Consider the following 144,179-nt stretch of genomic DNA (forward strand, 5'->3'; position numbering starts at 1 on the left):
GAACAAATTATTGAGATATACTCTTTATTCTTTATTAAAATAGTTTGGATGCAAATAAATTCTTCTCCTTGATTTTGTGAGGTCATCTGGATAGCTAATCATTAACATTGATTTTTAAAATCTTGAGATGAGATCCTTTTAGCCAAGTTTCACAGTTCTGAAGCAGCTTTACCTATTTATAAAATTGACAGATGGCTTTTAGTTGCTGGAAGAAGGGCTACACCAGTATGATTCCTTAAATTACTTCATTTATTCAACATTCATTAAGCAAATACTTATGGAGTATCTACTAAGAATGAAGCATGGTTCTAGATACTGGGGATATAGCAGTGAACAAAACAGAAACATAAATAAACCCTGTTCTTCTAGAGCTTACATTTTACTGAGGGAAATAGACAAAAAAACAAAGTAAATAAGCAAAACATACAGTAATATATTAGTTAATAATGATTGCTAAGGAGAAATAAAACAGAGGAGTAAGTGTTACAGAGTGTGAAGGGGGTTGAAATTTTATGTAGGGTAGTCCTCACTGATACAACAGTTGAATAACAAGCCTGTAGCTATCTTGGGGAAAATATTTTTGGCAAAAGGAATAGGAAGTACAAATGCCCAGAGATGGGGTGTGCCTTATGTATCTGGGAAGCAACAAGCAACAAGGAGTCCAGTGTAGGGAGAGCAGAAGGAAAAAAAGACCTGGTAGTTAACAGGATGGGAAGTTGGGGTGGGCAGATTGTATAGTGCTTGTAGGCCACTGTAAGAACTTTGGCTTTTACCCTGAATAAGATGTGAAATTGGTAGATTTTTTTGAGCAAAGAAGAGCTCTGAATCATGTTTTAACATCAGGATCTTTCTGACTGCTATACTGAGAATAGATTATGAAAAGAGGACCAAATGCTAAAACAGAGAAAACAGGAGGTTATTTTAATAATGCATATGAGAGATGGTAGTGACTTGAGTAAGGGTGAGAGCAGCATGGGAGTAAAGTGTCAACTTCTGGATCTATTTTGAAGATTAGATGTGGGACGTGATAAGAAAGAGAAAGGACCAAGGATAACGTGAGTATTTTTTGCCTGAACAATGTAGTTTTGGACTTGTTAGGTTTGAAATGCCTGTTAGACATCCAAATGGAGATGGTAAGTTCCAGACAGGTCCACAGGGTAGGGATATAAATTTGGGAGTCAACAACATATTTAAAGCTATCAGACTGGATGAGAACATGTATAGTCATGAGAGTAACATTACCTAGAAAGAGAAACGATAAGAGAGATGAGAAAGAACCATCAAAGGATTAGCCAGAATGATAGTGAAGCCAAGCAAGAAAGTATTTCAAAGAAGAGGGAGTGATAAATTGTGTTAAATACTGTGCAGAGATAAGTAAAATTAATTAATGTGTTGTTAATGCGGAGATCTTTGGTGATCTTAACAATGGCAGTTTCAGTGAACTGGAATTTGATTGGAGGAGGCAATTAAGGAGATTAGGGGAGGAGAGAAAGTGGAGACAGTGATCTTCATCAAGAGTAAGAAACTCAAGAAGCTATACCTTAAAGGGAAAAGGATAAATGGGACAGTACCTAGAAAGGGAGTGGGTTAAGAGAAGATTTTTAAAATAAATTTCTTTTTCAATTACAGATGACATACAATATTTTATTAGTTTCAGGTGTACAAGATAGTGATTTAGACATTTATATAACTTACGCAGTGACCCCCCCCCCCCGATAAATCTAGTACCCATCTGACACCATACATAGTCATTACAATATTATTGACTATATTCCTTCTGCTATACTTTACATCGGTGACTATTTTGTGACTGCCATTTTGTACATCTTAATCTCTTCCCTTTTTTCACCCATCCCCTAATCCCCTTCCATCTGGCAAGAATCAGGTTTGTTCTCTTTGAGTTTTTTCTGTTTTGTTTGTTCATTTATTTTGTTTTTTTAGAGTCTATGTATAAGTGAAATCATATTGTATTTGTCTTTGATTCTTTTCACTTAGCATAATACTCTTTAGGTCCATCCATATTGTTGCTAATGGCAACGTTTCTTTTTCATGGCTGAGTAATAATATTCCATTGTATTAGGTTGTTGCAAAAATAATTGTGGTTTTTGCCATTTTTTTTGAACCTTTTAAACCACAATTACTTTACACCAACCTAATACATATGTACCACATGGAGAAGATTTTTTTTAAGCTATAAGAATTAATAGCATGTTTAAATAATTAAGGAAAGATTCCGGATAGGGGGAAATGATTATGGAGGAGAGAACAGGAAGATTTATTTTTTGTTTTTGTAGAATGTCCTATAATAGACAAGAGGGATGGACTCCAGTGGAAAACTAAAGTGCTGGGACTTAGCTGGGAGAATAGACTTCCATAGTAACAAGAGGAGAGGAATACTATGTGGCACAAGACAGTGGTAAGTGGATGGCAGTTTGTAGAGGTTTTAGTTTCATAGTTTCGATTTTCCTAGTGGAGGAAAAAATGTTGGAGGTTGTGGAAAGAAGAGTAGGCATCATCTAATAAAATAGGAAAGTAAATGGACTTTATAAAAACAACTGAGAAATGGATAAAAATAATTTTAGTGTTGTCTAAACAAAACAACAAAATAACAATTTTGTTGTAGTAGAATTATAATTCCCTTATTGTGGGGAATTGTGTTTGTAGGAAAGATTAGCTAAGAAAAAATGGAAATGCAGAAATTATAAACATTACAGAAATTATATTTCTCCTTCAATTTGTATGCCTCTGATTACTGGCTATGGTCTTGAGATTTCTAGTTTTTGATTCACTTAATTGGAATTCTCTTAATCTCTTGATTCTCTTACTTGGAATTCTCTTAATTTCTTAATTCTCTTAATTGGAATTTTATAATTAATCTGAGCAGATAATTTTCTTGGAGGATTATTAGTCTTGATAACATATTTCACATATAAAGTTATATATTTTCAAACATTTAAAAATACAGTTGTATTAGTTAATACTAGGTTCTAAGACTAATCTTTCATCAACTACTCACTTTATCTGAAGTCCAATATAAATATTCCCATTTAGGGAGCAGCAGTCCTCCAGACAGTGATTCAGGAACCCTGACTCCTTCCAACTTCTAGTTCTGCCATCTTCAATCACTGGCTTCCAAGGCTGCTGCAAAGGGAAAACACCATGGAGGATCCACGTGGGAAGTTTTTAATGATCCAGATCTGAAACGGATGTGCATCTCCACCCATATTCCACTTTCTGGAACCAAGTCAGATGAGCACGCCCAACTTCAAGATAGTCTGACCCATTTCTAGTTATTCCTCAGGAGATCAGGGAATAGGGTCAGGTAGACAACTAACCAATCTGTCATAATTAGTTTACACTTCTTTAAATTTTCAAATATCCTTACTTTAACACAGGATGAGTTAGTTAAGGCTCTTACATTTTAAAAGATTGTTTCTTGCTGTCATAGCCCATTTTTAGGTTGGTAGGAAACTCTTGCTGTCCTTGAGTCATTCTTTGAAGGAGTGACTTAATCAGATTGACGGCCATATGGAACCCAGGCTTCTCTTTTTTCTTGGGTATGGAGCTTCCTGCAGAGGGCACATGATTTGCTCCATGCTGTGTTTTACAGGGCAGGCTTTGTCCCTGCAGGTGGAAGGGTAGTCCTCTAGTGAGGGGATAAGTTTAATTCAGGAGAGTATTAGCAAATCCCAGTATTTTGATGAGTAGGTAGAATATTTTGAGAAGGAAATAGAGTGGAATTTGGGGGAGCTAACATACTAATATTGAACCTCTGATGTGTCTTTGGTGGTTCTGTTCTGCACAGGAGCCCCATAGAAGTTTCCACTTGGTGGGTCATTGTAATCTATGGTAGCCTTGCTTGTATATGAATTCCATTTTTATAGAAATAGATTGTAGGTTCTGGATCTTGAATGAATGGTATATAAGTTTTGTCTGAAGCAAAAATGAGCACCTCAGGATGCCTGTAGGCCACAGGCTCCAGGCGGGTAGGAGGGTGGGATGAGGGCAAAATCTGTAAAAGAGGTCAAATGTATGGTGACGGATAGAAACTAGACTCTTGGTGGTGAGCATTCCATAGTGTATACACATCTTGAATTATAATGTATACCTGAAACTTACATAATGTTATTAACCAATGTTACTGCTACAAAAAAGAAAAGGACGAGAAAATCAAACCAGAAGAAATAGCAATATAAAGAATGAGATAAAGAATAGTTAGGAAAATCAGACCAGGGTTTCTTCATATAGGGTGTTGTGTGTTATATTGCAAAGCTTGGACTTTTTTGGTATGGAAAATAGAATAGACTTTAAGCAAGGAAAGTAAGACTTTATTATCTCAAACATGGTATATTAAAATTTAAATTTTACAAAAGGCTATTAAGTATAAAGTCTCCAAACTCTGTCATTTATCCCTCCAGTTGCAAAAGACTTTTGTTTTAGAAAGATCATTTAAGAAAGAGCTTTTAGAAAGATCATTTAAGGTAAATTGGTATGAAGTGTGGGCTATTGCAGCTGTTGAAGTAGTCCAGGTGAGAGATGAGAAAATTTCTTATGCTGAAAGTTTTAAGTTCCAAACTTTTAGATTAGATCTAATATCTGTCTTAAGAAAAATATGAATAACTTTATTTCTCTACTTCTAAAATATCTACTTCATGTAAATGTAAAAATTAATGATGTCAAGAGCAAGTTGCTTTGGTTGATATAAAGGTTAGAAATAAATTATTCATAATTCAGGCAACCAGAATTCAGTATAATTAATAGTCCACAGGCTTTAGTAGTACATCAGGGACTTTAATCAGGGCAGGTCAACTGTGGGTTAGAAATAGGAAATGACAAACAGGAGATAGATAAGACTTAACATTATTTAAGTTATGAAATCGTAGAGTTTAGAGCTGGAGGGAACTAAAAAGATCATTTAATTTCAATAGATAATTTGAGGCCTATAAAAGCAATCAAACTTAAAGGGAAAAGATAGTTTTAAAAATGACTTAATTTCTGTATTCATATACAAAATTTACATCAATGCACAATCACATAAAATCTTAGTGCCCTCTTTTTCTTTTCTTTTACTTTTTTTCCTTACCTACTCTCTTGCCATCTCCACACGCATCAGGGTTCCCCTCCACCAAATTCCCCTCTCCTAGGTAACCTCTGAGAAGAACGTAGGATGTATCCTCCCGTTTTTCCCCATGACAGATATAGATATAAATGTAATGTATTTAGTTAGTTATATTTTTACATATGCATGCATGTACACAGTGTTCTCTGGTCACGGTTAATTTACAAAAATGGGATAATGAATACTTTTAAGAGTCTTGCTTTACTCAGTATCTTATGGAACTCTATAAAACATATTATGGTTCTGGTTCATTCTTTTGAATGACTGTGTAATATTTCATGAAGATACCATAAGTTAGCTATTTATTAGAGTGTGGTAAAAACTTTCACGACCACTTATATCTAGCTCTTCTCTCCTTCAAAGCACATGAGAAGATTACACTTCTCCTCCACTTTGGTGAGGCTATATGATAAGTTCTGGCAAGTGGATTTTAGGTGGCATGATGGGCATTAATTACTTCTGTGCCAGAGTGTTTGATTAAGAGCGTGAGACCCTCTATCACACTCTTCCTCCGGCTGCAGCACTTTGTGATGTTACAGATGATAAAACCTCTGTCATCCCTAGGTCCCTGAGTAAAAATTACATGGAATAAAGTTCCTCCATGAACCCATTATGGTCATGTGATATGAATAAGAAGTAAGACTTTATGATCTTAAGCTCTTGAGAGTTTGGGGTTGTTTGTTATTGTTGGCATAACCTATTCTATCTTAACTAATATAATGGAAACTCAGTTTTCAGTTTTCTGCACTACAAACAATGCTAATATTAGTGCTTTTATTTCTAGAGGATAAATTACTAATTTTGAAATTCATTGACCTATAGATATCTATTAAACATTTTAATAAATGTTGCATAGGAGTGATAGTAAAATATATAATCACTGGTGTGGAAATATGTATTAAATGTGTAAATCATTATGTAAATAAAGCTTGAAAATATTTTCTATGATAAAGATATATCCTACAAATTAAAGATTATTTTCTTATAAAACTGCTAAATAAGTGATACAAACTGTAGTATAGATCATTTAATTATTCTAATTTCTAAATTATTTTTTTAAAATTATTGCTGTTATTTGCTTGATGTGGCTGTCTGTAGTTAAAAGAAGCCTCTGTCTGAACTATGATTTGTGCAAGTAAAATGCAGTGTTTTTCCCCCAGTGACTTTCCCAGTAAATTGATAGTCATTAAATGACCTAGACTCATTAAGTAGAGAATTTCTCTTTTTACCAACAATGTTGTTCATAGTGCCGGTGCTGAATCTTGTCAGCTTATATGAAATTAACAGCTATTAAATTAAAAGTTCTCCAGCCCTTATAATAGTACCTGACAATTTTGTATATTTTGTTTATCAGCTAAATCACAAATAAAGCTTATCGGATTATCATGTTTAATGAACTCCAAGCTAATTCTTCAGGCCGGACCACAGGTAGGGTGTGTCAGTTAAAAATGCGGGGTTTGTTTGACCGGCTGAGTTTGGGATCCTAGCTTTGCCATTCAAGTTCTGAGTGACCTCTTTGCGGCTCAGTTTTCTGGTCTGTAAAATGGTGGTGATTATAATCAGAGAAAATGAGTTAATAGACATTTTGAAAGGTCTAGCATAAAGCATGTGCTAATAATAGTTCTCATTTTTATTAATAAAATTAGTGTTATGAATGCCTACGATAGATAGGCTTTCAGTGGGTTTTAATGAATTTGACTTACTATATGAAGGTGAAAATTCAACAGGGAGGGTGAAAAAGGAGGAGCTGTACTCTAGGAGATCCCTGGCTCCAAATTGGCCCTGTGGTCTCTCCCCATCCTTAGAAGCCTCCTTCTTGTCATGGAAGTACCTGAAGTGTCAGCAGAACCCATATTGCTAGACACCAGTAGCTATTATCACCCACGTGCTTCTCCCAGGTTTTTTGAAAACTGATGGTAACTTGGAGGTTGCAGTTCCTACAAATGCACACATGACGCCTACCCCAGGGCAGTTCTGGCCAGTAATAGTTGGTGACAGTATGAAAGGCCCGTTTGGCATAGAGTATTGATCTACTGGTGCCAGCTCCACTGGTTGAGTGCTCTCTGCCTTGCGCAGTCTACATCTGCTTTAGAGGCCTCAGGAAATGGTGTCTGGTGCATGGGAGCCAAGTAAGGTTAGCTGGCAGGCCAGCAGGTGGCTGGACCCAAGGATAACCCCAGGCAGCATGATCTACGGCACCCGGGATCCAGAAAGGGGGCATGGGTGTGGCATAGTCTGGCCCTCCAGATACCCTGTGGCAGGGGGAAGATGATGATACCTGGGGGCGTGAAGATTTTTGTCTAATGAATTTGTATCCCACAACCTTGATAAGCTCACTTATTTGTTCCAATAGCATTTTTGTAGATTCTTTTGAATTTCTGTATAGATGATCATATCATCTATGGATAAAGACATTTTTATTTCTTCGTCTTCAACCGATATGCTTTCTATTTCTTTTTTGCCTTCTTGCATAGGCTAGTATGTCTAGTACAATGTTGTATATAAAAGGTGAGAGAGGGCATCCTCACCTTTCCCCAATTATTTAATCATAAATTGATATTAGATAGCTTTTATGAGGTCAAAGAAGTTCATTCTATTACTAATTTGCTTGAAGTTTTATCATGAATAAACGTTGAATTTTCTCAGGCATTTTCTGCATTTTTGGGGATAATCGTGGTATTTCAATTTTAGTCTGTTAATGTGGTGAGTTACATGGATTTTTTAATCTGAAACCAATTTTGCTTTCTTGGGATAAACCCCACTTGGTTGAGATATATTATTATTTTTATATTGTATTGGATTCCATTTGCTAACATTTTTGTGAAGCATTTTTGCATCTATGTTTTTGAAAGATGTTGGCCTCTAGTTTGTTTTGTATGTTTTTGTTTGGTTTGCTTCAAGGTAATGCTGGCCTTATAACATGAGTGGAGGATTATTCCCTCATTCTCAATTTTTAGAAAGAGTTTGTGTCAAATTTGTATTATTTCTTTCCTAAACATTTGATAGAATTCACCAGCAAAGTCATCTGGGAGTGGAATTTTCTTTGAGGTAATATATTTAATTATAAAGTAAGCTTATTTGATAAATATGTGGCTATTTAGAGTTACTATATTTTCTTGAACTAGTTTTGATAATTTGTATTCTTCATAAAATACGTCTTTTTCTTCTAAGTTGTTGAGTGTATTTCCAATAAAGCTGTTAATAATATTCTCTTATTATCTTTTAATGTTTGTAGAATCTGTAGTGAGGGCTCTTTTTTATTCTTGATTTTGGTGACTTGTGTCTATTTCTCTTGAGTGGTTTACTTAGGATTTATGGATTTTATTGATCTCTTCCAGAAAAATGTTCGGTTTTATTGATTTTTATCTGTTTTTTATTTCTTTGATTTGTGTTCTCATATTTATTTTTCCTTTATTTTGCTTAATTTGGTTTTAATTTGATTTTTTTTTTTTAAAAAAGGTGGAAGCTTAAATAATTGATTTGAGACCTTTATTCTTTTCTAGTTTTTACATTTAAGGCTATAAATTTGTTTCTAAGCACTACATTAGCTGCATCCCACAAAGTTTAATATGTTGTGTTTTCATTTATGTTTACTTCAAAATAATTTCTAATTTCTCTTGTGATTTTTTCTTTGAACTATTGAATATTAAAAGTATGTTGTTTAATTTCTAAATATTTGGGGATTTTCCAGATATCCTCTGTTGTTGTTATTTAGTTTGATTCCGTTTTGGTCAGAACCTATACTCAGCATCATTACACTATTTTAAATTTTTTTTGACACTTGTTATATGACCCAGAATATAGTCTATCTTGGTGACTGTCCCATGTGCACTCATGTGCATTTGTAAAGAATATACGCTCTGCTATTGGTGGGTAAAATGTTCTATATATGTAAATTAGTATGTTAGTTTATAGGGTTGTTCAAGTTTTCTATATCCTTTCTGATATTTTGTGTACTTAATTCAATTACTGAGAGAAAAGTATTGACATTTTCAATTATCATAAGTACATTATCTGTTTCTCCTTTTAATTGATCAATTTTTATTTTATATATTTTGAAGTTTGATTTTAGGTGCATCCACATTTAGGATTGCTTTTCTTCTTGAATTTGCCCTTTTATCATTATAAAATGTCCCTCCTTATTCATAGAATGTGTATTGCTTTGAAGTTTACTTTGATATTAATATAGCCATTTCAACTTTTTAAAAATCAATGTTTGCATAGTATATCTTTTTCCATCCTTTTATTTTCAATCTATATGTGTTTCTATATGTAAAGTGGGTTACTTGTAGACAGAATATGGTCAGTCTTGATTTTTAAATCTAATCCAGTCATCTTATTATTTGAATGTTTAAACCATTTTCATTTAATGTAATTATTGATATGGATAGGTTTAATTTTACCATCCTGCCATTTTTTTATATTTATTTTCCTCTGTTCATTGTTCCTTTCTTCTAGGTTTTTATTTTCCTTTGGATTACCTTAATATTGGCATGATTACATTTTATCTTCACCATTGGCTTTTTAAAAATTAATAGACTTTATTTTTTAGAATGGTTTTAGATTCATAACAAAATTGAGTGGAACATACAGAGATTTTCCATAAACATGTGCACCCACACATGCATAGTCTCCCTCTCTATTAACATCCTGCACCAGAGTGGTACAATTATTATAACTGATGAACCTTTATCAATACATCATTATCTAAAGTCCACAGTTTACATTAGGGTTCACTCTTGATGTACATTCTGTGGGTTTTAACAAATGTATAATGACATGTACCCGCTATCATAGTATCATGCAGAATATTTTCAGTGCCCTAAAAAATCCTCTGTGCTCTGCCCATTCATCCTTCCCTACCCCCAAACCCTGGTAACTGCTGATCTTTTTAATAGTTTTGTCTTTTCCAGATTGTCACATAGATGGAATCTTACAGTATTTAGCCTTCCCAGATTGGCTTCTTTCACTTAGTAATATACACTTAGGCCTCCTCCATATCTTCATGGCTTGATAACTCCCTTCTTTTTAGCACTGAATAATATTCCATTGTCTTGATATACCACCGTTTATTTATCTTTTCACCTCCTGAAGGACATTTGGTTGTTTCCAAGTTTTGGCAGATATGAATTAAGCTGCTATAAACATTCAGGTGCACATTTCTGTTTGGATATAAATTTTCAGTTCCTTTGGGTAAATGACAAGGAGCATGATTATCTTATGGTAAAATATGTTTAGTTTTGTAAGAAACTGCCAAATTGTCTTCCAAAGTGTCTGTACCATATTGCATTCCTACCAGCAATGAATGAGAGTTCCTGTTGCTCCATATTCTCACCAGCATTTGGTATTTTGAGTGTTCATATTTTGGCCATTCTAATAGATGTGTAGTAATATCTCATTGCTGTTTGATTTTGCAATTCCCTGATGACATCTTTTCATATGCTTGTTTGCCATCTGTATGTCTTTTTTTTTTTTTTTTAGGGATCCAAATGTTTTTTGGTGAGGTATCTGTTCAGGCTTTTTGTTGTCCATTTTTAAATCAGGTTGTTAGTTTTTTATTGTCAAGTTTTAAGAGTTCTTTGTATATTTTGGATAATAATCTTTTATCTGTCTTTTATTTTTTTGGTAAAAAAATGAACGATTCAATTTATTGTCATTGAGTACAGATGTAAATGTGTTCGTTCATTCAAGAAATATTTATTGAGTGTTTTCTATAAGCCAGGAAGTAAAACAAAAGATACAATCCACTCTTATGCAAACCTTATCTATAATAGTTTATCTCAATAATGCTAATGCCATGCCTTCTACAGAAATTTGGGGAGAAGGCATTCCTAACGTGAAAAAAACGCTGTCATTTTCTGATATCATACTGCTACTCTATCATGTGACTATCAGTTTATGCTGTGAATATCTGATATGTCTTTTGCAAATATTTTTTCCCAGTCTGTCTTCTCATTCTTTTGACACTATTGACTTTTTAGCTTATTTTAATTGTTAGTGGTTGCTCTAGGATTTTCAATATACATCTTTAACGTATCATAGTTTCCCTTCAAATACTATTATAGTACTTCCTACCGTGTTTCCCCGAAAATAAGACCTAGCTGGACCATCAGCTCTAATGAGTCTTTTGGAGCAAAAATTAATATAAGACCCAGTATTATATTATATTTATGATATGATATGATATGATATTATGTTATATTGTATTACCCAGTCTTATATTAAAGTAAGACTGGGTCTTATGTTAATTTTTGCTCCAAAAGACTCATTAGAGCTGATGGTCCGGCGAGGTCTTATTTCGGGGAAACACGGTATATAGTATAAGAGCCTCACAGAAATATATTTCCATTTCCCATTTCTGTCCTTTGTTCTGTTCTTGACATACAATGCACTTTACATATGTTATAAACCCCATAATACAGTGCTTATTATCTTTGCTTTAAGCTTTCAATTGTCATTTTTTAAAGTTAGGTGAAATTCACATAATAAAATTACACATTTTAAAGTGAACAATTCTGTGATGTTTAATATATTCACAGTGTTGTGCAAGCACTGCCTTTATCTAATTCCAAATCATTTTCCTCCCCAAAATGAAAGCCTGTACTCATTAAGTTGTTATTCCCATTTCCCACTCGCCCCAGCCCATGATAACTACCAGTGGACTTTCTTACTCTATGGGCTTACCTATTCTGTATGTTTAAAATAAATGCAGTCATACCATATGTGATCTTTTGTGTCTAGCTTCTTTCACTTCAGTTTTTTTTTAATGCACATTTAGTGAAGCAAGGTAAGTGCATTATTAGTTTATTATTTATTGGCTACCACAGATTAGTTTGCTAACTGGGTCTTTTATTGATTTTTACATATAACAATACTGTGAACTTGTTTTAAAATAAAAATGTACTAAACAAAGATGAGAAGAGTTAAAATAATTTTTGATGAGATTAAAAATATTGTTGATTAGTTGCTGAGAAGTGGTTACACATATTATTGTGAGTACAGTTAATACTGCTTATATTATTCAGCCACAGAAATAATATCTAATTACCATGAGGTTACATAAAGTAACAAAAATAGAGTGAATGATACTACATTAGGTTGGTGCGAAAGCTATTGCGGTTTAAAACGTTAAAAATAATTACAAAAACCGCAATTACTTTTGCACCAACCTAATACTAAGGAATAGAGAAATACAGGAAGGAATACTTGATGCTGACCTGACTTTATAATACTATGAATTTTATTGCAGAAGATGTTAGCAATTCCTATTAACATTTATATATGAACTTAATTTCAAAAATGTTTGAAATGGAAAAAGCTTTTCTAAATTCATATGAATGTGGCAGATTAGGGACTTTAACCTGTTATCGAAAGAAGTAAATTTACTTAATTTTTATACATATTAAATCAGTTTTGTCTCTCTACTTGAGAGCTTCAAGATAATAAATTGATCAATATGCACAAGGTCTAACTCTACTTGCTATCAATAATCTGTATTGTTTAAGAAAAGCATTAAAAGGAGTTTAATAAATGGATTTGTTTCAAAAGGCAGACTATTCTAATGTGACTCTTACAGGTAACTCAGACGTCAGATGGATAAACTGATTTTTAAAAATATATCTGTTGCACAGTAGAATTTCATGGAGTAGAGCATCTTGCAAGCTAGAAGAGTACTCTTTGAGAAGAGTAAAATATTAAGTCTGATTCATATTCCAGTGTCACTCTTCTGTTTAGTTAATTGAAGATAGGCTTTTTTTTCTCTTTGAAAATGAATTAAAAAATTTTAATGCAACAAAAAGGTTTTTAGGGAACTTGGATTTTAGTCTGGCTTTGCTGTTACTATAGAACATCAGAGCAGTTAGTAACCTACCCATGTATCTAATTATAAACTCTGGAAATAACATCTGTATGTCCACTTATTTATACATTCAATAAATATTTTCTGACCATCTAATCTATGAAATAGGTAAACCCCTCCATTTATGCTGCTTACATTCTAGTGGAATGGGGAGAAACAAAGAATAAACATGTAAAAATAATTCAATAGCGGAAGTTATGAGTGCTATGAGGAAAGTATGAGAAGGGATTAAAAAGTGACAAAGAAGTAATTTTAAAGCGAGATGATGAAGCCGATCTGGTGAAAGAGCCATTATTATGTTGAGGTACGTTCCCTCCATACCCACTTTGTTGAGAGTTTTTATCATAACTGGAAGTTGAAAATTGTCAGATGCTTTTTCTTTATCTGTTGAGATGATCATGTGATTTTTATCCTTCCTTTTGTTAAAGTGGTATACTAATGTTGATTGATCTGCAAATGTTGAACCATCCTTGTATCCTGAAATATATCCCACTTGATCATGGTGTATGATCCTTTTAACGTACGGTTGAATTTGTTTTGCCAGTGTTTTGTTGAGAATGTTTACGTCTATTTCATCAAGGATATTGGCCTGTGATTTTATTTTTTGTAGTGTTCATGTCTTGTTTTGATATCAGGGTAATGCTGGCCTTATAAAATGAGTTTCAAAATGTTCTCTGCTTCTCAATTTTTTGGAAGAGTTTGACTGTGTGTGGAATTCACCTGCAAAGCTGTCTGGCCTGGACTTTAGTTTGTTGGGAGGTTTCTAATTAGTGAGTCATTCTCTTTACTAGTAATTAGTCTACTCAGATTTTCTATTTCTTCATAACTCATTCTTGGAAAGTAGTGTATTTCTAAAAATTTAGCTATTTTTTTCTAGGATGTCTGATTTTTGGGGCTTTAATTGTTCACAATAGTCTCTTACGATATTTTGTATTTCTGTGGTACCAGTTTTAATGTCTCCTCTTTCATTTTTAATTTTATTTGAGACCTCTCTTTTTTTGGTGAGTCTACCTAAGGGTTTGTCAATTTTTATTTTTTTCAAACATTGAGTTCTTAGTTTTATTGATCTTTTTTATTGTGTTTTTAGTCTCTTATTTATTTCTGTTCTGATCTTTGTTATTTCCTTTTTTGTACTAACTTTGGGCTTCATTTGGTCTTTTTCTAGTTCTTTGGGTGTAAAATTAGGTTGTTTACTTGATTTTTTTTTTTTTCTTCTTTAATTCTTGAGGTAGGCCTGTATTGCTATGAATGGCCCTCTTAGGGCCACTTTTGTTGAATCCCATAGATTTTAGTATGTTGTATTTCTGTTTTCATTTGTCTCTAGATATTTTTTAATGTCTCCTTTTTAAAAAATCAACGACCCATTTGTTTCAGTAGCATGTCCCAAAAATATGTATACACATTTTAAGAGACGTTATCTGTGTATCACTTTTCAAAGTTGAATTACGGTAGCGATGTGTAATATGACGGTCACTCAAAAGATGGCGCTAATCAAATGAAGGCCCGCGTCACCACGCGGCAGGAAGGACAGTCAGAGAAAATGGCGGAAGCACAGTGTCTTTCAAGGAGTGCAGGACCATTTTGAAGTGGTATTTGAAATTCAAGAATGTCCTCCTGACTTAATACTCCTTGACTTCTACCTATGGGGGACCTGAAAGGATGTGGTGTACTATAGAAAACCGGCTACACTGGCAGTACTTCGGGAAAAAATTGAAAGGACATGCACAGCAATACAAGTGGACACTTTGGTCAACGTAGCTCAAACAGTAGTTCGCCGTAATCAGAAGTGTCTGGACGCTGATGGTAACCCCTTTGAGCACCTCTTATAACTGCAGAAGTCAAACTTGACAGGTATTCATCTTGTGTTATTAGTATATATTGAATATTACAATTTTAATACAGTTTTCCTTAAAATGTGTGTACATTTTTTGGCTACACACACACACTGTGTGTGTGTGTGTGTGTGTGTGTGTGTACATATATATAAATATAAATATATAAATAAATATATAAATACATACTTATAAATGTTTATATCTTCTTGTTAGATTTACCCCTTTATCATTATGTAATGCTCTTTGTCTTTTATTATAGCCTCTTTTTTAAAGTCTATTTTGTCTGAGTTTTGCTACACCAGCTTTCTTTCTGTTTTCATTTGCATGGAATATCTTTCTCTATCTCTTTGCTTTCAGTCTGTGTGTGTCCTTGCTTCTGAAGTGAGTCTCTTGTAGCCAGCATATAGGTGGATCTTGTTTAATTATTGAAGGTATGTACTTCATGCCATTTTGTTAATTGTTTTCTGGCTGTTTTGTAGTTTTTCTTATTGCTTTCTTCTTTTTCTGTCTTCCCTTGTGGTTTAATGGCTTTTTTTAGTGTTATGTTTTGATTTCTTTTTCATATTCTTTCGTGTGTTTACTATGATTTTTGCTTTGTGGTTACCATGAGATACATATAAAATATCCCATGTATATAATGGTTTATTTTAAGTTGATGTCAACTTAATTTTGAGCACATTCCAAAACTTTACATTTGTACTCCCACCCTCCCACTTGCCACATATTACATTTTTTATGTCATAGTTTACATCTTTTTATTTTATGCATCCCCTGACTAGTTTTAGTTATTTTGCTACTTTTGTCTTTTAATCTTCATACTTTGTAAGTGGTTGATTCACTATCTTGACTATATATTTACCTTTACCAGTGTGATTTTTACTTTTGTGTGTTTTCTTGTTATTAATTAGTGCTGTTTCTTTTCAGCTTAAAGAAGTCCCTAAATTTCTTTTAAGGCCGGTTTAGTAGTGATAAATTCCTTTAACTTTTCTTGCTTGGAAAACTCTTAATTTCTCCTTCAATTTTTAATGATAATCTTGCCACGTAGAGAATTGATGGTTTGAAGTTTTCCTTTCAGTCATGTCATGCCACTCCCTTCTGGCCTGCAAAGTTTCTGCTGAAAAATCTGTTGATAGCCTTATAAGGTTTCCCTTGTATGTAACAAGGTGTTTTTCTCTTGCTGCTTTAACATTCTCTGTTTAACTTCTATCATTTTAATTATACTGTGTCTTGGTGTGGATCTCTTTAGGTTATCTTATTTGGAACTCTCTGAGTTTTCTGGAACTGGGTGTGTGTTTTATTCCCCAGATAAGGAAAATTTTCAGTCATTTCTTCAAATACATTTTCTGGCTGTTTTTCTCTCTCTCCTCTTTCTAGGACCCGTACAATGTAAATGTTATTCTACTTGAATTGTCCCAAAGTTCCCTTAAGTTATCTTCACTTAATTTTTTGTTCTTTTTGCTGCTGTTTCTGAGTGATTTCCATTGCTTTGTCTTCTAGCTCACTGATTTATTCTTCTGCTTCATCAAGTCTTCGTTGAACCCCTTTAGTGTGTTTTTTTAGTTCAGTTATTGCATTCTTCGGCTTTGTAATGCCTGCTTGGAACTTTCGTATATTTTCTGTCTTTTTGTTGAAGATCTCACTGTGCTCATCTATTCTTTGCCTGAGTTCAGTGAACAACTTCATGACCATTGCTTTGAACTCTTTATTAGGTAGATTGCTTATCTCCATTTCATTAAGGTCTTTTTTTCTGAAGCTTTTCGTGTTCTTTTGTTTAGAACATATTCCTCTATCTCCTCATTTTGCCAGACTTTCTGTATTTGTTTCTATGTATTAGGCACATCAGCTATCTCTCCCAGTGTTGAAAGAGTCATTTTGTGTAAGAGATGTCCCATGGGGCCCAGAAGTGCAATCCCTCCTGGCCACGAGAGACAGGTGCTCAAGGCGTGTTCCTGGTGTGGGTTGCATAAGCCAGCTTGCTGTGGCAGGGCTGTGGCTGCAGCACGGGTGGGCTGGGCTCTCTCATGCAACTTGGCTGTGGCGTGCTTTTTTTTTTTTCCTCCATGTAGGCATTTATGACTATAAAGTTTTCTCTTGTAACTGCTTTTGTTACATTCCATAAGGTTTGGTATGTTGTGTCTCCATTTTCATGTGTTCTAAGATAATTGTTTATTTCTTCTTTAACCCATTGGTAGTTCAGGAGTGGGTTGTTTAATTTTCACATATTTGTGAATTTTCACCAGTTTTCCTACTATTGTTGAAATCTAGTTTTATACCATTATGGTCAGAAAAGATGCTTGATATGATTCCAATCTTCTTAAATTAGTTAAGACTTGTTTTGTGACCTACATATAATCTACATTGGAGAATCATCTGTGTGTACTTGAGAAGAATGTGTATTTTGCTGCTGTTGGATGGAATGTTGTGTATATGTCTATTAGGTTTGTGTAGTTCAAGTCCATTATTTCTGTATTGATTTTGTCTTGATGATCTATGCATTGTTGAAAGTGGGATAGTTAAGACCCATATTATTATTGCATTGCTGTTTATTTCTGCCTTCTTATCCATTCATTATTGTTCAATATATTTAGGCACTCCAATATTGGATGTGTGTATATTTATAATTGTTATATCCTCTTGATAAATTGACCCCTTTGTCATTATATAATGACCTTCCTTATCTTTTGTTAAGAGTTTTGACTTACAGTCTGTTTTATCTGATATAACAACCCTTGTCCTCTTTTGGTTTTCATTTGCATGGAATATCTTTTTTCATCCCTTCAGTTTGAGGCTGTGAGTGACCTTAAAGCTTAAGTGAGTCTCTTGTAGGCAGGATATCATTGGGTCTTGTTTTTTGGTTGTTTGTTTATTTTTTTTTTTTTTTACTGATTCAGCCCCTGTATGTCTTTTAATTGGAGAGTTTAAACAACTTTGTATTTTGAGTAATTATTGATATGTAAGGACATACTATTACCATTTTGTTACCTGTTTTCTGATTGTTTTGTAGTTCTTTTATCCTCTTCCTCTTCTGCAAGCTGTCTTTGATAATTGACTTTATTTTTTTGTAGTGGTATGCTTTGATTCTTTTTAACATTTGTGTATCTATTCTAGGTTTTTATTTGTGATTACTCCAAGACACTTATATAAAATATCTCAAACTTGTGACAGTTTATTTTAAGCTATAACAACTTCATTTGCATAAAAAAGTTTTACACATTTACTTGCCTCCCCCATTTTATGTTATGTGGTGCTCCAGTGTACATCATTTTATATTGTGTTGCATTAACAAAATATTATAGCTATGGTTATTTTCAACAGTTCTGTTTTTCACCTTACATGCTAGAGTTCAATCTGATTTACATATTCTTCCGCTGCAGAATTTCTATTTTTCTTGTTTATGATTTCTATCTCTTTGTTGAATCTCTCATTTTGTTCATGCATTGTTTTCCTGAGTTTGTTGAGGTATCTGTGTACATCCCCTTCAATCTCACTGAGCTTCTTTAAAATAATTAATTAGAATTTTTTTTTTTAGGTTACTTGCGTTTCCATTTCTTTGGGATCAATTAACTGGAAACTTATTGTGTACCTTTGGTGTTGTCATGTTTTGATGTCCTTTGTCTACTAATTCTATTATCTGTCTACTAATTCTAAATCTGACCATTTCTGGGTCAGTTTTAATTGATTAATTTTCTCTTCATTTTTAATAATATTTTCCTGCTTCTTTGCATGCTTAGTAACTTTATATTGAATGCTGCATATTGCGGATTATACCTTTTTAAGTGTCAGATATTATTGCATTCCTATAAATATTCTTCACCTTTGTTCTTTGACTCAGTTATGTTCCTTGCAAATAGTTGATCCTTTTGGATCTTGCTTTTAAAATTTGTTAAGCAGGACCAGAACAGCATTTAGTTTAAGGCTAAGTTTTCTCCACAATTGAGGCAAAACGCTTCTAAATATACTACCTGATTTTCCATGAATTAAGAAATTTTCCACTGTTGCTGGTTGTAACAAACCCTATGCCTGTCTCTGTGTGAGTCCCAGAACTGTTCTCTTGACTCCTTTGAGGTATTTCTTTCCCCAGCCTCATCTGGTTTCCTCACCTGCATGAGTTTATCCGTTTTCAGCTGAATACTCAAAGAGATCCTTTGCACATCTCTGTGCAGTTCTCGTCTCTCCAATACTCTTCCCTGTGAATTCCAGGTGCCTTAGGCTCTATGGACGCCAAGGTCCCTCTCCTCAATCTGGGGACACTTCTGGTCTCTGCCTTGATACCTTTCCCTGTGCCATAGGTCAGAAGCTTTCTTCAGGCAGTAAGCTGTAGTTCTCTTGTTTATTTCCTGTCTCTTTGGGATCACTTTCCTTCGTTACCTAATGTTCAATGTGTGTAGAATCATTGTTTCATGTATTTTGTTCTGTTTATAGTTACTTGAGATGGAAGAGTAAATCTAGTCCAGAAGTGAAAGTTCATTCTGCCTGGATTCTTTTAACAGTATGAGATTTACGTGAGAGCCCCTATTACCCAAATATATGATTTAAAAAAAAAAATCTTTATTGGGGAACAGTGTGTTTCTCCAGGGCCCATCAGCTCCAAGTTGTTGTCCTTCAATCTAGTTGTGGAGGGCGCAGCTCAGCTCCAAGTCCAGTTGCCGCTTTGAATCTTTAGTTGCAGGGGGCGCAGCCCACCATCCCATGTGGGAATTGAACCGGCAACCTTGGTGTTGAGAGCCCACGCTCTAACCAACTGAGCCATCCAGCCACCCAATAGATGATATTTTTTGTGTTTCTTCTAGTAGTAGGCCAAGTGTATATCAGTTACCTATTATGTGTGTGTATATATTTCCCAGGGATATGTATATAAATCTGCTAGAAACTGAGTTCATGAATCAGTATTTTGTACAACAGAGGCACTACTTCTGTTAGAAACAAACATCTAAGAGTCCCAGTTACTGTACTGTTGTCTTACCATCTTGCCTGGAAGCACATGAAACAGGTTAAGTTGGGCATCCTCATTTTCACTTGACCTGTTTTCAGAGTTCTTCTCTTACTACACACTGGTAGCAATATTCCCAAGATTTGGGGGCCCCTGGAATGGCTATTCCTAGTATATATCCCAAATTCTGCCTTGACTTCTTCATCCCACCTCCAGGGAGACTCACTTATACCAGGCCCCATTTTTTTCATTAACAATAAAGACTAGAACAAGTAAAAACTAATGGGGTTGTCGATAATCTGAAATAATATATATGATTTAACTGAGCATCTATCATGTGTCAGATGTTCTATATATTTTCTCTAATTCTCTTAAAACAACTAATCATGAGGAGGGCCTTAGGGACTCAGAGAAGGCTTTGCAGAAGGCGTGCTTTTCAGTTAAGTCGTCACAGTTAGGTGAGATGATCCACCACAGTTAGGAGTGGTGGATCGCTGTTCCAGATAGAGGGAATGGTGTATGAAAAGACTTGGATGTAAGAGAGTATGTGACTGATTTGAGGAACTCAGTTCCGTTTGACTGAAGAACATATTATAGAAAGGGGAGAAAGGGTGGAGAAGATGGGGCAGGGTTGGGAGATGGTTAAAGATGAAACGAGATATAAAATAGATTGTGAAAAACTTTGTAAATGATACTAAGAAGTTTGGACTTTTTTTCTGAGGGCAATGGGAAATTCTCATTGAATTTTGGCGTATTTTGTTACAGTGAGGCAAATGTACCCTCAGTTTATTGAAGGGTAAAACTGAGTTATAGCTATGGAGAGGGAGAAACGTATATGTTAGTTTCAAAAATTCAATAATTATTTATTCATGCACTCTCTTGGCCTTTTATGCATTCCACAAATACATTGAATGCCCACTGGGTACCAGGCACTGGGACTAAATACCGTATTTTGCTGTGTATAATGCACACTTTTTTGCCTAAATTTGTGAGGGAAAAATAAGGATGTACATTATATATATGGGTAGTACTAATTCCGTTTCCCTGAAAGTTTGGGCCAAAAACATGGGTGCGCATTATACGCGAGTGTGCATTATACATGGCAAAATATGGTATTTGTTGAATTAATAAATGTTGAATTATTATAAATTAGCTCTCATTTATTGAACACTTATATGCCGGACACTGTTAAGTGCTCTATACAAACACAAACAATGATGTTACCTTTAAATAGATGAAGAAACTGAGGTAGAGAGAGCTCAAGCGTGTCAATGTCACATAGCTAGTAAATGGTGGAGCCAGGATTTGATCTCAGATCAGTTTGGCATCCTGTCAGATTTGGTCATTTTGCTTAAATGACTGTTGTTTCACATGTAAATTTTATTTATTTATTTTTTAATTCATAAAACAATAAAATATTTTTAACTAATTAATTTTTTTGTTTGTTTTAAGCAGCAACCTATATGCCAATTATCCTGGATTTCCATGAAGAAATTGCCTTTGCTTTGTACATGAGCATTAATTTTATGTGTCTCTAAATGGGCACGTAGGTAAAATTTGGGGCACTGAAGCCCCAAGTAAATTTTCATTCCCACGTCTTACTTAGATGATGTTAAAGTTTTTTTTCTCTTGTGTATATCCTTTGTTAATATTAATAAATATTACTGAAGGATATATTTAAAAGGGTAATTTTATTTTGAAACAGGAAAGAGGAAAATTTATGCTGCAATAATGTCAGAGTTTCCAGAGGAAGGTGTTGTGAAAATGTTTATCTAAACACATTTTATTTGGGGTTCAGTATGAATTTTCAATAGATGTTTTCAGATAAGGAAGCTGTAATTCAAACGCAATTATATAAACAAGAAGATCAGAGAGGAATTATCCTAAAGGGTATAAAATGAACCAAGAGCTTTTAGTCTGAGTCATTGCAGCATCAGCTCACCAATGCAAAGTAAGGTAGGTGTCTCTACAGAGAAGGCTTTGTGAAAGGAAATGTTCTTATTCTAACTTTTTTCACTTTCACCCTTTTAGCATGTATTCAAAAATGACAAATGCTGAGTGATAATTTGCTTGGGTAGGCTCTAAGAATTTTAATTATTGCTCCAAAATAGTTTTCTGTTGTGTGAAGTTGAGTAAACTACATACATAGGATAAGAAAAAATTTCATTGACTTAAAAGAAGAGGAACAATTATTTCACTAATGAAAGCTGATTGATGTTCATGGCCTTCTCTTTCTATTTACATTTTGATTTAAATATTTTTGTCAATCGGATAATGTGCTTATTAAATCCTGTCAATTACTAATGGTTATCTTTGATGATAATATACTTCTGGGAAAACTTAAATTCAATTTTGAGTACCCACGAGGATAATTTACTCTGTATTATTTTAGTTATTTAATAGCTAAATCACCTTGCATAGTGTCCAGTGCACACACCTGCCTTGTAGTACATTTGGCTTTCTAGAAAAATGTATTGCTTTAGAAAGGTTCCTGGATTGTTTATAGGGTGGGCAATTGATTCTTTTCATAGTGTATTAAGGGATTTGGATAGAAAAGACTGGTGAAGGAAATTTGTAGAGCAGAGAGAAATGTGTTCATTAAGCATAAAGGTAGTGAGAGAGAAAAAAAAGAAAAGGTGAATTAAGGGACAAAAAAAGATATCTTAGAAGAAGGAAAAACACCGAAAGTTTATACCTAGATGGTCATACCACGGAAAAAGGCATCTGTCCTTATTTAGAGCCTGAAATCATGCCTTCTTGGTTTAGCTGCTCCATAAATAATTTAGAGGCAATTAAGTTGCAGAGATGAGAATCCAGGTGATAAAAGAGAAATTGTGGAAGATTTTATATATATATATATATATATATATACACATATATATATATATATATACACATATATATATATACACATATATATATGTTTATAGTCATATATTTATATATATATAGTTAAATAGTCCTCTATAGCATGCTGAGTGCTCCACATGTGTTGTTTTATTTCTTTGTATGAATTTAGGAAGGGGAATATGGGAAAATTAAGTTCCAAAGATATTAAATTGCTCAGTTACGTACAATTGCAGTGAAGCCTGGGAGCAGAATTCTAGATCACTAACTCTTAGACAAGGAGTCTGGCACTAATTTATTACATAGAATCATAGACTATTTGTGCTGAGAAGTCCTTCCTGATCATCTTCTGTTTTAATCATCTAATCATCTGATCACCCTTTTCTAGATGAGGAAATTGAAGCCCAGAAAGATTCTGTGGGTGAAGTTTTACTATTTGCAATAAAGGAGAAAGGCTAATTCTTGGTTTCCTTACATCTACAAAGTTATACAGCTACTTTGCTGATAATTCAGCACTTTTAACGTTTTTCGTTGTTATTTTAGAGTTTTATACTTACAAGAGGAACTTGACAAAAAGACAGTGTCCATCGTGAATGTGAGAACAATAGGTCGAAGTTCCAAAACAGTTTTTTATTCTACAATTTAAAAAAGGGTCAGGTGTAACTTGTCTCTTTCTGTTTTGCAGATGGGAAAGTAAGGCCCAGATTAAATATTTTAGTCAATTTCTCATAGATACACAGGCGATCGTGAAATAGAATTCTTTTCCTTATCTGTAGGACCAATATTCTTACCACTAGGTCACCACACACCTATTTTGTACAGAATCATAGAGCTGAAAGTTAAAATATGTGAAGTTAATTATCTCCTATGGGAAAAATCCAGTAGCTGTCTGGCTAGACAGGCAAGAACATACAATCATGACAGGTGAATATTTTATATAATTTACTTAGTTGGTATTTTTAACATTCTGCAGAGAATCCTCTAAGTCTGCCTCTAAAATCATGGAACCAACTTTGCCACAGAGGAAGCTCTCATTTGTGTAGCACTAGAGAAAACTAGACTCCCCAAGCAACAAATTCTTCTATCTTCCCTCCCAAATAGAAATACTAGGAAAACTTCCAAGGAGTGATTGCATATGCAACATTTTATTTACAACGGTTCACCAGAAAACCCTTCTTAATGGGTTAGTTTGCTTTCTTGTCTATACAGAAGGAATTTTTGATAGTTGTTGGTTTTAGAGTCATAATTTGGATTCTTTCAGAGCACTTAGAAAAATACGTATTTTTATTAGTGCTCATACTTATCTCTTCCACTAGATTGTCAGCCCTTGAGATCAAAGACCATAGCTTATGCATTTTGTATATCTCAGTGCCCAGTTCAAATGCTCACTATATGAGGTCAGACGATTAAGTTCATGAATTCATCCTTTAAAAAATGCTATATATCTCATTGCTGAATATCACATTGATCACCTTCAAAGTACTCCCTTTGGGAAGTTATGCACCGACACCAGTGCCTAGCCCACCCTTCAAAGCAATTCTGGAACTCTTTTTCTGGAATGGCCATTAGAGCTGTCGTATTACCCTTGATGTCCTGAATGTCATCAAAATGTCTTTCAATATTTCCTTTATCTTCAGGTAAAGAAAAGAAGTCATTGGGGGCCAGATCAAGTGAGTAGAGAGGGTGTTCCAATACAGTTATTTGTTTACTGGCTAAAAACTCCCTCACAGACAGTGCCATGTGAGCTGGTGCATTGTCGTGATGCAAGAGCCATGAATTGTTGGTGAAAAGTTCAGGTCATCTAACTTTTTCATGGAGCCTTTTCAACACGTCCAAATAGTAAACTTGGTAAACTGTCCAGTTGGTACAAATTCATAATGAATACTCTCTCTGATATCAAAAAAGGTTAGCAACATTGTTGCAACAAGTTCGCAAATTTGTCAGACCTCGTATATGTATGTATATATATATTTACATATATGTGTATTAAAATATGTATTTTAAGCTCTTTCCAAATGTCCTAAAAGATGCATCTAAGAGATTCTTTAATTTTATCTTTGATTTAGCATGAGTGCTATCTTCCTGATGTCCATGCTTTTTGGCCTTGCATGTGGACAAGCAACATCGTTTTGTATTCCAACCGAGTATATGATGCATGTTGAAAGGAAAGAATGTGCTTACTGCCTAACCATCAATACCACCATCTGTGCTGGATATTGTATGACACGGGTATGTAGTTCACCTTACTTCTTTCGGCTGTAAATTAGACAAACCTGGACACAGTCCATTTCTGTACAGAAAAGAAATGAGATAAATCACAACCTCATTTCCCAAATGTAATGGTGATTGGCTCCTTAGAGGTAGAGTGCACTGGTTACAATATTATATGGATCTACTCAGCACAATGGGTACAGATAATTTTCTAACAGTTGACTTCCAAACTTTATTTCAACATTATCTTGTTCCTATGATCAAGGATAAAAGGGGGGGGGTGTGCCACTTTTGTCTCCCTGGGATTCAGTGAGGACGTGTTGAGTTGGTATTCGGAAATGGGACTAAGGCATCGTCCCCCCAGTCCTGTTTGTGACAAAGGAATATAAGTGAATTAAGTTTTATTTGTTTCCATTATCTAGATGTGTCCTCAAGTCCTATCACACTATGTTCCTTTTTCTGTTTTTTTCCTCAGGATATCAATGGCAAGCTGTTTCTCCCCAAATATGCTCTGTCCCAGGATGTTTGTATATACGGAGACTTCATGTACAAGACCGTAGAAATACCAGGATGCCCACACCACGTCACTCCTTATTTCTCCTACCCTGTAGCTGTGAGCTGCAAATGTGGCAAGTGCAATACTGACTATACTGAATGTGTGCACGAGGCCATCAAGACAAACTACTGTACCAAACCTCCAAAGTCTCACGTGCTGGGCTTTTCTATCTAACTTCAGTAGTGATATGTACAATTCAGGTAAATGTGTTTGCCTAGAATAAAACTAACATATTAATATATTTCACAACACGTTGTGTACGTTTCAAGTACTGTTTCATCCATACCCATACCCATGCTTGCATGAGAGAGCTTGCTTAGGGGCTTTAGAAGATAAGGTGACTGAAAAAGCCTTTGGAGCTCATATGAAGGATGGTTTCCACATGAAAGGGCAGAGTGCAGGCAAACAGGGACATGAAATACTAATGAAAGCCAGCCTCGAGCCAGCTCTCTTAACAGATGGCCACGAAATTTGTCTTGACATAAAAAGTGAATGTGGGAATGCTACAGAATTATAGGAAAGGGTAATGTGATCGAAGCTGAAGGAACATGTGGCATTAGGGTACCCATTAGGTTTGAACATTAGACTTTTTACTCATTAATGAAATATTATCTGTATTTGATATGTAGTTTTCAGAGGGGATGTTATAATCCTGCAGTTTTAAGTGTCCATGTTATCAAGTGATCTGAGAACCCAAAACCCCAGATTGGAGACCGTGCTAATATCAGCTTCCAAAGGACTGGAGTGGATGGAGGTGGAGAGTAAGGAATACGTGAAATCTGCAATATAGTACTTTATCCTCGTCATTCAAACGCACAGGATAAAACTTACCAAAACTCATGAAACAGTGTATTCCATGCTAAGAACTATTCTCTTTAATTACTCTGGTGGTCTAACTGACTTATGAAAGTTATACCCCCAAAGCCTAGAAAAGAGGCCACGATCATTTTACACGTGGAAGTCTAAATCCTTTGTAGTCGTTCAAGTAATAGGAGACAGTTTCCAGCATTTATACCAAAAGCAACTTGTGTTGTTTTCACTTTTGATGTCATGAAATACTAGTATGATTATGAAAGATTTTAGGGATCGGGGAGAGTGCTCAGGGATTTAACAGAGTAGAATCATCCTAAATTCTAATCTAAACCTTCATCAATATTGATACCCTTTCTCCTGGAAAATGTGCTTGGTAAGGGGCTGTTTATTTTTCTTTTCCTTCCTTAGGTACTTTTACATGACAGAGTTTCATTTCAACAGGTGCATGAAGTGGGACAGACCTAGTACCCTGCATACTTGACTTCAAAAAGATGATTTGTCCTATATTTGTTCATTTCTCTCCATCCAAACTGCTCCTCTCAGGGTGAACATCAATTGTCAGTAGGGCCACTTGACTTTGTTGTATCCCACCGTCCCAGGTTGCATTCAGTTGGGCATTTTGGAAATGCCTGCAGGCTGACAGTATGGCTTAGTATCAAGCCCATGCTCTGCAAATGGGGAGGGAATAGTACATTTATATACAAAGTCAGGAACTTAACATTATTTCTAACCTTAATATCTGAAGTTGATATTAGCATGGTCTCCAAATATTAATCTGGGTCTTTGGGTTCTCAGATCACTTGATAACATGGACACTTAAAGCTGCAGGATTATAACATCCCCTCTGAAAACTGTATATTAAAGACAGATATTTGATTGAGTGAAAATTCTAATGTTGAAACCTAATTGGCACCAATCACATATGACTTTCATGGAATCTAAAAAATATTTCCAAGGACTTTGAAGTGTGGAAATGCTGAGAGGTTTAGGGAGGCCCCTTGTCAATAGCCTAGCTCAGAAGACAATACTCACATGGGCTTCCTCAACCCGAAGGGAGGCGGGTCGACGACGTCATGCGTGTGGCGGGCCCGTGTCACCTTGGGCCGCAGGACCCCAGAGTTGGCACATCAGAGACAACTTGTTTCCTTTCACCGATGGTGATCCATTTGGGATAGATGCGCGTATCAAATATATTAAACTATTCCTGAAAGTGGAGTAATGAGCTTTTCCTCATGGGTTAATAGTTATCACAGCCCTACCTTAGGGCGATTATACTCGCCAGCTTTTCTTCCACTCTAAGCTTCTTGAGAGCAGAGACTGGTCTTATTCATCTTAGCACATCAGTATTATAAAAATTTTTTTAATGTACAAAATAGTAGCCCCAAAACAAAGTAAAGAAAAAAATTCTAATATTAGACTGAGTTGCATCTTGTAAGGCAGAGCAGGCCCAGAGAAAGATATAGAGACTCTGGCTAGGGCTATTAATATCAAGTCTTTGAATTAAAATAGAATTGGGAAACATATCAAAAGCTATTCGCTGATTCAACAAATGAACATGTTCAAATAGGTAATTTTGGAAGTATCTTTACTTATACTTGAGTACGTATGTTTCATTTATAATTAACCAAAACTCTCCCTGTCAACACAATTATAACAGTGGGTAATCTTCATCAGTTGCCAGGTATACTAAGTACTTCGTCGGTTATTTCTTTCAATTTCAATTTCTTCTGTTTAATATAAGTAAAACCATCATAAATTATGTAGGAAAAAGAACCCCAAAACAAATGCCAACGCTTTGAAAAGGTTTCTGGCACATTGGTACATTCATAACTTTATGAAATCAGCATAGGTTTTGCTTTGCAACATTCAAGATACATTCTATTCTTCTGCTTTCCATGTCCCCAGGAGACAGCCATCTGAATAGTGGATTCCTGGAATGTATTTAGCCTCTGTTGTTATAAAGAGGATACCAACCAAAATGATTGATAACATTTTGCATTGCTGTAGTCTTTTTACCTCTCAAAGGCTACCTATATACAATACCTTGCAGGCACATTTTATAGGAAAAAAATAATGAGTCATGTTGAAAGAAAATAGAAACCATTTGTCTTTCTTAAAATGTACCTTAACACAAATTTGATTTTGATGAGTCCAAACTAAGATGATGTACTTAATTGACTATCTCCAAGGGCCCATGAGTGCTTCCTCCTAGGGGTACGGAAAACGGGGTTGCTAAAGTGGAGGGGTTGCTGGTCAAAGGGATGTCAAGGGAGCAGTGAACCAGGAAAGTTGGGGTGCACCTCCTGAATTCACAATTGCTGCCCTTTGTTGGGGCCACGGAAACCATGTTTTACTCATGACATGGAAGCGCCTCTTCCTTTTAATCTTTGATTGATAAACTTACTTCGGAAAGGAGAATATGCTGTCTCCTTCACTGCCATCTTCCCATGAGCCTTGTTCTCACCAAGCCAGACCTATTAGCACTGCTCAGCAGGGGAGGAGAGCAACTATCTTCGCTGACTGCATTGGAGACCACTTTGGACCCTGTATCAGTTTTACAGATTACACCATGGATAACAAAGGAACTATTCTGGGGAAGAGGTATAATGTGGGTGAAACAATATTAACTGCAATGTAACTATATGCAATGAAAGTCCTTAGGGTGTTTCTTTTAAGTCCAGCTCCCTATAGTAACACTAGAGAAGGGTTACTACTATTTCCCTTTTTCATCATGTTTGGGGTGATTGGTAGTTGGACCTTTAGATGAGTTGTGTGAAGATGTGTATGAAGATACAATAGGATTTTAAGATAAATCAAAGAAGCAATTCCAGTACATAGAAAATTTAATTTGAAATAACTTAAAATATTTCATGAAGAAGATTTAATTCAGTGTCTTGGCACCAGATACTTAAGAAAATGTTTGGGTCTGACCTCAGATTAGTTCAGGTAAACAGACATAACCAAAAACATATATATATGCATATATATGTATATATACATATATATGCACACACACATACATATATTGAAGTTATATATGTATATGTATTCAAGAGATATATATTCAAGATATATAGGAATTCAAGATATAGATATATATTCAAGATATATATATAAATCTACCCTCACTCAGAGGTGGAATTTTCTAATTTTACTCATGGCACATATTTTGGAAAAATTATTCCTAAAGGGGCACATTAATCATATATGGAACAGATATCTACTCTTCCACTTTTAACATATTGTCTTCTTTTTTAAGGTTGTTAATTCAGATATAGAGTGAAACTCATTTTTGTTGAATCAGAGATGAGTCTGAGCTGGAAAAAACCTGAGTATGCATTGGGGCCCTTTTCTTGTCTTCAGACAGATGAACTAAAGCCACCAAGAGAGATGGACTGTTTGGTTCTTTGCTTAAAAGTTTATATTTCTCAACTCCCGGGGTACACATATCTATTTCATGAAATGGTTTTCTTAAAATAATAGTTTCATTAACTATAGACACAGTAAAATGGCCACATACAATCCAATTTTTAGCTTGCTTCCAATCTTGACTTTTTTTTTTTTTTCTAGAAAAGCTTCCCCAAAGTTAGTAGCAGTAACAAGTATGGCAGAAGGAGAAATGTGGTTGTCTGTGGGAGTGAGACTATTTCAAATGGTTAAGCCTCAGAAAAATGTTTTGGAAAAGTTTCTTGGAAGCACACGTTTTCCTTCAGTGCACACCCAAAGACTTGTGTTCTCACATGTGTACAATCTTAGGGGTTTCTAAAGTCCCCCATACTTTCACTTTTGTGTGGCCTCTTAAAATATAATTAAAAAAAAAAAAAAAACACCCCTCCACGATTTACTAAATATACCAAGTTGTTAAAAATTGACAAATATGTCAATTTAAATCCTTATTTTAGGTTTATATACCTAACACAAAGCCTCAAGACCATAAAAGAAGATGAAAGCTGTATTTTTATGGGGGACTTGCACAGAAAAAACACAGATTTCTGCTGTGTGTGTGGAAGTATTTTTGTTTCCTTGTGTTGTCTCTGTTGTGTGCACACAACCAGGAGAAGATGCTTTTCTTTGTTTATTTTGGTTTGGCCAAGGATGCTCATGATATAATATTTGAATTATGAAGGATTTTGTTTATTTTAAGTGGTGAAAACTGTAGTTCTTATTTTATGAAGAAAAATTCTCTTGGTGAATAAATAAGAAAAATACAAAAAATTAGGAAAATATGTAAACTCAAGTTATGAGGTATTTCAAAGATACAGTGCCAGTAAAAACTGTCTTGCCCACAATTTGCAACTACCAGATCTCTTACTTCAGTCTTCCTATTCTTCCTTACATTTGGAGAAACACAGAAAAGTTTGAGATAAAAGTCCTTTTGTGGATGTGAGGGTCGCAGTAGTTCAGAGCAGAGTTAGAAAAGGAAAGTAATAAAGGAATATTAAAATGTCTCTATATAAGAAAAAAATATCTCCTTAAAAAGTCTTTAAAAGGTTTTCTTTTTTTTTTCTAGTCCTAAAAGCACTCACTTTTATAGGGCACATGATTGTCTATGTAACTGCTCTTTCCAGAGGGAGGTTTTTTTGTTTTTAAATACTTGGAAAGTATGACTTATTCAAATTAGATTTTCCATGCTATATTTAGTTTTACAGATGTGTTTAGTTCTAAAACTGTGGTTTACTGTATTCTGGGGAGAGTATGTATATAAAAAAATCCCAGGAAACCCTTACGCTCTACTCAGACAGTCAATTTTAACATTATACCGTGCTCTCTCAATTCCTGTAGCTTTATTGCTTCCCTTATCTAGAAATCCCTGAATTCCTGTGGCTAGAGTCTGAGACACTGATCCATTATTACCTTTTTTGAAGAGCCAACTTTTTAAAGTTTATCGAAGTTTTTGATCTTTTTCTGAGAGTTAAATATGTTGTTCCTCTCACACCTCAAGAATCAGGAATTCCCACCTGGCAAACCAATTTCATTCTATATAATGCATATACCAGAAGCACACAGATCACACACGAATATGCTCTCAGCTGGCACACATAGGCATTCACTCAAGGGGTCAGCCAGTGATGAGCCAAACATACATACATGTGCAAATGTACAATTGACAGCAAATTATTTTAGATCCTAATGTCCTTTGAATAGTAAAAAATGAGCCAGGAGACAGCTCCTGTGACATTTATATGAAAGCTCTAGATTGCAATTTTCATGTAGAAGTAACTTCATATCACATCTCGTGAGTTTCGTATCGCACAGCAGAGGACCATGCTAAATATCATGCCAAAGATCTGAAACAGAAGAAAGCACTTATTAATGATTTTCAAATGATAAAAATTGATAAAAAGGTCAGCAAACTGCCTGCATGTCTAACTCAAGTTAACCAAATAATTATAACCAACAATACTGGCATTTTTATATGTGCTACTTAATTATACTAACTGGTTAAAGACTTCTGTATTAACTTTGCTTCAAATGCATTCCTACTTTATTATTGTTAAAACAAATAACAAGGCTCTACTTTAAGAAAAGGGCTCTATTTCTAGCTTATAGCACACTTCTTAATAATTGTAAAAGATTCATAATGCACTACTGGTTAAGCCTCAGAAAAATGTTTTGGAAAAGTTTTCTGAGAGTTAAATATGTTGTTCCTCTCACACCTCAAGAATCAGGAATTCCCACCTGGCAAACCAATTTCATTCTATATAATGCATATACCAGAAGCACACAGATCACACACGAATATGTGTGTGGTGAATACTACTGGTTTTGGCATTTTATATTTCAGGTTAATCCCAGATCTCTTACATATTTATTTTGAAAATTGTTTATAACTACTAGTTGTTTAAATATGCTTGTGTTCTAAGTAGTTTTGTATTGTTGGAAAAGCTTTGAGTTTTTGCAACAGTGACCATATTAATATTAAGAGTGGAGCATGTCTTCATTCCTGGTCCGTGTTTAAGTATAAATGATGCTTCATTCTTCAACTCAATAGTTTTACCAAAGCATAAACTGATGTGTTTGAGCTATGATATTACTGATGTCTTCTATCTCTTGGGTACTTTTTTGAGAAGTCAAATACTTGGCAAAATCAATAGCCACTTATATGGTTGGAATAGAATGGCACCAACAGATCGTCTTGTCCTCAATCACGCCCCCCACAATTTTGCAGAACCTGTGGAATGCTACATCTGTGGCCACAATGTCGATAAACTACTGTCAGTGTTTATTTAAAGAAATCAGTACCATCACTCTCGGGTCTCTCCTCAATGCCATCCTGCCTCAGACTAGGATTTATGAATGCTAAATTAAAGAGGACATGTATTTATCAGTAATTTCAGAAGGAAAGAGGTAGACTTCAGTAAGGGAATAGCCAGGAGGAGGGCTCCAAGCTTCTAAGTGACAGAACTCAGGACGAGTGTGTGGCAGGGGAGACACCTAATGGACATTTGGTTAACCGATTACACTTAGGAAGAAAGGAATTAAAGGAGAAACTCTGGGGTGCCGATTCAAGAGGGCCAACAGAGGGCAGTCCCCAAGCTTGTAAGGTTGGATGCAACCCCTACTTCATCCGGGTTGATCTCTGAAGGGATCCCCTCAGAAAGAAACTTTCCCAGTCTCATCCTGCCACTGTCATCACGAGGCAGGGGTGACCGCTTCTAGGATGCTTATAAATGGAGACTATAGAATTGTGAGGAAGATCTGTTGATACTTCTATTACACAAAACTTCTGCCTCAGAATGGCTGTCAGGCCTGTCCCAGAGCAGGTGGGGAGGGCCAGAGTATTGTATTGTCCCTGGATTGGGAGGTACCTCAACATAGTGTTTTCACCCACTGCCCCACCCCTCTGTACTCTAAATACAGAAAAAGGAAAGATGGCTTTTGTGTCCCCTTGCAATTCCCACTGCCCCTGCCTTAGCTTAGGCCACGAATTAATCTACATGGAGGGCGGGACGGTAGGTACTACCTTAGCATTAGCTAAAAGATCACTCAACCCCCGGACAATGGAAATCACCTCTTTCCTGGTCCTACCTCACTCCAATCTTGCTTCCCTCCAACTTGAGCTCCTGGCTGTACCACAGGTCCTTCTAGCCCTCCGGGGCTCCCCTTTCTCTACCTTAAGGGTGAAACCCAACCTCTCAAAAGAACACACAAAAACCTCAGTTATGTGGACCCTCCCACCCTCCCCTGTCCATATCATCTCTTGCTTGTTACCCTTCCTGCCCCTATCGATTCTTGCACACTCTTCTCTTGTCCTTTACAAGTACTGAGCCAGCTCCAGGGCCCTGGGGGCACTCTGTGTCACACTTTCACATATGCTGTTCCCTTTGCCGGGATTCTGGGTGTGGGAATACACAGATTATAAACAGAGCTAGCTTTTATTAATCACTATGTTTCAGACACTTCCTATGAATTCATTTCGAACAATATATGTATTGTCCCGTTTCATGTTTACAACAATCTTAGGAGGTTGGTACATTAAAATCCTCATCTTACAGGTGAAGAAATGGAGGCATAGAGAAATGAAGAAGCTTTATCATGATGCCAGCGCTTGTGAGTACGGAAGCTAGAGGGAATCCAGACATTGCACTGTCTGCCTCTGCCAATCATGGGTGAGAGAGATTAACCCGATGTGTTATTTTACAGTTCTAACCGTAGGAAGAGACCCAGAATTGAAAATCACTTGTCTAATGTAAGCATGGTGGCTTTAAAAGGGGACGTTATTGTAACGATAAACTCAAGGTCATCATTAGGTTAAAGTTGAAATTTGTATCATATTTTAGAGAACTAAGTATTATTAATGGAGTATCTAATTAGCTTTGTTCTTAGAAGATGTCCTGTTAACAAATGCCTTTGCCTTTTAGGAGAAATCTCTCCCAAGATACTGCCATCACACTTGAATAGAAACAATATGCAAAGGTTCAAGCTTTCTTACAGGGCACAAAAGGTATGTTCTGGAACTCTCACCGTAAGACCTGCAATTCCAATACCGACAATCCCCATGAGCTGGAGCTTGGCACTGATGACGGTCTCAATTTCATCAATGCAATTCTGATTTGGAAAAAAAAAGTCAGGAATAACAACTGATGGTACAATCGCCCCCACCCCCCACCTCCACGGTACATATTCCAAGACCCCCAGTGGATGCCTGAAACCACGGATAGTACCGAATTCTATATACACTGTTTTTTTCTATACATACATACACACCTTTGCACTTAAAGGAAGCACTTCACAGCTTCGCTTTGGCATATCTGAATTGCCAGCATCACTAACTCTTGCACTTTGGGGCCATTATTGAGTAAAATTAGGGTCACTTGAATACAAGCACTGGGACACGGTGGCAGTTGATCTGATAACCGAGAGGGCTACTAAGTGGACAAACGGATGCTTCCTTCACGTGCCAGGCAGGACAGAGTGGGGCAGCGCGAGATTTCATCACGCAATTCAGAATGGTGTGCAATTTAAAACGTATGAATTGGTTTATTTCTGTGATTTTCCATTTCATAGTTTTGGACCGTGTTTGACCACAAGTAACTGAAATCATGGAGAGAGAAGGCATGGATACGGGGGGAATGACTGTATGTGTGACTCATCACCCTGACCAATCCTTTCTCTTCTCTACAGAGCATCCTGTGAGAGTTCATCCATGTCAGCTTCTGCCTGTATTTAAGCCATTCCGCTTAGATAGCATCATTTTGATAACCTCAAAGCAAAAATGTAGTTTGAGGGAAAAAAAATACAATCCTCTCCTTTTGGTGGAATTTTCCTATTTAGGCCAATGGCTACTTCAGCACCCTGGCTGGAGGAAGCTATTCTGGGAACTGAGGCATTTAAAAATGTGGGCCTCTTCTTACTTTCAGCAAATAAAAGTAAGTAAAATATCCCTTTGCTTTCATATTATCATTTGTAGTTTAAAAGGCTTTCTATCCAATTTACTATGCAAAGTAGGCATCACCTACCACGTTTCCCCCAAAGTAAGACCTAACCAGAAAATAAGCCCTAGCAGGATTTTTCAGGATGACACCCCCTGAACATAAGCCCTAATGCATCTTTTGGAGCAAACCTTAATATAAGACCCGGTCTTATTTTCAGGGAAACACGGTAGTAAGAAGCTAAAAAGTCTGTACAGGTTCAAATTAAATGAAGGAAAGCCAAGCATAGGGAGCTACAGGGCCATTCCTTTCCGTGGTGGCCGAGCTGGGTGGGTTCCCATCCTTTCATCTGTGCCCTGTAGAGACCTGTGCAAGGCGGGGTCAAAGACCTTCACACATGGAGGGAATCTGAACAGGGAGCAGATAGGTCACTTGCAATTGTAATTAGTTTCTTTAGCTTCTATTTGAGGTCCTCTCAAGTACAGAGGTTGGCTCTCAATCCGATCCTGTCCCCAGGCTGCCCAGCTTATCACTTGTCAGCTCCCTCTGGTAACCACATGAGCTCTGTGAAACCCTTACCATCACCCTCATGTCTCCTACCACACTTCCTTCATTCATCATTCATTCACTCAAACGTTTCTCGAGCATCGACCTTGCATCAGCCACTGGATCGGCGTGGTGGCTCTGAAGATAGGAAGACATGGTTTCTTTTGCCCTCAGGGAGCTCACAGTTCAAAGAAAGACACAGACCCACAAAAAATAATTACCATCCATTCTGGTAAAAGTTTGAGAACCACCAGATTGTTTCTCCCTTACTTACTGAAGGAAATGGGAGTCAACCTATAGAAATTCTTCCAACCTTCCTCTTTTTTAGCTATAAACGTACATGCTCCATTCATCCAGTGCCAGGCACTGTCGAAGGTAATGAGTGGGCAAACTGAACCAGACAGCATGGCTCTTTCTTTCTTTCTCTCTCATCCAAGCCAAAGCAGTGCCCTTCTCTGTTGAGAGAACCCTTTCACCAGCTCTGGATCTCATTCCCTCTCAGCTCCTCAGGAAGCCTATGCTGTCACTTTTCTTTTTTCCTTCCTATACATTCAGCGGCCCCTTTTCTATGACATTTCCTCTCATCATACAGACACATGCTCACGGTTTTCAGTGTAAAACAAAAAACTCCCCTCTAACCCTGCCCTCCTCTGGCTCTGCCCACATCCCCTTTCTTTCACAGCCAACTTTTTTATGTGAAAAACAAACTAACCAAATATGTATTGGTTTACTTAGTTATAAAAGGAATATGGGCTTATTGTTGAAATTTGGAAAATGGCTGTAAAAAAAAAGAAAGAAAATAAGAAACATTTGTTCTCCTACCACTAAAGATAATCACTAACATTTTTTGGTATGTTTTTAAACACAAAGACACACACTTAATTCATGCTTGATATACGCTTTTTAAACTTAACATTAAACTTCAAAAATATCTTTTTTCATTAAAAATTCTTTGAAATGGTGACTCTTAGTGGCTGGGAAACACTTTGCCATATGGTAGTACATAATTTATTAATTATTTACATAATTTATTAATTATCCCTATTGAAACATGTTAATAGCATATCCAGGATTTTGTTCTTATGAATAACACCGCAGTGACTACCCCAACACAAAAGTCTGTCCACACCTCTGATTTCTTTTCTGTAAAATAAAATTGAGAAGTGGAATTCCTGGATCAAAGGGTATGAACATACTTCACCCATTAGTCTTATATACTCCTACTGACTTCTAAACAGTTTGTACCAGTTTCTCTGAAAATGCTCATTTCACATCATTTTTACCAATACTATATATTATTATTTAGAAAAAAAATCTGGCCAATTTCATAGGTTAAAAAATGGCATTTCTTTATTTTAATCTGCTATTCTTTTTAACAATTACATGAATTGCCTATATTTTTATGTGTTTAATGGTAACTTGGATTTTGTCTTTTCTGAACTCTTTTTTCCTGTCCTTAGCCCAAAGCCAAACTATTTGAAAGGGTGCCCTCCCTCCTTACGTCTCATTTCATGCAGCTTGGGCTCTGTCCTCACACCGCTCCTGACAAAGTCACCAGTTACTTTTTAAATGCTCAAACCTGTCAGCTTTTCAGTAGACACTCGTGGGCTTTTCGTTCACCACACCAACCATCTCATATCCTGCTTCTGTGTTGTTGCTTATGGCGGTCCCTCTGCAGGCGGGTCTGCCCCTACCCTCTCCTGCCCACTGTTTGCTTAATTACTTCTCACCCTTGAAGATTTAGCTGAAACATCACTATTCCTTCCAGGGAGGCAGCCTTCCCGGGGGCCCTCCAGCCTCCGGCCTCACCTCAGTGCAAACTGCACTTGATCCATTTCTGTGTTCACCTCTCCTATTAGACGGCAGTTCCTCGAGAGTAGAGACTTTGTGTCATTCATCTGTGTTTCTGCAGTGCTTGGCACAAGGTAGGTGGGTCGGTACATGTAGAACCAACCTCAATGGCAGCACCTGGCCCTGGGGACCATTTCTTCCTCCCCCTGTGGGTCTCCTCACTTGTGTCTGCTCACTCTTCCTAGTTTCCTTATTTGGCAGTTCTTCCTCTGTCCATCTTTAAATGTTATTGCGCCCCCAGTATTCTCCTTGTCCTTTTCTTCTAAACCGAATGGATCAAATTTAATCTACAGCTTTAAGATTCCCAAACCTCTCTCCTGAGCCACAAACCAGATTTTCCAACTGCCTATTGGGCGTTTCCACTTGGAAGTTCCACTGGCTCCTCAAAAATCACCATGTTAAACACTGACCTCACTTTCTTTTCTCTGAAATGTACTCCTCTATTCCTCAGCTCAATAAATGATACTATCGTCTGTCCAAATGGTGAAGCCAGAAACCCAGCAGTGGATTCCTCCCTCATCTCTCATGTCTAACTGGTCCCCAGGTCCTGCAGATTTTGCTTTCTAAATGGTCTTCCCCTCTTCCTTCCTGCTGCTCAGCCCAGCTTATTACCGGTCTCTTGCCTGACAGCGAGGAGAACGGCCTTCCCAACCGTCTCCGTGGCTCCAGGTTACGCACTTCCCATCTGTCCTCCGCGCTGCTACTGCAGCAAACTCAGGAAAACGCAAATGCCATCCCGGAGTCCACCGTCAATGGTTTCCTAAGCATCAGCGTGAAGTCTAGGCGTCTGGCTCCACAAGAGTATTTGAGGCCCTTCAAGAACAGGTCCCTCCTCTTCAAAGGACTCAAGTCGGCAGGGACCAGGGCTTTGAGCCTCTCCCTGCTGCCAGCACTTTCCTGGATGCAACAGCCTTCTCTTGCCTCCATGCCTGTGTCCTATCTCCTCTATCTGGAAAACTCATTCTCTTGTTTGCTTACTGGACTCCTGTTCATCCCTCAAAATTCTTCCTAAGAATCACTAAGGGGAGCCTCCTGTGAACCCTCCCATGGCCCTGGCTGAGCCTGCTGTGCGCCCTCTAGGGGACCCTCTACTTGTGCTACCACGTGGGGTGATGGCGCCCCTGCCAGATGGCGAGCCCTTGGAAGGCAGTGGCTGTCCTCATTCATTTCATCCAACTCAGAAGGACTCGGTAAGTGTTCAGCGGGTGATTCACAACACCAGCTGGGATTAAAATCTCATCCATCCCTTCACGGCTGAATGCCTCAAGCATGATACCATTGTCCCCACATTCTCATATTTTCCTGCGTATTTCCCACACTGTACCTGTGCTTTCCCCAACCAGGGCACTGAAACCACATGGCAAATGTCACTGACGATCTTTTAAGTGCCAATCCAACAAAGTATTCCCTGCCCTCACTTCCTCGTCCTCTTCCCAGCATTTGATTGTATTATGGACAAACCATTTCCTCCCTTTTTTCCCAGGTGCCACCGTCATTGGACTCTTGCTGACTCCAACTCCTCCTTCGCAGTCTTGTTCTGGCTTCTTGTCCTCAGCTTCCTCCTTAATTGACAGTGTTCCCATCCACGACTATAGTTTCAGCTGTCACCAATGTGTTGGGATTCCTACACCTGAGTCTTCAGCGTAGATGACGAGTAAGTCCCACGGGCATGGAAAGTGCAAGCTTGACCAAAGCTGAAGCTGTCGTCTGTCCCCAGGACCTGCTCCTTTCCCTGCACTCACCTGGCTCAATGAGTGGAGTCTCTACCTGCCGTTCTGCCCACGCAGAAGCTGAGGGCTCAGCTTCCTCCCCTACCTCCCCATTCATGCCCAACAAGTTGCCCAGGCCCGTTCATTCCACCCTCTGAATCTGTCACTTCCTCTCCCTACGCACTGTTGTGACTTGCTCTCACCCCTCATTTACGTGGCCTCCCTCCATTAGTCTCTAACCTTCTCTTCCACCAGGCACCCCCAACAGCCTCAACATTCTTTCCACGATGCAAAACTTACGTTACTACTCTGTGCTTCCCCAAGCTTCCAGGTGTGAAATCACGCCTTCGCTTGCCTCTCCAAAAACGTCCCTCACCATTCCCTCTGGACTCCCTGTTCTCCTGCAGTCCTGGAGTGTCACACTGCCAAGGCCTCTGTCCCTGCTGCTCTCTGGGCCTGGAATAGCCTTCCTTTGTCAAAATTCAGCCCAGGGATCCCATCCTCTGTGAGGCTTTGCTAAGTCCGCTGTGTCTCCACTGTACTCCATCCAGAGATCAGGAGCAGCACCATCTGCCTTGCCCAGTCTGCAGAGCCATGAGGCAGGGACCGTGTGCTTTTCATCTTAGAGTTCTCAGAGCCTGGCACAGTGCCTGACACACAGCACTTAATAATGGAACCTGTATTAGTGCTGTGACCCCCGTGCAGAGGCATGGGACAACATTCTCGGGGTGCACACCTCTGGCCCTGGTGACCTTCATTAATGCCACAACACTTGCTTTATTCCCTAGGGTGCTGGGAGACTGGCACTCGGCACTGCTTCACCAGAGAATAACGCCAGGGCATAGAAAGCACTGGGAGAGGGCCTTCTAGAATCAATCACCCCCTCCATTCCAGAGGGCAAGAACCAACTTACACTCCAGGCAAGACAGGACCCCTGCTAGAGACGCTTACCTTGTGTCCTTGTCCTAGAAGCTCCTTTGGGCATGTGGGCTGGACCAGTTCAGAGCTTTCCTTTCCGCAGCACTGAAACTAGAGAGTCAGAAAGAGCTTTGAGGACACGGGAGGGAGAAGCAGCAGCTGCAAGTCTGGGCACCACTGCTAAGGGCTGGGGGTGCCGTGGCAGAAAAGCAGCTACGAGGCCCAGTCACCGCAACCCAAACCGCCATTTCTGGAAAGAGAGCGAAGAGTCACGTAATTGTGCTAGCAAAATAAGAAAATGACTTCTCTAAAGTTGTCTGAGTTTTATGATGGGAAGTGACACAAGGCAACCCAAACAAGGCAAGGAGTTAATTGACAGTGTCTGTGTCAACTGCTGGTTTTTAGGCAGAATTTGGGCCTTGAGAGTTTTTCTTTCAGCCTGGGAATTAATTTAACCTGCTGAGTAGCTGAAGTTTTATGAGCTTCAGGAAAGGCTCATTAACTGTGGGCAGTCTGGGTTGGAGGGAAGTGACTGCAGTAAACAACAGGGGCTAAAAAACCAAGGCTTGAAGACTGGGCAGCAAACAGGTATCCTACCTCAGCGCCGGCCCTCCAGAGACAAAGGAGCCTGTGTGCTGCCTGATGTCCCTGGGGCAGCTGAGGCGGAACAGGATAAATGGTTGGCACCTCCCAGGACACCCCGTGACAGACTAGAACTGGGCTACCTGAAAACACTTGGCAGGAGCCCGTGGCTCCTTCTCCGTATCACAGCGGTTAAGAAATCAGGACAACTCCGGCCTGGCTCGTCTCCTCCGTTCGCTTTCCTTGATTAACTGCGTGTAACTCCGAGCTCTGCTCTGTGGGCACATTCCCACAGGACATTCCCGGAGAAAGGGAGCGTGGCCGACTCACGCTGCACCCCTTCCTTTTACAAATGAGGGAGCTGAGTGACTATCAGGAGGCAAGAAACTTGCTCCAGGTCACAAAGCTTTTTCAGAGGCAGAGCTGCAGCTACAAAGAGCTTTTCAGGGTTGTCTCGCTATACCACAACGCCACCCTTGGAGAGAACCCGGTATTTATTGGGGCTGTTTTCTTGTAGTTCTTGTTTGTACTATTGTGTCTCTTTGGGGCCCATGTCCTGACGTCCCCTCATGAACTCTGTGTGTTAGGCCTCTTTCTCTCCCAGGTCCTATACGTAATGCAAACTGCCATAAGGGCTGAAATAGAGCCTCCCTGAATTTATTCTTATTTTTAATCCAGGTGATCAGAAAGAACCCGGTTCATGCATCATCTTTAGAAGATGCGATATTAAGGAAGAAGTAAAGTTACTTACTGTTGAGTGGAAGGTAACGAGAGTCCCATTTCCCTTTTCCCTGTCCTTAAGGTAGTCATTATAAGCTTCTTCATACATGGTCTGAACGTGTCGTATAGCCTGAAAAAAATACCAGAAAAACCAAGGGGACAATGAGTGGGAAGTTTCAAATGTTTACCTTTCATCAAAGTAAACCCCCTCTTCCTTACCCTTCAAAAATATGGCCTTTCCATATGTTTATCTGTATTTAAAGATAATTCTGCATATATGGAACAGATTCTAGATTCTGGAGTTTCTAAGATACTTTTGAAGATGGAAGGATAGATTAACCAAGAATAATTTCCATAGATTGGAAAGATTTCTTAGAGTGGACATTCTCACACCTGAATGGACATCAGCGTGAACTGGACCCCAGATTTGTGGCCCCACTCAGTTTGTACGGCCAGGGCTGGGAGCTATGCATTCTCTGTACCCCACTGGTTCAATGTACTCAAGTTCTTTCATGACATGGTTTGAAATGTGTTCTTGACCAAAGAAAACCATTTCAGTACTCAAATATCACATAAAACATGGAGAATGCTTTTACTAGTATAAAGACAGGAGACCCCAAATCCATACAGACATCAAAAAATCCTAAGATCTAATTTGTTTTAACCTACAAATATAACCAGCTACTTTAGAAAATCCAAAGGAGGTGACATTTACTTTACATATTCACCATTTTTTAAAATCTAAAATAAATTCATAAACACAATATTGACTGCACATGAATATATGTGAAACACAGTAAACCTAAGATTCCATTCTTCCTCCTGTCCCTTTTCCCTCCTCTCTTTCCCAAAGTGGGTTTTAACCTTCTAAAAAGGCCACATACTCTGTGAGTGCTCCTGATGACCTATTCTGGATAACTACAGTTTGAGCAGAAATCAAAATAAACTAGCTTTACCAGCAAAGAGATGAGGCTTTAGTCTCTGAGGCCAACCCCTCAGGACAAATGACAGTCACAAGGATGAGAATGCACATTCTGCCCCATCTCTCTTTCTTATGTCTGCAGTCTAACCTCTATCCCATTTCAAATGGAATGATCTTCTACTAGAGATCCTTTAAAATAAAATAATCGACCCCTTCATAAATCTAATGAAAGCTATGAAGCATCTCCCCAGAAAAACGTGTGCCCACTCATATACACATATGCTTAGTTCTGTACAATACTTCTAGGTTAAAAACTTCTCTGTAAATGATAATTGTGGGGGTTACTTGGTTTTGTAATATCATGGGTATCAATATCCCCATATCTTATGCCATAAAGAGAACACTGTAACCATCATAAAAAGAAATTGTAAGTAATTTTTACTTACTACATCCTTGCCTATAAAAGCAAACACTCCAGTGGTTACTTCAGCAGCAAATATCACCAGTAGGCAGGTAAAAAACTGCAGAGAGAAAATACTCACTTCATTAATGCAATACCTTTCCATTTATTTAGCTTCTTTGACAAACATTAGGCAAGGTTATTACTTCAAATTGGTCTAGCAGGAAGCATTTGCCCCTTAATCACCTTGTAGTTTGTTTATTCATTCATTCACTCATTAATTCATTCGGCAATTGTTTATTGAGCATTTCCTTTGTGCTAGGTACTGTCCTTGGTGCTGGCTATACAGTGATGAATAAGATAAGATCCCCATGTCTCTGCTACCAGGGACCTCACATTAGAAAGGAGATATGATGAATGAATAGAGCAATAAAAATGTTGAATAAGATTATTTCAGATAGTGATATAAAAATCCCACCACCTAGAACAGTGCCTGCACCTACGTGTTCAATGAACACTTGGTGAACAAAGGAGGTTCTATAAAGACATAAAATAAGACCAGGAGGTGGAGAGTGGCTGGTGCGGCCTGGCTTTGGGGAAGGTGTGATCTGACTGCACAGCTCGGAAGGCTTCTCTGAGGAGAGGGAGGCGAAGGAGCCCTTCTGGCGGGATTTCTGTTTCGGTCTGTTGGGTCTGCTCTGATCTAACTAAGTTCAGGGATAAAAGGACAGAGAGATGCTCAGCCACAGTGGAAAGAGAGGGAATGGAGGGCTGAGGAAATGAGTTCGCAACTGTGCATAGCAAAACCCAAAGACTGCAATGAGGAAGGAGAGGCTGCCCAATAAAGCTGCTGTTTCTGATTCCTCGCGGAAAAATACGAAAACGTCCTCTCCTCCTGCCCCTCTTCTTCCTTCTCCCGGTTTCCCTCGGGCCACACTGGCATGGGCTGCACAGCACTGAACTGAAATTATTTCATTTTTTAAGAAACAGAGGCTGCTTGTTAAAATCAGCACAAGAGGGGTGTGGGTTAAGTTACTGATCTCCAACAGCAGTGCTTTTCCTGTCGATGACAGCACTTCCCTGGCTACGAGGAACCTTTCAGCTGCCTCACTTGCTGTGAACTATTATTTTTAAAAGAACAATCATCATTGCCCTTTAACAATTATTAGGCACTTTTCCTCCCCAAACATCTTTACACTAATGACCTCATTCCTCCCCCACCCCCACACACACTTTCATAAGAGGCAGGGGGAAAGATAGTATTGATTTGTGCAAATGAGAACGGGAGAGGGAGTGAGTGCCAAGGTCTCAGTGGGTCAGAGGCGCAGCTGGCACTGGAGGCCAGACGTTGGGCTCCCTTCAGGCCAGTCCCCCCTCCTTTCCCCACCGGTGCCCCACTTACCGATCCGAGCACACACTGCGACTCCCGCATGGCTCCACAGCACCCGAAGAAACCCACTGCCATCATCAAGGCCCCTGCTCCGACCAGCACGTACAGCCCTGTGGGAAGAGGGCAGAGGGGACGCTGACCACCCAGCCGGCTCTCCCCCCAGCACAGAGCTTCTGGCAAAGGCTCCCGCCACACACACACCACTGCTCCACGGGTCCGGCAGGGTGGGGCATTCAGTAGTTAGTAATACAATGGGTGACGCCTGTCGAAGGCTTGCTGAGCCTTCACTCACCCAGTTTAACCTGCACGAGGATCCTGAGAGGTAGGGCCTAAGTTATCCCCAAAGCACAAAGAAAGCCGCAGCTTACAGAGTGAGGGGACCGTCACATGCCCAGCAGGGACTGGAAACCCCACCTGGCCCCCTGGCACTGCCCCCGCTCATAAGCACCTCACAGACCTCCTCTCTGCCAGGCTCTTACCGTTCAGATTCCCAGCACCCCTGGAAAGTGGGTGTCACTACCATTCATGTGAAATTGATGAAATTAGTCCAGGAGCGGTGAGGAGCCGGTGCCAGAGCTGGGGCCCCTCCCCGGGAGCCCCTGGCCTCTCTCTCATGGCGCTCTGGAACTCATGGCTGTCTCCGGCTCATGAGAAGCCACGAGGACAAAGTGTCTGGGAGGGAAAGGGGGCTGACGATCCGCCCAGGCACAGATGGGGAAGCAGGGAGAGGGCGGACCCAGAGGGGGCTTTTGTTTAAGTAGGGGGGGAGGACCCAGCGATAGGCAATAAGGTGTGTGTGAATTACAGACTTTGGAGGGTAACGCCGCATACACCGGACAGACAGGAGGCTGTTATAAGAACAGACGCTGAGGGGACGTGACACGGTAATATACACCAAATAACGTTATTAATAACGTACATTAATAAATGCAACATTCGCGACATTTATTCAGGGCCTATTTTATCCACACGCTGTTCTCAGCACGTAGCACAGATTTATTAATTTAATCTTCATGAAGGAGGCGTCACATTATTATCTCCATTTTTTAGACAGAGGAACTGGGCCCCAAAAGGGTAAGCAATTTGCCAGAGACCGTAGATCTGGGTTAAAAACATCCATCTGCCTTTCAAGCCAGATGCCTTGTCACCATGGCCCGGTCCTGCCTCTCCAGCAATAATAGTGGCCTTAATTCAGGTGGTAATTTCACGTACCACGGAAATCAAGCGACAGAGAAAGAAAAGGGCAGAAACGTTCTTGTTCGGAGAGAACCACAGCCAAGCCTTTCCTTGCTTCCTTCTCTGATCCCGAGATAAGTTAGAACACAATACAAGGCCTGGCACTCGACTTGCTTAGAATAATGTGAGTGGCCTCTATTTTATTTTTTTGCATTTTATTCACATGAGTCACCTGGAAACCACTCCCATTCACCCAGAGGGTGGGGATCTGGGTCCCCGCCTCTGTGGGGAAACCCTGGCCTTCGGGGTGCCTCCGGGGGGGGGGGCCCTCCAGGTGGTTTGTGGGGGCAGCAGGCAAGGCTGCTCTGCTTCCTGCTCTGCCCAGACTGTTCTCAGGGCCCGTTTCTGGGACGGGGAAGCCCTGGGTTCTGCAGTCCTGAGGCAGGTATTTATTTATTTCCTGCTCTGGCGACTCTGCCACTTCCTTCCTTTGCCATTTCTCTAAAAGAGCTATTTCACAGGGGAATGGATGTGGTAATGAAAGAAAGGATTCCATATTTAAAATAATACTATCGTTGGCCCCACTGCCTAAACATCTTATTGTTTTAAAAATTCTCTTTAGTTTTCAAAACTCTTTCTATCATCTCACTGGCTCCTCGAAACAACCCCATTCGGTAAGGCAAGTGTTAGATTTCTGTTTTCCTCCTGGGGGTCAGGGAGGCAAGGTGGCTCCAGGCAGGACGCACAGGCCTGGAGCCCCATTCCCTCCCCACCGGGACAGGCCGTAGGGCAGCCAAGAGCACCACCGCACTCAGCTCCCTCACAGACCGCCTCATGGGTGGCCCACCTTATTACATTGATCTCCTGTTCACCACGGTCATCACCTCCCCGCTGCTACATGACCCCAGGACCCCCTGGACCCTTCGCCTACATTCTAGCCACGTGGGAATTCACCAGGCTCTGACCCCACCTGCTCTTTTCCATTTTGTGTATTTGCAGGTTCTCCATATGTACTATGTCTTTCTCTGTAGATGTGACGTCCACAGACAAACCTCATTCATCCTGCCTGGACTACGCCCAGGTCAAGGCAGAATCCCCAGTGTGGTTGGATGAGAGGATTAAGAAAGAGCAAGTCAAATCTGAGGTTCTGGCTGTCTGCCATCGCCCCTCTTGGCTTAGAGATGCATTCTGGGAAAACACCTCAGCAAACGTGCAAGACGCCACCACAGGGCTGGGCTCTCCCAAGGTCAAGCCGATGAGGACGTGGCTGCACACCTGAGAAAGGCAAGAGGGGTGCTCCTGAGGAGGCTGGGGTGCAATGGACTGAGGACGGGGCCCGAGGAGGGCAGGACTGCTCCCCACGGCGACTCATCCCTCAGGCAACAATCCTGGCCTTTCTGAAATAATGCGCTCCCCACGAAAATTTGCTTATTTGTACAATCTTCCATTCCTAGGCTTTCAGAATCCCAGAGCGCACAACAAAACGCCCTGAAACTGCCCGAGCCGAGTGGCTCCAAACCCTGAGGCCTCTGCTTCGCAAACCTCTGTGTGGACGCGTGGGCCACGTGACTCAGCCCAACGCACGATGAGCCCTGCCGGTGGGAGCCGAAGGGAAAACTGGAAGGAATTCTACAAGTGGCAACCTCCCACAGGCTTCCTGAATCCAGTTCCCAATCTGGTTGTAGCTCTCAGCATATCATAAGGCCACTGTGGCTTCCAGGGGTGCCTTATCCTTTTCTGATTTGACCCTCAAATACAGCTGCTGAATGAGCACTTTGATGGAGTGTCACATTTCAATTCCAGGATGGCTTCTGGGGAGCCCTCTCCCTCCCACCCAACTCATGTGACAAGTGTCTGACCTATTTCCCAATTCCCCATGCTTTCCGAGTCCTGGTTCCCTCATTTGGAAAGAAAGAAAACACTTTGATAATTGCATTTGTTCACATCTGGGCCTCGTGTTGCCAGTGGTCTCCAGGTGACATGCTACCAGCAATTCCCTGACGAGTCCATCGCTTGTTTCTTAGGTTTTTGAGTCTTCTTTTTAAGTTAAAGCATCATTGCAGGTAACACAGAAAGGAGACAGCAATCTCCTAAAAGCTTTGTGTCATTTTAAAACAGATCTCCCCACACACACCCTTTGGTGACCAGATAGTGGCATGATCATCGATTTCAGTGGCTTTTTGGCAGCAGATGGTTTCACATACCCAGCTAATGACCATTTTTCATCTAAAAACACTTTTTTCTATGCCTCTGTGCAACTCTGCCTTCCTCCCAGCTTGCGCCGGATGCACGTAACCACACCTGTATCTAGAATATTGGATGGGAGTCAGGTTATGGGGAAGGGAAAGTCTCGGGTGCCCTGAAATAACAACAGCTATCAGTTATTGAGTCCTGTTGTGAGAGCTTAACGTGTATTAGTCACGGAGTCATTTAACACTCAGCATAACCACCACCATTTCCGGGTGCTCTGCCTGCTCTCTGCAGCCTCTGAACTGTGCACTTGGCAGGAACCTGCCCGGAGATCGTAAGCAGAGCTCCCCGCCATTCTCATTCTGACTCCCTGGCATCCGAACCACGCCTTCATCTTTCCTTCTTGTGTTCTCCCACGCCACCCACGGCCTGACTCTCTCCTCAGCCTGCCCTCATGACAGTAATACCAGCAGCTAATACATATCCGTGGCTCACTGCACAGCAGGTACTGTGCTGAAGCACGTGCCTATGTTAAATCCTCTCCTCACCTCGTCCTACAAGGTACACAGATGTATACGTATTTCACAGCTGAGGAATCAGGCACAGAGAAGTTCAGTCATTTCCCTAAGGTTTCACAACTCGTAAGTGGCAAAACTGGAACTGAACCAGGGGTCTGCTCCTAAGTGCACAGCCTAACTGCTATGCTTACACTTTTAGCAGGAACTCAGAAGAAGGGTGACTCTCCTAGCTCGAAATCTGTTAATTTTGCAATCTGTAAATGCCAGGAGGTTTCTTTTGCTTTTTCCTCGAGCGGATCTGTCGTTGATGGTTTCTGAGGTTTCCTCTGAAAGTACAGGGCTGGGAGCCAGAAATCCAGGCCCGCCAATGGTGTCTTTAGGTTTTTAATCCACAATATGGCCATCGTGATGTACTCTAACTTATAACAATGCATTTTTTATAAAATTGTCTCAATGATGTAAACTACAGCCCATCTCTTTTCTGCAGCTACCATGACTCTCAGGTACAACTGGAAACCAAGAAGTAAAAAAGTCTTACCAGAGTGAGTCAGAGTGTTTAAAAAGGCAAGCCATCCCCTCAACATTCATCCCTGGAACACTTTCCTTACACCTAACAGCCAGCCACAATCAAAGCCAGGCTCCACGACTGAAAGCAGCAGGGAGAGACAGCTACAGCCCTCAGCGTGTGATGCTGGAGCGCCAACCAGCTGCTGTGTATGTGGGCAACCCCTTCATGGAGAAATCCTGCTAATGCCCCTGCTCAGACATGACTTAATGTGCTGGAGCACACACCATCTCTCCAGTCTTCCAAGGGCTGAGGACATCGCTCCCTGGTCCGCACTCCTGGAAAGAAGACCCTCATGGTGTCTGTCCCTCCAAGAGGCAGCCCAAGACACGGACTGTAACAGGAAGCCAGAGAGAGGCAGGTTGGTGGAATTTGGAAGACACTGGGGGCTCCTCTCAACAGTTCACTAAAAAATGAAAGTGGAACGGTTTAGGAAATAGCAGGTCGCCCAAGCTTTTCTTGCCACCAGGTCCATTGTTGCCAGGTCCTCCTTTCTCTTTGTTAGCAACCAGTGGACACAGATACCTGGATCAGCCTCCAGGCCTCGCAGGGACTCAGAGGAACTTGAGAAGAGACGGCCGGCGGCAGGCAGTCTCATTACCTCACTCTCTGTCCTTATTTCCGACTCCCCTCGCAGCTGGATCCTCTCACCCTGTCCCCTGGCTGAGAAGCTATGTCCGGATCTTTATCACAAGAAGGGACTTCCTCTCCATCACCAATGAGGAAGAACTGAGGATCCCAGAAAGGAAAGCATCCCCCCAAAGATGGAAGGATTTCTCCTACAATGTGAGTCAGTCTGTCCAGAAGCAGGACCCTCTCAGGGACGGGACTTTAGGCTGTGAGGCCCTATTTCTTTAAGAGCCACTTGAATGTGCCAAGCCTGTCCACCAGCACTCTTTAACAAAGGGACGATAAGAGTTTAATGGGCTGATTGCCCTGGAACCTATTCTGAAAAGAAAATACACAGATCAGTGAACGATACCCTGTGATGTGAAGTTTTCCAAAAACTGGGCCTGCTTCTTTTTTAAAGTCCTATGTATGACCTCACCGTTCATTATGCAAGTCCCTAAATATGCATCCTGGCACATTTTTCTTCTTGTTTTATTTCTAGAGAGCAGGTATCTTTCTTATTTGGGAAATTGTTTATTGAGGAATGCAATAATTTCTATGAACATGCATTTTGTTCTACTTATTTATATTATAGGAAAGGGAGAAAGGGTCCCTGACTTCTCAAGGACCGTTTTTCTTGTTGCCACCACCCAAAGAGGCAACATGGGGGAAACACAGCAAACACAGGCCTGGGTATCAGCAGATCTGGGCTGTAGGCTGAACCCCACGTGGAAGAGCGGGAGAACCACAGCTGGCAGCCAGCTCCCCGCTGCTTCCCACTCGGGCTCTTCATTTCCTTATCCTGCTTGGTGCCCAGACTCTATGATAACCCACCTCCCTGAACTTGGAGCACTGACCATGAGTGTCTTCACCACCAGCCACTTCAAGGGCCGACGTAGAGAGGGGAGGTGTGGCTGAGCAAGAACTAAGGGTGTGCAAACCCACATCCTGCCCCAGGCCACCAAGAACAAGCAAGAAGGAGTCAGGCCCTACTGTGTGGACCATTGTTTTCCCTACCCAGAATTCACCTCCTCCTCTTCTTCATCAGAGAAATGATAAAGATTCCACTCTCGGTCCATGTGGTCTGGGAGAGCCGACTTGCCTCAGCTCCAAGGGAGGCGTGAAGCCCAGGCTTCAGCCCACACGCCCATCCCGACCAGCTGGCCACAATGACTGGTTTGGGAATAGGCACTGGACCCAAGATTGCCAATGAGAGTGAAGCTCAGGACTTTGGTCGGATTCTGTCGCCAGGGTTACATGGGTGATGGTGCTTGCAGCTGTGGGCAGCCATTTTATTACATCTCGAGAAAAACCTGCCCAGAATGGAGCCAAAGGAAAGCAGAGCTGAGAGATGGCCACAGACAGGATTCCATTACATCACTTGCATCTCTGAGACCAGTACTAATCCTGGACTTTTCACGTATGTGAGTCAAGACATTTCTGTATTGCTCAAGACACTTTGGGTCAAGTTTCTGTGATATGCAATGAAAGGGGTTCTGACAGGTATGTCCATAAACCTGTGACATTCCTTGCATCTTGGACAGTTCACATTGCTTTAAATTCAGTTAGAGAATAGGATCAGGAGTGTTTGTATAGCGCTAGTCACCAATACAGGACTTCAATACAGGACTCTCCCAAATAGATAGGAGACCCCATTCTGACTTTTCCAAATAGTGATATATTAACTACTGATCTAGAGTTCACGTTCCTCTGTGGACATCTGCTCAGCCTCTCTGATTTATTAAATCGTTAAAAGCTTTTCTTATGTTGGACCCAGATCTAAACCTGTGGTATCGCTGTCAGCACTTTGTTTCTGGAGCAAAGCAGAGGCTGCTCCCCAGACTGGCTCCCCTCCTGAGTTCTGCATACCCACCACTCTCTCTGCCTGAGGGGGACCCCTGACTTCTGTAGTCCACGTTTCCACCTCAAAATCGTGGCTTATTACTTCTAGGCTTGTCTCTGTCTATTACTGATATCTTTTGTCGTTTTGATTTCTTCTGTCCCTGAGTTTAATAATATTGTTTAGTAATGCTTAATAATCATGTTTCTTGTCTTTCTGTCCCTTTCGTCACAATTCCTACCGCAACCACCATGGGTTATGCCCTTATGTCTAACTGTCGCAATAATCTAGCATGTTTATTTTTTCTATCCTGTGACTCCCCTCTCATTCCACGGCTGCCAGATTAATCTCTTTAAAACGCAGTGCAGGTCATACCCTCCCTTAGAACCTACTTTATCCTTCTCCTCCTTACCAAATTAACTAACCCTAACATTCAAAGCTCTCTCTTCTTGTGCTCCCACCCTCCCCGATATTTGTAATCTTACTTCCCACCAAGCCCCAACCCTTGACACTCCAGGAAGTGCCCACTTGCTTGTCGCTGCCCGGTGGAGCTGCCTCGTGCAATCCTGCCCACGGCCTCTGCGGCCTCCATTCTCTCTCCTTTCCCCTGATTACAGTCCAGTCTTTCACACCTAACTCAACGCCTCCTTGCCTCACCAGTCAGAATTATCCTGGTGCACCCACGGCAAACACCACCTAATTGGCATTTGGTTACACACTCATTTCTATTAGAATTTAAATTATTACGTCTGTGAGTGTTTCCAAGTAGATGGCAAGTCACATGGGGCAAGTCCAGCGTTCTCATCCTTTTTCATGGATGAGAACAGCCCAGGGCTCTAGATGTGGGCTAATGTATATCCATGGATGGGTTGTATGTTTTCCCAAATGGGCGAGCCTACAAAAAAAGGGCAAGAATAGAGACATTCCTGCTGAATGCTCAAGCATGTTTGCATGAAACCGAATCTTAAAATCCCCAAATTAAAATAACCATGGAGAGATTTTTAGATAGCCAGATGTTTATTATCATTGGGAGGGACACAGCCTCTCTTACATGTTTTTTCACATAACCCAGGTCTTTGTCTTCTTTTAAAATGGTTTTTCTTTACTATGGCTCAAAATTTCCGATTTAAGTTCAGAAATTACACTACAGACATTTAAGTCTTTCAACCTCAAACTTGGTGGTGAGGTGGGCAGGTGGCCGGGTTTTAGGCAGTTATCGCCAAACAACATGAAGGAGAATGTCTGACTGAAACCGAGCTGACCGATGTTTCTCCATGTTTTAGTTCCAAATCAGGTGGACTCCGCCACACGTACCTGAGGGCACGAATGCAGCTTTTGATGGAAAGTCCTGAGAGTCACACCCGAGGAAGGTGAGATAAATAAGGTTCTGGTGCAAACCCAATACATAGTGTGTGAAAAGGAGACAGACTGAGGAAGTGCCAAAACCCCGAACGTCAAGAGGTCTGCATTTTAGGAGCAAAAAACTTCCACTGTTTTATTGGGACTGAACTCATGGTAGGACCTCGAGTAACTACAGAATTCAGAGGCGGGAGAGAAAATAATGGTCACCCTGAGAAGCAGTTGTGAATGGTTGGGAGGAGCTAGATTCTGACGACTCCCAATCAGCCGGAACTGCCACAGACAAGGGAAAGGATGGCAGCTGCCCGCTACCTTTTCAGAGTCATGAGTCAGGCTCTCCGTAAGTCGGTCAATCTGGAACCTACCCCTCCTGCAAGTCCCCATTCAAGCACCCCTCCATCTCGAGGCTTGTCCCCCCCAGCCTGCACCATTCTCGCTCGTGCTTAACTCAGTGGTCACATCTGTACCTTCCCTTAGCACTTAACGTATGTGTGTGTGTGATTGTCGTTTGCAATCCATTATTGTATACGTCTGGAGAGGCACAAAGCCCATGCAAATAGGATTCAACATTTGCTGAGTTGTGACTACGTGAAAATGGAGTTAGAAATTGCAGGGAATATTGATGAGATGAGCAGGTGCTGGAACACCAGCACAATGAGGGAAATTGCATTCCTTCTCGTACCTTCCCCTGACTGTTCTTGTGAGTCCCCCGGGTCGGGGGGGCTCGCAGGCTCCCGGGGGTGGTATAGGCCAGGGACAGGCTGAGCTTTGTGCTGGGCACCTGGGGCCTGCTCTGGGCTGCGGGCGTGCTTCTGAGGAGGTTTTCAGAGCTAGGAGTTTTCAGAGCATACTCCTCAAGGCAGAGTATGCTGCATGTGCATGTTAGCTCTGGCATGGAAGGGTGGGTACCACCTGGAAACCATGTGGCGGGGGGCGGGAAGGGGAGGGAAAGAAGAGCATTGTTAAGTACGGTGGCAGGTTCCTCTGCTTCTTCCTTGTAACAAAACTCCAATTTTGTCTAAGTGTCACAGGCCCTCTGGGCAGCCTGGACCACGTCCCAGGCCCAGGGCGACTCCCAGCTGGTCAGAGGCAGTCAGGGGGACTGCTCTCGGCCACGACTGCTTCGGGCATGAACACAGTGCGGTTCTGGCCCATACGCTGAGGGGAAAGTCTGCTGGGGAACTCGTGACAAAGGTGTTATTCATGCCTGAAAAAGGATGCTATGAGGCGAAGCTTCCTTTTCTCTCCTTTGGATGTGACTCTGTGGGGATGTGATGCTTGGCGCCACTGCAGCTTTCTTGTAATCCTGAGGGGACATGGTTGAGGTTGTCCCGAGGATGGCGAGTAGCAAGACGGGAAGTGCCTGGGTCCTGAACTAATTCTGGAGATGCCTCAATTCTACACTTCTTTTACCACATTTCATTAATTTTGATATATACCAGGGGTGCCAAAAACATGTATACACATGACTTATATTCCTCTTTTGTTATTGGCATATATTGAGTATTACAATTTTAATACAGTTTTTTCCTTTCTTAAAACGTGTATACATTTTTTGGCCCCCTGTGTATATGTATGTATATAATATATGTGTGATATATTATATATATTACGTTTTAACATTTCTAAAATTAGGATGCATATTTTATGGTATGTAAATTACATTGGTAACATTTCTTCCTTTCTCGGTGGAACTTAAATCATTGGGTGTTTACAAAAGACTGCATCCAAGATTTGATGAAACGTGGGATTCCTTACTGCTATCCGTCGTGTACTAGGTTTTCTGTTACTTTTCTCTAAAAGTTTCCTCCCTGATACGGCTGCTCTCCTCACAGGACGGGGCGGTGTGGGAAGGGCGTTTGGAAGAGAAGGTAACACAGCTGGGAGCAGCCTTTCCTGAGGACAGGTTGGCTCTGACGGGGGCCTGGAGTCCGGTCCCCCCTGGGAAGCAGCTCTGCTCTTCTTGGGGTTTGGAGCAATGATCTGTGCAGGATCCTGCTTCTCCCCCGGCACAGAGATGGCCGCGCGCCACCGATGCGTGCGCTATAGCTGGCACGCATCTATAACGGCCAGTCCCGTGGGGCCAGCACCTAGACTGGCAAGGCCCTTGGACTTTTTGCTGCCTAGAGTCCAGGCGCACTTAGCTGCAGAATGAGAGCAGGCAGCAGCAGCAGATGAGAAGTAGATGAGGGGAGAACGCGCAGCCCCTGCTTATCACAGCGTTGCAGAATTGGAGGCTGCACCCTGCTCCACACTCCTCGTCCCTCTCCTGGGGGGGTTATTGCCCCTCGTCCACCCACTGAGGCCTCTTCCCTAGGGCAGCCCTGCCTTCCCCACCCTCGCTTCCTCCTGCTCCCTCCCTCCCTGCCATCCGTCCCCTGCCCTCCTAGACCCCTAGTCACGGAGGGGCTGAGATCAGCACCTCTAAACCTTGAGATGTCCCTTCACTTTGAATTATGTTTTCCTCATAGACCTTTTAAAATACAAGACCACAGAATAAAGCCCTGACTCTGCAGGGCCCCAGTTACGCAGATGGATGAGTGAATAACCAACTTTGTGGTGACTCGCTTATTTTGGGCTTCTTTTCATGAAGCGGCTGAGAGAAGCGCCATGGGCCAGCCTTCCCACACGGGTCTCCCTTGACTTTGGAGAGCAGATGGATGAACCATGGGAGGGGCAGGCAGGGGACGGGTGGCAGGGCCCTCTCCTGCCTGGACCACATCCTCCCCCCACCCAGGGCCAGGTGGCGTCTCAGGAGTGGCAGGCTTCTCCTCTGACCTTGCTCTCTGTCCTGCCCATCCAAGCCTCTGGGGCAGCCCTGGCTAAAGCTTAGAGAAGCTGACATCACTCACCCACGTAGAAATACTCTGGGGACTTGTCCTCTGATGAGAAATCCTTCATGCTGCCTCCGAACCGAAACCATAGTCCAAAGGCAATGACAGCCGACCCTGCCAGCTGAAAGGTCAAAAACACAGCTTTACAATGACGGCAGGGGAACGTGTGCACAGCCCTGGAGTGGGGGGGAGGGGCGGCTGGGATGCTGAGGTCTGGAAGGGCATAGCACATTTCATGGTGGGGGGTGCGAAATGAAGTGCTCAGAGCCCCTCTAAGTCCCTGATGTGATGCTAAAACTGGAGTTTCCTAATTCCAAGCTCAGAGCTCTTCCCATTCCCCCGGGCTGCCCTGGGCTATGGGAGGTGTCCCACAAAGAACTTTCCAGTAGCAGTTGCCCTGGAAGGCATCTGTGCCCTGCCTTTCTCTCCCTTGCTGGGCACGCTGGACCACCTAACCACAGCGAGAGGAAACTGTGTTTCAGTCACCCAGGTCACCAAGTGCAGGATGAATGCCAAGACCTGGGGGAAACCCGCTTTGCTAAATTCGAAGAAAACACCCCAGCCTCAGACCTGCCCACACCTCGTGTGTGCTCAGTGCCTGGTGAGGAAGCAGTTTTAGAGGCGTCTGTCCGGAGCCCTTTCTACCCCACGCCTCCAGTCACTACACTGCCTGCTGCCTGGGGATGGCTTTGCAAGCAGGGAGGGAGTTTGGCCCGTTTTTTTTTTTTTTTCTCCTCTTTTTTTTTTTTTGGTTGCTATTTCGAGTTTCCATGGAAAGTGAGAGAGGAAAAAATAATTTTCTGAAGAAGCACGGTTTGTGTGCCGTGTGGCTCATGGAGAGACTGAGTGGCTGGCGCAGGCAGCGGCGAGGCAGGCTGGCAGCTGGTAGAGTCATCGCCTGCTTCCTCTCTGCCACCCTGAGGGCCCTCGTGAGGCCCTGCACCAAAGCTGGACGGCTTTCCTGCCATCGCAGGACTGTCCCAACTGCCCACCATCGGGCTCCAGCCCCAGCATCTTCGCTCTCCAGAAACACCCATCTTGAATGTCATGGCATCAGTCAGTCCACAGATGTTCACTGGGCACCTTCTGGGCTCAGGGCAGCCGGGGAAAGGAAGCAGAGATGTAAAAATAGCCCCCCGGTTCTGCCAACCCCTCCGTGAGTGCTGGGCTGCCCTGGCCTTTCAACAGATGGTGCACAGTTTAGGGGCTGCTCCTGCCCCAACAGGAAGACGAGAGGACGGAGAGGGAGGTGAGGTTTAACAAGGAAAAATTATATCCAAGTCAGGGTCAGGCAGAGCCCGTGTACACCGGACCCTTCTCTCTGCAGGGCTCTTTGTAAAGACAGAGCTACCCTTTGGGGCTCCCTGGTGGATTCCTATGAAGACTTTACCCTTCACCCCCAGCGATCCCCTCAAGGCCAAGTCCCTCTGTGCCCAGCTCTTGTAGAAGAGCGGCATGACTTCAGGCAGGAGGAGCTGCAGGGCAGAGTTCTACCAGCTGGACTCTCGTGTGGCATAACTCAAAGTTTCCAGGACTTAGAGGAAAGCACTAATTGGATAATGTGAGGGACAGCTAACGGAACTGGGCTCAACCAGCTTTAAAAGATTTCTGCATTTTTAAAAAGGGTAGCGTGGCACGGAAAAAATACTGAAAGAAGTCATGCTAAAACACTGACCATAGTTATCTTGGAAGGTGGGATTGCAGGCGTCTCTTTCCACTTATTTTCTAAGTGTTCTGCATTGAGCATATAGCCTTACTCATACATGTTTAAAAAGTTGGTTTTTTAAAAGCATGATAGGGTAGTTTGTTGCATCCAGAAACAATGAGGAGCGTGTTTTTGAGCCCTGATTTAGTTTTGGGGGAAACCAGCTTCAAGGTCTTTGCTGTGTCAGGTACAGGAAAGAGAGCGATGCCCTTGGGGAACCACCATCCTAGGGGCACCCAAGGCTGCCGGGGACACATGTGCCCCGCAGAGCCTCACAGGCGACCCTGCCCCCTCGCCTCTGCAGTGACTTGATGGAAAGATAGTTTCCAAATTCAAAATGAAATCTATTGACAGAGGCGGCAGGCCAAGGCCTGCAGCCACGGAGCAGACTGGGGGAGGTGGCTGTCCCAGGGACACCCTACCACGCAGCCACATTTTTGGCATCTCTGGACACAAAGTCTAATTTATAGCTGTCTGGGATCATCCTCCCAGACGGAATACATTTGTCCGCTGCTGGCACAGATGTGTTTGATGCATAATGGAAAATTAAAAGAGCGGTTGCAATTTAAAGCCACGGGGCAATGAGAAAAAAATCTTCACTTGCTCATCCACACCCCGCCCTGACCCCTCCTACCCCAAACCACACGGGTTTCCTCTTGAGTCAAGGAAACTGTGGCTGAGCTGAGTGTCATCACTGTGTGGAGGGAATCCTCCGTGGCTGCAGCCGCTCCCACAGCAGAGGACACAGTGGCTGAGGTCCCGGCCAGCCACCTGTGACCAGAGTGATCGCGTCTGTGGAAAGTGGCATCCACAGAGACCATGGGTCCCTTTTAACTCTCCGTTCCTGTAAGGCTCCTGGATTACTCTGCGTTCACTAGACTTCGGTTATCTATCATATTCTGGTCATTGCTTGGAAAAAAAAAAAAAAGCACACTAATTCCAGGCCAGTCAGGAACAAAGTAAGCAAGTCCAGTGTTATTAAATCCCGTTGCTCTGCGCATCCTGTACCAAGGCAGACACGGTTCACCGAGTGACCTGAGGGAAGCCTTCTAGCTCCTAGAATCCTACATTTTAACCTTTCTAGATCAACCTCCCTTCCCCCAACACTCTCTCTCTTCTTGTTCATCTCAGCCACTCTTTTGTATTCAGACACAATACTGCATCTCAGCAAGGTCAGAACAAATAAGGAAGAGGCTGCCCTTTTTTTTTTTTTTTTATTTTGGTCCCTTTCCTTCTCTTGTCACCACCCTCATCTCCTTTCACTTCCTCCCTGTCCTTCAGGGAGTCACCTGTGGTCCCAGTCAGGTACTGTGCTAGGTATTAGGGAAACAATGATGAAAAGACACGACGCTCAGTCCAACTTGGAAAATATATATATAATCCCACAAACTAATAAATGCAATATAATGCAGGAAGCGTGCTCAATGGAAGAGCGCCATACTGCCCAGGGGTCAGAGCAAAGTGTGACAGCCAGTGTTCAGCACAAGACATTCCATTGCGATTTACTTCTTGAAGAATGAGTTAGAAGTCACCGAGCAGGGAAAGACTGGAGGGAGGAATGAACGCCAGGCAGAGGGAACAGTGTGGGGAAGGGCTTTGCTTCCTGGAACGCTGTGTTGGGGGCAGGAGAGAGGAGTCTGGGGCAGATCAGAGTGTGGGGCTCAAAGGGCGAGTTGGGGCCAACCATGGCTCACGGTTCCCACTTAGCTTGCTACCGTTTTGGAAAGCCCATGGCAGGGCCTGGAGGGGAGGAGAGAAGGGCGCCGCTCATTTTAATGGTGACAGTCAAGAGCGTGAGTGCTGCCTGATGCCAGACAGGAGACAGGGATAAAGCCCTGAGTGGCTGAAGGCCGGGGGGGATGCTGGGAGTGGGTGTGGTGAGGAAGGAGGCAGTCTGCTGATGAAGGAACACGGCCGCGGGCTGCTCTGCTCCTAGGACTGGTACCAAGCCCCATGCCTCTGGCATCATTCTCACTAGAAATGATGTTTTTCTAGGAACGGACTTTTCCAGATAAAAAGCATGAGGTGGGCTTTGATGTTAATCATTTAATAAATATGTATTGAGCATCTCGTGTGAACCAGACGCCAAGGATTCATAAATAATGATGATCCAGTTCCTTCTCCCAAGGATCTCAGGGACTCATGGAGAAACTGACCCCATTGGATGGTCCAGGAAGGACCCGACCCTGCAGGTAAGAATTCCATCACAGAACCAGCCCACCAGAACATACCGGATCTCATTCTTTGTGTCACCATTTCTGAGTACCAACTGTGTGTTAGGCACTCAGAGAATGTGATGAAACAGGATTTTAAGGGCAAAAGTGTGCCCACTATTTAAAAAGAGGAAAGAAGTAAAATAGAAAAAAAAAACAGATGAAAGATATCAGTGAAAGGAACAGTGACATATAGCTACATCATTAAACGGGATCACCAGATACATTTATATCATGCATTTTCATGGGCAAGTTATTTCAGTAGCTAACTATGTAGGACACAAAGTTGCAAAATGTAACTATATATCTTTAGAGAAGACAGTTTGTACTGTAAAACTAAAGTAGCAGAAAAGATGGTTACAGACCTAATTAGAAAGCATTGAAAGCAAAGTGGATACACACAAAGTTTCCCGTAAGAAATGGCTGCCAGAAACACATCGCTTAGCAAGAAGCAGAACTTGTTAATGGATTTCAATTTTATTTTACTGTATTTATTTCCATTTCCCTGGGATTGCTGGTGAAATGTCCTATCTTGAGGACGTATTTTTTCACTTAAAAAAAAGCTTCATAGATCACACACACACACGGTTCTTAGGATGGCACTAAGTTGGAGGGAGTGCGGAGCTGAGATGCAAAACTGCAAAGATCACTGCTCAGACCTGGGTCCCCGAGTCCGCCCAGCTTCCCACCACCTGTACCCAATCTCCCTAGAGGAGGCTGATCACAAAGGTCAAATACAAGCTACTCTGCTATCTGATGCTAAGCATGGCCGAAAGCCCCCCTTTGGGTAAAAAGTGTCCCATGGGGAAGTTCTTTTACCTAGATGGGAGACAAAATTCATTGTCATCAGATACTCTCACTACACAGTTTCAGTTCCTTCTTCCACTTGGGGACCTCTGCTCTGGCTTAGGAAGCTCTCTTCCCCTCCCTGTCCACCTAGCTCACACCCAATCACAGCTCTCAGCTCTGATGTCATTTCCTCTGGGACGACTCCCCTGACCAAGGTATGTCCTTTCCTTCATGTCTCTTATAACCATTTCTATTTAAATGTTTCCGTAATTTTTTTTTTGTTTGTTTTAAATCAGGGCCTGAGCTGCGTGAGGGCAGGGACAGGGTCTGTGTTGCTGTGTCCTAAGCACGTACCCCTCTGCCATGCAGAGTGAGTTCCCAACAGACATCTGTTAAATGAATGAGTGGAGGGGCTTCACAAAGGTACCATTTAGGTTGTGCTATGGACTGAATTATAACCCCCTCCATCCAAATATTGAAGCCCTACTCCCCCCGCAATGTGATGGTATTTAGAGGTGGGGCCATTGCGAGATGATTAGGTTTAGATGAGGTCATGGGGGTGGGGCCCACTTGATGGGATTAGAGCCCTCCTAAGAAAAAACACCAGAGATTTCCCTCTCTCTCTCTCCTTTCCTCCCTCCCTCCCTCCCTCTGCCATGTGAGGACACAGAGAGAAGGTGGCCATCTGCAAGCCACGAGGAGCGCCCTCACTGAGAACCGAATTGGCTGGCTGGCACCTTGACCTTGGACTTCCCAGCCTTCAGAACTGTGAGAAGGAAATTCCTGCCATTTAAGCCACCCAGTCTATGGTATTTAGTTATGGCCACCTGACCTGACAGGAGCAATTCTGAGCAACCGCCCTCCCAGCCCTCCAAGGGACGACTTTGCAAAGTACTATTTTCCAATTCATTTGCACCTAGAAAAACACACTGTGCAGACACCTCAGAAGGCACCGTGTGAACACACGGCTGAATATACTCAGTGAAACACTTTCCCATAGAAAAACAAAGCAAAACAAAACTAGAGCTGTAGTATCAGTTCTGTTTTCCTAAGCCTGCGGGCATGTGTGCTATGCATCATGCATAACACAAAGGAGAGATCTATACATGCCTTTCACAGGCAGGAGCATATGGACACTTAATGCGATTATAGTCACACTCACACACACACACCCACACACACACACCCCCCACTGCACTCGAATGAAAGGAGCAAAATCAATTCTGTAGTCTCACTTCTCCAGGGTGAGTACCATGTGTACACACGACCCAACTCATGTGCAATTCTCTTCTTTGGGATGAAGTCACACAGAGTTGGAAATGACACTTCAACCTTACAGGTTTCATTAAAAGCTTTTAAGCTAATACTTGCTCTTGGCGGCAGTTCTCACCCAGATGGGATCACATAACGAGCTGTCACAACTCTCGATATGACTGCAAACCGCATTATGAGACCATGCGAGTAATGGAGTGTCATCCTTTTAACAGGCAAAAGGCAGAAGCACTTCGCTCTGGAAGACGATGCTGATTTCCTTGAAGAAGAAAGGCAGCTCCCGACATTTGCTTCCTAGCACGCAGTGAAGCAAGGTGAGGATTCAGATAGCGCTTTCTCAAAATCAAGGATTTTGTCACTAATTCAAGAGCCGAATGCCATCTGACCTCGGTGTGACAAGCTCCGAGGAGCCTCGTGGTCTCAACCTCAGGACCAGGTGAGGAGGAATTGGGGGCAGGACCCTGGCAGCGTATGATGCGGTTAGTTTGGAAATGTTAGAGACCAGTGTTTCCGACTCCCCCTATTATTTTTCCTCATAATGATTTCTTAAGAACAAGCTCATGCTAAGAAATTCCTGAAAGACTTCCTTCAGGTGAGGATATATCTTACAATCAATCAATGCTTAGCTCTCTGCACTGGTGGAAGGCTTCTGCGTTCCAAGCCGTGACAGAATCGGGAATGTTCTATTTATCTTGGAAAGAACGCTGGGCTCTATATTTGTGCCAAGCACAGCTCCTTCTGTTTACGTTGTTGTCAAGTTAACTTGCTTGGATCAAGTGACATAGCTGGGGGCAGCATAGAGGTGCTGGGGGCAGGAGAGGGTACCAAGCTCAGCGGAAGGAAACTAACTTGATGAAAAGCTTGCTCTGCATGATCAACCAGATAACTACAAACCGTGGGGAGTACGTTGTTTCAATTCCGTGGTCAGACAGAATTCCTTTCTCTAAAGAAAGGAGGAGGGGATATCAACGAGAAATAGGAGAAAGATGATGTCTGTATAGTTTTCTTTATACACCGAACAATTGTCACAGACTGCTGGCTAAAGCCTCCAGTAAGCAGATGGCTTTAAGCTAAGATCAAATACATAGAGAACTCAACCGCAATCCTCTAAGTTACCGGAGAGTCTTACACCCAATGTCTGCCTTCCTTCAGCTGGGGGAGGAGCTTCAGGACAAAAATGCTCTTTTCTGGTTCTCTGCACTTCCTCCTTGCAGCTGGCTCTTAGCCTGGCTTGCCCTCTGAATAAACACTTACCTTAGGGCTAGACTGACAACTGTGACATCTCATCCATATCGAGCTTCTATCAACAAAGACAGGACATTAAACAATATTTTATAGCCTAATGTTTTTCAAGGTAGTCTGTGAGACCTAGCCTTGAGCAGATAAACAGGATTCTTAAACATGAATCAATACACTGATCTTCACCTAGTTTGCGTTGTTAACAGAGAAACAGTGAGAGAGAAAAAATGTTTCGGGTAGAACTCAGATTAGATTGCAACAAGCCACAACACTTTATTCAAAAGTTAGGTTGGACAGAATCCAGTAGAAATCATGAAAGTCTAGCTTGGTGCTCTAGAGAGATTTTTCTTAACAGCAACTTGAGCAGAAGCTGTTTTGTGGTCATGAAAGCGGGGAGCACCGCGCCATTCCCAGGGGACTGGCCAGATCTGAACATGCGCAGGGGAGCAGGTGGGCTGCCTGGATGAGTGGTAGCGGCTCCCAAGGCCTCCGCTACTGCCCTGCGGGGGCGCTGTGCCAGCCCTGCCCAATTCCCTTGTTTATCAGTTTCCCAGTCACCATTATGATGGGGAGGACAGGGCTTGACACATGTTGTGGAACACGTGCCAACTGCTCTTCCAGAAAAGTTTAACCCTTCCGAGTGTTCAGACTGAATAACGATGCCCTGAGACGGGAAAAATCACAAAAACGTCCTCGTGTACCGCGCTGTGGTGTCCAGGCGTTGTAGTGGATAAAAACGGGGGGCTCTAGGCATCCCGGGTTTCAATCAGGCACTGCCACTTACTAGTGTGACACCTTGGGCAAGTCACTTAACCTCTCTGACCCTCAGATTCCTCAGCTGCAGAGCGGAGGTCCTACTAGCACCTCCGTAAGTGTCTCTTTGCACCTGTGTTTCTGGAATGCATCAAGAACTCAATCCACAACTGGATATAATCTCCCGGGTCACAGACGTCACATTTTCCAAGCTAGGAACACTTCTCAGGCATTCTGTTCCCATGCCCTGAGAAGTTAATGCAGTGACAGGAACTCAGGGTTTAAAACCAGAAGACCTGGCTGTGAATCCCTAGCTTCGCTCCTCCCTGACTCTTTGATCTCAGACATACCGTGCCTGACTTTCAGCTGCCCCTTCTGTAAAATGAGGACAATTATATTATTCCACGGGATTGCCGTGATTCATGATCAAGTGGGATAATGCATGTGAAAGCATTTTGTACATGAAAACATCATACGAATGTTAGTGAGCATTATTACTTTTGTTCCCAATTAAATCCACAGAGCATGAAGGTGGCCTGACTTGTTCGAGGTGACTGGTCCTCATCTGGGAGCTGTGCTCTCAGCCCACCCGATATTCTCATCTCACCGGCCTCTCTCTCAGTTCCTCTCCTTAGTTCCTTAGCGGCTGTGACAGGTGGTGTTTCGGGGGTCAGTACAGTACCACTGGCTTCAGGAGAGCAGCCCTGTTTTGATATTAACTGTCAGCTTTAAGGTGGGGGATAAAGGTTACGTTCTCTTTTTGTCACACAGGATTGGAGACCCAAACATCCTGCATGGATGATGTTCTAGAATAACACAGTAAAATGCAGTGGACAATGCACAGGTGGCCATGTGGTAATTCTAGAAACCACCAAGTCTTAATGTAAAAAAAAAAAAGGAAGAAAGTCTTAAAACACTGTTGGTAAAGTGGTGACTGGAATGAAGAGAACTGCCACAGGGAAGCCAGGGGAACGGGCCAGGAGGAAGGGCACGCCTTGGAAACGAGAGCCCCTGGTCGGCGTTCCACCTCTGCAGACCACAGCTAAACCAGGGGTTCCCAAAGTGGGCGCCCTAGACCAGCAGCATGAGAGTGACCTGGGGCTTGTTAGACATGCAGACCCACGGCGTCACAATACATATACGAGCATGCAAACCAGGTCTCTAGGTGATTCGTACTCACATTAAAGGGCGAGAGGCACTGACCACCAAAGGTTTTCCCATCGCCACCCACTGGCTTCCCCTGGGCAGCACAGAAGCAGGGCAGGGGACAGACACACAGTTCCTGGGCTGGGGTGAGTGCACACGTTATCTGCCATGCCACTGACCACTGCACCTCTTCTACGTGCTGAGGGGAGGAGGCTACCAGCACAGCACTCCCTGCCCTCACGGGGCAAAGACATTAGAGAGAGAAAGGCACAAGTGCCTCAAGGTCAAGGACTGTGTCTTAATCATTTAGAATGCTCAGCACTTAGCTGGGGCACACAGTAGGTGGTCCATACATGTTTGCTGACTGACTAACTGCTGAGGAAGGAATCTCTTCTTTGGACTCCATGCCCTTGATAAGCTATAAGACTCCTGCCACGTTGCTTGGTCGGCTGGACCTAGGATACCTGTTTCCTACTTCTTACCTTTACAAACCTCTTGGATTCTCCTTTCCCACCTGTACGTCTAGTGTTTAAGTACTACAACCCCTAATATGTCCTGTTACTGAGTATTTACTATGCCCATGTGCCATACTTACTACTTTACAGATATGTACTCATCTTCACAAAGATCATAGATTGATGTTGGCACTTGATTATATCCATTTTATGGATGAGAAAACTGAGGCTCAAAGAGGTTAAATGACTTACTAGGGTTCCTTAGTTATAAATAGTACAGCCAGGAACAACCCCAGGCAGTGCGATGCCAGGGTCCACCTTCCAGGCTCTGAATTCCTGGATAAGAACTGCCACACCGCCTGGACCTGTCCCAGGTCAACCAGAGGACTGGAACTAGAGCTTCAGCCTCTGGAAACTCACACCTACCAGCAACACTAGGCCACTCTCGTCCACATTAGGGGAGGCTGACCCCTGCTGCTCCCTTCCCCCCTTGACAGAAATCAGAAATGGAGACCATCCTACAACAAGGCTGAAGAAATTCCTACCTGCCTTCTGGGGTGGTCTAGCTTTTGGGTGGATCCCAAAAGATACTTTCTTCAGCTATTTTTTTTTAACCAGTCTTTCTGACAGGGTAGCTCTGAAGTTATTGTTTGAAATAAATTTGGGAAAGAGGAGAAGGCAGCCTCTGTAAGCTTCAGTAGAGCCAAACATCTTTCCCTCCCAAGCCCGCATGACACCGTCTTTCCTAAAAGCACCTGTCAGACATCACCAGGTGAAACCCCAAAGCAGAATTAATAATAGTGAGAAGGAAAGGAGAGCGACTTCAGACAAGCCATATATGGCATCTGATGTTCAACAATGAACAGTCCTGTTTCCTGTTGGTGGGTAGCCCTGAGCAGCTCAGACAGCACAATGATAGGAAAACGCTGAGCATACAACAGTGAACCAAGGAATAAACAGCGCGCAGGGCTTTCTCTAAATCAACATATGTGGCTTGGTGGATTGTGGTGGTTTATTTATATTGCTATGCAACGGAGAGAAAATAAAGGTGATTTCAGTGAAAGGCATGGGGATATGCCATGCTCTCTGATTGTAGTGTCCGAATTCAGATCCAGCAGATGTTGGGAAGGGTGTCAGGTTAGTGTCATGATAACAGAAATTAATTTAGTGGGGTTCATGGCTAGGCTTTACTTTTGGTTTTTGAAATTCAGTGGTGGATACAGCCAGTGGCCCCGGGCCAGGGAGTACTGGGCTGGCTCTGGCAGGACCTAGTTGACTTTTTATAAAATCAAGGGCACAGCCTAAGGAAACTTAAACCAAGCTGCCAGAAGGAGGTTGCAAATCGATTTGTCAAATTGCAGATCACAGAACAGGCCACAGCCCAGCCTCCGTGCCTGCTTGCCTGCTGGTGAGTTCCTGACAGGAAAGGAAGTGTTGTCACAGAGGGGGACCCTTATACTTCAGAAGGGCAGGCACTGCAGGCATCTAAGGGTGTGTGTAAACATACTTGAAGTCTTGGTTAAAGCCTATCTTTCCAGGAAAACTGTACCCCGCCCTCTGCCCCTTCCCCAAACTTCCCACAAACCCCTCCAACCAGGAAAAAACAACTTCAGAAACTAGGGTGGGGCTTTTCTGGTGTCAGGTTCCCTCAGTACAGTGAAGGTAGATATCTAGAGAATGTATCCCAGTCGCTTTCCCCTAAATCATAAGGTACTGTTTCAGTTTGCCCTCTTTCCCTTTGGTTGTGCAAGTACAGACATGGGAAGGCTGCCTGTGACTGTTGCTGTTCCGAGACCCTTGGTGCCCCCCCCGCCCCATGGAACTGGGAGAGAGGAAGGCCCCATATTCCCCTCCTGGGCTCAATCTGTGCAAACACAGAGCAAATCAATAGGTAATGATCAGGAAGAGAGAGGCTCAGTCCTCTAGATAAAGCTGAGGATTGATTATCTGTGTAAATCAGGAAGGCCATTTGTACCAAGCTCTCTAACCTGCACGTTCATTTAGTCATTCTGCAGGTATTTCTTGAGTAGCTCCTACATGCTGGAGATAGCTCCTATATGCTAGACCCTGGAGATAGAACCATGAGCAAAACAGAAAAAAAAAAAATCCCTGCTCTCAGAGTGGCCTAAGTTCTAGTGGGGAAATTGCACAAGTACAAATTGAGAAGATGCTGTGTAGTGACCCTGAATGCAAGACAAGCTGCAAGTCCCGTGGCAAACATATGCATCACTCCCCAAGATGAGGGGACTGGGGAAAGACAGCTAACCTTTACCCAATGCTTCCTCTGTGCCAGGCTCTTAATAATAACATCAGATACTTCCTGTATTTCCTTTCAATCCTCTCAAAAACTCCATTACCCCAATTGTACAGATGAGAAAACAGGCCCAGAAGTCAGGGTAACTTGCTCAAGCACACGCTGCTTGGGAAGTTGGCATTCAAGCCCCATCCCTTTGTCACAGGGTGGTCACAGGTGCCCTTGCTTGGCTCCTCTGCTGGTGGGTGATGTCACCCCCTCACTTTTGCCCTCCTCTATTCCATCTGTCCTTTGAGCCCACTTAAACATCCCGTTCTTCAGGAGAACTGTCCTGACTCCTCACTACTGCTGCGAACCTTTCACTAACCTCCTTCATCAGATCTTGTGTATGAAAGGTCATATCTAGCCCCAATGACTAACATTGTTGGCATACAGACGTCACTTTGTTCCTCCTTCCCTTCCTTACTGTGATTATGGTCAGAAGTGTGAAATTTGTCACTCGATGTTTGGTTTGTTGTTGTTTTATGTGCATTGGTCTGTTTCCTCAACTAGATGAGCAGCTTAGGGAACAGCGTTTTATATTTATAAATTCTATACACTTCTTTACATTTGGACATGTGTACCTCATCTTCATCATGCTCGTTTAATAATTGTTTAACAGTGTGGTTCTCCAACCTGAGCACCAGAATTATCTGGAGAGCTTGTTCAAATAGCTTGTGGGGTCCCTCGCCAGAGCTTCTGATTCTGGAAAGGGGCTGAGAATGTGTGTTTCTGACAAGGTCCCAGATGCTGAAGCTGCTGGCCCAGGCACCACACCTGGAGAACCACAGACTCGGAGTGTCAAATACCATGGTGTTTGGGAGCCAGCAGGCTGAGTTGGAGTCCCACCTCTGCCACTAGCTGTGTGACCTTGGGTGAGTCACCCTCTTTGAGCCACTGTTTCCTGATCTGTAAAAATGGCCATCATAATAGTCTGCACCTCAGGACTGGTGTGAGGATTAGGTGCAATAATGAATGTCCCTTATTCAGCTTAGCACTGTCCCTGACACGTTGAAAACATTCAATAAATGCTTCCTTTTATCCCTGGAAAGGCTGGCACACTGTCAAGCAGTAACAAGGCACTGAATCCAGCCTAAGATTCCCCTCTCAGGCTGATATACCACTTCTTTTGAATTTGTAAGCAGTGAGAGTGAAGGGTGTCACTGAAGCATGACATGTATAACGAACAGCTTTTGAAATCAAGCCAGACTAGTGAAAAGCACAGCACAACAGGCCTTAGAAACACCCCTCCCTGTAATATGCGGGACGGAAATGCCCAGATGTCCAAAACCCACGTGTGTGTTTAAAATTCAAGGGTTGTTTCTGGGCTCCCTCCTTCACACCTTTCCCTGCTGAAGAACGCTGCGACTTGGCCTGAGAGCTTGAGTGGCTTGAGTCACCCAGACATCTGGGCTAATGGGTTGGCAGAGTCCATCATTCAATAATTAATTAACTGCAGCCACAAGAAGACAACCAACCTCCCCAGAGCAGCTAGGAAACCATCACCCTCCTCCATCCCAGCCATTTCAAAGCACCCGGGCCCCTGCAGCTCCCTCCCAGCTCTAAGGACTTCTTCATCCAAAGGAAGATCTGCGTTTTCCCACTGGCTGACATTCTCTTGAGGAAGCCCAGGAAGGAATGTGCAGACCACACAATTTTCAGAACTTATCCCATAGTCCTGTAGGGCCTGGGATCTAGGGATCTAGGGATGATCCATCCAGACCCAATCTTGTCCCAATACTACAACTATAGGAGACGAGAGTCCTGGCTCTCTCTCTCTGTGGACCACTAATCCTGAGAATGTTGTTCATTGAATGCAAAGTTGAATGAGGTCATCCCTGGGAACACTGGTATGTGGCAGAGGCTGGGGGTTGGGGGAGACGCTGCAGCTCCTTTGATGCCCCTCCCTCCCGCAGGTCCCCTTCACAGAAGAGCACCACCACCTCCTGTCATCCAGCAGGACGATTCCTCCCTAATACTCGGGAAAAGGACTGACCCTCCTCCTCATACTATTTTTTCTCCTACCCCCCATTTCCTACATAAAACCATCACAACCAGGTAGTGAGTCCACATACTCAGAGGGGGCACCACCCAGGCAGCACCCCCGCAGGGGTTCCTCTCCCAACGCCCTGGCCAGGCCCGGGCTCCAGTGGGAAGGGGGTGTGTGCACGGGCGGCCCGAGGGGCGCCGACCCCTCAGGAGGTGAGGAGAGGCTGGTGACCCCACACCTTGAGTCACCAGCTGCGAGATGAAAGCCCAGGCGGAGCGGTTCCTCAAAGGGAAGAGCCCACGTCGTCTCCCCCCTTCTCACCTTTTCTCGTTGCTCGGTCTCTTTCCGTTCTCTCCCTCTCCATCCCTCCCCTCCCTCTTTGTCTGCCTTTTTCTCACCTCCGCCGTTTGGAACACCCTGCCTTCCCCCGGAGCCCGGCTCGGACGCCGCAGCGGTCAGCTCCCCGGGGACCCGGGTCCCGCGACACCGCCCAGCCCCCTCCCCTGCCCGGCCCTCTCGGCTCCGGGTCTCACCCAGAAGAGCAGGTTGAAGCCGAGCAGCAGGTACTTGATGCACCGCAGGCCCCCGCGGAAGCGCCCCATGCTGCGGCCCCGGCAGCGGGATCCGGAGTCCCCAGGCCAGCGACCCAGCGCCGGGAGCGGCGGGAGCCGGCAGGGGGCGGAGCGCGAGGGACCGGGGGCGGGGCCTGCGGGGCGGGGCGGGGCTTGCGGGGGCGGGGCGGGGCCCGGCAGGGGGCGAAAAAGGGCCCAGAAGACCCCCAGCAGCGAGGCTGGCGAGGGATGACGGCGCCGTCGGAGAGGAAATCCCGCGGCCAGGAGGAGCACGTCCCCCTCTCGCCCCCGGAATGAGGGGCCACCTCCTTCCCCCCCGCCCCATGCAGAGAGACCTGCCCGCAGGCGCCCCGCTCTGGGCGGTTATCTGCGAAGAAGGAGCGTCCACTGGGGACCCGAGACCCACTTAATCAGCGCCCTGAGTAGAGACTCATTTGAGGCCTCCTGTGATGGTTGTGGATAAGGACGCGGCCCCGGTGGCTATGGAAACCTAGGAAGGTGACCTCGGGTAGAAGAGATAAGTAGAACCCGCCCTGAAGCTGGCAGGATCCGTCGCGGGGTTCCCGGCTGGGGGCTGTGGTTCCCTGGCGCCGGACCAGCGCACAGGCGGCGGAGGCGAGGTCCCTCGGCCCCTCCCGCGCTCCTCCGAGGACTCTGACCTTAATAGGCAAGAATTGGGAGAAGGAGCGGGATGCGGCTGTCCTGCCCGGATGGCTGTTCCCCACCCTGCTCGTCCTGGCCCGGGTCCTGCTGGATTCGACCTATGGGAGGGTTTAGAAAGGGATCCAAATCCCTGGGGATTAACTGTTGTGGAGATGGGAGAAAAGGGGCGGGTTTTGTTTTGCTTTGTTTGATTAAGTTAGGCTGCTGGCGGGGAAATCAGGCTCCCACTCTCCTTGACTGAGTGTCTACCATCTGTGGTGCGAGACGGTGTGGGGGCGACAAGAAAGTGGAACGTTCAGGGAACCTATGCGTTAATTCAGCAAAACTTTATAGGCCAGGCCTAGTAGCAAGCCCCAGGAACTGCGATGCGGAGACAGCAGGGCCTGCTCGCACGTCTCTGGTTGTAGAGACAGATTTGTAAACAAAAAACTGTAGCAAGGTGTGGAGGTTGGGCAAGGCTCCGGCCAGCAGGGCCTGGCCTCACTGCACCAGGCAGGGAAGGCTTTGCTGAGAAGAGTGGGCCTGCTCTGGTCAGAATGAATCTGAGCAGAGAGGAAGAGCAGTCCTGGCAGATGGGACAGTGTGTGCAAATGGGACAGGGCTGGAGAGAGAGCAAGGCTTCCTGGGCAACTACGAGTGTATGTGAGAGCTATAGCTAGCCCAAGTGGAGCAGAGGGAGGTGAGTCCGAAAAGTGCTAGGGTGCAGCTTACAGTCAGCTGAGAAAAGTGCAAAACTATCCTGGGGCCTCAGTTTCCTCGTCTGCAACATGAAGATAATTGTACGTACCTCACAGAGTTGTAATGATGAGTCAGTTAATATCTGTAAAGTGCCTAGAACAGTACTTGGCACAGAGTAAGTACTATATAAGGTTGGCTGTTATTGTGTTGTACTCTTATCACTTTATACCGCGTCGCCATCTTTGCCTACATCTGTGTCTTTGGACATTTGTTTGAATATCTAGTGGATTTTATTTATGAAAATAAGAACACGGAAAAATGCAGAAAGTGCTGATTCTGAAAATAAGCATAAGTTTCAAATAGTGAAATAGACACAGATGAAGTCATTAGGTATGCAGAAAGAGGCATATCTTCAGCGTCAAACACTATTGTTTTCTATCTGTCATCTCTATTCTATTCTAGAGGAAAAGAACTAAATCAAAAAGTAGTGTCTAGTATATAGTAGGCATTCAACAAATCTCTGAACTGAATGAGCAACAATGATATTATATATTAAATATATTGTTGAACTTTATGTCTCAGACAAAATACATTTAGGGATTCTCTATTCTCTGGGAACAGAACCCCTACCATATAAACCTATTGTTCTTTCATGCCACAATTTTAGCATATATGTATTAGAGACAGACGGTTGCGGGCCTAACATAACAGATTTAGATTTGGAGTGCAGAGTTCCCCAGTGGTACCCTTTCCAGAAAGTTGTGTCTTAGGGGACCTGACACTTGAAAGAACTAGTACATCCCAACTGCTAACGAATTTCAAGAGCACATTATTATGAAAGCAGGGGACTATATTAAATGACAGAATAAGGAAGTTAATCTTTAAAGTAGACGTTATGCAAAGCCATAGATAGAATCTAAGCAGGGAATGAGATGGTTAGATTTCTATTTTTAGGATGGTCAAGCTGGGGCTGTGTGGAGGATGGTTCCAAGTTAAGACTGGAGACTAATTAAGAGGCTGTTAAAGCAGTTCAGGTAAGAAATGAGAAGCTGAACCAAGACAGTAGCAGTGGGTGTGGGAAGGAGGCTCAGATTTGAGAGATACTCAGACTGATTAAAGATCAATACAGAGCGAATATAAGGACTAGAAGGGGAAAGAGGAAAGGATGACTCCTGAGTTTCTTACTTGGGTAACGAGGCAGACCATGGCACCATTAACAGAGATGCGGAGTATAGAAGGTGGAGAAGGTTTTGGGGAGAATGTTACAAATACTGTAGATGGGCTCACATGTCACCCAATCCTGCATCCAATTTAGAGGCTAGGAAAGCTAAGTACTTGCTTCCTGGTTTCCTTTGGAGGTAGGGGTGGTCATACGACACAAAATTGATTAATGTGATTTATGTGGAAGTCTGCTGGGAGGCTTTTGGAAAATCTGAAATTATCTTGATAAAAGGTGCAATTATCACTGGCATTGCTCTCTTCCCTTTTTCCCTGTCTCGAACTCAGACATGATCCCTGGAGCTGTAGAACATTTTGTGACTATGAGAAAGGCCAAGAGAATTGCACACCTGCCAGCCAGAGATTGTTGAACGGCTGACCCAATACCGGCAACCATCTACCTCCAGATTTCTTGTTATGTAAGAAAAATAACCCTCATTTTGTTTGACTTTTATATTCTTTTACTTGTAGCTGATGTATTTCTAACTGACACAGGAAGACAATAAATTTATATTTAGATCTCTTGAGTTTTAGATCTGATGGGAAATCCAGATGGACTAGTCCAGGGGCAGATGGAAATATGATTGGGATTCTGGAGAGAGCTTTGGTCTGTAAATTTAAGCTGAAGATTTATCAGCAAATGGTGGTAATAGAAACCAATGGTCTTCAAACTTTTACCCACATACCCCCTAACAGAATTATGAAAAAGTATATTCTCTTTATGAAGAAATATATTTTCCCCTGCACATTTCCTTCAATGTTTTATTGTGAATATTTTCAAGCATACAGAAATTTTGAAATAATTGAGCAGTGAACACCATATACTCACCACTTAGATTCTACTATAAACATTTTGTTTTAGTTAATTAGTTATCTCTACATTTGTTCATTTGTCAACCTATCTTATTTTTTATGCATTTCCAAATAAACTTTAGCCATCAATATGTTTCACCCCTAAATTCTTCAGCATGCATGACATTAACTAGAGGTCAAATATTTGGTTGCAGATTTCCTTTTGAAATAAAATTTACCTCAATGAAATGTAAACATTTTAAGTATACCGTTTAATGATTTTTGACAAGCTTTTGCCTTTCTAACTCCAAACCCTACTAAGGTATAAAACATTACTATCACCCTGAAAAGGTTCCTTGTCAACCCGTGCCCCTACCCCTCCTACAGGCAACCACTGTTCTGATTTTTTTTCACTACAGATTAATTTTACCTGTTCTAATAATGTCATATAAGTGGAATAGTACAGTATTTACCCTCACACATGTTTAACTTGACGTATGAAATTCTTTATTATAATTTTGAGTATTTGCAAGAGATGTCATTTCTGATGTAGTTTAAATATTGACATTTTAAAGAAAATTGTCACATCACTTATTTTAATGCATTCAATAGAAACTGAGCGCCAATGTGATCTGCTACCTACCATCATCCCTTTAAAAAAATATATGAACAAGATGGTCTTTAACAAGGTGAAAGCTTGACATCTTTCCTTTTTTCCTTGAACTTGTATTTCCATTCAACTTTCCCCATGAAATTTAATCCTAAAATAATGCATTTTTATGCTTGAAAGATGTTTCTTGACATGTGCTTTTATACTTGTCTGAACAAATAGCACTGTATGTTTATTAAAAGAAATTAAAAATTTCCTCCTGAGGCTCTAAGTGTTAATTAATTTCTTCTACTTTATTATCATCAAAATTTTTCTTAGTACATAATTGATTAAAATAACAAATATAACTTAAACAGTCATTAAACATAAAAGTAAAATATTACTGGAAATACATCTCTTAATGAGATTTGTGAGGTTGGGATTTTTTTCCTACAGTTCATATATCCATGAATGAATATTACTCATTGCTAAGACAACACCAGGCTCAGCATACATTCCCTTAATATTTTTCATTGCTTTGATATTAATGCTGAGAAGCTTTGTTTAGGCAAATAAGTAGATGAGGATGGAAGAAGTTGTTATAACAATGCCAGTCAATTATTTAAACGCTTTCTGAATTATATGCCCCAACTCACATACTGATCTATCAAAAACTATTTCTCATGATCAATCAACTGACAAGATGATTTGGTCTTTCTTCAATTTTGTTGAAAGCAGATTTGGAACCCGTCTAACTTAGAGTCATTCACTTTCTTAATACCATCAGCAATTTTTCAAGTTGCTGGCCAGAGATTTTACGCTCTGGGGAAATGTACCATAATCAGATTTAGGATGAGAGAAAGGTAACTTGTCAAGAAAGACACCTTGATCACAGGCATTTTCTCAGGCATATTAATTCTAGGAAGGAATACACATGGAAATTGAAGATCTAGACACTGATTCTCTTAAAACTATTCATGTTAGAGGACTCTCTGGAAAGATTTCTCACATGCCAGGATATACATGCCCCAGAGACATACAGCTGTTTAAAGCTATGAGAATGAATGGCATGGCCAGTGTGAACCCAGAGAAGGAATATATCTGCCAAGAAGGACTCCTCGTGGTTAACTGGGCCCAAATTCATAACCAAAGTCTAGCAGCCATTGCTGACAGAGGCCTCTCACACACCCTGCATTTAAGGGAAAAGCCACGGACTGAACTGCCGGCCTCCTCACGCTATGTTCTGTGCAGGTAGTCAATCCTTATAAAGGAGTTCCTGGCATTGTATTTCGACCAATGGGCTGAGACCTGTCCCTTTCAATCTAAATTGTGCAGCTCACCCTCATTTGCATTTATACTGACCAATCAGAGCTACTACATAATGACCAATCAGATCACAGGAAGCCATCCAATCAGGAAAGTGCTATTTGGACCATCACACCGGATTTCTCATTTGCCCGTACAATGGGACCAATCAGGAACCAGGGCGGGAACTTTATAAAAAGGGCCTCCTGTTTGTTTTTGTGGAGCGCGCTTCGGCTTTCCTTCCGCGGGCTATGTTGTTACCCCTTTTGCAAACTGTTCCCCTGAATAAGGTTTCTCCTTTCTCTGCCCGGACATTGGGGAACACCGGTTGATGTTAGATTGGTGGCAGCAAACTTTTGTTGACACCAATGTGAATGTGAAAAGTGTTGAGAACAGAAACGTTAGAATAACAACATTTTAAGAAGTGGGCTGAGGACATACAACACGCAAAGGAGACTGGGAGGAAATGACCAGAGGGGAGGTCGAAGAAAAATCCGAACAAAAGGTGTCACAGAGGCCGAAGGAGGCAAGTTTCTAAAAGGAGGGAATGGCCACGGTGGAAATACCTCAGCTATAACAGGTGAGATAATAGGTAAATGGATTTGGTACTAGAGTAATTTAGGACATTGACGACCTGGGAAAGGGCTATTTCAGAAGCGTGATGGGAGATGTAGGTGGAAGCTAGATGGCAGTTTAGGGGTGAATGGGTGGTAAGCAAGAGTAAAGACATAGAAGCTTTAAAGAAGCTTAGCTCTAAGAGTGGTGGAGCCAAACGGGGAAGGCAAGTTTTCTTTTTTCTTTCCTTTCTTCCTTAATGAGAAAGATCTGGACACGTTCATAGTCCTTGGGGAAGGTGCCTGTGGAGAGAGGCTGAAAAAGAAGAAAAGCAAGAGAGTGAGTCTCTGAGGAAATAGAAAGGGGCTGAGAGCCAGAACCCTGCTGAGGGTTTACATCTGGAGACAGGAGAAAGTAGGCAAGGATGGAATTGTAGAAACATTTTGTTTTCTGTGTCTCATAATGCCAATAGCTAAACTCGCTGTTGATCTAATTTTGCTGCTTGTGGAATTTTCTGCCTGTCGATGTTAGTGTCTTGTTTCCTTTGTATTGTGTGATATCTTTTTTTGAAATCTGGAAGCGGCTCATTTTCCTTGGAAAATTGTGGCACTTCTTTGAGTCATCAGTTGAGGTTTTATTCTTCCAGAAAGGATTTACTTTGACTTCTGCAAATCACCTCAAGGCACGACCACAGAGTGTTAATTCAGACAACAAATCCATTCGAAGGCTGGCTTGTGGTTACAAGATCCCCCGGGAGACTGCCCACCACCCCAACACCAAGAGCAAAACATGGACATTTCCTTGTTGTCCTCTTTAGCACAATGGGTTTATTTCCTCCCTACTCTTACTTTGAGGGTGTGGCCCTTGCCAGGGCACCAGTTTTGGGTTGGAGTCTCCTAATAGGCTCCATACCTTAGACTTAGAGGCTTTTACTTCATTAACCCCAAGCCTTTGCAGCTGTTGAAACAGAAACTCACGGCAAAAGATGGCTTTGGCACCTGCTTACTCCCCACCTGTTTTCACTTCACTTTGGCCTCTGTAGATTCTCTTCCTTTGGTGCTAGCCGAGCAATATGTTTTTCTTTTTCTTTTTTTTTTTTTTAAGAAGATGCTTACAAGTTTTATCCAGTGTTTTAGTTTCAATAGAGAAGGTAGTTCAGGATAGCGAGTCTGCCCTCCTGCTGGAAAAAGAAACCTCATGTTCTGCTATCGTCAACTCTGGTTTTGATAAGCAGGACATGAGCAGTTTTTGACTGCTGGGTTTATAGCCTGTTAATCCTGTTGCTATGCAGTTGTTGCTGGAAAATAGTCTGTGGGCTCAGGGTTTCTAAACCAACCATTACTTGGATGCCCAGAGAAGGAAGGAAGACAGGGCCTTGGTTTGCTGATTACAAACCATCTCCATGGCCACAGGTTGCTGGGCTCTCTTTGTACAATGTTTTCCCAGGAGCGTTCAGGCAGTAATAGCTTCCTTTCATCATTTTTCAGCTTCTGGTGTTTGCTGGTGAGAGGAAGGAGTGTATACCTGCTTGTGCAGGCATGTATGAAGCAAGAGAAGGAACGATGAAACAGCAGAGGGGAGCAAACGCAAAGGATAATTGATTGTTTCCTTAGGACCCTATGGGAATAACCTACTCATTTTTCTTTTCAATTTTACAGCGGGTTGAGGAAAGGGGAGGAACATAACCCATTCAGGTGTAAGTTCTAAGCCTGAAGATTTATTGTATCTCACAGAAGATTCCCATGTGAGTCATCAGAATTAGGAAAGACTTAAAAAAATGACAGAATATTAATCTGGCATAGATTAATGTGATTTTTTTGTTGTTTTAAAGTTTCAACAGAGGTCCCAAAGACTAAGCACAATCATAGGTACTTAGGGATATTGCCATTTAAAAGTAAAGTGGAAGATCGTCTGCATTTGTCAGGGTTCTCTAGAGAAACAGAACCAGTAGGATGCATTTGTACTTGTATGATAAAGAATTGGCTCATGTGATCATGGAGGCTGAGAAGTTCCAAGATCTGCAGTCGTCGTGCTGAAGACCCAGGAGAAACAACGGTGTAGTTCCAGTCTGGAAGCCGGCCGGCTCAAGATCCAAAAAGAGCCATTTTTTTCCACTGGGAGTCGGAAGGGAGGAAAAGACTAATTAATATGTCTTAGCTCAAGGCAGTCAAAACAGGAGGAATTCCCTCTTACTCAGCCTTTTTGTTGCATTCAGGCCTTCAACTGATTGTACGAGGCCCACCCACATTAGGGAGTGCAATCCGCTTCACTCAGTCGGGCAATTCACATGTTACTCTCATCCAGAAACACCCTCGCAGACACACACAGAATGATTTTTGGGCAAATGTGTAGGCACCCCGTGGCCCAGTCTAGTTGACACATAAAATTAACCATTGCACTGTCTATATAGGACTTGCAAAGGGATTAAATGAAACCTGGTTCTTCTACCCATCACCTTGTCTTTATAAGAGAAAGCTAAGCATACACTGACAGATGAAGAGAGAGGGTCTGTCTCACCCCACCAGAGGAAGTATGAGGAGGGAATGCTTTGGTCCCCCGACTTAAAGCCAGCTGAGAGGGGCTTCAAAACAAACAAACAAAAACAACAAACTGACCAACGCTTGGAGGTCTTCACATATGTTTCCTGGAGTTTGGGGAACAGAGGAACAAGTATTATATTTGACTGATGTCTGGCACTGTCTCTGTCTGACAGCAGAGTACAGATAGGGCTACAATGGGAATGGCAGGACAGTGATACAAATGTTTCCTGTAGACCAGACATGGGGGGGACCTGGGCTTGGGGTGTCCCTAAAGAGACCCTATTGAAGAAGTGTCCCCAGCAGAAGGGTGGACTGTTGGAAACCAGGGGCTTGAGGGATAGTCATGATGGCCTGGCTGGAAAGGGCATAACCCAAATCAGGAGGGTTCAAGAGGGGGATGGGGCTCCAGAGACCTCACAAAGTGACCCTGAGATGAAACAATTAGCATTCGGACCTGTGCTCCCTCTAGAGGTCAAGTAAGATCTGATTTCTTTTGCTTGTTTTGAGTGTTTACCCTTGGAGGGGCCTAAAACAACAGCTAGTGAGTGAGGAAAGAGCATGGAGCAAAGAAACGGAAGGAGCTTAACGTGACCTCTTCCCTCTCAGGCTCCTGTGCCTCAGACAGCCCCAAACTAGGGGTTGGGCGATGTCTTACACGGAAGACCTACTGGAGCTTTGAATTAGCCTGGGCTGGGATTCTTATGAACGGAAAGGGACTGGAAAAGCTGTGGGAACTGCCTGAAATTTTTATCCAGGGCTGCAGAGCAAATTTCCTGAGTGAGTGGTAAGAAGGAACAAAATTGCTTGTTTGCACCCTTCTGATAGTGGAATGATAACTTCAATGTCCTGTAGAAAAAAAAAAGACAACTGACATTATAGAAATTTGTACCCTGCAAAAATAGCACTTAAGAATACAAGTCACAACGTTTTAGACCAGTAAAAACAATGCTTGCCACCAAAAGACCTGCATTAAAGAAAACCCTAAATTTATACTTCATGCAGAAGGGAAACCATCCCAGATGGGCAATCAGAGAGTCTAAATGAAATGAAGAGCAAAGAAAACAAAAAATATATGGTATATCTAAAAATAGGCAACCACATGTTTTCCAGTGAACATGGACTGCAAGCTTAATCAGTTTGAAAAATAATATTAAGACAAAGGGTGAGCGGGAAACTCGAGGCAAATGATATTTGGCTTATACTTAAGATATCTAGTAGTTTAATGAAGTTTAGGGGTGAGTGATGCCTTGAGGGAACTAACTAGAAAACCTTTTAAGTCTCTTAAGGAAAACAAAGGCTGGAATGAACCCCAAAGATCAATCATTCGAATTCCCTTTTTGTACAGCTGGGGAAACTGAGGCCCAGGGAGGTCATGTGGCTAGTTGGTAGTTAAAACAAGGTCACACCTCAGGTACCCAGGTTGAATCCCACTCAACCATATTTCTTCTTCCTCACCCAACTTCTAAAAACCTTTTAGGAATTTAGCGGCAACAATTTGTCGTTATTTACGAATGTGGAGAATTCATGGAGCACTCCATATCCAGGTCAGTTATGTAAGCATTAAATGAGACTTATCTGGTCATAGAGCCTTTGATGGCAGTAATGTAAATAATAGACTCTGCTGAGCATTTCATGTGCAGAGCTCTGTTCTAAGCTCATTCTAGCTAGTAACTCATTTAATACTCAAAACAACTCTGAGTTACTACCATTTTTAAAATGAGGAAGCTGAGCCACAGAGAAGATAAGTGACCTGTCCAAGATAAACAGGGACAATGCTTGGTTTCAAATCCTGGAGGTCTGGCTAGAGAGCCTACATTCTTAACCCCCTAGTGGTCATTTGCCAAATATTGAGTACCTACTGTGTGCCAGGTGCTGTGTTAGGAAACAGGGATGTTGCATAAGATACCTGCGCATGGGGAGCTTGTGGGCCAGTGGAAGTGAGAGTCATTTAAACAGGAAATTATAGTTTCACTGACAAGGGCTTCAATTAAAAAAAAATGTAGCATGATGTGGAGTATAGAGAAGGGACGTAGAGTTGCTGGGAAAGGCTTCAAGGAAGAGATGCCATTTCAGACAACACTGAAGGACTGAGCTGGAATGTAATAGACAGTGTGTTTAATGGGTTGCTGGAAGGGGGACTAGCCCAAGAGATAGTCTGTCCTGTTCAGGGCATGCCAGGGAGTTGGGCATGGCTAGAGCATGGAGTGTGTGTTGGGGCTGGGGGTGGGGCGCTGGAGGGGTAGAATGGCATTTGGGGCCAAATTGTGAAGAACCTGTCTCTTTATGTCCGCTAAGTTCCTGGAACTTTATTTTGTTGGGATCAGGAGAATGGCATGATCAGGTTTGTGTTTTACCAAAAAGCACACTGGACAATCAAGAGGACACACTCATTCAACAGGCATTCATTGAGTGGATCCTGTGCCAAACGATCAGATAGGATCTCCGATCTCGGGGAGCCAGCAGAGCTGCTGAAAGAGGAGAGGGGGTCTACCAAGACCTCAGATTTTGAGAAGGCCAATGTTGAGTGCCCCGAAGTGACAAGTCCCAAGTGTACCAAGTGCTTCCAGCTGGGGGGAATCGGAAAAGGCCACAAGAGGGGCTGGTATCGGAGGGCTGGGTCTGGAATGATGAGCGTGATTTTAAAGGCAGAGTTGGGTGGTGAGCCAAACATTGGAGTGAGCAGTGCACACGGGAAATGGTGCGTTGTCCATTTCGGCCAGAGTGCCGGGGGTATGGAGGGTGCTTAGTAGGAGCCAAGGGAAGGCCTTGACCACCAAGTGCCGTGCCACGGGGTGACGAGATGATTCTTGGTGGCATAGGACAGACATTTTAAAGTTTATCAGTTAGGTGTTTATATTCATGTCCATTGAAAAATTTTACACAATAATGATCGTATTATTATTATTAAATTTTATGGCGTAAAAATTTTACACAATAATGATCGTATTATTATTGAGGCAAAGTAAAGAAAATGAGGCAGTTTAATCAATGTTCAGGAAGTAATAATAGTAGATGGTGCACAGATCTGGCAAAACTATCAAAGACATACGCAAATAAGTAAAAATTGGGGGAAATTGGGGTAAGGACTTTAGAATGATTTAGGAGGGGAGGCACACGTGTTCAGAGTGGTAGTTTGGTAGATCCACCTGAGAGCTGGTGTCGAATGGATGAAGTTGGAAAAAGAGATCTGAGCTGGAGAGGCCAGTAAGGAAAGGAATGTAATGTGTGAGTTGTAAGAGTGTTCTCTTCAGGCAGCCTGCACAGCTTTTCCTTCACACATTCCTGTATTAGCTCAAGTGCTTACTGTCAATTCATCAGCGTGCCTCACGTGGAAGTGACACATGCTTTTAGAAATGGCCACAATCTCTCCTGCCGCCTTTCTGCAGAAATGGACGTCTCGTGGTTCTGGTGGTGGTATTTTGAAGATTTGACTCATGACACATCAGTTTCATCTCTAAGCAACTTTCCTTAGAATCAGGGCCATGCTTTTTGTGCCCCCAATTTTCAACCGGATGCAGTGGAAAAAGACTCCTGTGAGAGGAGGGGGGTGGGGTGGGTGGGAAGACTTCTAGAAATGTCAGCCCAATGCCTTGAAAAGGCACAAAGAACCTTGCGCTCTATCCCAATGAAACAAAATAGTGTGGAGGCAAGCAGGGGCTTCCAGAACCACCCCCAAATCCAACTCTTGTGCAATTTTTATCTTCGGTCTTTTTTGCAATGTCTCCTTACTTTGAAGCCTTGTGGATTTCGTAAGATACTGCAACCCACATTTGAAACGTTCTTCCTGTGACAAATTATGCATTGAATGAGCATATTTGCAGCAACGTTTGCCTGTCTAGGAAGGGAACTGCGACGTTGCTCCAACACACAGCTCTTCAGGACCAGAAGTGGCCCTGGCTCAGCCTGGGTGCTTCCTGCCGACAGGCCGCTTTTCCGGGCTTTTTGTTCTGCACGTACAGAAGCTCATCGGTAGGTAACACTTCCCCTTCCTTCATCCTCCCAAAGCAGGGGAACATTTCAGAGTCAGCCTTCCTCCTAGGATGCATACATTTATACATAATTCATTAATTATGGATCAGTGCCTTCTCAGTTTCCTCTGCCACCTCTCACTGCACTTGGTGGTTTATTTATTTAGCGGTTACCCTATCTCAGAATGTTACAGATGAGTCAGAGGAGGGTTACGTGATGCGTGACCTGATATGAGGTGCCATCTGGGAGCCCCTTGCTCTACTTCCCATCTCCCAAACCTCCGGTATGGCCTACCCCCTTGGCACAGTGCTGCTTGAGTTTGTTTCTTAGGCAAAACCACAGGTAAATACAGTTTGTCCTTATGATCCTATAGCGTTTCTTTCAGACTCCGTCGTAGACATCTGAGTTTTTGGGTCCAGATCCCTTCCCACTTCATTGGGAATGTCACCCTAATTTCTTTGTGCTTTTCCTTTGGCGTACACCCCTCCCCCTGGGGAGACTGCCATTCTAGGTGTGTTGTCTTCCGGTCAACAAGTGAGCATGTGACCCAGGCTGAGCCATTCAGAGCCTATGTCTGGGGAACTGGGATCCTTAGAGGAACAACACGAGGACTAGAACGTGGCTGGGGCGGATTCGTTCCAACAGTGGTGACGGTGCCCTCATCCGACTCCCTGGATCGGTGGCACTTCCTTCGTTCCTGCCCTTCTCAAGGCCCTGTTGTTCTGCCTTTCCTTAGATGCCACAACAGCTGCTTACAATTAGTTTTTTTCTGAAGTAAGCCAGACTCGTTTATGATCAAAGACCTCTGCAAAGACCGCCCTCTGCTCTTCTCAGTGCTCTCCTAGCTCCTCCCCTGCTTAAAGCTCTACAGTGCCTGCACATTTCTACTGTTTCTCCAAAAATAAGACTTAGCCAGACCATCAGCTCTAATGCATCTTTTGGAGCAAAAATTAATATATATAAGATCTGATATTATATATATTATATTATAGTACATTATACCTGGTCTTATAGTAAAATAAGACTGGGTTTTATATTAATTTTTGCTCCAAAAGGCGCATTAGAGCTGATGGTCCGGCCAGGTCTTATTTTCGGGGAAGCAGGGTATTAGACTGAGACCCAGATCCCAACCCCAGGCTGCAGGCCCCGCTGGCCTAGCCTTCAGTGGCCTCTCCGTCCCGTCTTCTCTCTTCTACCTCAATCTCTTTTCGTTCCTTGAGCGTTCCATGCACTCACGAGGGGAGTTCCCACATGCTGCCCTCTGCCGGCAAGGCTCTCAGACGTGGCCCTGTGTGCCCTTGCCAACCCTGGGCCAGGTGTATTGGTGAGGGGCTCTCGTGACACGCGTGACTTTCTCATCATAACACTCATCTTGTAATTATACGAGTATATCTATGTATGGCTTCTTTGATCATCGTTTGTCTCCTTCACTAGATGATGAGCTCCACGAGGATGAGAACTATATTTCTGTCCCTGACTGTATTCCAGTATCTAACACAGCACCTGCTGTGTGCAGAAGGTGCTGTGTGCAGAGTGGGATTTCTTTGTGGCATGAAAACATTAAAACAAAACATGCAATCTGACCTTGTCAGACCACCTGAGATACGAACTGTGTCGTCTTCCTCTCAGGTTTTCTGAGCTTCGTCTGTTCTCGTTGGGGCTCTGGTTTGTATTGGCAATGACAACTGGAGTGGATTAATCAAACACAAAAACACAGTCTTTGCCAACGAGCTTCCCCACAGTTCTCCTTTCTCTGGCTACTGTCCACCTTATGCCACCTGATTACGTTCTCCTGTGGGGGCACACATCATGGTAGGACGAGTATGGCTTTGCAGGCAGGAAGCAGGGTGTGAAGACTAATTCTAATTCTGGTTCCGCCCCTGAGTAGCGAGGTGGACATTAGCTAATTCTTTCAATCTCATTAAATCATTTTCCTCATCTTGTAAGCGGGAGAATCTCTGTCCCACTATGTAATACCTGGTGGTGGTAAGATGTGAGGAAATAATGAATGTTCAAGCACTTGGGAAAATTGATAAATAGAAAGTGTAAGAAATATTTATGTTTACCTTATACCTTTCTGATACTCATTATAATATTTGGTCTTTTATGGGTGCTCTCCAAATAGCTGCCTTAATCTACCTGACCTCATTTCATCTAATAAGTGAAGTAAAATGTACCACTAATTACCACTGAGTACCCACCAAAAGCCGGCCACAGAGGTAAGGGCTTCAAATGCAGTATTTCATTTAATCCTCGCCAGACTAAGAGACGGACGTTAATTTTCCTCCTGAGGAGAAAACGGGCTAGCAGAGGTTAAGCAACTTATTCAGGGTCACACAGCTTATACATAGGGAAGCTGGGATACAAATCTGAGCCCACTGCTTCCAAGGCCAGTGCTTTCCACCAGGACCCACAGGGTCCCCCGCTGCCAGTTCCTTAGGTGGCCGAGCCAAGGTCATGCTCTGCTAAGTGCCTTCCGAGCTCGGGGCACTGCCTTAGATGGTTGACATCCTTGCACTTCATATTGATGCTGTCACCCCCATTTCGCAAAGGAGGAAGTGGAAGCTGAGAGAGGGAACCTGGGTAGGCTCTAGAATGGTGCAACAGGCCACCAGCTCTGCTGCAACAACACAAGAGGTAACTAGAAGAAAACTAGATACATTGTAAAAACTCTTAAATCTCTTATATTGAAAGACAGTGGAGAGCAGTGGAAACAACGAGTAGAAGGGAAGTAAACTAGAGAAGGAAGAGCCTTTCCTAGGCCAGCCCATCCCTACTCCTTTTCTTCCCTGGGAGCTTTGGTTTTTCTCAGAGATTCCACCGAGAAAAACAGAAACCACCGCGGTTGTGGCCATCACGAGGGGCTGGCAGGGTGGGTGAGAAACCAGAAGAGCCCCAAATGCAAGACTGGTTTTCCCCATGGAACATTTGTGGGGCTCTGGGAGCTGATAAGAAGGTTCAATAACCTGGCATCTAACACTCACTAAATCTGGGCCTGAGCTGCCTGGGCCAGTTTTATTTGGAGTTTCTTTCCTGGGGCCCGTGGGGCCCAAGGGATCCTTTCCCCGTCTGCCTTCGGCATCAATGTTCTTCTGCACCGATTTCTCTCTTCTGCGGCCAGGAACTTTTTGCAGACATTGGCGCCCCCTGCTGTCGAAGAGCAGCTTTGCAAGCCCTTGGAGCCTGACCTTAGCGTCGCGGTTCTGATACTGTTTGTTCTCCCAAGAATCAAGGATTTAATCCAGACGATCAATTCTAAAGTCTGAGATTTTGTCTCCCCGGTGTCCTTTGCCCCTGCGTGTTAATTGTCTAGACTGGTAGATGCCCATGGCTGGCAGGTCCTCATCCGTAAAACAGTGTTGTTTGTGCATTCGATGAGGCAGTGCGTGAATGGCTAAATACTGCCTGGTACACGGTCAGCACACAGTTAGTATACCAGGCAGTGTTTAGCTATTTATACGCTGCTGGGTAAATAGTAATAATGGTAGTGGGGATTGTGGTTAACGCTGTCGCAGGTTCTCCTCAAAGCTCACAAAGCAGGCTGCACCAGGTGTCACTCTCAGCGCTGGTGAGAGCTGCTCTGACTCCAGATGCTCTGGGAAGTTCAGAAGTTCTCTGTGCCCTCACTGGAGGGCACCCGGGACCAGGAACCTGGTGCCCAAAACTGAGGAATAGGAGAGGAAGGCCTGGACAGGGGCAAGGTGAGTGCCAGGCACTTAACTGGTCAGTGCTGGCAGGTCTGAAGCCTCAGGCCTTTGGGAGCTGGGGTTGCTCCAGCTGTCTCTTAAAAACTTTTTTTTTTAAAAATTATTCGTTTCAGATGTACAAAGCCACATAATGATTAGACATTTATACTCCTCACAAAGTGATAACCCCAAGTCTACTACCCCATTACACTACAATTGACTATATTCTCTATGCTGTACTTTACATCCTGTGAATATGTATATATTAAATATACAAATATAGTTGACATTCAATATTATTATATATTAGTTTCAGGTGTACAGCGTAGTGGTTAGGCATTTATATAATCTAGGAAGCGATCCCCTGATAAGTCCAGTACCCGTCTGACACCCTACATAATCTTTACAATAGCATTGATTATACTCCCCGTACTGCAGTTCACATCCCTGTGACTATTTTGTAACTACCAATTTGTACTTCCCAACCCCTTCACCTTGCTCACCCATCCCCCAGCCCTCCTCCCATCTAGCAACTATCAGTTTGTTCTCTGTATCTGTGTCTATTTGTTTTGTTTGCTCGTTTATTCTGGTCTTTAGATTCTGCATATAAGTGAGATCATATGGTATTTGTCTTTCTCACTCTGACTTGTTTCATTTAGCATAATATCCTCTAGACATATCATGTTGTTGCAAATGGTAAGATTTCATTCTTTTTGATGGCAGAGTAATATTCCGTTGTGTAAATGTACCACAATTTCTTTCTCTAATTGTTTACTGTTGGGTATTTCAGTTATTTTCATATCTTGGCTATTGTGAATAGTGCTGCAGTAAATATAGAGGTGCATGTATTTTTTCGAATTAGTGTTTTGGATTTCTTTGGATAGATACCCAGGAGTGGAATTGCTGGGTTATATAAGCTAGTTCTATTTTTAATTTTTCGAGGAACCTCCATACTGTTTTCCACAGCGGCTGCACCAATTGGCAATCCCACCAACAGTGCACGAGGGTTCCCTTTTCTCCACATCCTCACTAGCACTTGTTGTTTGTTGATTTATTGATGATGGTCATTCTGACCGGAGTGAGGTGGTATCTCATTGTGGTTTTTATTTGCATTTCTCTGATGATTAGTGACATTGAGCATCTTTTCATATGTCTATTGGGCATCTGTATGTCCTCTTTGGAGCAATGTCTATCCATGTCCTCTGCCCATTTTTTAATTGGATTGTTTGTGTTTTTTTGGTGTTGAATTGTATGAATTTTTTAATAAATTTTATGAATTTTTTATAAACCCCTTATCAGATGTACTATTGGCAAATATCTTCTACCATTTAGTAGGATTTTATTTATTTATTTATTTATTTATTTATTTATTTATTTATTTAAAAGATTTTATTGGGGAAGGGGAACCGGACTTTACTGGGGAAGAGAGTGTATTTCCAGGACTTTTTTGTTTTTATTGGGGAATAGTAGTGTGTTTTTCCCAGGACTCATCAGCTCTACCCAAGTCAAGTTGTTGTCTTTTTAGTCTTAGTTGTGGAGGGCGCAGCTCAGCTCCAGGTCCAGTCGCCATTGTTACTTGCAGGGAGCGCAGCCCACCATCCCTTGCGGGAGTCGAACCGGCAACCTTGTGGTTGAGAGCCCGCGCTCCAGCCACCTAAGCCATCCAGGAACTCAGCAGCAGCTCACTGACTTCATTCTAGTTGCAGAGGGCACAGCTCGCTGGCCTATGTGGGAATCGAACCGGCAGCCCTGTTGCCCAGAACCTGTGCTCTAACCAACTGAGCCACCCGTCCACCCCTTTTTTGTTTGTTTTGTTGATGGTTTCCTTTGCTGTGAAAAGAATTTTTAGTTTAATGTAGTCCCATTTGTTTATTTTTTTTTTTCGTTTCTCTTGCCTGAGGAGATATGTCAGTAAAAATATTACTAAGGGTAATGTCTGAGAGTTTACTCCCTATATTTTTTGATAGGAGTTTTATGGTTGCAGGTCTTACATTTAAGTCTTTAATCCATTTTGAGTTTATTCTTGTATATGGTGTAAGAAGGTGGTCCAGTTTCATTTTTTTTTGCATGTATCTGTCCAGTTTCCCCAGCACCATTTATTAAATAGACTCTCTTGTAAATTCTTGCTTCATTTGTCGTAGATTAAGTGACCAGATAGGCATGGATTTGTTTCTGGGCTCTCTATTCTGTTCCATTGATTGATTTTATGCCAATACCATGCTGTTTTGATTACTATAGCCTTGTAGTATAATTTGGTAACTGGTAGTGTGATATCTCCAGTGTTTTTCTTCTTTCTCGGGATTGCCGTCACTATTTGGAGTGTTTTGTAATTCCATATAAATTTTAGAATTATTTATTCTAATTCTGTGAAAAATGCCATTGTATTTTGATAGGGATGGCGTTGAATCTATATATTGCTTTGGGTAGTATGGACATTTTAACTATATTAATTCTTCCTATCCATGAGCATGGTATGTGTTTCCATCTATTTGTATCTTCTTTAATTTCTCTCTTCAATGTCTTACAATTTTCTGAGTACAGGTCTTTACTTCCTTGGTTAAATTTATTCCTAAGTGTTTTATTTTTTTGATGTAATTGTAAATGGGATTGTTTTCTTAATTTCTCTTTCTGATTATTTGTTATTGGTGTATTAAAATGCAACAGATTTCCGAATGTTAATTTTGTCTCCTGCTACTTTACTAAATTCACTTATCAGTTCTAATAGTTTTTTGGTGGAATCTTTGGGGTTCTGTCTATATAGTATCATGTCATCTGCAAATAATGACAATTTTACTTCTTCCTTTCCCATTTGGATGCCTTATTTCTTTTTATTTTCTGATTGCTGTGGCTAGAACTTCCAGTGTAATGTTGAATAAAATTGGTGAAAGTGGGCAGCCTTGTCATGTTCCTGATCTTAAGAGGGAATGCTTTTAGCTTTTCCCTATTGAGTATGATGTTAGCTGTGGGTTTGTTATAAATGGCCTTTATTATGTTGAGATATGTTTCCTCAATTCCCACTTTGCTGAGAGTTTTTATCATAAATGGATGGTTGATTTTGTCAAATGCTTTTCCTGCATCTATTGATATGACCATATAATTTTTATTCTTCATTTTGTTAATGTGGTGTATCATGTTAATTGATTTGCAGATATTGAACCAGCCTTGCCTGCTAGGAATGAATCCCACTTGATTGTGGTGTATGACGTTTTTAATGTATTGCTGAATTCGGTTTGCTAATATTTTGTTGAGGATTTTTGCATCTCTATTCATTAGGGATATTGCCCTATGGTTTTCTTTTTTTGTAATGTCTTAGTCTGGTTTTGGAATCAGGGTAATGGTGGACTTGTAAAATGAGCTTGGGAGCCTTTCCTCCTCTTGGATTTTTTGGAATAGTTTGAGGAGAATGGGTATTAATTCTTTTTTCAATGTTTGGTAAAATTTACCTGTGAAGCCATCTGGTCCAGGACTTTTGTTTGTTGGGAGCTTGTTGATTACTGATTCAATTTCATTGGTAGTAATTGGTCTGTTCAGATTTTCTGTTTCTTCTTGATTGAGCCTTGGAAGATTGTATGATTCTAGGACTTAGTCCATGTCTTCCAGATTGTTTGATTCGTTGGCATATAGTTGCTCATAGTATTTTCTTAATTTTTTATTTTATTTTTTTGTATTTCTGAGGTGTCAGTTGTCACTTCTTTTTCATTTATGATTTTATTCATTTGGGTTCTCTTTTTTTTATTGATGAGTCAGGTTAAATGTTTGTCAATTTCATTTCTCTTTTAAAAAACTAACTCTTGGCTTCATTGATATTTTGTATCATTTTTTGAGTCTCTATTTCACTTATTTCTGTTCTGATCTTTATTATTTCCTTTCTTGTACTCACTTTGGGCTTTGTTTGCTTTCCTTTTTCCAGTTCCGTTAGGTGTAAAGATAGAGTTGATTTGAGATTTTTCTTGTTTCTTTAGGTAGGTCTGCATTGCTATGAATTTCCTGCTTAGGATTACTTTCACTGTGTCCCATAGATCTTGTGTTGTGTTTTCATTTTCATTTGTTTCAAGGTATCTTTTGATTTCTTCCTTGATCTCATTGTTTAGTAGCATGTTATTTATTATTCATTCATTAATTACTAACATGTTGTTTCGTCTCCATGTGTTTGTGTATTTTTCAGTTTTTTTTTTCTTGTAATTGATTTCTAGTTTCATACCACTGTGGTCAGAGAAGATGCTTGATATGACTTCAATCTTCTTAAATTTCTTGAGACTTGTTTTGTGGCCTAACATGTGGTCTCTCTTGGAAAATGTTCCATGTGCTCTTGAAAAGAATGCATATTTTGCTGCTTTGGGGTGAAATGCTCTAAAAATATCAATTAAATCCATCTGGTCTAGTGTGTCATTTAGGCGACTGTTTCTATGATGATTTTCTGTCTGGAAGATCTGTCCATTGGTGTAAGTGGGGTGTTAAAGTCCCTTACTATGATTGTGTTACTGTTGATCTCTGCCTTTATGTTGGTCAATATTTGCTTTATATATTTAGGTGCTCCTATGTTAGGTGCATAAATGTTTCCTGGGGTTATGTCCTTTTGTTGGATTGATCCCTTTATTATTATGTAATGTCCTTCTTTCTTTTTTATTATAGTCTTCATTTTAAAGTCTATTTTGTCCAATATCAGTATTGCTACCCCAGCTTTTTTCTCATTTCCATTTGCATTAAATATCTTTTTTCTATCCCTTTACTTTTGGTCTGTGTGTGTCTTTCAGTCTGAGGTGGATCTCTTGTTGACAGCATATGCATGGGTCCAGTCAGCTGTCCTACTCATATGTCTTTTGATTGGAGCATTTAATCCATTTACATTTCAAGTGATTATTGATAGGTACATAGTTATTGCCATTTTATTATTCATATATTTTATCTTTGCTTGCCTGTTTGTTTTCTCTTTTCTTCTGCTTAAAGAAGTCCTTTTAACATTCTTTGTAATACTGGCTTGGTGGTAATGAATTCCTTTAGCTTTTTCTTGTCAGAGAAGCTCTTTATCTTTCCTTCAATTTTAAATGATAGCCTTGCTGGGTAGAGTAGTCTTGGTTATAGGTCCTGGTTTTTCATCGCTTTTAATATTTTCTGCCACTCCCTTCTGGTCTGCAAAGTTTCCGTTGAGAAACCAGCTGACAGTCTTACAGGAGCTCCCTTGGACGTAACTAATTGTCTTTCTTTTGTTGGTTTTAGGATTCTGTCTTTGTCTTTAACCTTTGCCATTTTAATTATGATGTATCTTGGTGTGGGCCTGTTGGGGTTCATCTTGTTTGGAATTCTCTGTGCTTCTTGGAGTTGTGTGTCTAATTCCTTCGCCAGGTTAGGGAAGTTTTCAGTCATTATTTCTTCAAATAGGTTCTTGATCTCTTGCTCCCTCTCTTCTCCTTCTGGTACACCTGTCATTCGAATGTTGTTATGCTTGATGTTGTCCCACAGGTCCCTTAAACTATCTTCATTTTTTTAAAATTCTTTTTTCTTTTTGTTGTTACGATTGGGTGTTTTTTGCTACCTGGTCTTCTAAATCATTGATTTGATCCTCTGCTTCATCTCATCTGCTGTTGATTCCATCTAGTGTATTCTTCATTTCAGTTATTGTATTCATTATTTCTGATTGGTTCTTTTTCATAGTTTCTATGTTGTTCTTTATACATGCTATCTCTTTGTTGAGATTCTCACTAAGTTCCTTAAGCATGCTTATAATCAGTGTTTTAAATTCTGTCTCTGGTATGTTGGTTGCCTCCATTTTGTTTAGTTCTATTTCTGGAGGTTTTTCCTGTTCTTTTACTTAGGACATGATTTTTGGTTCCTCATTCTGGCTGCTGCTCTGTGTTTGCTTCTTTGTATTAGGTAGATCTCCTATGTCTCTCAGTCTTTCCTGGGTGGCCTTATGTAGTATGTGTCCTGTGTGGTCCAGTGGCACAGTCTGCCTGATCTCCTGGGTGTGTGCTCCAGGAGTGTCCCTTGAGTGTGTTGTGTGTGCTCTCCTGTTGTAGTTGAGCCTTGATTTCTTTTGGCACATCAGTGGATGGGACTGACTCCCAGGCAGACTGACTATAAGGATTGGCTATGCTCAATGTATATGAGCTGCTGTGTGAGGGGCTGACCTTTTGGAAGAGGATTCACCCCTGCAGGCTCCTGTGCCTGTTGAGACCCCCCTTGGGTGTGCTGCTTAATGGGGCTAACCAGGTAGTGCTCTGATGTGGTCTGAAGGTGGCTTGTGGGTGTGTTCTTTCTAGAGTCTCTTGGGATGGGCTCCCATGCAGGCCAATTTAACCTTGCCTGTTACTGGCCCACGGCTACCTGGTAGGAGCCACAAAGGTATATGTGGTTGCTGCCTGGGCTGGACCTGAAGGCATGTGGGGGTGGCCGCACTGTGAACTGAGGCTGGCTTCCACCAGTAGTGGGCCTCAGGCAGTTTAGCAAAAGGCCCAGGGCCCCATAGGCCTATTGCCACCTGCCAGCTGCCTGTCAGGTGCAGCCATTGAAAGAGCTTCCTTAGGTGCATGGGCAGGACTGGTTGACCCGGTGTTGAGAGTGCCCTCTGTGATGCAGCACTAGCTGGGCAGAGTAGAGTCCAAGGGAGTCCTTAGACACAGCTGGTAGTTTTTACAAAGTTAATACAGATTCAGTTCTCATACCAGTGCCCAGCTTGTGACCATTTTGCACAGCGCCCCAAGAACACCATAGACAGCCACCACTTGCCTTTGGGCAGTGTCTGGCCTCTGACCACTTTGTGCAATGCCCTGAGAATGCTGCTGCCAGCCACCACTTGCCTCAGGCTCACACATCCCCGAGAGCTGCCCAGGAATGGCTGTGGCATAGGTTTTGGGTCACTGTCCACCACTAAAATCTCCCTGGGTCACTGTAGGCTGTCCACTGCTGTGGAAGGCCTCTGTGGCTTGTGGGGCGAGCCCGGCCACCCAGGCACTGAGAGTGCCCCTGGCCGTGCATGTCTAGGTGGGTGGGGTGGGGTTCCTAGGAGCTAAGGGGAGTGGTCGGTGGTTTCTCCAAAGTCAGTGCAGTCTTGGCTGCTGTACTGGTGCTGGGCCCATGACCATCCCACAAAAATGCCCCGAGAACACCATGGCTAGCCGCCGCCTGTCTCGGGCCCACAGGTTTGCTGAGAGCAGCCCAAGAGATGCTGTGCTGCAGGTTTTGGGTGACTGCCCACCAGCAAACATTTCCCGGCCCACCGAGGCCCCACAGCTGGGTCAAAAAGGTTTTTGCAGCCTGTGGGGTGGGGCCAGCAGCCCAGCAGTCAAGAGTATCCCAGGCGATGTAGCACCAGCTGTGCAGGGGTGGGGAGGGGTGGTGGTGAGGACAGGGACCCAGATGTCACCGAGGTGGCGCGCACATGTGGATTCCACCAGACCAGTGTGGTCCCAGATGGTGCCCTCCCGTAGGCTCCACACAGGGACAACAGTGGTTCCAAAGCCACACAACTCAGTCCTTCCCTGCACACCCCTGGGCCTTCCAAGCTGCTGCCCCTCCACCAGAGACCAGAAAAGTGTTGCAAGCAAGTGAGTCTGTGTGCAGGCTCTATAAGACAGCATCTGGGTTTGCAGCCGCCTTCCGCCCCACTGGGAAAGGAAGTCTGTGCCTTCATCTCTGGATTGCACCAAGGTCCTGTTTTCCCGTTTCCCCAGCTCTCAGGTTCCCATGTTACCAGCATTCCTAGCAGCAGCAGTCTCACGGAAGTTTCTTTCTGGCAACAAAGAAGCCTCCCCGTCAGTCTTTCTTTTGAAAGCACACACTGTCCCTTGGGCACCTATTTGCAGATCTTGACACTACCTTTCCGCATGGGCCCGTCCATGATGCTCTCTCCCAGGGTGCTTTGCCTCAGCTCTGGCTTGAGTGGACGCGGCTGGCTGCAAAGCCCCTGGACATCTTTCTCTGGGTCCCAAACTGCCTACCACACAGGGGTGCACCCAACAGCAGCCTGTGGTGATGGGTCAGAGTCTGAGGCATTCCAAATGACCTGGACATTCCCGGCTGCCCACAGACACAGCTGGGTCCTGCTGACTCGGAACCACCCCTTATTTTCTGTCCCCTCGGCATCATGACTGTGACTTTTAAATTTCTGCTTACTCACACGTGGGCACATACATGGACTTAGGTTTGGGCCCTGTGATTTTTCTTCTGTTCCAGGGCTGCCAGATAAAAATGCTAGATGTTAAGTTTACATTTCAGATAGGCAAGGAATTATTTTTGTAGTTTCAGTATGTCCTAAATATTATATGGGACTGAAAAAAGATTTCCTTGTTGATCTGAAATTGAAGTTTAACTGGATGTCCTATGTTTCCAGTCGTTACGTATGGTAACCCTGTTCGGATTTGCCCATCAGGGGCCTCCCTGAGCTGAGGAGCTTTCTCGGGGAGGCTCCTTACCGGACTGCACCACTCTTTAGATTAGGACAATCATCAACAATGATTTCTTCTTTTGACTGGTAACTCCTTGGAGGCAGAACTCCCACCCCCTCCTCCCACTCCCACAATTCAGATTCTTTGCCAGCTGTGCAGGGTCTCAAGCCAGAGCCCGAGGGCTCAGCACATGAACAATTTGGGTGTGGGGCTCCTCTTCCTGAAGAGTTACCCATCAGGGCTGAAACCACACATGTCCTAGTCCTGTCTGCCTGCTTGAGGGACCACATTTCCTGAAATGGTGACGGGCTGGTGAGTGGCAAGGAAACCTTGTGGGGACATGCCCGTGATCACAGCCCTAGTGGGGTCTTAGGGCTGGGAGTTTGCCCTGAGCGAAGTGGGCTTCCTCTCGGGGCCTCATGTCATTTTGCAGGACACGGAGGTTCATTTGTTACGTTCCTGTGGCGTGTGATGTAGGATAAGGGGCAGGCCCGGACTGCGTTCCCTGCCTTTCAGTGTCTTGGCATGTGCTTCAGCTCCTTTGTCATGGAGCTGACGGGAAATACTTTGGGCAGGATCCACTCTTCTGCTCTCAGTCTAGTGCTCAGCCTGTGGCTGTATGTCTGGGGTGTTGGGGAGGGGGCCCAGAGGAGGATGGCCGCAGGTAGGAGATTTAACCACTCCCTGGGCTCTGACAGCACCTCCGGTTATTGCTTTCCTTCTCAGCAGAGATGACAGAAAGTGTCAAAGCCACATATTTACTGGAGGCCGTCTGAACATTTCAAATAAGATTTAGTGACTCATCCAGAGGAGGAGAACTCAGGACCTGAGCATCCCTGCGGGTGATAACACTGAGAGTCCGGCTAATCTTAGGAAGACGGACAGGGGCGTCTTCTGGTGTTTATGTTTTGAAAGTTGCCCTTGTGTCCTCCTTACGGGAACAATTAGTTTTATCCTTGGGCTGTGAAGCTGAGAAGGCCTCTGGAAGCCTGTGATGGGTGAGTGACAACATCAAGGTCTGAACACTGCTGACAGGAAGCCTTTGGGCTCAACAGCCCCGCCCCCTTCTCCCTCCCCTGCCCTTTGATGTCCAGTCATTCCAGGAACCCAATGGCACTGTGCACATCGCACCAGCCTGCTTCTCTTTGGATCAGAGGGGCTACCCCAACTGTCCCCTGCCTCCAGGGGCCCATCTGAAAGGGGGGGGCTCTTTCTTTAAAAGTACAGCCTCTCTGCTTTAGCCACAGTTCCCCTTAGTACAGCAGCCCAGCCACACCCCCGTTAGTAGCGTTCCTTTTGCTGCTTTTCAAATCCCTAAGTGCCCCTTAGAATCTGTTTTGGGACTTGCTCAGTTCTTCTGGAGGGGGAGGGCTACTCCTGCCAGTTGGTGTTTCTAACTGGAGCCCCTTCCCCTGGGCTCTTTTCCACTTTCCCCACCACTTGCCCACCTGTCAGCTCTTAGGGAATGATTGATGGCCTTGTCTCACTATGTTGCTAGAGGGGAGAAGGCGAAGAGGCTGAGTGAAAGAGAGGGGCCTGCGTCTGGGATGGGTGGCCTGTCTCTCTGGACGAGCCCAGAGGTCCTTTGCAATATCTTAAATTTCATACGCAGGTCTCTCTGCAGTCCATAAAGTAAGTTTTTAATTAGAAAGGACTAGTACCCAGTGTTTATGCTCTGACGTGGGAAGAATAGTTTATTCTTAAACAAGACATACAAAGAATTTGCCGTAACACTGATTCTATTAAAGAATTGCTGTTTATCAGGCATCTTAGAAACAAGTTGCATAGGGGGAGAAGATATTTGGGGTGCATTTGACTTGCAAAGGATCAATGTCAAGATTATACATACAGAACTCCTGTAATTCAATAAGAAGAGAGCAACTCAGTAGAAAAATGGATAAATGACATGAACAGGGGTTTCACAGAAAAGGAAATATATATAGCTAATAAACACATGAAAAGGTATTCAATCTCTTTAATTATCCAGGAAAAACAAAACGAGTTAACTTTCATCTGTTTAATTAAAAAAAATGACAAATTCTGTTAATATAGTGAATTGGAAAAGATATAGCCATTTTCTCATTAATTCAATAAAAGTTATGCAGCTTTCTTTTGCACTAAGTAATTTTTTAGGTGCTCAGGATAAAGCAGTGAACAAGAAGATAAAAATGCCAGTTCTTGTGGTGGCTGGCATTGGGAGGAGATAGACAATGAGCAATGAATGAAATAATTAGTTGTATAGTATCCTAGAAAGGGAGCGATAGATGAGGGTAAGGACAATTGAGATGGTGGGGATGGTGGGCTAATTTCAATTTAAATGGAGCAAGTCAGGGTATACCTCACTGAGAAAGTGACATTTGAGAAAGATTTGAAGGGCATGAGGGAGTTATTTAAAAAATTAACCCCAATGTCCAGGCGTAGGATTCTAAACCATACTGTGCAGATATGTGTTCCAGTTATCTATTGCTGTATAACAAATCATCCCCAAACTTAGTGGCTTAAAACAACAAGAACCATTTTATTCTCTTTCATGGTTTCTGTGGGTCAGAAATTTGGACAGGCTATAGATGGGAGGGCTTGTTTCTCCTCCACAATATCTGGGGACTCAGCTAGGAAGACTTGAAGATTGGGGGTGACTCAACAGCTGGGGTCTAGAGTCATCTGGAGATGTCAGGAGTCACCTGGTTTGTAGCTGATGCTGGCTGCTGGCTAGACTCTCAGCTGAGACAATGGCCAGAACACCTACAGCTGGCCTTTCCATGTGGAATAGTTTGGACTTTTTCATAGCATGGTAGCTGGGTTCGAGTGTGTGCCCCTGAAAAGCAAGGCAAAAGTGCATGGAATTTTTATGATTTAACCTTGAAAATTACTGTGTCACTTTGGCCTTACTGTACTGGTAAAGGCAGACACAAAGGTCAACCTAGGTTCAAGGGGAAGGGACATAGATACCACATCTTGAATATCAGTAAAGACAGGTTATAAAAGGGAAACAAATAGAAATTCGGAAGTCGAAAAGTACAATAACTGAAATGAAAGTCACAAGAGAGGCTCAACAGCAAATTGGAGCTGGCAGAAGAAAGAATCCGTGAGCTGGAAGATAGATCAATTGAGATTATCTAGTCTGAGGAACAGAGAGAAAAGATAATGGAGAACTTCAGAGACTTTTGTAGGTCTCCGTGAAGTGTACCAACATATGCATAATGAAGGTGACAGAGGGACAAGAGAGAAAGGAACAGTAAGAAGATTTGAAAAAATAATGGATGAAAACTTCCAAAAGTGGTGAAAAACATTAATCCACCTATCCAAGAACATCAACAAACTTAAAGTAGTATAAATTCAAAGAGATCTACACACATCATAATCAAACTGTTGAACACCAAAGACAAAGAGAGAATATCAAAATCGATAAGATAAAAAAAATCATATACAGGGGTTCCGCAATAAGATTAAGAGCTAACTTCACGTCAGACCCCATGGAGGCCAGAAGACAGTGAGATGACATAGCAACCTGACCCATCTGGTATCAGACAATACCCTGGCTGTGACCCTAGGGATGACCATCGGACCAAGTCAGGCCTTTTAGTTAGTTTTCAGAATTTTTCCAAGCTAGAATTATAGAAAGAGATTCAGCTTTTCTCTGGCAGTGGGAGCCAAAGGCTTTGAGGCTCTCAGGTCCTCAGCCACCAGGCAACTTCCAAGGGACACTGTTAGTCAGTGGACGAGAACAAAGCAGCAGGCAGAGAAATGCAGAGCAGGAAACAGAAGGTGAGCTGGTGACATTGGAGTCCAGCTATATGCTTACCCTTCCCAGATGGGGTGTGCAGCCTTCCTTTGGTGACATGATCCCAGCATCCTTCCAATAACTTTCCCTTTTGGCCGGGCCTGGTTTCAGCTGGGTTTCTGTCACTTGCTATCACAGGGTTAAGGAAAACATCCATACTGTGACAGAAGAATGCCATGCCAGCTTGAACATGCAGATTGGAAAGTGAACCCCAAAGTGCTCATGAGTTTCTACATAGGAAAGTAAACATTTGAGATCCGCCCGAGAAGGCTGAATGCACTCATTAATTTATTCACTTTATCCATTCGGTCAATATCTATTGAATACCTGCCATGTGCTGGGCTTTTCTAAGCCCTAGTTATTCACAGGCGAACAAACCTGCCAGATAAAGCTTATAGTCTGCTGAGAGGCAAGCATTAAACAAAAATTAGTCACTCCATAACTATGTAATTGTAAGTACGCTGGAGGAAAAGGGTAGGATGTTATGAGAATAACAGGATGGGCAGAGTGGAGAGCAGGTGATCAGTAAGGTCTCTCTGTGGGAGGGACGTGTAATCCAAGGTGGGGAAGAAGGCAGTCAGGTGAAGAATGGAATGAAGTACCTCCTAGGCAAAGGGAACAGCATGTGCAAGGCTGTGATGGAGACAGTTATAATAATGAAAGCACACTAGGTGCCAGGTGTTTTCCAAAGTAATCTTCACAACAATCCCATGCGGTTGCAGGCACTGTTATTACGGAGCTGCAATTCTCACCGAGGAGGAGGCCATGGAGGCTGACGCTGTGGAGACACAGAAGGACGCAGGAGGTTGCTGGCGCCGGGGAGGGCCTGGGTCACGTCCAGCCTTGTAGGCCCTGGAAAAGGAGTTTTAATTTTATTCTGTGTGTCAAGAGAGACTATTGCAAAGATTTAAGCAGGAGGGTGCCTGATTTAATGTACATGTAAAAAAGCCAGTGATGAACTTTTAAAAAAAATATATATTTTAGGATTAGGTTTTATTTTTTTTATAATTTTATTTTATTTATGGTTAGGTTTTATTTTATATGACCTACATATTGTTCATTTGGAAAACACAGACAAGCATGAAGTAGAAAGTGAAAATCACCCATAGCCCCACCTCCAGCAGACAATAGGTAATCATTGTTAATCTCGGAATATAGTAACTTTGACATAGAGTTTTCCAATTGTTGATAAATATTTGTATTATAACATAATCAACAGACGATCACACTGGACACATTATTTTGTCAACCAGCACCTAAGAAAAATACAGTGTCATGTGGTAGTTTTGTTCCAAGGTTTTGCAGGAAGAAATGGACATTGGTGGGGAGGAAAGACCCTGTATTCCAGGGGAGTTAGCCCAGCAGGAAGATGGGTCATGTCTGGGGCATGGATTTAGGTTGTCACTTTGCAACCTAAAACTTGTGAGCCCCCCTGTGAGCTTGCTGGAGGTTCTAATTTTTCTGAATTCTTCAAGGAACGTACTGGAGCCAACATCTCTTCTTCCCCTGCAGACCTTACTCTCCTGTGCAGCTCACAATGTGGAGAGGTTGTCCAGTGCTGCTCGTCCTCATGTTCCCTTCACCTTCACTAGACCACAATCCCGGCACGAGAGGATGGGTACGTCGTGTGCCTCTGCCTTCCTCACCTGTTCATAATTACAACAAACCACCAACACACCAGTATCGCGGTAAGCACTTTTCATATGCATCATTTTAATGCATTCTACCTACTGTCCTCTGAGGTAAGTCGTATTAGCCTGTTTACTGGAGAGGAAACTGGAGCTCAGAGAAGAAACAACAGCTAGAAATTGGCAGAGCCAGTTGAGTTTAAATGTCAGACTCCAAATTTCATGTTTAACTACTGTCCCCTCGGAATCGTCTGTCATCCTTCTGTGTTGTTGGTGGCACAAGTTCACGTACTCTCCATCTGACCGTAGGATTGGCCTGGGCTGGGCATGAGCACTGCACCATGGTGAGGCCAACCAGCCCTAAAGCTGGGGGTATTTAGGTGCACATAGTGGGTCGGGGTGGAGGGCTGATCCATCAGGGAGAAAAAGCTGGTTTGGAGGAAGTAGGACCACCTCCTGTTTTGAGATCGGGGCAGAAAGCATGAATCGGCATACTGATCAGGGCCTCTGCTGGTTCAGGCTGGAGTGACTTCCCTAAAGCCAGCTGGGAAAATCCCCAGGATGCCAGGCCACCAGCTGAGGCCCCCTCCCTCCCATTCATGGAAAAGTACAGGCAGCCAGCGCTTGTACTTTTGGTGCCCCAAGAGCCTTCAGGCAAATGCCTGGCTGCCCTCTGGACTCACAATGGCAAGCACTGGCTGAGTCGTTTGTCCTTGGTCCAGGGATGGAGGAAAATAGTTTCTCAATAGAGCAGTTTAAAAATTATGTGGAAAATATCCACAACCCAAGTGTCTGCACGGAGTCGGGGTGGGAAGTCTTCTAGCTGGGCTGGCAGCCGAAGATTCCGCGGTCCTCTTGTGAAGAGGCAGGGAAAGAATGTGACACCCTGTCACCCCAGGAAGAGGAATGCACGTATGCCTTTCCCTTTCTGCCCACTCCAGGAAGGGCTCAGGGGCTGGGATCATGCTGGAAGTTGCAGCTTCCTGAGAGGCAGTGGCTCAGCCGGTGGGCCAGTCCTGGTCCCACAGATACTCAGTGGGGACGTGGCACGTGCATCTATTTCCTTATGGGTGCTGGGGTCGGGCAAGCCTCCCTGTGCTAACATACTCTTTGCTCTCTGTCCCTCACTCCCTGCCTTATGTTGTGGTTCAGTTCTATATACGCTCTCATCTGACATTTGCAGCAATGAGGAAGTGAAGGGTAGAAGGTAGATCCGACTGGGCTTACTGTACAAAAGAGGAGAATTGCGTTCAGGGAGGGAAGTTGTCTGCCTAGGCCACATAGACCTTAGCCGTCTGTGAATCCCATGTCCTCACTGCTAGCCTGCCACACACCATTGTCCCCTAGAGGCCGCGTGGGTCCCTGCTGTGGTTCTCCTAGAAGCAGGAAGCACTGGGCAGTGAGCGCTCTGCAGTCAGGAGGCTGACCTCTATGGCACTGTACTGGCCCCTCGCTGACTTATTGATTGTGTGACAGAATGAATGCGTGACCTTGGACAAGTCACTTTTCCTCTCTGTACCTCAGTTTCCTCTTTTTCACAGTGCACGCATGGAGTTGGATGACCTCTGAAGTCGAAGTCCTTTCCCATTCCGAAGTTTTCAGGGGCTAGACTTTCTGATCAAACCCGAACTTCCTCGCCCCTGCCAAGGAGGCCATCACCTCCTTCCCAGTCTCTTCAGCCACTGTTCCCTGCACAGACTCTCGGCTGTGACCTTTCCTGTACCCACCTTGCCCTGGTGAAGTGGGCCGAGTGCAGGGTCTGGAAGCCCAAGGCCTGCTTTCGCCTGTGCATCTCAATAGAGCCCAGGCCAGGTGCCCACACCTGACCTCTTGGGTCCCCTGCATGGCCCAGTCCTGGGAGGGCAGAGTGAGGCTGAGGTTTGGGTGAGAGATGACAGGTGTGGGTGAAAGTCCTGTGTGTAGGAAAATCAGGGTCTCAGTGTTGGGGGCGGGGGCGTGAGGCATTTGGCTCAGGATCAGGGTGAGGGCGTGAGGCTTTTGAGCAGATCAGGGCAAATGCTGTCATTCTGTCACCCTGGACCAGCTGTCTCTTTGGATCTAGATTGAACGTGTGGGGGAGGGGTATGGCTGTGTATGACCTTTTAGGATCTTGGGACGAATGTATGGGACAGAGAAAAGGCAGGTAAGGGGCTCTGACAGATGTCAAGGAGCTGAGTCCCCTCAGCACCGGCTGGGCCCGAGGGTGTCGGCGGCTTGCTTTTCACAGCCTGTGAGTGGCAGAGCCTCCCCTGGAGGCTCTGTCGACATAGCTCCTCCATGCCTGGCTGGAGGTGGTCTGGTGGTGCTGGGGTGTGGGGAGAGCACGTGGAGCTGACCCGGGAACGGGAGGACTCCCGTGGGGAGAAGGGTGGGGCTGTGTTTCTGTCTGGGCTGGAACGGCCTGTTCTATGTGTGCGGAGATGGCAGAGAGGGGTGGAGTGTGGGGCTGGAGCTCCAGGCTCCCCAGCCCAGCCACCATGATTGAAACCCAGTTTATTGAGTTTACAGTAAAGGTTTTATAGGGCTTTCCTGGAATCTTCTCATTATGGAAACTCTTGTGCTGGCAGTGTGGTGGCTGGTGTCTGGTTTGCTGGGGAGAGGTTGAGTCAGGCCCTGTCTTGATGGAAAGTTCCTCTGCCTGGGTCACTTAAGGGGAGCCCAAGTGGGCCTGCCAGGTTCTTGGAGGGAATGGGTTGCCCCGCAGCTGGGTCCTGAATGGACCCCCACTTGTTTCCTATCTGTCCATCCTCTGGGTTCCAAACATCTTCTCGGGGAGGCTGTGGTAAACAGTCACCCCAGTTATTAAAGCCATTTTCATTATTTTCCACATATTTGAAAAGCATGAGATGCTGCAGGTCTACTCAACAAAACAAGCCAACTCCACAAACATGGATTTGCTGACTATAAACAGCAGGAACACACAACACACGGGCCATGCCTGGCTTGAGACTCCTTCTGCCCTGGCGAGAAGTGGCACCGGCTGACCCTCAGAGGCTCCTTTGGCTTTTCCAACATCCTCACTGACCTGGGCTGTGCACCTTCGTCACCACTAGGCTCACATTCTGACCCAAATGTCTGATTTTGTGGGGAGAAGAGCAGGGGCTTTGGCTCTATGATCTGTGAAGAGGCCCAGACGCCCGGTTTATGAATATGATGGTGCTGTCCCGCCGAAGCCCTGAAATGGAGACGATTCACAAGTCGCTAACCTCCCTTTGGCTGTTCATGAGACTGTTAGGTCCTGTCCTGCTGGGTCACTTGTCCTCTCCCATGCACCTTTCAGTTAAGCATTTATATCGCTGGTGTTCTCGTTCTTTAAAATGCAGGGACATCCGTAAAATAGAACACGCTGCTTGGTATTTGAATGGAAACTGTGATGATCAGTTAGGTTGTTCAGGTTTCTCTGGGCCCTGATGTGTGTCCCTTTGACGAGGGTGTGAATGAAGACAGTGGCGGTGCCACTTCCCCCGCACGGCTAGTGGGACCTTTCTCATGGTCCCAGGTGTGCAGGTGTGATCGGTGCTGCTCGTCACCAGAGAAACAAACCAGCTGCGCTTTTCATGGACCGCTCGGACAGGCGGCCGCCTGGATAACCTCTACGCTTCCTGATCGGAGGTTCTGGGGAAAGCCAGTTGGAGTGGACGGGTATCAGCTTTGGAGTCCAACAGACCTGGGCTCAAGTCCCAGTTTTCCCACACACTTGGTTTTCTTCTCTGCAGAAAAGAAGCTAATACTATCAAGGCTGCTCTGAGGGATAAATGAAGTAATGCACGCTGAGCACCTGGAACTCGCACGGCGGCCGACGGTTACCCTTCCTCTTCATTTCACGTCCGTTGTGTGCTTAGGGTACGGGCTGTGGACTGTAAACAGCCCTGCATTTCAAAATAAACAGCACTCAGCTTCATCGGATACATGATATATACACGTGAGTGTTTGTGTCTTGTTTTGATTTGCCCCCCCACCCCCGCCTGTATTTCTGACACGTGTGTCTGGATGAGTGTGTCTGTCCTGGATGGCAGAGCCCCCAGGGGACCCCGAGCCACCAGGCACAGCTATATGAGGCTGCTGCTGAGGACGCCTAGCTTCTATTGATGATTACGTTGGACTTTTGCAGGAAGCCTGGGACGTGGGAAGGAGGACTAATGAGGTGAATGACGGCTGACAGACTGCCCAGGGGCATACAGCTGGAGTCGCAACAGGGCCAGGCCTGGAGCACAGGCCCGGCTTGTGGCCTGAGCTCAAGACTTCCCAGGATGGCCCTCTCTTTGCCTCCCTCAAACCAGACATTCTTCTCTTAACGTGCTTCTGAGCCCCTTTTTTCTGGACTTGGCTTGAGTTCCAGTAACCAAATTAGATGGCTAATTTTCCATGTGGGCTCCAAGCAGCGTAATCTGAAAGACAAGGAAGCCTTTTTCTCAGACCCTCCAGACCTGGTTGTCTGGAGTAGCTGAGGGCTTAGTCGCCTGCAGCCTGAGGTCCCTGGGGAGGCAGAGCAGGGCAGAGGGACATGCCATTTGCCCAGGGGCCTGCAGGCTAGCTGGCTTTAGACAGTGATGGTCAGTCTTTTTTTCTTCCTAAATTCATGTGTTCATTCATGCCTCTGGCCTACATGGCATGTTATACTCAGTGCTCTGTCATAGAGAGGAAAGGTGAGAGCCTCCCTGGCCTTGAGGGTTTTGCATTCTGGCTGATGAATCAACTAGACAGCGGAAATAGGCAAATGACAGCACCAGAGAATTAGGTAAAGGCTGAGAGAAAGAAAAACATTCACGGCAAAACCAGGGTTTAACTCCTGGCTCAGTGCAGGAAACAGATTCAGCTGAGAGGAGTCCCAGGTGTGAAGTGAAAAGGGCCTGACCTCGGGTCGCCTGTGGAGAGAAAGGCGAGGTGAACCTGAGTGGACTCAAGGCTTTTTTTGGAAAAGGCTGGCCCCTGATGCGTAGGACATCTGCTCTACGTGCAGCTGACCCACAGCCCTGCCAGTGACTTGGCCTGTTTGAAAGGATGAGCCAGGCCTGGTGAGATCCCCCTCCAACTGCTCTGAAGCAGGAAACACAGAGAATCAGGTGGCGGTGGAGCTGAGGGCTCCCGAAGCTGCAAGATCCCGACGTGGCAGGTGGGGCGCCAGGATGGACCCAGGCCAGCCGGCATTCGAGAGGGGCTGGCGCTCTGATAAGCAGGAGCTGTGAGGTGGGGACAAGCCACAAAGAGCGTGGGGAATCAGAGCCGCTCAGGGTGAGAAACAGGAGGAAGGCACGGAAGAAAGGCAGTCACGTGACCAGTGGCACATGAGAGGGAAGACGTACAAACTCTGCTGTTGAGGGCCCCAGGGCTGCTGCGGATCCAGAACTTACCTCTGGGGGCTGCTCCTGCCCAATGCCAGGTCTCCTGCTCTCTGGGGTTCCTGTGCCCATGTGCCGTATCTGTTGAGAAACCCCCACGGTGAGAGGAGACCCAGTCTCATGGCCAGTCTCAGTCTCCTGCAAACAAAAGACGCATTAGCCCAGCTACCTTCTTCGAGGCCTGGAGAACAAAGACGAGGGGAGTGTTCACGTGAGCACACACGCAGATCGTAACTTAAGTGTATTTGCAGATTCCGTTGCGACACGGAGGTTCTGTGAGTGTGGGGCGGCAGGGCTGTGGGGGGCCCGAGCGATGGGATGTGGACAGAGCAGCAAGGAAAGCACACAGTGCCCAGGTGGAAGGACGAATGGGTCACGGCCGCAGCAACTGCTCTTTTCAGTTTCCCTCCGGATGTAGATGGTACTTAAAATCAAACTGTTTCCTCCTATTTGTGCTCAGCAAATGATTTATGAGAGAATACTAATGCGGTTCTCCGTGTCCGACGTGGGCAGCGTGATGCTGTCCCAGTGCAGAGGACATGTAGCTGCAAGGACAGCAACTTGCTGCTGTCCCCAGAGGCCATGTCTGCAGGCGTGTCTCCTGTCTGCGCTGAGACCCTCCATTGTGGCTGATCCTTCTTCATCCTGCTTCTCCGAAACCTTTAGTACACGTCATCTGTACATACTTTTTGGCACATCACCTACAGCTTGGTTTATTGCCCTTAGAGGTTTGTGTTTGTGTCGGGGTATATTCCTTTCTTTGCTCCCCCGATCCCTGGATCTGGTGTCAGGAGTCCCTGCTCTGGCACTCGGTGACTTTGGCAAACCACCAACGTCTCCGAACCTCTACTTCCTCATCTATAAAGTGGGAACAATGACTGCCAGCCAGCCTACCTAAAAGGGACAGGGACCAAATGCCAATATATGAGAAAGCTTTATAAAGTGAATGATGGAGCCAAGTGAGGAATTGATATTATTTATTTTTTTTCTTGTAAGGACTGTGCTTTCCAGTTTTTAATGGCTCTCTCACGACACCAACCCCAACCAAATTAGCATATACTAATGAGCATATAGGAGCAGCTCACAGAGTAACTGCCGAATGTGATCTTCGTTTTCACTTCACGAAGTTCTTATAAAATGCCCGTGTGGTGTCACACAGGGAACTCAGCCTCCCTGCAAAGCCGAGAGGTAATCACACACACACGACCATGGGAAGGCGTCAGAAAGTTATGTAACTTGCTGGTAGAGAATAAACATCCGTTACACATAAAGGTTAAATGCATTTTGGAGGTTAGAAAAAGCGATGAGTGAATAATTGAGGTAAGAAAGTAGCTTGTGGGAACAGCATTCGGATACAGCTTGAGGCAGGGTGGGGTGGGAGAAACTGCTTGTTGTGATTAATCTAATGAAACCTTCCAGAGGAAGTGGGTTTTCAGGAGCAGGTAGACTGAGGAAGGGATGGGCTCGGTGAAGAGGTGATCAGAAACATTCCGGGCGCATGAGTTCGCTTCCGTAGGCCGATGTGCTGAGACACCGTCAGGGTGGTTCACTCCTTTGGGCAGCTCGGGATGGCTAGGGGTGTGTGTGTGTGTATGGTAGAGTAGAAGGAAGGCAAGGGACAGACAGTAAGAGTGGGAGAGAAGGGACTTGGTGGGAGAGATGAAGGAACTATGGGATTAATGGAGTATAAGTGTGAAATGTTCCAGAGGAATCCCCATAGAGAGGTTTCTTTACACTATATATAATAACGATGTCCCCAGCTTCTTTGTTTGGATTCAGAACTTGGACTTGGGGCTAGATTAAATCAGAAGAAGGATTAAAGTTAGGGGTGAGGGCAAAGTAAAGAACCCAGGTCCCAGTGTCCCCACGAGAATTTACAGACTGGAATTTCACTGACACTTGGCCAGTTGGCCTAGCACCTTTCCTTTTGGAGGTTTCTCCTTGAAATTGCACCTTTACTTCCTTGCTGCTCACTGTGGAGAACCCCCAATTCCCATTTGTTCTTGGCCTCAGAAGTGAGTAATTTGACCAGGGGGATGTCATGTTTCTGGACTTCGGAGTGGGCACATCCCTCGGACTGAGGAAGAGAACCTGGCCGTCCCTCAGTCCAAGCCAACAATCTAGACATGATCTCATCAGGGCCACTCCCTAGAGGGAGGTAGGAGGCACAGGACTGTTTCCTCTCATTTCCAGATGGAGAAACTGAGGCCCTGAGTGGTGACTTTTAAGGACAAGATAATCAGCTAGTGGCAGAGCTGAGAACAGATTGAGCTTCGGCTCAGAGTGGCTGCCGTCCAGCACAGTGAATGTGTGTGTGTGTTCCTCTCTGGTCCTCCTAAATCTTCAAAAGCGACATTGGCGATGACAAGATGACAGAAAGAATGTGTGGCAGTGGGAGAATCACAGAATCTTTGTAAACCTAACATCCTCATCTATAAACAGGGAACAATGATAATGCCTACGTCATACCACTATTGTGATGGGTCATTGAGGTCAGCAATGGGTCTAAATTTCAGGATCCAATTCTGACCCCTAGCTGAACAGGTGAGCCACCTGACCACAGTGCCCGCTTCGTGGAGATGATGTCCACCTGACCGGAGTCCACTCTTGGTTACGCAGCTCAGTGGTGGGGACCATGACCTGGTCAGCCTAGACACCAGCTAATCGTCCGTCGGTCTGTATCCCCTTAGATTTACTTTCCCAATTATATTATCACGGGGGGGGGGGTGAGGAGATAGCTCCTGAGTGCCTACTATGTGCTGGGCTATTTACTAGGTGCTCTGCATAAATGATTTTCTTGAATACTTATCATAGTCCCATGAGGGGTGTTATGAAACCAAGGGTTTGTGTCCTCTGAGACAGTTTTGACCTGGGTATTCCTGGATGCTGAGATGGATAGTTTCAGAATCCAAACTGGAGAGACCATAACGCTGAGTGTCTGCAAGGCCATACCCCTCCTCTCAGCTCCATGTACTCTAACTCATTGCAAGACTTGCAGCTTTGCTAGCCTTTGGATGAGATTGATCACACCTTTCTTGAAACTCTCTTTTCTGTGGCTTCAGTTCTTTTCTGGTTATTCTTCCATCTCACTCGTTCCTTTTGTTCTCCCTGGAAGGCAGACTCTGCTTTCCTCTTAAAATTAGCTTTCCCTGATTGTCTGTCCTCAGTTCTTTCCTCTCTTCACGTTGACTGTTCACCCTACCAGACATTTCCCCTTCCAATGCTATCGGTGACTCACAATCCCCAAATCAGTTCTCAGAGATCCAGACTAAGCAGGCAATTGCCAGTTATCTCCCAGAATTTCCTCTTGGTTGTTCCCCAGGCACATCTAATGCTACATTCAGAAGTGAAGTCACCATCTTTCTTCCTCATCTGCTCCTTCTCTTTATGTCTGGTTTGATGAATGACATCACTGTCAAGCTAGCCTCCCAAGCCTGGAGCTGCGAAATAGCCTAGACTCCTCTCCACACCGCATCTGTAACCAAGGCGCATGGACCCTTTTCCCTTCATTTCTCTTTCTCCTTGCTATCTCTCCATCTTTATCCTCAATTTAGGCCCTTGTTTTTTGCTTGTAGTTCAGCTTCTGTTCCTTTGACCAGAACACTACTTTTACTTTTTATTTATGTATTTTTATTTTTGATTAAATGTATTGGGGTGACGTTGCTTAGTACAATTACGTAGGTGTCAAGTGTACAGTCCTGTATCACATCATCTATCCACTGCATTGTGTGCTCACCACCCAGAGTCAGCTCTCCTTCCATCACCGCATAGTTGACCCTCTTTACTGTGTCTACCCTCCCCCTACCTCCTACCTTCTGCCGTTTGCAACAACATGGATGGATCTTGAGCTTATCATGAAGCGCGCTCCTTTTAAATCTGTAAAATTGATTTATGCCTCTCTGGCTTCTATCACCTTTAGGATGAAGGCCAAACCCTCTGTGATCTGACCCAATTTACCCGGTTCCAGCTTCCTCTCTGGTCATGACCCCCACCTTCTCTGTCCCAGACGGGACTAGAACACCTCCAGTTTGTGCTCTTCTGTCTGGAAGGCCTGATTCCCACTTCTCTGTTGGGCAAACGTCTCAGCTCCAGGGTCGCCTCTCTCGGGAGGACAGTTCTCACCCACCGCTTCCACCCCTGCATGCCCAACATCCTTGAAACGCACACCTACCACGACTTGTCCGCCTTCCTCAGCCAGGCTGAAACGCTCTTAGAGAGTGATCATATCTTATTCACATGTCTCCCTAGTGTCTGTCATGGTGAGTAGCAAATAGTGGGAATTCAACCTGTATTTGTTAAAGGAACGACAAAAGAAGGTAACAGAACATTCGATCCATGCTGATGTACACAGACCTGAGGGGTGATGAGTGCTCGTTCCGCCCGCTAGAGGGCAGTCTCGCCGTGTGCTTCACTGGCGGCCCAGTGAAGAATGGCTCCAGCTCAGGAAACTTCTAGTAGCCAGCTGCATACACGCCTGTTGCCTCCCAGAGCCTGAGTGCACCCTGCGAGCTGTGCTGCCCAGCGGCCCTTCGGCTTGGGCCAGTCCCCTTATCAGGGTCCTGTCATTCCCTTCAGATGTATCCTTTATTTCTTTCATTATCCCTCGCTCACCTCAGGCTCCCCCTGTACACACAGATTTTGACTGTGGTAAATTCAGATCTTCCCTTACTTCCTTTGGCGGTAGCCATTAAAATCTTAAATAACTTGAGCTACGACAGTAATTAATAACCAGCTCCGAGGGTGTCATGCTCCTGTTGACATAACTGCATGTGAACAATTGCTTTGAATGCCTTTTGAGTAACATGCTATGTGCCCTGGTGGTGGGACAGGTGGGGATGCCCTCGGAGCCCCCAGATTACACCACACGGTGGCCTATGAGTGCTCAGCTCAGACAGGACCCGTCAGCATTCTACTCACATCTCACCTTATGTGTGCAGGGTAGTGGCCACCTCTGGAAGTCCAGTTTTGAATTGGGCTGTACTGTCTTTTTTTTTTTTTTTTAAAGAAAATGTTGTAAAAGTAATGCGTTCTTCAGCTTCATTACTGCTTTCTTCTTCATGGAAAATTCCATAGTGCTCTGTGTTGTGAAACCACACTTGAACGATTGTGTTCAGTTATGAGCACGTCTTTATAAAGATGATGAGACTTATCCAAGGATAATATCAAAAGAAAGATGATCACAATGTTTGAGGCCCTGGGAACTGTGCCATTGGAGGGTCAGAGGAAGACATGGGGGCTGTGTAGACTGGAAAGAAAAAGATGTAGGGAAAGTGTTGATGGCTTCCTGTCACGTGGATACTTCTGTTTCCACCAACATATAACAGAACAATAAAAAGATACGTATTTTCAATACAAGGAAGCTCCTAGGCCTTCTTTTGTAGTGCAGAATCTGGGCAGTGGGACGAGACAGAAACCAACAGAGAATAAAAAAGCCAGAGAGGCTGAGGTAATTAATCCACAATAGTTGTGCAGTCAGAGCGCAAGAGAGGACAAAGCGCCATGGAAGCGGATTTTGAGCCAACTCTAGTTCCCATCCCTGGGCAAGTTCTCATTAACTGACTTGACCTCTCCAATCTTCAGTTTCCACATCAGTAAAATGGGAATAAGAGTAAGCACCCCATGGAGAAACTCTGAGGACTACAGATGATCGTGTATAGAATGTGCCTGGCGTAGCCCAATGCATAGCCCAGTCCTTCACATTTGCCAAGGTGGTCCTTCTGTAAGATCTGGGACAACTGTCACCTCTCGTCTGAACCATTCTGTTACCTCAGAGACCCCTCTGGGCAGAACCAATCATGTTTTCTCTGGTTGCACAGCACCTAAATAACGTATGGCAGGTTCACAAGCCCCCGGCCCAGAAGTCTTCATGCTCTTTGAAGGAAGACATCAGTGCTGTCTGGTTCCTGGCTGTAGCTCCAATGCTTTCCACGGTACCTGGTACAGAGTAGATGGATGTCCACAAAATGTTTGTTGAGTGACTAAAATGATGAACGCACAAATCAGGAGTCTGACTTTGAATCCCTCTGTGTGGAGCTATTGTGAGATGCTTGGGGCACATGGTTTTCTTATCTCATAGTGGCTGATGCTGGTTCTAATAGAACTGCAGTAGGGTTGGAAAGTTTTCTGTGTGTTTCTTTTTCAGCAAAGTGAAGGTGGTAACTCTGTGCCCAGTGCTTCTCCGTCATTCCTCTGTATTACATTGACCCCAGAAAATTAATTTCGTTTGGACACTTTTGGCCGGGAAGAGTGTAATTTTCGAGCTACTAAGAGCTAAAGCTCTTCTTACAGTTTAGATTTGTTTTGGGGTCTTTGGGGAAGAAATATTCCCTTGGTTTTTTGTTTGTTTTGTTTTTGTTTTTAAAAAGCCTTCCTTTTCCCTCTCAAATTCCATGCTTGTTTAATCTTGTTTGAACAATTAAATTCACCTTAAGGAAGCCAAAAATGGAGTCCCTGTGGGGAGGGGGCTGGGAACCAGCATGCCTACCCAGCCAGCTTCTCTCTTCAAGGAAAGCGTTTCCCATTCCTGTTCTTCTGCCAACTGATTAACACCTTGTGATGAAGCACTCAGGCTGTGTATCTCCAAGGGGTTAGCTCTTTCCGAATGGAGAGTATTTGTTCTTTGTTTAAGTGAGAACTATTTACTCTTTTTTTTTTTTTTTTGCATTTAATTAAGACTTCTGGGCCTGGTCCAGGCAAAGCTGTGAGAGGGTGACCCTGGGGCCTGAGTGGACCACATGCGAGAGAGCTCTGAGCACTCTTTTGAGGAAGCAGCAGGATCTGGTCTGGGCAGGAAAAAGCCTCTTTGGTTGTAGGTGTGCAGGCACCTTCTTTTCTCTCTGGCTTCATTTTTCCCTGAGCCTCAGCTCCCTGGGGTTTTCTGGGGGCCGTGGGAGGCTGGTGGTAATTGGTCATTCTGGGCAGGAATTTTCACACTGCCCTGAAGCCATGCAGTGTTAAGCAGGAAGAGACGCATCATTCTGGAGCTCAGAGAAGCTGTGCGGGCTGGGAAACTGAAATTCAGAGCATGATCTCAGGGGGAGGGGAACGGAGCCGGATTCAAGGCTCATCTTGCAAATGTGAAGAATTGGGCAGTGCATTCTTCAAATGGATCTTCACGTAGTCCGGTACTAACTCTCACGTGCACTGAGTGCCTACCTCCTGCCAGGCACGTTCTATACACAATCACCTGTAGTCCTCAGTGTTTCTCCATGGGGTGTTTACTATTATTCCCATTTTACTGATGTGGAAACTGAAGCTTGGGGAGGTCAGGTCAGTTAATGAGAACTTGCCCAGGGATGGGAACCAGACTTGGCTCAAAATCCCCTTCCACAGCGACTTGTCACGTTGTCTCCGCAGGCGGGAGGCTGGGGCCTTGAGAGTTGTGAGGGATTTTTCAGAATGCCGTAAAATACAATCTATGGAATTCCCTCAAATGAGCAAGGAACAATTTCCCCGGCAAACAAATGGTCATGTTAAACCCAAATACAAGCAGCCGGGGCCATGAGAAAGCAAGCTGTTGAAGGAGGCATGAGTGCTTGTTTCTGAGTTTTCTCATCAGTGGTTTCTAGTATTCATGTATTTTGTCGTATGCTAGCTCTGGCTAACAGACAAGTGGTAACAGGCACCGAGGACAGAACAAAAATGTATGGGTAAAGTGCGTACAATCGAGCAAAGTCTGTATGTTCACATTTTTTAATGCACGGGGAAAGCTGCTAATTTCTGATTTCAGCAGTACAGCCCGAAGGCATGTTTCCAGGACACCAGCCATCACACAAGCATCAATGAGCCATACTGAGCGTACATGGTGAATGAAGGTGTGTGTAGGGCAGGGCTCACCCCAGAGTATGAATCTGCTCTTTTGAGCTCTGAAAGATGTCACCTACCATTTCACAGACAGAAAATTCACCTTCTAGGTCCTTCTTGCCTAGATGACTGTCAAAACGGTTTGAAGTGCTCAAGCACACTGATGCGCTTGGGAACTTGGCCCTGAGTGAACTAGAGTAGGGATGGGGGTGGGACCGCGTTGTGTGCTTGGAATTTTAGGAACAGCTGGGAGAAAATGCCGTTAGTGGATCCCTGCCCTCCAGAAATCACCTCGTTGCTGTTCCTCTTCTTGAAAGTTCTCCAACAGGCACAGATTCCCAGATCGTTCGCTCCCTGGACTTGCACATCTTCTCCCGGAGAGCACTGTAGTCTTCCCCTTGTCGTCACTCGCTAGGGCCTACAGGTGTGAGCACCATGATTCCCAGAGTTCAGAAGGGTCCGGCTCTCTGCTTCTGTTGCACTGACTGTTATCACCGTGCACAAGGTCAGCTCTGACGACCTCTAGCCAATCCCTCCCGTGGGGCGGTAAGGGTGGTGGGTGGGTGGGCTGGGGGAATGATACCGAGACCACAGTGAGGCCAGTGTATTTCTCAACTCCCTCTCTTTCTCGTCTCTGCAGTGCACAGGGCCTGGGCTCCAGATTAAGACACTCACGTAATAATTGCACCGCAGTGTGCACTTGTAAAAGAGAACAAATGTTAAATAACAACAACGATAATAGTAACATGATGTGGGTTTGGGCCGGAGGCCTCAGGATCTCAGAGATGGAGCGCAGATGGAGTACATCCGTGGCTCTGTTTAATGCCCCCTGCACTGATTGGGTTCCAAGGAGAAACAGTTGTCAGCACAGAGTTCCCATTACTGGATGTGGTGGGGTCTGGCCTGGGCTCTTCCTAGAGGGGCTGCCTTAGGAGACAAGATTCTGTTGTTCGCTGCCGTAGTGGGAAATATTCTGCAGGGAAATCTCCTTATCTTCTTGGAAGCTCCAAACCAAGGAATGGTTGAAATGGCTTAAATTGTTCCTTTCAGTCTGTTATACAGAAGGTGTCATGGATCAAACAGGAAATGGTAAGTACGCTAGGGGGAGACCTGGTCAAGACATAGGCCATGAGAATTTCAGACTTCAAGTTCATACGCATAAGGCCTTCACTATTCTGGTACCAGTAATGGGATGTTACCGGTGAAGCTCTTGCAGGTTTGGGTAATCTAGAAGACTCTGTGATGAGTTTCAGCATACGGATGGTCGTTTGTGGTAAATTGCGGTACTGTTGGGGTGTAGCGTACAAAGCCTCATTCCCTTTCATGATAAGATAAACCACCATATGACTGCATTTTTGTTCTGGAAGAGAGGAAGCCAAAGGTTTTCCCAGAGGGCTTTGTCCCTGGAGTTCCTTGCTCCTCTGTGGTTTGGCTTCCCCACTTGGGTGGCCTTTGTGGTCTGCTGTTTTTATCCAATTTCCTTCTATTTTGATCATCATTGCCACCAGTCACTGTTGCATGTTCTAGTGGAAATTTTACAGAAATTTAAAATGAGATTGAGTTAGAGATTTATCAAACAGAGATCTTTGCCACATTTAGGGAATAGTTCTAACATATGTGGAATACTTATGAAGCCAAGGTCTATTTTAAACAGATTTCTCTTTTGTGACATGAAGCGTATTTTTTTAAGTTTTGTTTTATAAAACTCAGTGTTTGCTGTAACGTATCAGGGATATGGGTAGATAAGAGAGCTTCAAGGAGCCTAGAGGGGAAGGATATTGGGACTGGGGGCAGAGGAAGGAGGCAACCATGGCAAAATGGGCAGCTAATGGAGGGGAGATATTCTGATGGATCATGAAGCAACTATTGTTATCATGGAAAGTAACTATCATTAAGTGCCTATATATGCCACGAATGGAAAGATGGGGATGACGGATGTGCCCCAATCTAGGACAGAGGCAGGTAAACTAGTGTTTTTTTATCTTATCAAAACATGAGGGCTTCCTGGAGGAGATGGGCACTTGGAATGAAGGGTGGGAAGGATGCTGGCTGAGCAAAAGGGCAAAGGCTGGCCTTGCCCCTGGGGTAGCCTGTGGCAAGGTAGCTGGTCTCGTCCTATTCATTTTTCTCTTTTTACTACCTTTGCCAGTCCTTGGTTTAATTCAGCTAGGAGAATTTTAGCAGTAGGAGAATTTTAGCAGAGAGAGGTGCTAACTTCTAGAAAGCCTTGCTCTACCTCCATACCTGAAACCATCCCTTCCTGCAGACTCTGACCTTGACTCCTGCCTGAGTCCTGCCTGTGCATTTCATCCTGTTTTTTTGGACTTCTCCCAATGCGTGTCCAATTGGTACCTCACATTTGAAATGTGTAAAATATAATTTCCTGACGATTCCTTTCTTTTTCTACCCCCCTCTCCTGACCTCCAGTTTTACCCTAAAATTCATGTCACAGCTTTTCCCTATGATTTTCATCCCTATCATCACCACCACAACCCTCTTGTAGGACCAAATGACATCACGACTTAGTGTGCTAGCACGGCCATGTTCCCCGTCACCCCGCTCCCACATGCTGTCTTCTCCCGAGACGCTAGAATCGCCGCCCATATACAGTCAAGTTTAATAAATACTGACTGAACATTTAATATGTGCACAAGGCCTGTCCCTTACAGGCCCCCAATAAATGTGTCCTGAATTACACCAAATTGAAATACTTTTATGGCTCGAACTGTGTGCGTTTACCTTCTTTGTAAGGACTAGACTGCAGATTCAGATACAAAGAGAACAGAAAGAGATGTGTGGGTCTGTTTGAATAGAAATGAGGCCGAAAACACATTTCATCGCTCTCTGCAAAGCTGATTTTCCTCCTTTTCAGGTTAATGTTATCTCCATTCTTGCCATCCACCCTATACAGACAGGGTCATTTTTTATTCTTTCTGCTCCTGTAGGCCCCATCCCCACTTAAGGTCATCAAAGTCTGAATCCTATTAAGTTGAACTATATGAAATTGCCTTGGTGTTGGTGAGTCCAAAATGGCCGAACGCTGGCACAGTTCACGTGGTCAACCTAATACACAAGCTCTGTTGAAGCCGTTGCCTCAGTCTTGCCACTCTTGTCATCCCCTCACCCCCGTCATATCCCGTTGACCAGCCGACCAACTTCTCCTCTTTCAAGGCTTTGCCCATGTCTGAGCTTTATCTCTGCAGCTTCCCTGATAGCTTCCTGTGCTCCACACATTTCCCTTATGCTTCTTCCTGAGGTCAGGGTGCCCGTAGGACATGGATGGCACATGAAGGGGAACCGGAAGGGATGTTGAAACACCCCTGGCTAGGGACAGCAGGGAGCCATGATCCACTCCTAGGCTGGCTTGAAGAGCCAGGGGAAGGAGAGATTGGTGCAACCCAGAGAGCCACTGGGGACCCCAGGGGAGACCTGCATGTAGGTGCTGTGGCCTTCAGAAGAGACATGCAGCCCCTCCCAATCTGTAGGCCAGCAGGGAGGAAGCCAGGGGCTAATACTTGGCGTTTTCTTTCTTTCTGTCCAGCTAGCTCTGCTTCTGTCTCCCATTTGCCAACCCGATCAGAAGCTAGAAGACAAGGAGCCTGTCCTTATGGGTCAGCTTCCGGGGGCATAGAGCAAGGTAGGGGGCTCTTCCCAGGTCAGAGATGCTTGTGGCTCAGGAACAGCCTGGAGGCTTGGGGGTGTACTCTATTGCCAACTTTTGTTTATCATCAATCCATTTGCGTCTTGAAGAAGGAGGAAAATCTGGCAGAATTAGACAGTTTATTCTTTGTGAGGGAGGCAGAGTCTGGAGAAGGTTTCAAGAGAGATAATTCACATCCATTTTTGTTGTTGTTGTTAAACAATATTTCTGACATAAAAGAGCACAACAATAATGTAATGGGCATTTGATATTACCAGCACCACATCTAAGTGATGGTTAACCTTTGTTTCAGATACTTATTTAAAAAAATAAAATATGAGAGATTCAGCTATAGCCATCTGCCCCAAATCCCATGACCCTCCTTTTGCTAAGTAACCACTTTCCTGCAGGATGTCACTTCTCTATAATTTTGTTACTTATTCATAAGCAACGCACACTGTCTTGTGTGCTTAAATGTATATAAATGGCATCCTACTGCACGTATCATTTATAACACCTTGTTTTCCTCGGCTGTCTAGTTTTGGGATTTATCCACGTTAATAAGTTAGATCTGGTTCATTCATTGTCACAACTGCTCATGGTGTGACTATTCCACAATTTATTTACACATGCCTATGTTGATGGATATTTAGGTTGTTCCAGGGTTTTTTTTTTTTTTCTTTTCCTTTGTCACTATTACAAATAATGCTGCGTTGAACACCTTTGTACCTGTGAGCTGTGCGAGAGTCTCCGAGATGGATACTTGAAGTGGAATTGCCTGGGCACAGGGCATTCTTTTACTGGCACTGCCAAAGTGATCCTCCAAATTGGTTACCGTTTTTCAAAGTCCTGGAGCGGAAGGCAGGGGAGGGTGACGATGGTCAGCAGAGTCGTCCCTTAGCCTGGGCCTGTTGGAGAAATGAAGGACTCTCTTTTGGGTCCCTTCCCAGTACCTATAACCTTGATCCCAAAGGGAGACGGAAAGGAAGGTCATTATTTGCCTGTGACAGCTCGTAATTTTCCTTGGAGAGCCCTTTGGGAGAAGAAAGTCTGCTTTATGTGCTCAGGGGTGAAAGGGATGCTGAGAGAGTAGCAGTGGGAACTATTTTCTGAGTGCTTACTACACGACAGGCATTTTTAATTAATTTATTTTTAACTTTTTAAATTAGAAATATATATGTATACGTATATAAACATATGTATATGTATATACAAAAACAAATGTGCTGAATAAATTATAAACAAGCAAATACCTCTGTAATCCCCACCCACGTGAAGAAAGAGAACACTGTTCCCACTTCGTTCATGGAATATCCTTCCATGTAGTTTCATATTTCTGTGTCTTTTTTTCCCTATTGCTTTTACCTTGAATGCCCTTCAAATCCTATTTATCACCTGGCTAACTCTTACTCATCTTCAGACTCTCTTACGCATCATTTAAGACTCACCTTCCTCCACTTCCTTACCCTGAGGCCGTTAATTACATCCTCCTTTTAATATGCCACTATTACAGGATTTATTTCATTGCATTATAGATAATTCATAGCTTAGATATTGAGTTCCCTCCCAGAAGTTGGCACAGTGCTAAATAGATGCTTACTGAACAATTGAAAAAAAGTATAAAATATTTAAAATATACAGCACAGCACTGTAAAGGGTATTTTTATTTTTACTGGTAATATATTGTGAAAAAGTAAACAGAGTCCCCAAGTTCCTGGCCAGCGTAATCAAATTTCCTGCATTTGGAAATCAAAAGACGTTTCCATGTCTGTTTTTCATCCCCTTTCATGTGATGTTTGGAGATATGAGTTGGAACATGTATGAGGTTATCCTGAATTCCCAAAATGTAGGACGGGACTAAATGACTTCAGGGGTTCCCATCAGAGAAGTAAGTGGTGGTGAGAGAGAGAATCCCTCAGGGATGCTGGAGGTCTGGAGAAATCCCACTTTCACTTCACCGATGTGACTGAAGTTCTTTCACAATCTCTGGATGTGAGTGTGGCAATACTGGGAGAGAGTGTAAGACCTTAGATGTGAAATGACCTAGGGATGATTCACCCGTGTCTGTCAGGGAGTCTTCCTTCACAACTCTCGGGGCCTAAGTGCTTTTTCTCGCTGCCTTGCGAATGCAAACAGGATGTTTCGGAAAAGAATCTACCCCACATCCAATTGCATAAAGATACATTTGGGAAAAATCACTCAGAAAAACTTCAGCTCTTATTGCAGATTAATCCCCGGAATTTCATTTCATGGAATGTCCACTATTTCAAAACATTTCCCACAGGGAATCCTATCAATGGATAGGAAGTGTCCAGAAGTTAACAGATAAGAGCTGGAGTTCGTTCCTTTTTTTTTTTTTTTTTTTTTTAAAGCTGAATTCCGAGAACTAAAGTACATGATCCCTAGACCTGGTTTAGGGTTGCATGTTTTCAGGCTTTTAGAATGTTGGAGCTGGAAGGGGTATGAGGGGACATCTGGCTCATCCCCCTCACTTTACAAGTCGTGTCAGGGAGGTTAAGTTTTTTAAGGTCACATAGCTTGTTGGGTGGAGCTGGGACAAGGACCCAGGTCTCCTAACTCGCAGCCTAGGGATCTTTATACCAAGTTAGTCACAGGCAAATTCCTGTACGAGACGAATGGAGAAATAAAGGATAAACAAAGGACTTTAAACCTTTTGAGGATGGACATGTCCCACCGCTTTCCTGAGACCTGAGCCTCCCTCTGGGCCGGCTCTCAGAGGCAGCCCCGTAGGAGGCTTGCAGGTCAGCCCCTATCTTGGACTTGCTTGTAGAGAAGCTGTAGGTGTTGGTGTTGGAAGATGGGTCAATACTTCACTTACGTAGGTTTTGGAAGTTAGTTAATCAGTGAACTTAACGGGTATCTGCTCTCTGTCTTTCCGTAATTATCAGGAGTCTCTAGCCCATCTTCAACCTTCAGTCTCCTCGGGCACTGCCTCCGACCCTCCTGTCATCCAGTCCTGCCCTCCTCTCTTTCTATGCAGTTCAGCCCCACTTCCACCCAGGACACGTTTGTTTCCCTGTCTGGGACTCTTCCACTGAGCTCTGTAGAACTCTTATTCTATTGGGAACAAACTCCTCTTCACCTTTCCCTAAAGGCTTCTTTCTGTCTCCTTATCACTGCAAATACTTGTGTTTTCCCTGGATACTGTCCCTGCAACTTTCTCCAATACAGACTTTCCTTCTCCCACTCCCCGTGGCTCGCGGAGTGAGGAGGGCAAGGAGAGTGGGCTCCTTCGTTTCCCTCCAAATTATGCTCGTTAGTCATCCTCTGGCCCTCTCAATCCTTTTCCTATTACTTAAAAGATTCTTACTGACTCACCACAGCTTCCTCAAGGAATCTCTTTCTTCTTGAAATCCTTCTGTCTTCAAACCTTGAACAATCGTTCTACTTCCTCAGGCCCTGTAGCTCCATGTCCTTCCTCCAGAGATGACTGAGGCTTCTCCTTCCCCATAGTTTTGTTCTTCCCTGCTATTTTGGAGAAAGAAATCAAACTTCAAGGCCAACGTCCCTGGGATTCCTGGATTCTTGCCCATCTGCCTGCTCTAGCACGTCAAGACCCACATCTCTGAATTGTGTCTCTTGGTATTTCCTTTTCACTCGAACCTTTCCTCCCCCATCTGCACCAGAGTCATCTAAAGTAACTGAGAAATGCAACTCCTTGGGCCCTTTCCCAAAGAGTGCTGTCCAGTTAGTGCTATATCCCCAGCACCTAAATAAAAACCTTCAGGTGTGGTGCCCACCATCTGCATGTTGACAGACTCCAAGGTAATTCTTTTTTTTTTTTTAAAAAAGATTTAGTGGGGAATATTGGGGAACAGTGTGTTTCTCCAGGGCCCATCAGCTCCAAGTCATTGTCCTTCAATCTAGTTGTGGAGGGTGCAGTTCAGCTCCAAGTCCATTCGCCGTTTTCAATCTTAGTTGCAGGGGGCGCAGCCCACCATCCCATGTGGGAATTGAACCGGCAACCTTGTTGTGAGCTCACGTTCTAATCAACTGAGCCATTTGGCTGCCCCTCCAGAAGCTCAGCAGCAGCTCGTTGTCTTCAATCTAGTTGTGGAGGGCGCAGCTCTCTGGCCCATGTGGGAATCGAACTGGCAGCCCTGTTGTTCAGAACTCGTGCTCTAACCAACTGAGCCACCTGGCCACCCTTCCAAGGTAATTCTTAAGGGCAATAAATTTTGAAACTGCCGTCATTTGCAGTCCTCCCTTATCAAAACTAACCATCCTGTGTTAGCTACCCATTGCTGTGTAACAAGTTATCCCAAAATGTAGTGGCTGAAACAGCATTTCTTTCTCACAGTTTTCAGTAGGTCAGGAATGAGGGCGTGGCTTAGCTGAGCCCTCTGCGTCAGGGTCTGTCACAGGCTGCAGAGAGTTGGGGGTGGGGGCTGCTGTCCACATCCAGGCTCAGGTCGGAAGGATCTGCCGCCAGGGACATTTATGTCACTGTTAGCAGCCCCCAGCTCCTCCTGGGCTGTTGGTCTGGAGGCCTTGGTTCCTTGCTGGCTGCTGGCTGGAGGCCACCCTCAGTTCCTTGCAATGTGGACCTCTCCATGGGGCAGCTCATACCGCGGAAGCTTGTTTCATCAGTGAGAAAACAGAGAAAAGCCAGAGGAAGACAGAGTGTACGTAAGCAAAAACCAGTCTTTTACAACCTGATCTCAGACATGATATCCCATCTCTTTGGCTGTATTCTGTTGGCTAGAAGTGAATCCCGAGTCCAGCCCATGCACAGGGGAGGGAATTGTAACAGGGTGTGACTATCCAGAAGGGGATGATTGGGAACCTTTTAGAAGCTGACTACCACGTACCTCATCCCCAGAGCCTTTCCCTCAAACCCGCTGCTACTGTTTAAGGTGTCACCATATTTTTCTCCTTATATTTGCCACTCAGCTTCTTGAGAGAGGAGTCGACATTGGTGGCTTCATTTTCTGGCCGCAGAGTCACCCCTGAACCTATCCTTCATGGTTCCTACTCTTGCCACTCGGTACAGCTATTTTCTGGAAGGTTGTAAGTGACCTCCTGACGCCCAAGTCCTTTTCTCCATGTCTACCAGGCCCTCTCTTCAGCATCTGATGACCCTTCTTTTTTAAGACTCTCCCGTTCTTGGCCTTCATGACACTCTACTTCCCTAGGTCCTCATACATCTCTGCTCACTTCTCTGTTTCTTCCTCTACTGACTCCGCCCCCACAATTTTGACCAATTATTACACTCTGCTGGCCATAATAAATTTGTATTTGAATACGACAGGTAATCTGAGAGAAACTGAAAATGTTTTGGGACCGGCTCCAGATTTCATCTAGGGACAGGTGAAATAACCGGTCCACTAAGCCTATTTGGAGAAACAGTACAAGAAAAAATAAAATTGCTTTAAAAATGCATGCCATGACTACATGCAATGTGGTATCTAAGATGGGATCCTGGAATGGAAGAGAGACATTAGGTAACCGCTAAGGAGATCTGAATAAAGCATGGACTTTAGGTAATAATAATTAATCAATATTGATGCATTACTTGTGACAAATGTAAGCACCAGACTAATGTAAGATGTGAAAAATGGGGAACTTGGGGTGAGGTGTATGGGAACTCCGTGCTCTATTCACAAGTTTTCTGTAAATCTAAAAATATTGTAAAATAAAAAGGTTTGTGCTCACCTTTCTACCGCCTTAGACCTAAGCCCAGGGGCCCACACATTCCACAAGTAATTGCCGAATGAATGAGTAAGTGAATGAATGAATGATTGTGAAATACCCAAGTGAACTCTTACAGGCTGTTGTGTAAGGACATAAGGAACCATGCTGAAGGGTAATCGTATCGTTTTTACTGGCCTTCGTCTTCAGTTCATTCAGTTCATCCAAACCTCTAAAGTGGCCTGTTCCCGTTTTCTTCCTCAAATTACATGTTCCTGCGGCTGTTTTTATCTCTGTCACTTCCTCTTCTTTCTCTTTTCCTTTCTGTTGTTGTTTCTTCTCCTGTGGTGCATTTCCACTCATTTTGACCCAAACAATGACTGAATGTGTTGTGGTCCAGTGGGAAGTTTCTTGAGTGTTGGAGATGAGCTGGGACTAACGGACTAGAAAAACAGACATTTGGTTCTGGACGTGTGCCACCCAGGTAACCACAGATCCGGGACAGGAAAGCTTTGTGCCATTTCCCGTAGAGTTAGTCAAAACTGAATTGTTTTTACTAGCATTAAACAGTTAGACTTAATCCCTAAATTTCATCATTTTGGGACAATTGTTTGGCTTTCCATTAGTTTTAGTGTATTTACACATGGATATGGTTATCAAGCAAAGAGCAAAGTCTCCTTCAATGGTCACTCACAGAGCTTCCCATCTCTACATCATAGCAAACATTTGCAGATTTCGAAATAATTGCCCTTGCCATCTTCTCCTCCTTGTTCTTCTCGGTCTCCCCCTGTCTTTCCCCCATTCCTCCCCTCCCCCTTCCATCCCTCCCCCACTTCTTTCCCTCCCGCTCCTTCTTCTTCTCCCTCCTCCTTCTGCTCTTCCTCCTTCTCCTTCACCTTATTCATGGACTTGGATTTTCCTGGAACTTGTGAAGCGTCCTCTTACTGTTCTTTTTCAAAAATAACACGCCATCCTCTGTAACGGGAGCTAATGCTATTGGCGGATCCTCAAAAGGATAGATGGACACCCACTGATTTCTGTTCCTCTTAACCAGCTATTTGGGGTTTATGTCCCGGATGTGACATGAGCATAAAGGCACTTAATGAGACCACTTTTGACCTCAGCAGCACAATTTTCTGATCCTCTGCCCTAACTGGTTATAGATTACAATGAAAAATGCCTTGTATTTTTACAGTGTTTCATGCTCTTCAAAGAAGCTGATTATATCTGATTCTTACATCCTTAAAACATGGCTCTTTCAGGCATGGTGGTTGTCAGGTTTCAGGCCAGCATGGCCCTGGGTGGGAAGTGCGACTATAGGGTCCTGGATGTCGGAAGGGACTCAGCTTGGGGTGGACCGCTTTGGACTGTGTTTCCGAGTGGTGAATGCTTCGTCGGGCCCAGGGGAGATTATGGTCCTTTACGGAGGCAGCGACTATGTCTGTCCTGTTAATGTGCTGTCCCCAGTGCCTAGGACAGTGCACGGCATAAGGTGGGCACCCATGGAAAGCTGGGTCAGTATCGCTTTCATTTGGTGAAGATGAGAGAAGGAAGCTGAAATGGGCAGGAGGTGAGATTCACTCCCATCGTTCATGTCCCCAAATAGAGGCTTTAGACTTGGGGATGTTGTGGTTCGCAAACTGTTTCTATTTGTAGGAGACGGATAAGCTTAGCTCTATTCCCACTTCCCTTTTTGTGTCCAACGGGGAGGGTGAGTTGTTAATTAGATTCCAGGACATAGAGCCACATTTAAGAGTGGGTGGAATTTGAAGGACAATGGGTTGGTGTGTTTACCAACCCACACCGGTTTGGGGGAGCTCATGTCTTTGGTCTTCTACAACCATCCGGAAGGTGGTAAGACCCTTCAACCGTCAGCCTGGCACACATGGCAGCCCAGCTTACCAGGAGGCTCTGCAGTGGTGTCTCAGTCCTAAGCCCAGTTAGATGGTTAGATAGGAGTACGTTGGTTTTGCATTTGATGTTTTGCCTTGCGCTCCTGTCTCTCTGAGGAACTCACAGGGAGGAGGGCTGGCTGAGTCAAAGCAGGTTTTGAGTATGCCTGGACGCAATGGCAGGACCCCAGCTAAGAACCCCCCACCTCACCCAGATTCCTAGTGCTGCTATTAGAGGCACTGTGCTCTGCAGTAGTTCTTCAATCTGAGTGGACCTCAGATAGATGCCAACAGTTACCAATGAGCCCTCCCATGTATAGAAGCTCTTACCATCTGTTAGTCCTGCTTGTTCCTCTTTTTACCCCTCGTCCTCCGGGCTTCTCGTTAGTGGCTCTTAGAAATAAGCACTGTATTAGTTTCACCACAAATTTGGATGAAAACAACAGAAATTTATTCTCTTGAAAGCGTTGTGGAAGTCAGAAGTTCAACATCAAGATGCCAGCAGGGCTGCAATCGTTCCAGAGGCTCCCTCCTTGCCTCTTCCAGCTTCTGGTGGCTTCTATCACTCCTTAATTTGTGTCTGTATCATTCCAATCTCTGCCTCCATCTTCACGTGGCCTTTTCCTCTTCTGTGTGTGTCAAATCTCCTTCTGCTTGTTTTTTGTAAGAATACATGTGGTGGTACTTGGAGCTCACGTGCATAATCCAGGATGATGGCCCATCTCAGGATCCTTCGTCACATGTGCAAAGACCTTTTTTCCAAATAAGGTATCACAATAGGTTCCAGAGAATAGGACCTGGTATCTCTGGGGCCACCATTCGCCCACTATAAGCAGACTGTACAATCTTGCTTTTACCTCTTTTTCTGTAGAAATGCCCTTTTCAAAAAGAGAGTGGCAGGTCCACAGCTAATTTCTTTTGAGTGGGCTAAACCCCCAGGTGTTGTTCTTGGGCGTGGTGCTGGAAAGTGTCCTGCTTGTGAAGGACAAACAGCATTTCACTTTTTCTAGTTGTGACTTATTCCAAATTGTAATAGAAAACACAACTTCCAGGCAGGGTCAACATGACACCAACATCTAGATGAAAAGCAAAATACAAACAAACCAAAAAACATACCAGTCCATTAACCAGATGCTCGTTTCCAAGCACTTGGATGTTTGATCCTTGAATTGGGGGGCGCAGGAAACACGGTGGAGTCTTGAGAGGAAGAGGGACAAGTTTCCCTTCACCCCAACATGACTGAGGAAGGTGATAGGTGGTGAGGCCAGCCTGGTGGCAGGGAAGCAGCGTGTTAAGGGTCTGGAGTTGAGGGCAGGCTTTCAGGAGTGGGGTGAGACGAGAGGGAAGGAGGGGGACTGCTAAATGCAGAGTTGCAGAATTATGTCCAAGAACTTGGGGACGAGGCAGAATTGGTGGAGAATGCTGCAAAGGCTGGGATTCTGGCCTCTTGGAGCAGCCATATTCAAGATCAAAGGGACACAGTCTGTGCATTCCAGACGAATCAGGCAGCAAAGCACAACTATGAAAGCATTCTTGGCTATCATACCCTCAGTGCTGTGAGCGGGCTCTCCGCACGCCAGGCCACTCGGTGTTCTGCCTACAGAGCGGAGAATGCACAGGGTCTGGGCTGTGCCGGGATATTTTCAGTGCAATCAAAACAAGATGCTTCAGTGTCGCGGTTCCTTTTTGCTTCCCTGGGGATGTTCGGGGGCCTCTGGGAATAAGAGAATGAGGGGACCCTGTCTCTTTAGTTTCTGGCCTTTCAAGAGCAAGTTAACCCATTCACGGTTAGGCCAAGGCTTTTGGAACAGTCACCTGGTTTTCAGCTCCTTTGCCCCTTGGGGCCTTTCTGAGAACCTTGGGATTCCGGGATCCCGGTCAGAGGAGGCTGCCGAGCTTGGTGCCTGACTAGAGTGTGCTCGCTAAAAAGATGGCAGGGATGTCACTTGGGTCTGAGCCCCTAGGCTTTTAGTCTGGAGTGGGGATGTGCTTTCTCTTCGTCTCAGATCCCAGTGACTCTTAGTATTTCCCCAGCGCCTGGCCTGGATTGTAGACTGGTTGGTGGATACGGGCCGTAAGATTTGGTCATGGCCCAGCCGAGGACCCAGAGCCAGATGTGTCGTATGAGTCGCTGTCAGGGGCTTAAGGGCCCAGGCTCTGAGTTCAGTGACTGCCACTTACTAGCAGAGTGACCTTGGACTTCAGCTTCTTCCTCTGTGCAAATGTGAGGATAGTGCCCCCCTTTTAGGCTGTTTGTGAGGATTACGTGACGTAACTTTGGTGAAGCCTTAACTCAGTGACAGGCTTATAGTAAATGCTCAATAAATGTTAGCAATTTTTATTGCTATTATAAAAGCACTTTTCAGAGAACGTCCATTCTTCCCTCTTCCCCTTCTCTTGGCTCCCTTTCCTTCTAGGATTCCACATCTGGGAACCAAAAACACGAGACGGGGAGAGAGAGAGAGATCATGTAATCTTCCAGAGATTCTCTTGCTTTGGCTGGGAACTTATTTATCTATAATAAAACAGTTTTGGGGCCACTCTTGCTCTGAGGCAATTAATGGTTTTTAAAGATATGTACATTTCAATTAAACAAAAAACTGTGAACCACTACTAAGGTTCCCAGGTGGAGTTAAATCCAGTGAGCAGGTTCATCTGCCTACCAGACCGTGTCTTTCCTGCAAAAAGTCATGGTAGGAAGCCGTAATAGTACCCAGTCTGCTCACTCTCCACCCTGTCTCACCCCATCTCCTTCCCCAGGCCCAGATTTCCAGGCTCTGTGATATTCCAAGCTTATTCTTCACCTGTGGTTCATGCCTACTTGATTTTGGGAATGCTAATGCTCAAATTAGATTCAATGCGTTTGTTGAATAGTTGGACTTGCTTTAAAGACAGCTTATCGGCTTCTTTCTCCTTCCCGTGAGGTGGATATGCTCAGGAATAGCCAAAACGTGAGTGCGTGATTCCCCAGGTGGGGCGACTTAAAGGGGAGAGAGAAGACCCCCCCACCAAACTTAGTTCAGAGCCCCTCCCTTCACCTGTCAGCTGGAACAGAAGCAGTCAGAACACCCCAACTTCTAAAACTAGCTCTACTGTGTCCTGTGTGGTCTCACTTAGACCCAGAGTACCCTGGTCAGCCGACCTGTAGAATAAAGATCATAACACTTACCTTAAATGGTGCTCGTAAAGTTTAAATGAGATAATGTTTGTGGCTTAATGTAAGTGAGGGTTTGTCGAGATGGTTCCATGGGAGCAGCCTTGTAGGTGAGGCCACATGGAGGCGCTCACACTTTGAACAGTAGGGTAGCAGTGTTCCGTTAAGGCCCAGCCTGAGACAAGCTCAATCGATGCCCTTTTGAAATGCTTTAGAGCTCTTCAGATAGAAACCACGGGAGGAAAAAGGTGGATAAACTTAGTATAGACTAAGTGATTCTTCCTGGAACTAGGGCTTTCCACTTTCAAGTGATGGGTGTGATTGTAAACAAGCCCTTTGAAGGTCATTTTAAGACCATGAATAATCACCTATAAGAAGAATGAAAAACATAACATTTCTGATGCTATAAATTGCTCTTTTCTTTCTCCCTCTCTTCATCCCTCTCTTCCTCCCTTCCTTTTTTCAGTGAATGTAGGAAAAGCTTTCTAAAATACTATTTTATATATAATGTGATTTAAAATTTTTTCTAATTAAATTTTCTGTTGTAAATGGACATGCAACTATTTCATCTACCACCCTCCATGTTTACATATAAAAATTGCACAAAGTTCTTTTTGGGTAGCACTGGACCCTGGAACTGGGGACTGGCTGTAAGTGACCTGGGCCCTGTATGTTTTCTCCCACCTTGACTTCCCTGCATGTCTCACTTCATCCCACCCTCCCTGTGAACTTACTTTTTGAGCTTTCCTGGTCGCATCATGGGAAAAATGCCTCCTCCCCCCAAATCTTTGCATCTTACTCGTTGAAGCCTTTAGCCCAGAGAGACTGGAATTTCTGAGCCCCTTTGCAGAATTTCCCAGGAAGAGGTTTGAACTGGCCCAGGTTAGGTCCGGGCCTCACCTCTGGACCTTCAGATGTGCCAGGGCCACATGTATAGAACCTGCTGCCAGAGCCCCTCCCTGGCACCCTCTATGTGGCTGGCAATGAACTGTACACTGTTCGGGACAAGACGTTTTTACTGAATTTGGTATGGGATGGGAGGTTCTGAGCAATGAGCTACGTCTGAGGAAGGTTCATCTGGTAATATGTCAGGAATGATTTCAGTGGTGAAAGAATGATTTACTAGAAATGCTCTTGGCAGGGCTGGGGAGAGGAATTGGGAAGGATGTGGAGCCCGTAAAAGGTTTCTAATAATAGATGACAATAGCCACGGAGCAAGCCTCCTTTTCTGTAATTGTCCCCTAGGGCCCGACACAGAAGCAGGTGTCAGTACAAGGGAAGAGGGACAGACGAGGGGGTGCTTTGTGAGCTCCTGGGAGGGCTGGGGTGAGGCACCCGGCTGACCCTTGGGCCCCCTGTCATCGGGCATGCTCACAGAGTGCCTGGTAGCACGTGGCTCCTGCAGAGAGACAGAACCTGGCTGGCAAGCAGGTCCCGTGGCCCCTCATCCACGGGGAGCCACACCAAGCGTCATCTCTGCGAAGGCATTTCCCCTGGGGGACGACAAGGAAGCAATGAGTCACCGACAGTACAGCCCAGTGACAGAGCTTAAAACGTGAGCGACTCCTGACTCATCTTGGCTGGTGGTGTCTGCTGAGTGTGTGGGTATAGATATAAACACGTGGCCACACACACCTCCACACCCCCTCACACACGAGGGCAGGCCCGTGGGGGCTCAGGTGGTGACTCAGAAGCTAGCAGCAGAGATAACCCGCTGACTCACAGTCTTACATTCCTTGGCTCCCTCCTCAGACAGGTCCTGGGTTTGGAAGATAGGTGATTCACAGGCTGATCCGCTCCTTGGTCTAGTGTTTCCAAGTGCTACCCTTAGTTCTGCAGGTCACCCCAACCTCTGGGCCATCCCTGGTCTGAAGGCTGATCCGACCATATTAGGTCCTCAGCCCCTACTTCGTCTGCTCACTGGGATTTGTGTTCCATCAGCCTCTTCGTTCAGTGTCCACAATGTCCCAGCTGCAGGCGGGGTCCTGGGGAGGCAGCAGTGTGCAGTATGTGACCGTGTCCCAGGGCGCTACGGCCTCCCGTGGGGGACTGTCCTGACTCACTCTCTGTGGAAGTTGGTCAGTCAGGAAAGAGACACCTCACCAAATCCCCCTCCCCGCGTGGCTCCAGGGGGCTCACGCTTCTGTGTGGTGATTGGTGGCTCCCTCGTCTGGCCCGCGTGGCCAGGTCCTCTCCCCTGTGCCTACTTCCTATTTCCTGCCGCCTGAAGACAGCAAATCCGCTTCCTTCCCACAAGGATGTGGCCATTTGGCAGTATTTTGATAGGCAAAGGGCTTTTGATAGGCAAAGAGTGTGTGCTGAGCGTCACACGTGCAACAGCCCTTAGACCTGCCCCTGAACTCCTGGTCATCGTTCATGAACTTGCCGTGGGAGCAGCAGTTGCTTCATTTGTCAACTTGTAGAGTTTTATATGTGATCTGGTAATCACGACGACTCTGTGTGATAGGCCATTTGTCAACAGGTCGTACCATCATCACCATTATTGTACATGTCAGGGCACTTAGGCTCAGGGAGGTGAAAAGCCCTTAGATCACATAGCTTGTCAGAGACCATCCTGGTTCACCCACAATGCACTGCTCTTGATAACTATACAGATTGTGTCAACTCTGGGGCGAGTGCTCTGCCTTGTTGGGGCATCTTTGTCTTGCGATTGGGGGCTGTTCATCTTCTGGCTTTTCCAAGGGCCTGACCCCCACTGGCCCGTCAGGCGCAGGTTGGCAGTAGCAGGCAAGGTGGAGAGAGCGTGTGAGTGTAGATGCGAGAGTGACAACCTCAGTGTTGTCCGGGTCTGATGACTGGACTGCAAGGTGGTCTTGGGCAAGGCTCTAGTGTGGACAGGATTTATTTTTAGGCTCCAACCCCTTGGTAATCCTGTCTCGTGGTCCTGGCTATGGAGGCTACTCTCTCAGGTGGGCCACACTTCTGTGGCTCCGTCAAGAATTCAAAGAGAAAGGTGCTGGAGTTACGATGACATGCTTTTGGGCTGGAAGAGGCTTCAAGAGATCATCTAGTCCAGTTCCTTCATGATACAGACAAAGACAATGAGAGGCTGAGGAGCTTCTCTGACTCCTGGAATGGTGGCGAGACCGGGACTTGAACCCAGGTCTTTTTTTAAATCTGATGCCCTTTCTCTGACATCACCTTTCAACACTCTGAACAAGATTACAGGCAGCTCGAGAGTCTCTACATTTCAGCATGAAATACAGTGAAGCTTTAATCTGTGCGAGTCTACACAGATGGGCTCCTCCTGCTGTGGCCTTCTCCTCTGCAAGCAACCTGCCTGGCTGTTCTGCTCCAGGTCCCTTGGGGTCCATCCTTCCCCATACTTGATTGCTGTTGTCGTATATTATACAGAATCCGCAATGTAGGAGTTACTTTCTACCAGTGGCATCTGAGAGTGGAAAATTTAACCATAAATTTGGCTGGAAGAGCAAGCATTTTATTCATCTGTGGATGTTCCTTTTCTCTCCCCTTTGGCGCTGATAACTGTCTTTGTTTTTTTCTTTTGTGGAAGAACCTGTGTTTGGCAGAATAGACATGTCAGCATCCTTGTAAAGTACAATTTCTGTTAGTGACAGACCTCGCATAGTGGGTCCTTTGCTGTCTTTCACTGGCTCCGAACATCCAAGGTTCCCTTCACGTGGGAACTCTGCCATCACGTGGTGGGTGTGATGGAAAGGCTTAGTTCTTGGAATCAAATAGAACCTGGTTTGAATCCTGGCTCGAGCACTTCAATAGCAGAGAGACTTTGGAAAAAATACTTAAGAGCTCTGAATCTTGATTTTCCCACCTGTAAAATGGGCATCCCACAAGAAAAGGTGAATGAAGAGGCTTCTCGAGCAAGGCCATCCAGATCCCTTGTGGAAGAGGCAGCCGTATCTTGAGTAAGCTGAGGAGAGCTGGCTGCCGGAGAAAGTAAAAAGGCTTCGACTTCAGGTCCACCCCACACATTTGTGACATCACCTTTCTCTTGCGGGTCTCCGGGTTATTTTCTCCGGTGGCGTTGTGGGCAGGTGGTTTGGTGGAGCTCTTACCTGTGTATGAGGAGCAGTGGGCCAGAGTGCTGGGAAATGTGGCCTGGAGGGTCCTGGTCCTTCCCCCAGCTGCCATGTACCACCGGTCCCCAAACATTGGCCAGGATATTTCCCTTCAGTTTTCTCGTCTTCAAAGTAATAGGAACACCTACACTTCACTGGGATGATTAGAGAATTACATGAGATGATGATTATGAAGCATTTAGCACAGTGCCTGGCAGATAGTAAGTGTTGTTTATTAAATCGGCATTGTTCCTGAGGGTCCTTGTTTTGAGGCTATTTTAATATTGTTAACGAGGCAAAAACTTCTTGTAGGAACCTCCTCGAAGAAATGAACACTTCCATGGTCCCCCCTGAAGTTTTTCCAGTTGGCTGGGCTCTTTCTGATTTTGGAAATTAGGCTCTCCTCAGCAGGAGGGCCCCTGTGCAAAAGGACACTGCCCTACAGGAGCGAGTGTACTTACCGCCAGTTCCCTCTGCCTTTTCTGGAGCTTGAGGCTTCGTAATCTGGACCTGCATGTGACTCTACAGAACAGAACTTGGTACATAGGACCCCAGCTGGGATTGGGAGAGAGAATAGGGTTAACTTTCACAGTGGCCCAAATGCCACTGCATTTTGTTAACCCTTTTCCTCTGCTTGGAATTGGCTTCTCATTTCTTCTGGTAAATCCCCAGTCATCCTTTAAGAGGCTCTTTTTTTTCAGAGTCTTCTTCAACCCTCAGCAAACTCCATGGCTCCCCTCTCTGTGCACCCACAGTGTGCCTCATGCCGTTATTAAGCTCCTGTTGTATGCTGTCCATGGAGTCTGTGCCTGCTGCCCCCCTTTAACTTGTACCCCTTCGCCCGTGTTTTATTCTCAAGTTGAACTGTATTCCTCTGAGTTTCACAGGTGCTCTATACCTCCTCTCGCCTCTGAGCTTTGGATGTCCTGGTCCCTCTGTGACAGCCTTATGTGCCCTCCTCTGTGCCCCCCTTCTTGGCCACCACCCCTATCCTCGGGGCTCAGCTGAACACCCCCTCTTCTGGGAAGGTGTCCCTGAGCACCCACATCTGGGCAGCCCTCCCATGGGCTTCATGGCACCTTCTCATAGTCCCGTGACACTGTCTCCCCCACAGACTGTGAGCATCTGCAGGGAGGGGCTGCATATCTCGCTCCCTGTTGTATCCTTGAACCTAGCACAGGCCTGTCGGTTCATTACATTCAACCGTCAGATCTGTTGTCCTGTTTGTCTCCCACTACAGCTCCCAGAGGACGGAGCTGTCCTTCGTTACCCGCATGTCTGCAGCGGTTAGCGCAACGCCTGGCTCCCATGAGCTTCTCATCAAGGCCGACTCGTAGCACCCTCGCCTAGGCCCTGTCCCAGTGAGCTCCACAACCACTTTTTCCAATCAACTTTCTCTGTTAAGCATCAGAGAACCAAGAAGCTGGAAGGAGTCCCAGAGGCCCAGCTCCCTCCAGTTTCCCAGGCATGTGGTCCCACACACCTTCCCTTCCTCCTCCCTCCCCTGCCACGTGCCCCACCCCCACCCAGCTAAGCTGTCACTGGAAATGAACCTAACGTTTCTAGGCTTTTCTTTAGGCTCAGACGCGCTCTGGTTGAACTTAAGAACGTGAATTAGTGTGGTGCAGGCCTGGCGGCCAAGGTTGATAAGGTTCTCCCGAATCGGAGCTTTGCAAATCCGTCTTTATCGTCTTGATTCCACCAATATGGGGAGCACCCAGGTCGATGGGAGGCACCCCAGGGGTTCCTGGCCCATTTATTAAAAATGTGGAACAATTTAAGTTCTTGCTTCTTTGACTGGAAGTCATTGAGCACATGTTTCCAGCAGGCTCTCGGGCTTGGGGGGTCAAGTTTCAGGTGCGATTAATTCAGTGTAAAGGTGAGCCCGCCAGGCCTGGAACAAAGAAGAACTGACGGCTGATTTACGACGTGGCTTTTAAACAAATCACTCCGAAAGCTCAACTCGTTTCATTATGGAAGGGGCTCAATTTGTAGTAACGTGTCGTCTTTGGACACCGAATGCTGCCCCTGTAGTCAGCAGCTGGTGGAAAGAAATGGGGTTTCAAGAGATTCTAGAAACTGTTGCCACGATGTCTTGGCAAAAGAAATGCTGGTACCGGCAGGTCCTTCTCTCGTCTATTTTAATGACAAACCATCCTGCTGGCGTCTGGGTGTGTGTGTGTGACTGTACAAAAGTAGCTCTGTGAGGCCCCGCACTTGGGGTACAGGGTGAGCCAGTGTGTGGGAACACCCCACCCCCCACAAGCTGCCCTTTGCATCTGTGACCTGGTGTGGTTTCTGGCCCCAGGAACGAATGAGATCGGGAAGAGTGACAGGTCCGGAAAGCAAGCTGCTCTGTGCTTTTGGGAAGGGATGCCTGTCCGGGGGTGTGTACCAGGCCCCTTCTCCTAATTAATGTGTGTCATTTGACAGCATCCTATGCAGGAAATAGAAAGCCTGCATTAGTGTGAAGTAAATAATGTGACTAAGACCTTCAAGCAGGTCTCAGGGTGGGGGTGGCTGACTTCCAAATATTTCGGTGTTGAATGACAGTTTTGGTTCTTTGTCCTTTTTGTTCCAAATAGGAAATGGAACATTTTGCCACCATCCAGGAGCACTGGCTCAGGTGGCGCCCCCAGTGTGGCAGTGTAGGGAGTGGCCCTTGGGACGGAGACTCCCTCTTTCAACAGGTTTTTGGTCTGCCCGTCATCCCAGTCCCGATAACAATGACTCAGCAGCAGAGAAAGTGGAGTCATTTCTAAATCCCAGACATGCTGCCGCAAGGGCTTCTCGTTAGTGGTCAGTGCAGGCAATAGCTGGTGGGAGCCGAGAAGGAGCCATCTGTGTGGGTAACGGGGAGGGCAACACAGAGGGAGAGGCCCTGAAAAGGGATGGTGACAATGGAAGAAAACCTCACAGTCGTGGGGGTGCAGATTTTCAGCCAAGTAAAACTGGGTAACGAGTACGCTCACATCCTGGCATTCGGGGCTGGCCTCTACTCCCTGTTTAGACCAGGGCAGCCCTCGTCCTGGGTGTCTGCAGACAAAATGTATGTTAACATGTGGCGTGGTGAGCCAGAGATGCCAGCCTCGCTTGGTTGGGCAAGGGGCTTCCTCGACTTTGGAGCTACAGCCCATAAAAGGAGAATTTATGAAGAAACAAAGAAAACCGGTCTCTTTTTTGCAACATTGAAAAGTATGTTTTCAACATGAAGTCCTCAGTTACGTATTTTTGTCACCTACCACCTCACCTGCTGAACTCCTCTAGCAAGCTGTTTGTACGTCTCCTCTTGTACCCATCGCACAATGCCCAGTGTTTTGGGTATTTATTTACACATAAATCTATGTCTTTGGTATGGCATGATGGCAAGAGTTTGGACTTTGGGGCCAGACAGACCCAAATTTAAATCAAAATCCAACTTTTCAGTGGCTGTGTGAGTTTGAAAACATTGACTTAACTTTTCCTAGACTAGTTTTCCTTCTCAGTAAGGTAGAGTCAATTCCTATTTCGGGGTGCAGTGAGGCTTCTGTGGGGTGGTGCTTTATAATTCCAAAGTTGTAAGAGGTCTGTGGAGGGCAGGCCTTTTACTCGGGGTAAGTACCCATATCCCCACCCAACCGATTATAATTTCCTTAAAATTACAATCATTGTAATTTTAACATTATGTCATATTTATTTCTGTATCTCTTTCAATGCTCAACTCATTACCTTGTATATAGTAGGGACTCTCATACGTAGAGCATGAACTCATTTTATTTTTAAGTCAACGTGGAGTGAGACATGCACCAAAGGGCAGGTGAAAAGAACATCTAATTGGGCCAGAGCCTTCCTGCTCCAAGTGTGGTTCAAGCCCCAGCACTGGCAGGGTCACCGGAGATCTAATAAAAAATGCAGAATCTCAGGCCTCACCCCAGACCTTCTGAACCAGAATCTGCTTTTTAACCAGCTACCTGGGTGACACGTGCACGTTACAGTTCGAGACGCTCTGGTCTAATTGCGTGGATAACCACGTACTAAATGAATAAACGAAGGAGTAAGTGTAGGAATCTAGCAGAATAATGTAACTAGGATGGTACTGGTTTTATTTGAAAGGAAAAATCTATTAAAAATGAAATACAGTTCTTAGAATTCTAAGTGCAGTGGCAGTTGGACGCCACTTGCAGCAGACCCTGTCCCTGGCCACAGACCCTGGGATGGCCCTGGACCCCCTGACTCGTGTCCTCTCCCCCTCAGAGCCCCCGTGTACTTGTCTCCTCGTCCCAGCTCTGTTGGCTGCTCTGGGTCTCCTGCATGATGCCATGTCCCAGGACAGCCCCAGTCACCCTGGCTGTCCGTCTGACCCTGAGCGCCGGGGGTGGGGATTGTCCCACAGAGTGTCTCCACAGAGCATCTATTGTTCTTGTTTGGATTGCTGCCCTAAGTTCGGGTTCATTCGAAAGCCCTTGAGAGAATCTGGCTGTCGCATTCACCTTTCAGAGCTGTGTACCTGGAGAGCGGCACTTCTTCCAAGACAGAGCATCTCTTGGTGACCTGCTGTCCTTCCCACTGTAGGAGCTGTGCATGTGTGTGATTTCCGGCTTTTTCAGGTCTCAGCTGAGATGAACCCCCCTCAGACAGGCCTTCTTGTCACCCCGTAAAATAGTCACCCAGTTGTTATTCTCCAGATCTTTCCTTCATGCAGCTCATTGCTTTCTAATTGTTTTATTCATTTCTCGGCTTTCTGTTTTGTCCGTCTCTCCTACTGGACTGTAAGTTCCGTGAAGGCAGAGAGAATGTCTGTTAACTCACCACTGTGTCTCCCATGTCTGCAGTGGGTCCTGGCACATACCACGCACTCACTAAACAGCTGCTGAATTGAATGAATGAACCTGCTGGGTGCTAAGTGTCTTTCCCTGGAATTCCCTTTCTCCCCATCTGCATTCATATGGATCTTCTTCATTCCTCTGGGCTTTCTCCGTCAGGTGGCTGGAGTCCTTCGTGAGGACTTCCTAACCCACCCTGGAAGCATCTTCTGCCTCAGAATCGATTGTGGTCCCACTCACCAGCAAATCGCTCATCTTATTGAAGTAGACTATCTCCTCTGCCCCCGCATCCGTGACACATACATAGACGCACACCTGTTCTTTCTGTGTTGGCCGGATATTGTTCTTCTTAGAGAGGGGCTAAGGGATGGCGCTTACCGCCAGCTCTGGAGCCAGACTGCCTGGGTTCAAATCTTGCTTCTGTCAATTACTTGTTGGGTGAGAGATTTCACCTCTCTGTGCTTCATTTTTCCCATCTGTACAGCAGAAACAATAGCAGACCCTTCCTTACATGGTTGTTAAGAGAATCAAATGGATTAAAACATAAAAATATACAGAACAATGCTGGCCATGCAGTATGTACTATGTGTTAGCTACTATTATCATTTAGTTGAGGAAGAAACCAAAGACATGATTTGGCACTGTCAGGTTCTTGGGGAGCTGGGCTTTGAACCCAGATTTCGCCTAGATCTAGAACCTTTCCACCTTCACTGAGGCTGCTAGAGGCTGCGTTTGGGACAAAATCCCCCTGGGGTCTCCTAGGGCTCAGTTGTAGCTACATCTGGATGAAACAGAAAAGAGAAATTCAGGTATTGAGCAACAGCATATGTTTATTTAGCAACTTAGGTCACTCTGCGGCCCTGCCCGGCCCTCAGCTGAAAACAAGAGGACAAAAGGACAAGGACTGGTCGTGGTTCCCAGGATGGGCTCCCAGGCCACAGTGGGCATTGTTCTGGCGAATGATGCTCTGGAGTGAGGGCCCGCCCGGCTGCCCACCAGCTGTGTCTCCCCATCCTCTCAGGGCAGGTGTGAGCCAGGATCCCTTCTTTCCTGGAGCCCGCCCTCCCTCCCTCCATGTGCTCTGCAGCCTGCCGACGTCTTGCTGACCCTGCTCTTATGTTGGAACTAAGTCTTCGTTTGGTTATTTGTGTTTGTTTATAAGTCTCACCTCTCACAGTTTCTTTCACCACATTATCTGCCCTTTGCTCTTCCCTCTCACAACTCACTGAAACTCTCCACAGCTGGACTGTCTCAGCCTCTGCAAATGACCTGCGCGTCCCACTGCTCCCGGCCTCCCCCGCAGTAAGGACCACTGGGGACACTGGGGGAATACTTAGTTTATCAGGCCTTTCTCCTGAAAATCCGGATTCAGCATCGTTTTAACAAGCGCTGCTGGTGACTCTTGTCGTCAGGGAACTGGGGGAGTCTCTGCCCAGGGCTTGCTCACGTTCCTTCTTCACAAAATCTCCATGGCCCTCCCCCAGCCCAGGCTACGTCTCACACCTGGCAATGGTGACAGCTCCTATTTGGGTTCCCTGGGTTGATAGCTAACCCTCAATAATCTATCGCTTTTCTACTCGAACAATATACATTTCTTGAGAGTAAGCATCACGTTTTTTCTCAGATAGTACCCTCAATAAATATTTGGTTTAAATTTTCCTTTTCTCCTTGCATTGTATTCGTTTTGGGTCGACACTGGAATTGTTTTACCTGAGCAACCTTCCAAAGACAATGAGGGAAGGGACTTAGAAATATGTTGGGTAAAAGAGGCATGTTTGTTTGTGATGAGACATGTCTTATACCCTCCAGGTTTGACAGAGTGAGGCTGCATGAAGACATCTCTGTTGTCTGGGATAATTTGTGGGTGTTTCAGGAGATGATAATAGGGACAGAGCTGGGCTGGGTTTCCTGTCTGAGGAACTACTCCAATTCCTCGCTCCACCGTGGGCCACGTGTGTAACCTTAGGTGACGTGTGTCAGCAAACCCAGCCTCAGTTTCCTCCTTATAAAAAGAAGGTTAAATCCCTATCTCATTGGTTGTGAGGTTAAATGAGATACCCTGTGTGGAATCATTTTGTAAACTGTAAAGTGCTGTGCCGATGGTAGGAATTACTCTTAGTCATCCTTCCAGTTAGTTTTCCAGCTCACCTGTTGGTCTTCGTTGTCTCACGGTTTTCCTACCTGAGTCATGTGACTAGAACTGAAGTGCCATGCTAGGGGACCCAGAAAAATCTACTTACCAGCAAGAGCTATAAAACATCCCATCCTACCTGAGACAGTGGAGAACTGTGAGTCAGAGCAGCATCAAGGGAGCGGCCAGCTCAGGCAGAGGCTTTGAAGAGACTCCTCCGGCCTGAAAATGTCTTCTCGCACAGGTGTGCCAGGGGACGGCCGCAGACCCACGTTAAGCTTTGGTTGTCCAGGGAGAAGCTTGGAAAGCGAACTAGAATTGGCTGTATGTCTAACATTGCTGAAAATGGACAAGCTTTTCAGATGGTAATGCTGAAAATCCGAACAGTAACAATCAAAGACGATAAAGGCATTACAGCAAAAGGGGGCTCTTGTCCTGGAAATGAACTCTTAGAAAATCAGATTTTCTGAATTTGATAAGGATCTATTCTAGGAGGCAGATTTCAGAGTTCTGTAAGCTTTGGCTGGGACGGGCTAGTCCATGTGAGAAGAAGAAAGCGACAGATTTAAAAAATCTGTACAAACACTAATAGAAATAAACTTCTAACTTGTTGCGATGTACCCACATCTTAGAGAGTTTGCCCTTAACGTCTCTCTTTTAAACTTGACTCCAGGAAATAGATTTGGAACCTGATCAATCCCATCCTGGACTCTGCCATCCTTCTCCCAGAATTATAAACATAAGATTATTACAGCACATTTCCTGCATGTGCCTTCCAGGTGGTTCCAGCGTCCGCCTCACAAATGCAGCAAGTAAACACGCCCCCGGTGCAGTTCTGAAGTGTGGCCCATGTGGTTCACTCTTGATGGGGGAGGGGCTGGGAGGACGCCAGGCCCAGGGAATGTCTGTATTGGGAGGTTCCATGTTGGGGACGGAATCAGTCTTCTCCCCGTGGCAGAAGAGTCCTTCTTCAGTGCTTTGCATGTTTGGTTGGTGTAGGGGAGCTACAAAGAAGGAACGAAAATGTTTTCTTTCCTGATTTATTTATTTGTTTTTTGAAATCCATGTCAAGCCATCCCATTCCTGGAAAAACCACAGGCCCTCCCCCACCCCCTCGCCAGCAGTCGCCAAGTCCTTCAGTTTTGAAAAACACCCATCTTCTCTGCTGTTTCTTGCTTCTGTGGATCTGTTTGGAGCGGCAGTTAATTTCAGTGTGAGATCAGGGCCGAGGCTTTCATTCATTAATTAGGACTCCAGGCTCCTGTGGTTTGACCCCACTTAAATACACACATTTACATACACTTTATGACAATCTCTCCCCTCTCCCAAATCTCCTATGAAACTCATTTCCCAAGGAACTGACTGACCAAGGAACTCTGACCTCTTGCTTCAGTTGCCTGGAGGCCTCCAGTGTTTTTTCTTGGCCCGCGACTCTCGATATTAGATGGGGAACTGAATTGCAAAGGGCAGTAAGCTAGATGTCTTCTTTCTGCCACGAGGAGCTGACGTCCTCACATTTCTCTGCACTCTGTGTGTACGAGTTCAGGAGGGTATCCATTTCTCCTGGGCCTCTGCCTGTTCCCAGATACCTGGGGACAGGGCTGTCACTTGTGCTGCTTGCTGGTCCTGAGGCTGTGGGCATTTGACAGAGTTCCTTGTTGTGTGTGCTGCTCTGGTGTGAGCTCAGGCTTGCGCGTGTGTGTGTTCTCCATCAGCTCCCGCAGCCACTGGGCCTGCACCGTCCCACTCGGCAGCCACGATTCACATGCGAGCACTTGATTCCTTGTCAGTTCATATTGAGCACTTGAAATGTGGCTTCTGATGTAAGTTGTGCTCTTAACTCAGGAAAATACCAGCTTTCAAAGACTTAGTATGAAACCTAGAACGTATGCGATCTCAACACATTTTTATATTGATTACATGTTGCAAATAATATTTTGGATCTATCGGGTTAAATGAAATACATTATGATACGAATTTCACCTGTTTCTTTTTATCTTGTAAAGTGTGGCTGCCAGAAAATGTAAAATTACATTTTGAAGCGTGGCTCGTATTCTGTTTGTGTCGGAGGGCGGTGATCTAGGCCAGTGAGGGAAGCCTGAAGCTGCTTTTGCTAAGTGACAGGCTTTGGCTGCACTTGCCCTGGTGCCCTCTGACCTTCAGGCTGTGCAGCGAGTGGTCGGGCTTCCGTAAATCATATTTCATAACTCAGAACTGCAGAGGACATTGTATCTTCATCATCCCACATCAAGTTTCCCCAGGTGGCCCCGCTGCCCCAGCCAGGCTGATCTCCTGTGCTTGTCCCCATGTACAGAATAGAGAGACTGGTGCCCACTGGAAAGAGGCCGGTGACTCAGGCCTGCTAGGTGGCCCACAGCACACCGTGGGTGTATCGTCCTGGACAATCTCCAGTCGCTTCTCACCACGCCTGGGCTACATCACTTCTCTTTGAACTTGACATGTTTAGGATGCAGCTTCATGGGAAAGGGCTTTAAAGATTATGTAGTCTCATCTTTTCATTTCACTAACGAGGGCACTAAGACCCAGCTGTACAGTGCCGGAGGGGGCTGATTATGAGCTTAGACTTTGGCAGAGGCAGTTGCAAGTTCAAATCCTGGCTCTGCCACTTCGTAGCCAGGGGAGCTTGGGTAGGCTCATCAAAATTTGCTGGGCTTTAGCTTCGACTTTGGTCTGTTAAATGAGGATCATCACATCACCTTCATCGAACTGTTGTTGGAAGAAGGAAATAAGAAAATGTATGTAAACGCTGTGGGCAGAATGTTTGTGCGTCCCAGAGTCACATGTTAAATCCCTGAGAGATGAGTAAGACTCGGTCCTCGTGAGTGGGACTGCTGTTCTCATAAAAGAGGCCCAGGGAGCTCCCTCATCCCTTCCGCCGTGTGAGGACACAGCGAGAAGACAGCCACCGGGAGCCGGACACCTCACCTCGGCTTCCCAGCCTCCAGAACTGTGAGAAGTAAATGTCTGTTGTTGATAAGCAAGCCGGTCTACGGTACTCTGTTAGAGCAGCCTGAACAGGTTAAGACAGTGAATTACTCAGCCTGTGGTCTGACAGAAAGTGAGTATTTGATAAATAGTAATCACCGTTATTTAGATAACTTCTTGAAAGGTCCTATGACCAATTAGCAGCTGAGGTTGGGTTTAGAGCCCAGATCCTGACTTCCTACTCCAGTGTCTGTGTTTTATCAGATACACCAGGCTGGGCACAACCTGTCACATCTAAAGTCAGTTGCCCACAGCTCTGCCAGGTGCACCTGCAGCCACCCGGCCTGCTGCCAGCACAGTGCCCCCGTTCTGTACTGCAGTGACCTGTTTGCTTGTCTGGGCACTGTGAGCTCATTGAGGGCAGGGTCTGTATTGCCTTCATTATCATAGGCCTTTCATTTTCAGTAGGGAGCTGAGGACCTATCATGTGCCAGGCCTTTTTCTAGGCTCTTGGGATGCATCAGACACAGACAGACACAAATCCTGCCTTTATGGAGCTTACGTTCTAGTGGGGAGAGATGGATACCATGTTGGAGGGTCATAAGGGTTCAGTTTATGCTCAGTCCAGATCCACACACAGACCTTGTCTGGCTGGGCAGCTGGCCACAGCTCGTTCTACGCCTGCAGTCCTGGAGTTTCCACCCACCTCCGTCACTCCGCCAGGCTAAGGGGCCATCGGCAAGGACTGTTCCTCATGCCGCTCATAGGCGTGCCCCATAGCCCCTTGCCTGGTGCCTGTGTGGCATCTCTCACCTCCCAGCTTCCACGCTGGGCATCCTTGCTGCCACTAAGGGGGACCTCTGTCACTGACCTGCTTTCTCATCACAGAAGTATGAGGGTGTTAACACGCAGGGGGCAGACGTTGACCAATGGGAGACAGATACTGAAGGATGCACTCTTTTCTCTTTCTTTGGCACATGGTTTGGGGACGCATTAGCTTCGTTTAGCCTCTCTGAAGATGTCCTGTGGGACCAAGCCATTGCTTGTTACAATGCTAATGTCCTTTGGAAACATACGCGTATTCCCTTAGGCTCGCTCTCCCCGTTTTGTGCTTTACCTTCCTTTTACCTTTTTTTCCCGCTTTTCTGGAATTGCATTCCTTCAGGCTGTGTTTCCTAGGGAACTAGGCCAAAGCAGTAGGTGATAAATGCTACAGAAAAAGAAAATTTGTAGAAGGGTAAGAAAGGGGATCAGGTGTGCCGTTGAAGGTTTGCAATTTTCAACAGAATTGTCAATTTAAGTCTTTCTGAAAAGGTGATGTTTGAGCGAAGATTACAAGAAGGTGAGGACGTTAGCCTGTCTGGGGAAAGGACATTCTGGGTGGACTGGAGAGAACAGCCAGTGCAAAAGCACTAAGGCCGAAGGTCACGGACCAGCCATGAGGCCAGGATGGCTTTGAGGAGTAAGGGTGAGAGTTGCAGGAGAAGAAGTCAGAACAGTGGGGGGTGGGGAAAGGGTCATTTTCGGGCTTGTAAGTCATTGTAGTGACTTGAGATTTTACTCTGCGTGAAATGGGATCCCCTGCGGCATTTTGAGCAACAGCATGACAGGGCATCAAGCGAGTGCCTGAGAGAGAGCACAGTGTCTGGCACATAGGAAATACTCACTCAGCGTTTGTTGATTTGAAGTGAGACACACAGCTGATCTTGCATGGACCCTGCTCAGTGCAACACTCCACGGAGGACCCCCAGCCTTGCAGAGGGCTAGAACCGGACTTGTATGTTTCTAACCAAGAGTTGAAAACAGATGGAAACAAAATGCCAGCAGTAATCCAAAAGGCATGTGGAAGAAAGATCAAATGGGAGAAGAGGATCAATGCGTTTTCAGCGGAGCTGTCTGCTTCCTTCAGAACCAGATTTGTGGGAAGCCGGCTGGACCCGCCTGGTGCCTCATGGCAGAGAGTGGGTTTCGACTGGTGGAGTTGGGAAGCGTGCATCCGTCTTCTTCACCCCACAGCAAGGAGGAGGCATTCTCCACGAAGAGCCATGCAAGTCCTGTGAGCTCTGACTGGTTGGAAACGGACCCGGCAAAGCTTGCCATAGTTAGTTCTGTGACATTTCTTTTGCAGGGTCCTTTCAGTTTTGATTTCTGCAGATCACACCCTTTTTAGGTCCTGGGTGGGTCTGGTGGCTGGCTCCTTTCTTGGTCATCAGGGACAGCCCAGGACGTGAGGAACGCCGAGAGTAAGAGCCCTCAACGTGATCCTTGTTTTCTCTAGGGCTTTTCTTCTTCCCCTTGACCCTTCCTTTTATACCCACCTCCAAAAGATTATGACTGTCAGAAGGAGAAAGAGTTTGAGGTGGTAGCTGGAAAGTTAGAGCATCGGGAGCATCCCAAATGTTCTCCCTAATAAATCTGGAGACTTGCGCCCAGGCCAAGGAACATGGTTGGGCTCTTTGTCATGCATCTTGCAAGTCAGTCTTCCTCATCATTCTATTTTGATACGCAGCTTTCCCTCAGCTATGCTGATAGGAGAAGAGACAAAGCCAGAGGATTCTCAGGTATTTCCCAAGCAAGATGACATAAGGTTTGGAAACTAGACAAGATCATTTAGTACCCAGTGAGGGAAGAGAATGAGACGTGGGAGGATAGATAAAGCACTGTGTCTGCAGATGGTCTGAGAACCTTACAAGCTGGAGCAACCTGGGCCAGAGCAAATGTCACAGCTGCTTAGAAAGTTAGCCCATTTCCCAGATGGGCAACTGAGGTCGCAGGGAGGTCCAGCTGCTCAGGGGTACGGCTCCAGGTGTTACCTGGCGTTTCAGTAGCCAGAGGAGCATATTATAGCCAAAATATATGTGGCTTTCGTGTTATTATTGGTTTTTTTGAATACCATGATGTGGTTTATAGAAATGCAGGAAGCAGTACCTCAAAATTGAATTGATAAAAAAGCAACGTAAAACCCTATACTACATCCTTAACTATGGGAAAAGGGGTGGTACAGTCCACTACTAAACAACTTAATGTCAGCCAGGGAAGCACCCATGGAACCCCGAAAAGTGTAGAAAACAGTTCTGTTCTTTCGTGTCAGTCCTACACCCCGTCCCACTCAGAATCTGTGGGAGCGTAAGTTTGGGAGTGCTTCCCCTGCTAGTTGTCCCATCTCAGCTCGTCATCTATCACAAGACCCTGTTCTAAACCAGGGATGGCAAACCACACACCACAGACCAAACCCAGCCCACTGCCTGTTTTCATATGTGCGCTAAGAATGATTTTTATATTTTTCACTGGTTGAGAAAAAAATATCAAAGAAGAATATTTTGTGACATGTGAACACTTTATGAAATTTAAATCTCAGTGTCCTTAAACAAAGCTG

General features: G+C 44.4%; 2 protein-coding genes and 1 long non-coding RNA gene across 3 annotated transcripts; 2 read left to right on the top strand and 1 right to left on the bottom strand.

Moving 5' to 3' along the window:
- Nucleotides 1-21,671: 21,671 nt before the first annotated feature.
- TSHB (thyroid stimulating hormone subunit beta) lies at nucleotides 21,672-25,595 on the top strand. Its single transcript, XM_033093362.1, has 3 exons — nucleotides 21,672-21,698; nucleotides 24,656-24,818; nucleotides 25,276-25,595. Exons 2-3 carry the CDS (start codon nucleotides 24,657-24,659, stop codon nucleotides 25,528-25,530), a joined length of 417 nt encoding a protein of 138 aa, XP_032949253.1. The 5' UTR covers nucleotides 21,672-21,698; nucleotide 24,656; the 3' UTR covers nucleotides 25,531-25,595.
- A 3,680-nt stretch (nucleotides 25,596-29,275) lies between these two features.
- Nucleotides 29,276-69,700, bottom strand: TSPAN2 (tetraspanin 2). The gene is made up of 8 exons (XM_033093669.1): nucleotides 69,560-69,700; nucleotides 55,190-55,292; nucleotides 44,093-44,190; nucleotides 42,737-42,811; nucleotides 41,400-41,498; nucleotides 40,100-40,177; nucleotides 34,135-34,218; nucleotides 29,276-31,457 (listed from the first exon to the last, which is right to left on the bottom strand). Exons 1-8 carry the CDS (start codon nucleotides 69,626-69,628, stop codon nucleotides 31,392-31,394), a joined length of 672 nt encoding a protein of 223 aa, XP_032949560.1. The 5' UTR covers nucleotides 69,629-69,700; the 3' UTR covers nucleotides 29,276-31,391.
- A 258-nt stretch (nucleotides 69,701-69,958) lies between these two features.
- On the top strand, nucleotides 69,959-103,263 carry LOC117014926 (uncharacterized). Its single transcript, XR_004421646.1, has 4 exons — nucleotides 69,959-70,096; nucleotides 72,446-72,576; nucleotides 99,271-99,446; nucleotides 103,103-103,263. It is a non-coding gene; the product is annotated as an uncharacterized LOC117014926 (long non-coding RNA).
- Nucleotides 103,264-144,179: the final 40,916 nt, after the last annotated feature.

Source organism: Rhinolophus ferrumequinum, chromosome 22 (assembly GCF_004115265.2).
Source record: "Rhinolophus ferrumequinum isolate MPI-CBG mRhiFer1 chromosome 22, mRhiFer1_v1.p, whole genome shotgun sequence".
NCBI classification, from domain to species: domain Eukaryota; kingdom Metazoa; phylum Chordata; class Mammalia; order Chiroptera; family Rhinolophidae; genus Rhinolophus; species Rhinolophus ferrumequinum.

Coding starts and splice junctions, on each gene's coding strand:
- TSHB (XM_033093362.1), top strand. CDS start 24,657: ATGAGTGCTATCTTCCTGATGTCCATGCTTTTTGGCCTTGCATGTGGA. Junction 24,819..25,275: donor CTGGATATTGTATGACACGG/GTATGTAGTTCA, acceptor TTTTTTCCTCAG/GATATCAATGGCAAGCTGTT.
- TSPAN2 (XM_033093669.1), bottom strand. CDS start 69,628: ATGGGGCGCTTCCGCGGGGGCCTGCGGTGCATCAAGTACCTGCTGCTC. Junction 40,178..41,399: donor TCGTTACCTTCCACTCAACA/GTAAGTAACTTT, acceptor CTGACTCTCTAG/TTTCAGTGCTGCGGAAAGGA. Junction 34,219..40,099: donor TTCTAGGACAAGGACACAAG/GTAAGCGTCTCT, acceptor TTTCCAAATCAG/AATTGCATTGATGAAATTGA.